This window comes from Anomaloglossus baeobatrachus, chromosome 2 (assembly GCF_048569485.1).
Source record: "Anomaloglossus baeobatrachus isolate aAnoBae1 chromosome 2, aAnoBae1.hap1, whole genome shotgun sequence".
Lineage (NCBI taxonomy): Eukaryota > Metazoa > Chordata > Amphibia > Anura > Aromobatidae > Anomaloglossus > Anomaloglossus baeobatrachus.
This window is the reverse complement of record NC_134354.1, coordinates 743,709,001-743,824,758: the sequence shown is the minus strand read 5'-3', so window position 1 is coordinate 743,824,758 and position 115,758 is coordinate 743,709,001. Positions and strand designations below refer to the sequence as shown.

Below are 115,758 nucleotides of genomic sequence, written 5' to 3'. Positions count from 1 at the left end.
GACATTGCCGGCGGAAGGGAATCAGTGGTGAGTAATTGGTGACCTTTTTCACATGAAATATGCCTCACTATTTACCCTAAATACACAGAAAGGATGTATGCATTTATGTTGAGAATTTACGAGGTGTCACTAACCAGACATATAAAGGTTAACTATTTTTAGAACCGATAAATATTTAAATAATATATTTTTTTTTTGTGATCAAATTTAAAGGGTGTGTCCAAGGTTAGAAAAAAAGGGCCACTTGTCAATGGGCGATACTTGATAGTGCAGATAAGTCACATTTATTTGAAAGAAGATGAGATACCATACCAGTGCATGGAACAGAGCGACTCTATTACTGGAATGAAGAGACCCTTTTATTGAGGACAACTCCTTTAAGATCTAATTTAAAGCTGCTACCACTGACTTCAATGGTGCCCTACCTTCCATATTACCCATATATAAGGAATAATAGGCTAAGTGTCCCACACGATCCTTAAAGGGAATCTGTCAGCAGATTTTTTTCTAAGTAATCTGAGGACAGCATGCTGTAGGGGTTAAAAAAAATCAACTGTCTCTCTTATCAGACTTGCTGCTATTGTTTATTTAAACTAAAGGTTTTGTCACTTGGTGATTATCATTGCTGTGACTAGCTGGCTTGTGCCATGTTGTCTGGCACACCCCCTCTTGTGATTGGCACCTCATTGTTAATGTACAATCTCTATTGAGAGCCTGGTGTGGGCAGGACAGCACTCTCAGGTCAGCTAAATAGCTAAATGTAAAACCTCTGATTATATCATAAGGGCTGCAGCCAGTAATCTAAGTGATATATTGTTGGATTCAGAATCTCTTTGCCTACATCATGCTGCTCTCAGATGAGATAGTAAAAATCTGCTGACATATTCCCTTTAAATATGACATTAAGTAGAAATAAGTGGATCTTCTGAAATGTTAATTTGACTGCTTCTCTGAATTTCCCAAGAACTCTGACTCACGGCGAATACATTTGTGCAAATGTCAATACTGGAAAGCTTGTAATTTCTCAGAAAATAGATGTAGGAGAGATGAGAGAGAAGAAGATAGGAAGGACCCTGCTTATCATAACAGCTTATACTATATAGGAGAGAGAGGACCCTGATGACCATAAGAGCTTACACTCTACAGGAGAAAGAGGACCCTGATGACCATAAGAGCTTACACTCTACAGGAGAGAGAAGACCCCGCTGACCATAAGAGCTTACACTATAAAGGAGAGAGAGGATCCCGCTAACCATAAGTGCTCACATTCTACAGGAGAGAGATGTGACCCTGCTGACCATAAGAGCTTACACTCTACAGGAGAGAGAGGACCCCCGCTGACCATAAGAGTTACATGCTACAGGAGAGAAAAGACCCTGCTGACCATAAGAGCTTACACTCTACAGGAGAGAGGACCTCGCTGACCATAAGAGCTTATACTCTGCAGGAGAGAGAGCGCCCCTGCTGACCATAAGAGCTTACACTCTACAGGAGAGAGAGGACCCTGCTGACCATAAGAGCTTACATTGTACAGGAGAGAAAGAACACTGATGACCATAAGAGCTTATACTCTACAAGAGAGAAAGGACCCTACTGACGATAAGAGCTTACACTCTACAGGAAAGAGAGAGAGAGAGAGGACTCAGCCAACATAAGAGCTTACACAGGAAAGTGAGAGAACCCTGCTGACCATAACATCTTATACTCTACAGGAGAGAGAGGACCCAGCTAACCATAAGAGCTTACACTCTACAGGAGAGAGAGGACCCAGCTAACCATAAGAGCTTACACTCTACAGAAGAGAGAGGACCCCAGTGATCATAAGAGCTTACACTCTACAGGAGAGAGAGAGAGGACTCCACTGACCATAAGAGCTTACACTTTACAGGAGAGAGAGAGGACTCCACTGACCATAAGAGCTTACACTTTACAGGAGAGAGCTAACACTCTATAGAAGAGAAGGCTTACCCAGTGACTTCTGGATTGAAAATATCATACAAACGTTTCTCCACTGGGAAGTGATCATCTGTGATGACCCAGGTACCGACCACCATTGTACAAAGTATACTAACCTGTAAGATGTCATAGCTACAGGACACTATGGGGAAGTCGGCTTGGCTACGGAAATGTCGCGGGCGGGGAGGAGGGTGTCAGCACACCGCGCTCACCCCTTCTGCTCGGGTCCGGCGGCCGCCGCTGCTCAGTGGTGGCTCGAGCTGTGGGCCGGATCCCGGGGGTTTCTCGAGCGGCACTCCTCGCCCGTGAGTGAAAGGGGATTTGGGGTATTGGGATAATGTCCGTGACGCCACCCACGGTTGTGGTGATTTGTAGCACCACCGCTGCTCAATACGGGGATCCCGGGGTTGGTGATGTGAAGCAGCTAGGTGTTGTGTTGCCCCTCCGTGGGTAGGGGTTGGTGATCCCGGGGCCCGGTGATGGCTTGGGAGGTGCAGGGCCTGGTGGGCGCAGGGACGCGGGGGCAGCGCTGTGCCTTGCGGCACTGTGGTACTCACTCAGCCTGAGACGTTGACACAGTTTTTACGGTAAACCGAACGGCTGGCAAGACGGTCCCACGGACGGCTGCGCTTGCTCTCCCAGTAGGTGACGGTGATGTCCCTCTTCCTTGCACCTTTGTGTACTTGTTGGTTGCGATGGGTCCCCACCGGTAACCCGCTCCCCGGTTTCAAGCTGGACCGGAGGAGCTCTACTCTTTGCCCGCAGGCGCTGGCCCTGAGAAACTGGTGCCCTGGCGGTGGCGGTGTCTCTCCTACACTGGTTGGGCTGTTGCCTTCAATCGGGACTTGGTTGTTGGGGGATCTACGTCCCCTTCACTGACGGATTTGGCAAATTCTGGCGACTCCTAGCCTTGCCGGGGTCCGAGAGGCCCCTGCCCTGGTGCTGAGTGTCCTTCGGAACACTGCTCCAGACCGCCGGGCACACAGCCTCCGGGGTCCTTCCAGGAACTTCCAAACGGTCCCCCTCCAGACAGTCACCGCCGTTGCTGACCTTGCTGACCTGTCCTGCACACAGCTGGACTACTTCAGGCTTTGCACACTCCTTCTGTTCTGTCACCACTCTTGCCTTCCTCCTTTACTACTTTTCTCCTTCACTTTCACTTAGTTGTTTTCTCAAGCTCTCCCTGAGCTCTAGCTGCTCTCTAGCCCTCAGCTAGACCTCCATGTTCTTCAAACTCTACACTCTCACTCTCTGCCTGGTTCTTCCCGCCTCCAGAGCTGTGATCTCCTCGGTGGGCGGAGCCAACCGCCTGGCCCACCCCCTGGTGTGAATCATCAGCCTCTGGAGGAAGGCAACAAGGATTTTTGGTTCAGCTTTGGTGTTCCTAACTGGGATGTAGGGTGTGGTGGTGTGTGACCTGTGTCCCCTGGCTTGCCCAGGGCGACACATTCCCCCTTAGCAAAATGCAGACCGTCCGCGGGCTGCCGTCCAACACCGGTTTTATTTTTCTGTAAAAGATAACATGGTAAATCAAACAAAAAAAATACATTTTTGATAACTCTTCCCTTAACGGGAGGCACATTTCTTTAACGTTGCATAACGGTTTACGGTTACGGTTTCCGCTCTCTCCCACCCAAGTAACCTGGCCCTGATGCTGCCCCTAAAACCCAGGCAGCACCCCTTGACCCACAGTCCAGCACACGGTACCCGAGCGGGATCTGTCCTTGCCCTCCAGAGGGTAGCCACCGGTTCCTTTGGTGGCTGGGCCCCAGCCTGCTCTGCTGAGGGCCCTCCCTCCAACCTGCCTCTCCGGAGGCGGCCTGCGGAAAACGGTAACGGTAAACAACATATTTACAAGCCACTAACGTCTGTGGTTGCCCTGCAAGTTCACGGGCTTGTCCATGGATAGTTCCCATGCCAAACAACTTTTTAACAGTCCCCACGGGGACAACGGTTCCGGCTCCAGCCGGTTCAATCACAAGGCAAATCAGGTGAGGTACTCAGTAATCAGCTTCATCATTCTTTCAAACCTTTCAACTTTTCAACAAACAAACAAAGTGGTGGTCCCAACGGGGACTGGACAACGGTGCTCCGCTGCCCTACTCCAGGCCTTCAGCTTCATCCGAGGGAGGGGGTGACGAGCTCACTCTGCTCTCCTGGCTGCCCCGTAGTTTCACATCCAGGGCAAACCACCCCCTCTCTCCGCAGTGTCGGGTGTACCGCACAAGGTCTCCTGGCATTAGGTTGCGGCCAGGATGCTCCTCGGGCAGGTGGGCATTTACATCCCGCCGGGCTACAAACACTTCGGCCTCCAGGCCCGGCTCGTAGATGAACCCGTAGCCCCGGCGGACATCAAACTGCCTCACCTGTCCCTCGTACAGCGGTCCCCGGACACGGAACGTGGCCTGGCGGAGACTTTCTTTTTCTCGGATAGCTCGGGCCACCAGCTTGGCCTTCTTCCGCTCCCTCTCGGCGATCTCCAGACCCAGCGGTACCGGCTCCCTATCCCAATACGGCGCTGCTGCCAGCGCCGGCGCACGGGTCAGGCCCCGCGGGACATCCTGGACGTTGCCCACTGTCAGGAATCTGGGCGGCATGTCCCGCGGTGTCTTGGCCTTGGGCGCTGCCTTGCAGCAGCAACCCGGCACTACCTCAGCCGAGCTGTGGGGGATGGGCATAGGGGCTTTCCGCTGCTGGGCCTTCGGCTCGGAGCGGGGCATCGGCTCCAGCTCGGGGGATTTTTCAGGGGATGCCTCCGGTTCTACTTTTGGAATCTTCCACAGTAACACCTCCGGTGTACTGCGGGCTCCGGCTACAGGTTGACCCGCCTGGGCGGGGACGCTGGGTACTGCTACCGGTTGCGGTGGTAGCAGGCCTAGTGGCGGGGTCACGGCCTCCGGGACGGGTGGCGAGGGAGGCAACGGGGGGAGAGGGCTTGGACACACAGCCGCGATGACCGGCCCTTCAAGGGCATCGGGACGTGGGTCACTCACCCTCCCTTTCTCCGCCTCCTCCTCGCGTCTCCGCACGGTGGCTACAACGTCCGCCATGTCGGCCTCCCACTCCTCCATGAGGAGCTGCATCCTGACCTGCAGCCTTTGGTAGAGCTGCGCAGTTCGGATTTCCACCCACGCCGCGGTTCCAGGCGCGGGGGCGACGGTGTCGCGGGACGGCATCCACATGATGGCTTCTTTTTCCAGGAACGGTATGTCTGCAGAGTCCTGGCGTCCCTGCTTTTATAGCTGCAGCTACATGCGTCCAGCCGCCATCGCGTCCCCCTTAGCTCTTTCCGGCCCCTCCTTTCTCGGGGCGGCGTTTTGGCCTTCGCGCCTCTACTACTCGAGAAGACGCTCGAGCGGGAACTTTTCGCGCCAAAGATGGCGGCTTCTGAAATTTTCCTGCCGGATACCTCCGGCGGTAACAAGGCGCACCTCTACCTGACGGCAGAGCGGTAAGATCCTGTTCGTGACGCCAAGTTGTCGCGGGCGGGGAGGAGGGTGTCAGCACACCGCGCTCACCCCTTCTGCTCGGGTCCGGCGGCCGCCGCTGCTCAGTGGTGGCTCGAGCTGTGGGCCGGATCCCGGGGGTTTCTCGAGCGGCACTTCTCGCCCGTGAGTGAAAGAGGATTTGGGGTATTGGGATAATGTCCGTGACGCCACCCACGGTTGTGGTGATTTGTAGCACCACCGCTGCTCAATACGGGGATCCCGGGGTTGGTGATGTGAAGCAGCTAGGTGTTGTGTTGCCCCTCCGTGGGTAGGGGTTGGTGATCCCGGGGCCCGGTGATGGCTTGGGAGGTGCAGGGCCTGGTGGGCGCAGGGACGCGGGGGCAGCGCTGTGCCTTGCGGCACTGTGGTACTCACTCAGCCTGAGACGTTGACACAGTTTTTACGGTAAACCGAACGGCTGGCAAGACGGTCCCACGGACGGCTGCGCTTGCTCTCCCAGTAGGTGACGGTGATGTCCCTCTTCCTTGCACCTTTGTGTACTTGTTGGTTGCGATGGGTCCCCACCGGTAACCCGCTCCCCGGCTTCAAGCTGGACCGGAGGAGCTCTACTCTTTGCCCGCAGGCGCTGGCCCTGAGAAACTGGTGCCCTGGCGGTGGCGGTGTCTCTCCTACACTGGTTGGGCTGTTGCCTTCAATCGGGACTTGGTTGTTGGGGGATCTACGTCCCCTTCACTGACGGATTTGGCAAATTCTGGCGACTCCTAGCCTTGCCGGGGTCCGAGAGGCCCCTGCCCTGGTGCTGAGTGTCCTTCGGAACACTGCTCCAGACCGCCGGGCACACAGCCTCCGGGGTCCTTCCAGGAACTTCCAAACGGTCCCCCTCCAGACAGTCACCGCCGTTGCTGACCTTGCTGACCTGTCCTGCACACAGCTGGACTACTTCAGGCTTTGCACACTCCTTCTGTTCTGTCACCACTCTTGCCTTCCTCCTTTACTACTTTTCTCCTTCACTTTCACTTAGTTGTTTTCTAAAGCTCTCCCTGAGCTCTAGCTACTCTCTAGCCCTCAGCTAGACCTCCATGTTCTTCAAACTCTACACTCTCACTCTCTGCCTGGTTCTTTCCGCCTCCAGAGCTGTGATCTCCTCGGTGGGCGGAGCCAACCGCCTGGCCCACCCCCTGGTGTGAATCATCAGCCTCTGGAGGAAGGCAACAAGGATTTTTGGTTCAGCTTTGGTGTTCCTAACTGGGATGTAGGGTGTGGTGGTGTGTGACCTGTGTCCCCTGGCTTGCCCAGGGCGACACATTCCCCCTTAGCAAAATGCAGACCGTCCGCGGGCTGCTGTCCAACACCGGTTTTATTTTTCTGTAAAAGATAACATGGTAAATCAAACAAAAAAAATACATTTTTGATAACTCTTCCCTTAACGGGAGGCACATTTCTTTAACGTTGCATAACGGTTTACGGTTACGGTTTCCGCTCTCTCCCACCCAAGTAACCTGGCCCTGATGCTGCCCCTAAAACCCAGGCAGCACCCCTTGACCCACAGTCCAGCACACGGCACCCGAGCGGGATCTGTCCTTGCCCTCCAGAGGGTAGCCACCGGTTCCTTTGGTGGCTGGGCCCCAGCCTGCTCTGCTGAGGGCCCTCCCTCCAACCTGCCTCTCCGGAGGCGGCCTGCGGAAAACGGTAACGGTAAACAACATATTTACAAGCCACTAACGTCTGTGGTTGCCCTGCAAGTTCACGGGCTTGTCCATGGATAGTTCCCATGCCAAACAACTTTTTAACGGTCCCCACGGGGACAACGGTTCCGGCTCCAGCCGGTTCAATCACAAGGCAAATCAGGTGAGGTACTCAGTAATCAGCTTCATCATTCTTTCAAACCTTTCAACTTTTCAACAAACAAACAAAGTGGTGGTCCCAACGGGGACTGGACAACGGTGCTCTGCTGCCCTACTCCAGGCCTTCAGCTTCATCCGAGGGAGGGGGTGACGAGCTCACTCTGCTCTCCTGGCTGCCCCGTAGTTTCACATCCAGGGCAAACCACCCCCTCTCTCCGCAGTGTCGGGTGTACCGCACAAGGTCTCCCGGCATTAGGTTGCGGCCAGGATGCTCCTCGGGCAGGTGGGCATTTACATCCCGCCGGGCTACAAACACTTCGGCCTCCAGGCCCGGCTCGTAGATGAACCCGTAGCCCCGGCGGACATCAAACTGCCTCACCTGTCCCTCGTACAGCGGTCCCCGGACACGGAACGTGGCCTGGCGGAGACTTTCTTTTTCTCGGATAGCTCGGGCCACCAGCTCGGCCTTCTTCCGCTCCCTCTCGGCGATCTCCAGACCCAGCGGTACCGGCTCCCTATCCCAATACGGCGCAGCGCCGGCGCACGGGTCAGGCCCTGCGGGACATCCTGGACGTTGCCCACTGTCAGGAATCTGGGCGGCATGTCCCGCGGTGTCTTGGCCTTGGGCGCTGCCTTGCAGCAGCAACCCGGCACTACCTCAGCTGAGCTGTGGGGGATGGGCATAGGGGCTTTCCGCTGCTGGGCCTTCGGCTCGGAGCGGGGCATCGGCTCCGGCTCGGGGGATTTTTCAGGGGATGCCTCCGGTTCTACTTTTGGAATCTTCCACGGTAACACCTCCGGTGTACTGCGGGCTCCGGCTACAGGTTGACCCGCCTGGGCGGGGACGCTGGGTACTGCTACCGGTTGCGGTGGTAGCAGGCCTAGTGGCGGGGTCACGGCCTCCGGGACGGGTGGCGAGGGAGGCAACGGGGGGAGAGGGCTTGGACACACAGCCGCGATGACCGGCCCTTCAAGGGCATCGGGACGTGGGTCACTCACCCTCCCTTTCTCCGCCTCCTCCTCGCGTCTCCGCACGGTGGCTACAACGTCCGCCATGTCGGCCTCCCACTCCTCCATGAGGAGCTGCATCCTGACCTGCAGCCTTTGGTAGAGCTGCGCAGTTCGGATTTCCACCCACGCCGCGGTTCCAGGCACGGGGGCGACGGTGTCGCGGGACGGCATCCACATGATGGCTTCTTTTTCCAGGAACGGTATGTCTGCAGAGTCCTGGCGTCCCTGCTTTTATAGCTGCAGCTACATGCGTCCAGCCGCCATCGCGTCCCCCTTAGCTCTTTCCGGCCCCTCCTTTCTCGGGGCGGGGTTTTGGCCTTCGCGCCTCTACTACTCGAGAAGACGCTCGAGCGGGAACTTTTCGCGCCAAAGATGGCGGCTTCTGAAATTTTCCTGCCGGATACCTCCGGCGGTAACAAGGCGCACCTCTACCTGACGGCAGAGCGGTAAGATCCTGTTCGTGACGCCAAGTTGTCGCGGGCGGGGAGGAGGGTGTCAGCACACCGCGCTCACCCCTTCTGCTCGGGTCCGGCGGCCGCCGCTGCTCAGTGGTGGCTCGAGCTGTGGGCCGGATCCCGGGGGTTTCTCGAGCGGCACTTCTCGCCCGTGAGTGAAAGAGGATTTGGGGTATTGGGATAATGTCCGTGACGCCACCCACGGTTGTGGTGATTTGTAGCACCACCGCTGCTCAATACGGGGATCCCGGGGTTGGTGATGTGAAGCAGCTAGGTGTTGTGTTGCCCCTCCGTGGGTAGGGGTTGGTGATCCCGGGGCCCGGTGATGGCTTGGGAGGTGCAGGGCCTGGTGGGCGCAGGGACGCGGGGGCAGCGCTGTGCCTTGCGGCACTGTGGTACTCACTCAGCCTGAGACGTTGACACAGTTTTTACGGTAAACCGAACGGCTGGGAAGACGGTCCCACGGACGGCTGCGCTTGCTCTCCCAGTAGGTGACGGGGATGTCCCTCTTCCTTGCACCTTTGTGTACTTGTTGGTTGCGATGGGTCCCCACCGGTAACCCGCTCCCCGGCTTCAAGCTGGACCGGAGGAGCTCTACTCTTTGCCCGCAGGCGCTGGCCCTGAGAAACTGGTGCCCTGGCGGTGGCGGTGTCTCTCCTACACTGGTTGGGCTGTTGCCTTCAATCGGGACTTGGTTGTTGGGGGATCTACGTCCCCTTCACTGACGGATTTGGCAAATTCTGGCGACTCCTAGCCTTGCCGGGGTCCGAGAGGCCCCTGCCCTGGTGCTGACTGTCCTTCGGAACACTGCTCCAGACCGCCGGGCACACAGCCTCCGGGGTCCTTCCAGGAACTTCCAAACGGTCCCCCTCCAGACAGTCACCGCCGTTGCTGACCTTGCTGACCTGTCCTGCACACAGCTGGACTACTTCAGGCTTTGCACACTCCTTCTGTTCTGTCACCACTCTTGCCTTCCTCCTTTACTACTTTTCTCCTTCACTTTCACTTAGTTGTTTTCTCAAGCTCTCCCTGAGCTCTAGCTGCTCTCTAGCCCTCAGCTAGACCTCCATGTTCTTCAAACTCTACACTCTCACTCTCTGCCTGGTTCTTCCCGCCTCCAGAGCTGTGATCTCCTCGGTGGGCGGAGCCAACCGCCTGGCCCACCCCCTGGTGTGAATCATCAGCCTCTGGAGGAAGGCAACAAGGATTTTTGGTTCAGCTTTGGTGTTCCTAACTGGGATGTAGGGTGTGGTGGTGTGTGACCTGTGTCCCCTGGCTTGCCCAGGGCGACACAGAAAAACACATCATCCCACTCTCTGATGCTTTTTAATTTTATGCTAACTGCAAATTGAATCTGAAAGCGTTCGAATTTGTGTGAAACACAAATTTCAGTAAATATCTCCCAAATTTGATCCTCCATGTGCATCTCTAACATTGGAGATATATGGCACAGAATTAAGAGGAATTGTAAATGCAAAAAGTTTTAAGACCAAGACTCCAACAGAAGAAATGTTACTATAGGTAAAAAGTAAAATATTCTGGCAATAAGGGCACAAGCACACTGCTATAATGTACAATTGCACTTGCAAATTAGGTTTATTAGTAAAATTTGCAAATTTCTGCTGTGTGTAATAACCTAATCAATCATGAACCATTTAAATAGCTAAACATAACTAATATAGCAAGTGGTTGCTCCAAAGTTAACTCAAAACACCACTTTTCCTGACTACTGCAGTCTCAGAATTATTTACCCCTTTGTGACAAGCATCTTTAGTACTTAGAGCTCCTTTGGCTGTTTGATGCAAACATGATGCATAGCCAGACACCGGCTAATATGGGTGTGCCTTAGGAATCATATCCCTTCCTCATTGAGCAATGAAAAATGCCATCAAAGATTTTCTATAGGGTTCACAGCCAGTCAAGAATCTTCCAACACCTCTTCTAAAACCAAACATTAATTGTCTTTGGGGTATAGTTGAGAACATTGTCCTGTTGGAAAGTCTAGTGATGCCAAAGCTTCAGCTTCCTCTCAAAAGGAACACCCTACCTACAGTGAAGCATGGTGGTTGCTCAATGATGTTTACAGTGAAGCAGAGGAGTGATTTGGTGATGTTCTTGCCCTGATTTGCTTCCTTTGGCACTGTAGACCTGCAGCAGATTTATTATAATAATAATAATAGTAGTAATAATAACAACAATAATAATAATAAAAAATCTTCTGTAGGTCTACAGGGGAAGAAAAGCAGGCCAAGAACATCAACAAATTACTACCCTGCTTCACTGTAAGCATCATTGAACCACCACCATGCTTGACTGTAAGCAGGGTGTTCTTTTCAGCATATGCTTCATTCTGTCTCTTCCAAACATGCCGCTGATCCATATGTCCAAAATTTTCTAGTTTAGTTTCACTGCTCTACAGAACAGAATACTCAAATTTATGTGGCTTATTTATATAGTTTTAAGTATTTTAGAGTCAACTTTTCTTGTCCTTTTGGGTCAGTAGAGGTGTACATTTTGGAGTTCAGGCATTGAGACCTTCAGCATTTAGTATGAGCTTTACTACACAAACTGAAATCTCAGTGCTTGCTGCTATCTACTTTTGCTTTTGATCTTTTGCAGTGACTTGAGGGGTTTTGACCACCTGCAGAAATCCGGTGGCAGTTGGTGACAGCTTCTCTTTCTGTCACATCCAAGTAGTTTAAATGGTGTTCCTCTGACTTTGAACCTTAAATCTCTTTTTCCAACTGTGTATCTAGGAACTTTCATTGTCTTTGCTGTCTTTTTGTATTATTGTCCTTATAAGTGCAAAGCAGTGATATCTTGTCTTAAACTTTAAAACCACTCTCTTGATAACCTAAGAATGTTGTGACCTATAAGCCATTACTCATGATGAATGCCTCTAGAATCTGGTGTCTGGCTACCATCATGTTTACATCAGGTCATAACAGTTAAATAGGTCTCTACTAAGATGCTTGAACACTATAGAAAATCTTCAGTGGGATGTAAAGAATATTAGTGAGTTAAATGCCATTGCTCATGAGGAAGAGCTGTGATTCCTTGGACCTCTACTAGTAGCTGGCATCACATTTGCAGCAGGTCATAACAGCCAGAACAGCTTTACTCATTACTAAAGATGCTTGTCATGTTGGGGGGAATAATTGTGCAACAGCAGTACTCAGCAAAAGTGGCATTTTGTGTTCAATTTGGAGAATCCATTAGTTACATTAGTTTTGTTGAGTTTTTTAAATCTTCCTTTTTTGATTTGTTTATTGCTGATAGCAGAGAGTTTACAAAGCTTACTAATATATCTATTCGAGAAAACTATGAATAGAACACAAGTGAAAAATGGACATCTGAATGAGATCTAAGTAATGTCAACGATACTTCAACATATAAATGGATGGTATCCTGGTAGTAACCAATGGCCAATTTAATATCAGACCACACTGACTTTTTTTATTTTAAATAAAAATAGTCCAAAAATTATCTCTTATAGGCCGGGGCCACATGGGGACTACTACGATCCTCGCATGACACTCGGCTCACACTCAAAGAAAATTTGAATAACTGGGTCCATATTAGCATTTATAGCATGGAGAATCCCTATTAACAATGAAACAACCTACACAGAGCCTCCATAGTCCATATAATCCTATTTGAATTATATACCAGGAAACTAATTTCTTTATAGAAATATTAGAAAATTTATTTATATATTAATTTATACAAGCTTTTTAACAAGGACACAGAGAGTGCAACACAAAGTGCGATGTGCATAAAAACATATATATATAGCCGATCAGGGGAGTGTGTCAGATAGGAACAAGCTGAGATGGAAAGATGACACAGCTTACAATAAACACATAGGTGCAAAGCATCAGTATAGCAATCTCATATAATACAATTCAATGCATAGTGGAACATCATGGTTACCCATCAGTAAATATGCCATATCATGAGATTGCGCTAATACATGTAAGACAAAACATGCCCATCCAACAGTCAGAATGATATTAGATCAAAAAACCATAAAGGGATGCTTATAGACAATACAAAAGGATGTGGCCTCTCAGCAGAGATTAAGGAGTTAATCCACAGTACATATAGAGGTACTATGACCCACCAGGATCGCTCCAATGTTCAGACCTGACACACCACCCTGCACCTGCCATCTTTCCATCTCAGCTTGTTCCTATCTGACACACTCCCCTGATCGGCTATATATATATGTTTTTATGCACATCGCACTTTGTGTTGCACTCTCTGTGTCCTTGTTAAAAAGCTTGTATAAATTAATATATAAATACATTTTCTAATATTTCTATAAAGAAATTAGTTTCCTGGTATATAATTCAAATAGGATCATATGGACTATGGAGGCTCTATGTAGGTTGTTTCAATCGGCTCACACTGGCAGCACAGCGGGAGCCGAGTGTCATGCGAGTGTCACTGTGACTGAGATCCGATCATGCGATCAGACCACAGCTGCGGAGGGTGGGCCGGCTCTGAGGAGTGGGGGGGCCAGCGCTGAGATGGGGCGGGCAGGCGCTGCGGAGGGGAGGGAGGGATTTATCTCCCTCTCTCCTCCGTTGCCGGCTATTGCCATTCTCGCTCTGCACTCGCAGTACGCTGGTGTACAGCGAGTGCAGTGCAATTTTTTTCTCGCCCCATAGACTTGAATAGGTGCGAGAGAAACAAGGATCGCATTACAGTCGCAGCATGCTGCGACTGTTTTCTCGGCTCGATTAGGGCTGAGAAAATAATCGCTCATGGGTGCTGGCACATAGGCTAATATTAGTCCGAGTGGAACACTCACTCCAATTTTCATGCCATGTATCTTAAGCCATAAGGGTGCTTTACACGCTGCGACATCGCTACCGATATATCATTGGGGTCACATCGTTAGTGACTTACATCCGGCGCCGGAAGCGACATCGCAGTGAGTGACACCAAGGAGCGACGATCAATGATCGCAAAATCGTTCAAAAACGGTGATCGTTGACACGTCGCTCCTTTCCTTTATATCGCTGCTGCTACAAGTACGATGTTGTTTGTCGTTCCTGCAGCACCACACATCGCTGTGTGTGACACCACAGGAACGACGAACATCTCCTTACCTGCGTCCACCGGCAATGAGGAAGGAAGGAGGTGGGCGGGATGTTATGTCCCGCTCATCTCCGCCCCTCCGCTTCTATTGGCCAGCCGCTTAGTGACGCCGCAGTGACGTTTCTATGACACCGGACGCACCTCCCTCTTGAGGGAGGGATTGTTCGGCGGTCACAGCAACATCGCTGACAAGGTATGTGCGTGTGACGCTGCCTTAGAGATAATGTTCACTACAGCAGCGAGCACCAAATGTCGCACGAACGACGGGGGCGAGTGCTATCGCGCTCGACATCGCTAGCAATCACTAGCGATGTTGCAGCGTGTAAAGCACCCTTTAGTCATATGTGAACAGGTAGATTATTCTGTGCAGAACACTGACTCTAAGGCCCGTTTCACACGTCAGTGAAAAACACTGACGTTTTTCACTGGCGTGTAAAATACTGACGTTTTTCACTGGCGTGTAAAACACGCACATGTCCCTCGGTGTGCCGTGAATCACGGCACACGTGGGTTGTATAAGTGCAATCCAGGCTCCGTTCTCCGTGGCCCGTGATTGCACTTAGAGATTATCGCTCCCGCGGTGCAGCATCCGGCCGGCGCTGACCCCCGCAGCAGCTGCTTCCGGGTCGGCTGTGTCGTGCATCATGAATATGCGCGACAGTAATGAGCCGGCTCAGAAGCAGCAAGCTGCACGGGCTGCAGAGGGCATCGCTGGAGCCGGGTGAGTAAAAATGATTTTTATTTTAAAAGCACATTTTTTTCTGGCACGTGTCTCACGGATCACACCACTGCGTGGTCCGTGGGACATCAGTGATGCCAGAATAAAATGGACATGTCTCCGTGCGGCAATCACGGACACGCGTGAAAGCTGCACGGAGACATGGTCAGTGAAAAATCACTGATGTGTGAGCAGACCCATTCATTATAATGTGTCTGCGTATGTCAGTGATTCTGATACGTTTAAAAAAAAGCACAAACGTCCCAGAATCACTGACGTGTGAAACAGGCCTAACTGACAGTGTCAGTATCAGAGGTAACATTATCCTGCTGTGATTGATACAAATGTTGTGCCATAAATTCTATAATGCCCTCCGCTTATGCTTGTAGGAGACAAAGGAGGCCGATTGTAAGCTGTGTCTGGTATTACTTCTGTCCAGACTGGTACCAGTGGTGGTTTTGCTTCTGTTAGCAGCACTACATTCCTTGCCGTGACAGGTTTTTTTTTAATTCTTATTTTAACACTGCCCCATGTATTGCGAGTTCTACTTTTTCTTTTACTGTACATTTTCTAAAACTCTATAATTGACGTTGAACAATCTTTTCAGGCTCAATTATTCAACCCATGTCAAAAAGTACGTAACAAGAAAAGCTAGGTAGGTACAGTACATGTACAGAAAGCAAAATATAGCAGCAGGCTGTAAGAAAGCTGTAGTGTGCACAGTGAGCAAAGTGGACTAGTAACATTAGTGTGTGAAAACAGACATGCACAGTTAATTGTGTAAAAAAATATTCTATTTAAAAAAATTCTAGTCCTGTTCCAAAAATAACATACCATAATAAAATTACATAATAAAAAATGCTAGGTAGATGCACACACAAAAAGTACCTGCAAGTGTGCTGTATTATTGGGGTTGTGGAGATGTAAAATTTGACTAGTAGAACAGGTGTTAAGAAAACAAAATACTTAGTTAAAGGGAACCAATCACCAGGATTTTCATATATACGGTAACCTAAAGCCAGTGTTATACTGGCACTATCAGGCTGATTCTATACATACCTTTAGGGGCACTTTGCACAGTACGACATCGCAAGCCGATTGCTGCGATGCCGAGCACGATAGTCCCCGCCCCCGTCGCAGCTGCGATATCTTGTGATAGCTGCCGTAGCGAAAATTTTTCGCTAAGGCAGCTTCATATGCACTTACCTGCCCTGCGACGTCGCTCTGGCCGGTGAACTGCCTCCTTCCTAAGGGGGCGGGTCGTGTGGCGTCACAGCGACGTCACATGGCAGGCGGCCAATAGAAGCAGAGGGGCGGAGATGAGCGGGAAGTAAACATCCCGCCCACCTCCTTCCTTCTTCATTGCAGCCGGGACACAGGTAAGGTGATGTTCCTCGCTCCTGCGGCTTCACACACAGCGATGTGTGCTGCCGCAGGAACGAGGAACAACATCGTAACATCGTTCCTTCTGAAATTATGGAAATGACGGACGCTACACTGATGATACGATTTCGACGCTTTTGCGCTTGTTAATCGTATCAAAAACGATTTACACACTCCGATGTTGCCTGCGATGCCGGATGTGCGTCACTTTCGATTTGACCCCACCGACATCGCACCTGCGTTGTCGTAGTGTGCAAAGTGCCCCTTACTGGTCAGCTCAGATTTTAAGGTTTTGAAACGCAAGAAAGCAAAGTTTAGAAAAATATCTGCTAGTTGAGTGGCAGTTGCAATGGAGCAGATACAGAATATATATACATTCATACTTATCCCCTCCCTCTGTTAGAATTAGCATTTATACAAACGACTCACTTTGTTGCAGGACCTGTGTGAGGTCATACCCATGTGACCTGGTATCTAGTTTTGTTGGTTGAGGCCCTGCCCCTTCTGGTTACATGGGTGTGACCTCACACAGGTCCTGCAACAAACAAAGTGAGTCGTTTGTATAATACTAATGCTAATTCTAACAGGGGGAGCGAATAAGTATGAATATATTATCTCCTCCATTGCAACTGCCACTCAACAAGCAGCTAATTTTATAAACTTTACTTTTTTGGATTTCAAAACCTAAACATCCGAGCTGACCACTACTGGTGACTCGCCCACCCCAGGGCTATGGGACACCCGGTGCCGGGCCGGACTAGTCCGGTGGTAGTCAGTGGTGGCTGGGCCCGGCTCCGTGGCCCTGGTGGGTGTCAGTAGTTTATGCGGCTTGCTTGTTAATGGTTGTGTTCGTGACGCCACCTGTGGTATGCGGCTAATAAGCCGCCGCTGCTGTGTGAGGCCACCGGGATGATGTGATGGCAGCTATGGTGGTACTGCTCCCCACAGGTGGAGCAATGCCCGGGGCACTGTTGGTGCTTGTAAATGTCTATGCAGCTGCAATAACAGAGACCACTTCAAGGGTGCAGTTCAAGTTCTTTACTCACACTTCTTGTCACAGCTGCAGGGACCCTTGGACTGCTGGGACCACTGTCAGGGACCTCCGCCGTTTCTGGGTGATTCTGAGAGTGAAAGCCGGTGCCCTTCTCTTAGTGTCTCTTTCTTCTGCTGTCTCCCTTAGCCTTGCCTTTGTTAGGATAAACCTGGCTTGGCCTCCACTACAGCCTCCAGGCTGGGGGGTCACCTGTCGGCTGATTACCCCTTTTCTGGAAGTCTGCTATGGGTTCTGGCCCTGGGAGCTTACAACGTCCCTGGGCCTCGGTTTTTACTGTTTGGAGATGATTTTGCACTCCTCCAGTCTCTAGGGACCGTCCCCTGTCGCAGCTTAATCACTCCACCGATGTCAATGTGGAACAGGCCACCGCAGCCTGCAACTACCCGTGGCGCCTCTAGGCCCTCGCTTCGGTACCTATCAAGGACTGCTCGTGGTACCTCCAGGACTACCCGCGGCCCTGCGACTCCTGCTGTTCCTACGTGGTGTCACCTGGTCCTCTGGGTCCCAGGGTCTTCACCAGGAAGCGTCTCTTTCAGTTCCTCTGCTCCTGGCTGACTTGGAGCTTTCTTTCCTTCTTTCTTTCTTTTCTTTCTCTTCCTTGCCTGCCTCCAGCAGGCCTCCTCCTCCCTCCTTTCTCTCGTTCTTGTTCTCCAACTACATGCTAGCTCTTCACCCTTGCTCTCCCTGAGGTAGACTGACTAAACTTGACCTTCCTATCTGTGTCTGCTCTCAGATGGCTCCTCCCACCTCCCAGTTGCTAAGCTGTAACCTATAGGAGCAGGGATGGGTCTTACGACCCCTCCCAGCATGCAGCATGGGAGGGTTGCCTGCCACTTTCCCTGGTCCCAGTATGTACCTAACAATGGGTGTAGTGTGGATTTACCAGGGGACCGGAGTTCACTCTCTTCCTCTCCCAGAATGGGGCATCACACCGCTGGTGGGGTGCAATGACCTGTGGCGACGGAAGCCTCAGGGGCGCCACACTGGTATGTATGGACTCAGTCTGATAGTGCCAGTATAGCACTGGCTTTAGGTTACATACGAAAATCCTGGTGATTGGTTCCCTTTAAATGCATATGTTCTGGGGTACAATATTGCCAAGACATAACATTTTGTTGCTATCTTATAGTAATCCATACCTCCCAACTTTTGAAGAACAGAAATTTTGCCCACACCCCCTAGACACACTACAAGCCACACCCATTTGGCAGTAAGAGGTGGTAAGCGGATGCCCCGGACTGTTCGTTCATTCATAGCAGCCATAACTTTGTCAGATTTTTATAAGCGTCACTATATGGCATGTGTCTATAAGGCTATATTCACACATTACAGAAATCCTGTGTTTTTTGTTTCTGAAGGTGTCTGCATCAAATTATACAATAACAATTTTCTCTGATTTTCTTCACGCTCGGGAGTTTGGGAATCCTGCCTGCCTTCTACATGGCACACCTGACCATACTCAGTTCTCTCTGGTGCTAGCCCTAACTCACTTTAAGATGGAGTCTCTCCTCTAAACACAGGAACTAGCTCCTCCCCTGTGGGCTGCTCCCTGAGTTTAAAGGGAACCAATCACCAGGATTTTCGTATATAACCTAAAGCCAGTGCTGATTCTATACAAACCTGTGGTGGTCAGCTCGGATGTTTAGGTTTTGAAATCCAAGAAAGTAAAGTTTATAAAATCGGCAGCAGCTGAGGATCAGATAATATCTGGGGGGGTATTCAGAGTTATCCCCTCCTCCTGTTAGAATTAGCATAAATATTGTACAATCGATTTAACTTTTCACTAGCAGCACCTGTGCTGATGTCATATCCATGTGACTAGAAGGGGCGGGGCCTCAGCCAACAAAGCTGATACCAGGAAGCAACATTTTTCTGTTGACTGAGGCCCCGCCCCTTCTGGTCACTTGGGTATGACCTCACCACAGGTCCTGCTAGTGAAAAGTTAAATTGATTGTATAATACTAACAGGGTGAGGGGATAACTATGAATACTCCCCCAGAAATTATCTGATCCTCAGCTGCTGTCACTCAAGAAGCTGATGATTTTATAAACTTTTTTTCTTTGTTTTCAAAACCTATACATCATAGCTGCCCACTACAGGTATGTATAGAATCAGCCGGATAGTGCCAGGATAGCACTGGCTTTAGGTTATATACGAAAATCCTGGTGATTGGTTCCCTTTAACTTCTTCCCATACCCATTACCTGCTTCCGCGGCCAGTAGATGGCAACATTTTTCCTTTTCCATTACAATTTGCATTCTTACATTAATTTATGCAGAAACACTTATTGCAACATCATATTATGACAGTGTGGTTTGTTTCTTCAGGGGCAGGAATACGGCCACCTCCTTACAGTGGCATCGTCTCCTTCTAGATTGATTGATGCCCCGCTGGCCAGGAACATCTGACAAGACATCTTTACAACTATCTGGCGCATTAGCAGTGCACAGATGAAGCCACGGCTATTACAACTCACTTCACTGTGCATGCACCAAAGCTGTCAATCAAGGAAGAGTAGAGTGGAGAAAGGTGCAAAACAAGTTGGTTGGAAGGTGAACTGAACTGCTGGGCTATAACATGCCTGCACTGAACACATCATTAGCATATTTAACCCCTTTAAGACCAAGGACATAACTGTACGTCCTTGGTCATGTCGGAATAATCACCACCAGCTGCTGCTGCACATGTCTGCTGATTAGAACGGCAGACATGGGGCTAACAGGCGCTGGGGGATCAAATACTGACAGCATGATTTAAATGGCCACGGCGGGGAACGGAGACCCTATGACGTGATCACAGCGAGCCAATTATTGCCATGGTAGCGACAGGTCATGTGATGACTCCTGTCGCTATCATGACATAGTTCCTGTTAGAGTCAACAGAGCGGCTCTCACAGGAACGCAGCATTTCTACTGATCAGAGATGTGTAGCTCTGATCAGCAGAAATGCACAGACGATCAGACTGCTGATCTGTAAAGTCCCCTAAGGGGAATAGTAAAATAAATAAAAATGTTAAAAAAAAGTTTTAAAAAATATGAAAAAAACTAAACGTTCAAATCACCCCTCATTCCCCCAATTGAAAAAAAAAAGTTAAAAAACAAAAAAAAAAATACATATTTGGTGTCGCCGTGCTCAGAAATGCCCAATCTATGAAAATATAAAATAAAATAATCTGATTGGTACACGACATGGTGAAAAAAAAATTCCAAATGCCAAAATTAGGTTAGGTAATAAAAAGTAGCATCCTCACAAAAATGGTATCCTTAAAAACATCAGCTCAAGACGCAAAAAATAACCTGTCACTAAGTACAAGATCCCAAAAAATGAGAACACTACAAGTCTCAGAAAATGGTGCCAAAAGTGCAATTCTTTTTTTGGACAAACTTCTGATTTTTTTTAACCCCTTAGATAAAAGTATACATTTTTGGTATCTATGAACTCGTACCAACCTGAAGCATCATCCCGACACATCAGTTTTACCATATAGTAAACACGGTGAATAAAATATCCCCAAAACAATCTTGCAATTGCACTTTTTTTGCAATTTCACCGCACTTGGATTTTTTTCCCATTTTCCAGTACACTATATGGCAAAACTAATGGATTCATTCAAAAGTACAACTCGTCCCGCAAAAAATAAGCCCTCGGATGGCAAGATTGAATGAACAATCAAAAAGGTACGGCTCTCGGAAGAAGGAGAGGATAAAAAGAAAACGAAAAACGGAAAATCGCCTGGGGGTGAAAGGGTTAATTGAAAGGTCATAAAAGTTTAAAAAAAAGGTAGTTTTAGAAAGAAACGCTTTAAAGATTCCACGTGGCTAGTGCTACTTTACTTCAAGGGTTGTTCAGAGTAATTACAAAATAGGCTAAGAGCGCCCGACTCTCCTCTACTTTCTGCAGCACAACACATTTTATAGTACGATACATACAATCTTCATCTCTCCACTGTTGCATGCTGTACATTGGGGTCTCTCTCATTGATTAGTCACCAGCGTCTTCACAATCAGGGGAAGTAATATCTAATTCGACTCTTGGCCTTTACTAAACCTGGAGTGAATCTATCACAAGCCCACACTTCCACTTATTGCAAACACAAACTTCACTCACCGGTTCCACAGTATATAGGAGCAAGACAGCATCTCTGACACAAGACACAAGAGTTGGACGTCTTCCAGACACCCAGCCCCCCCCCCCACTGATCAGCTGTTTTTAGCACCAGTATATGATGGATGAAAACAGTGAACAATGCAGGAGCAGCATCGCTCTGTTCACAGTGTAGTGGCCATTGCAGAAAACTGCAGTCCGGTATCCACTCAATTAGTCTTTCAATAGGTCATCAATATCACAAAGATGAACAATCCCTTTAAATACTAAGGGGGGCTTTACACGTTGCGACATCGCTTCCGAAATATCGTCGGGGTCACGTCGTTAGTGACGCACATCCGGCGCCGGTATCGACATCGCAACGTGTAAATCCTAGGTGCGATGATAAACGATCACAAAAGCATCAAAAAATCGTTGTTCTGTGTAGCGTCGTTCATTTCCATAATGTCGGGTCAACCGCAGGTACGATGTTGTTTGTCGTTCCTGCAGCTCCACACATCGCTGTGTGTAAACCCGCAGGAGCGACAAACATCTCCTTACCTGCGTCCCGACGGCAATGCGGAAGGGAGAAGGTGGGCGGGATGTTACGTCCTGCTCATCTCCGCCCCTCCGCTTCTATTGGCCGGCCGATTGGTGACGTCGTGGTGACACCGAATGCACCTCCCCCTTGAAGGAGGGATTGTTCGGCAGTCGCAGCGACGTCACCGAGCAGGTATGTGCGTGTGAAGCTGCCATAGCGATAATGTTCTCTACGGCAGCAATCACCACATATCGCATGTGCGACGGGGGCGGGTACTATCGCACTCGGCATCGCTAGCCGATGCTAGCGATGTCGCAACGTGTAAAGTACCCCTAAGAGAGACCATCCTCTCATTACAAAAACATACAATAAATGGACGATAGCTCCAGTTTGGTAGCTATTGGTAATGAATATCTTAACTATTTATAGACTATTGATTTAGTGTCTAAGACACTAGTTTCTCCACTGCAGTAAGACATCACAAGGTAGGTAAGACAAACAGGCAGTGAAAAACAAAAAAAATAACACTCCAGTAGGAACTTCTCAGCTGCAACAGAAGCGACATGTCAGCTTCTCCACAGACTGGCTCCTTCAAAGTGGAAAACATAGATATGAGCTATTGCCAGCATAGGGAGGAGTGAGGAGTGGATATGTATAGCAGAAGGGAGTGACTGCAGCTGAGATTACAACTACCTGTTAGATTACAGCAGGATAGAAAGGAACCTAAACCCCTTACATATCGGGTGGAATTAAATACGCTCCAACTCAGGGTAAATGACAAGCGGGCACTAAAGTGGATCTGATATCAACAATATGCTGTGACCTTCTGATTCCACATCCCCCCGAGATCACATCAGGCTATGACAAACGCATGACACCACTATCACTTTGTCACTATTGAAAGGGCCATTGAACATTTTTTTCAAAGCACCTTACAAAGTCCCTACTTATTTGGGGCTTCATTCTATGAGTGTGGATATAAAGTAGCTGTCAGTGACTGATTCAGACCACCCCCTTGGCTGTTAAACGGAAAAAGAGCAGGGAGTGAAATGAATAAAATGCAAGCTATGCAAAATCTTTTCCCACAAACATATACATATATATTAATCTGTTTGTCTCAGAGTCAAATATACCAGTCTGCTGTCAGATCAGGCTTCATGCTTAAAGGGAATCTGTCAGCAAATTTTTTCTCCCTCACTTGAGAGTAGTATAATGTAGTCAAAGAGATCCTGAATCCAACGATGTATCACTTAGCTTATTGGCAGACACAATCTCAATTTTTAGCTTTAGTCATGTAGCATGGTTCGGGGAGCTGTCCCCACCCATACCAGGCTCTCAATAGAGATTGTACATTGACTGTGGGGTGTCAATCACAAAAGGGGGCATGTCGGACTGCCGTGCAAGTGAGTTTCTAGTCTTGTAATGGTAAGAGTCCTGCTGCTTAAACAAATAAACAACAGATTGGACTGTGACAACACAGGCATGCCTGGACTTTTTATATTAACCCTTGCAGCATGTTGGCTTCAGCTTATGTGGCGCCCCTGACCTGGTCAGGCACCACTGAGTACTGCACCCATTCTGGGGGCAGTACAATACAGGTAATCCAGAAGGCTGACCGAGGTGTGATTACACAGGCGCATAGTAATCAGGTCTCCCACATGGACCTTTGAGTGGACCCCTGGGGAATCCAGGAGGGGGCGTGGCCTTCATCTCCACTCAAGGAGTGTGGTAGAGAGGCTGGTTGCTAAGTTGCGTAGGCAGGCACAGAGTGGAGGGAGTAGTGAGCCAGTCAGTTAGTGCAGCTCAGGGAGAGCAGTCGCAAGAAGCAGACCCTGGAGGCTGTCACGATCCTGACAACGTACGTGCAGTGACTATCGACAGGGGAGATCGGTCACCTGGTAGTGCCAGCCGAAATCCACCCAAGTTTAGAGAGAGCAAAGGGGTGGCTGAGTATGGGGACTGCCAGGGAGGTACCAGGCCCGTAAAGGTTACAGGTCCCAGTGCAGAGTTTCATTCAATTTTCCCTGCCAAACCTGCTGAGGGGGCACTTCAGACCCCCAAGACAACACCACAGAGTCCGCAGCCACGTAGCAACGAGAGGGCCCATAGCTCACAAGAGGCAAGCAGCCGGAGTGATCTGGTCCAGGCTACAAGCAAACGGGCTGAAAACAGGGGAGAACAGGCAGCAGCAACTTCCCTGGGTGACCCCCGTAGGGACTTCAAGTCGGGGTCACTCCAAAAACACCAGGGCTAGAGACCCTCAAAAGTCAGCCTGACGGAATGCCTGGTTTCCTCTGGTTAATCCCAGCTAAGCCCAGGTACTCACCCTGCCATCTATTGTGAGTAAAATCCCTGAAAGACTGTCTGGACTGTGCCTGAGTCATTCTGCGACCTGTGGTTCCACACACCTACACAGGGCCCTGGGGCCTACCTCACTCTCGGGAGGCCACTACATCTAGCTGCATCCAACATCAGCCCCAGGCGTCCCCTAATCTGCAGTGGCGGTCCCCTGACCGCAATACCGAGAGTGGTGTCACAAAACTCCTAAAGAAGCAACCTACCTGTGACCAGACCATCCCACGTGGAGTCCCTGAAGGTAATGCACTGCTACACCTGGGCTGGGGGCTCCACACTTACATACCAAAACCCTGCTGACAGATTCCCTTTAAAGGTAACCTGTCACCTGATGTTTATAATACTTACCTAGCGGTTGGTGCGGAGCAGACTGGTCGAATGGGCGTCTCCGTTCTCCGGGTCCTGCGCCTCCTCTTTCGGCCATCTTAGTCCTCCTTCTGAAGCTAGTGTGGATGACGCGTTCTACGTCATCTATAATAGCCGACATTGAGGTCCTGAGCAGGCGGAGGACAAAAATGGCCAAAAGAGGAGGTGTGGCACTCGGAGAACGGAGACGCCCATCCGACCAGTCTGCTCCGCACTGACCGTTAGGTAAGTATTATAAACATCCGGTGACAGGTTCCCTTTAATGTGGAAGGTTTCCTTTAACATAGCAACTGGCGTGATGATATACAGTAGCAGACGATACAGTAACTGTTGCATAGCAAAAAATTAAAAATAGGATTTGAAGTTACGTTCAGATTCGCACAATGAAAGATAGATGAGTTCTCAATGGTCTGCAGTACAGCAGGATGCTCATTCACCTCCTTATGATGTTCTTACAACTCAAACTGTGACGTCACCTCCAATTAACTGCAGGAACCTCCCTCCTACTATTTCAGTCCAAACACAGGGATTAGAATTCCAGAGGACAGAGCGCAGAATCCCTAGGAGGAACACAAAGCATAGAGCAGCTCTCCAGCACCCTCCAGGAGTTGATCTGCAGGTAATACTCATGTCTTCTTTTTCCTTTGCTTTTTGTACTTTCGAGATTTTTTTTCTGTCATTTGGATTGGATTTTATAAACTATTTATGTAATGGCAAATTTACAAAAGGGGGAACTTTTTGAACTTGTGTTATAAGATTGGTAAAAGGAAACGGTGGTATTGATGTGCCGGAACAGGCGATGGGTATCTTCTTCTGGTGGTGTAGGTCAACTTGGGATCTGCTAAGTTTTGGTGGTGTAGGGTTATGGGCAGTTGGCAATGATTGTGCTAATTTTTAAATGTTTTGGGGGGTCTGGTGAAGGATGGAAGGTGTGAACAAGTGCATCTAGTGTATAAAATAAAATATGTTGACAAATTAGAATTCAGAACAGTAGAACTGGGCATTTTGTATCAGCCAACATCCACCATTGTGCATGGAAAGTTTTGGAACCTTTTGTACAAGTTTCAGGAACTGAACTGTTCAAGACTTCAAAAAGTTCTCCTCTTTGACAATCCCCTTCTTAGGCCCTGTGCAAACGCTGCGGATTTTGCCATGGATTTGCTGCAGAAAATGTGTCCAACATTGCTGCAGTCATTCCCCAGCAAATCCTATGGGTTTTAAAAAATGTGCGCATACTGCATTTTTTTATGCCCACGGATTTACCCGCGGATTTTCCTCTGCGGAATTAATGAGCATGTCACTGCTGTTCTGCAGGTAACTGCAGTTTTTGCCATAGATTATGGTAAAAATCCGTGGGGACCAACTTGCGAAAAATCCGCAGCAAATCCGCGATAAAACCGCAAGCGGATTTTGTTGGGGTTTTGGTGTGGTTTTTTACTGCGGGTGAGGGATTCTTTAAGAGGGTCCATTTTTTCTTAAGAAAAAGGCACTTTCTAGTGTGCACATAGCCTTAGGGCTCTTTCAGACAAGCATGTGTTTTCCATATGCTAAACGGGTAGCATACTGACCACACAGTGATGACTGCAAGTCAATGTAGAAGTTCACTTGAATATTTTTAGACACAAGCCGATGATCTTTGTATATCAAAACACAGCATGAGCATGTCCTACTTTGATCTGTATTCCAGATCATACTAACCCATTATAAAGCAATGAGTATGCGAAAAAAAGTAATCAAATACGCGTTACCATCCATAGGTCATGCGTTTTTCCAAATCCTTTACAATTCAACATAGGAAACTGTATTTCTCCTTTGATTATTTAAGTTGTTCATATAAAAACTGGATACTTCCAAGTAATGGACATCATTTATAACTAGAGATGGAAAAATCTGGCAAAAATTCTTTTAGCAGGTATTTCAGCAAACAGATAAATTCTTCCTACGCAGCCATATTTCTGTGGTGCAAGCCCAGTATGTTGGAATCTCATGAGAATTTTGGTGCCACTCAACCAGAAGACTAGTTGTACTATATAGGGGCACTGTAGGGCTGTATTAGTCCTCGTAGACGCAAATCAGAAGAGCATTATGTCCTGTGTAATGTATGGTGCTGATCATACCCTTTGTATCCCCCTTTTGCATTGTCTCGTCAGTGAAATCTGTTCCCTTTCTTATTCAAAGTTCTCAGCAGTTTTTACCAATGCACATTTAGAGATGAGCGGGCACTACCATGCTCAAGTGCTTGGTACTCGTAACTAGTGATGAGCGAGCACTACCATGCTCTGGTGCTCAGTACTCGTAACTAGTGATGAGCAGGCACTACCATGCTCAGGGGCTCGGTACTCATAACTAGTGGTGAGCAGGCACTACCATGCTCGTTCGCTCAGTACTCGTAACTAGTGGTGAGCGATCACTACCATGCTCGGGTGTTTGGTACTCGTAAGTAGTGGTGAGTGAGCACTACTATGCTTGGGTGTTCAGTACTTGTAACTAGTGATGAGTGAGCACTACCATGCTCGGGTGCTAGATATTCGTAACTAGTGATGAGCGGGCACTACCATGCTCAGGTGCTCGGTACTCGTAACTAGTGATGAGCGATCACTACCATGCCCGGGTGTTCAGTACTTGTAACTAGTGGTGAGCAAGCACTACCATGCTCGGGTGTTTGGTACTTGTAACTAGTGATGAGTGAGCACTACCATGCTCAGGTGCTAGATACTCGTAATTAGTGATGAGCGAGCACTACCAAGCTCAGATCTCGGTCATCGTAACAAGCAGTCGGACACTCAGACGGCCTCGACTGGAGTTCTGACTAAAATGGAAGTCAATGGGAAGCATCTTTCCGTAAGATCTTAAGGAAAAATGCACAAGTTTTCCATTGATTTCCATTATACTCTGTACTCGAATCGAGCCTGTCCAAGTGTCTGACTTCCTTATTTCGAGTACTGTGCATCCATACATGGTAGTGCTCGCTCATCACTATTCACTATACATAATTCTTTAAAGATGTATTCCCAATTTAGACATTTATGGTGTCATGGTTCGCCTCCCTGTCCACATGGCTAGGGGACGGAGCCTTCTCTCGAGCCTCACTTCCAGACCCTGGATGCCTTAAAAGCTGGCATTTCCAGTGAACCAGTGCCGGCTATAAGCTTAGCATTGCTTTGCCTGTGATTGCTGGTCCTGTGAGTGATATCCTGATCTGTCTGTTCCTGTGCCCCCGTGCCCTTGTCTGTGTTCTGTCCCCTGGTCATCCCTCCTGTCCTCTGTCCCCTCTCCTATTTCCCCACTTGGTTGCTTCCTCAGTACTGACCTTGGCCTGACTTTGACTCCGCTTTTGCTCGTCCCTCCGGTCCTGCTTCTGCCCGTACGGTGTTTGACCCAGCCTGTGTGACTATTCCTTGCATGCTTTGCAGTTCTGCCTCTCAGCTGTGCTTTGAGGTAATGCATGAGAACGCTGTGAATTCACTTCCTGGTTCTCATTGCTCTGTGTAGTGTATTATGCTACAGAGCTCTGGCTCCCCCTGGTGGCAGCATTACATATGGCATATCCAATGTATAAGGATGCAATTCTCTCCATTGCATTTTAGGGACGCTGTCAAACACTGAATTGTTACCTTAATTTTTATATACTACAATGGAGATAGCTACTGTATGTGCATGTGTGGCTTCCTTGTCTCCTCTTCTCTGTAGTGAGGAGCAGATGACCCAAGATAACATTTTGTTATTGGGACAAATTTCACATATGAAGCTATGTGCTTAAGGTATAAATACTGTACTCATTAAACTTGTAATGCACTGCTGGGGGGCAAAAATGTTTGGTTTTCTAGTTTAAACAGACCAGAATTTTTCATAATGATTGAACTTGTCACCCTGTGTCCACATAGGTGGGAATTGTCACCCAGCATCCATATATGTTGTGGTTGTCAAACAACCTCCACATAGTTTGGTGTTTTGGCCCGACATCCAAATAACTTGGGGTTTGCATCCACCTTCCACATGGATTGTGGTAGCCTATATATATATATATATATATATATGTATATTATTTTTTTCAGAATCAGAAAAGTTTTGCACATCTGACATTCCTAGTCTAAGAATGGACCGCCATGTCCAGAGCAGGCGTTGGTCTCCTTACCTGAACTTAACAGTTTAATACATGAGTATGAGGCAGTTAAGTTTGGGTCAGGTGACCGATGGACATTCCAGAGATCATGGTCTGTACTCGGACCGTGAATGTAAGGCGTGTGAAACCGGCCTCACAGTTGGAATATTATAAGCAGAACATTCTCATGGGAACTGGAGACGGTGACTAAAGCCAAGAAGCACATCACATACTTAGAGGCTTGATGTCTCCTTAAAGTAATCCAGTAGTTTTAGTAGAATGAAATCAGAATGAAAAGAATATTATTTTATTATTTGCCTAGAGACAGACAATGGATTTTAGAATCAGTATCATAGCCTTCCATGGTGGTGTAAGTTGCCACACGTGGCCTGTAATTATTAGGCCATGTGCACACTGCGATTTTGATGCCTTTCCTTTTTGGGTGTAGTTTTGTCACAAACCTGCAAGTTTATACAAGATTTTATATATATATATATATATATATATATATATATATATATATATATATTACACAGTATACAGTTAGGTCCAGAAATATTTGGACAGTGACACAATTTTCGCGAGTTGGGCTCTTGAAGGTTTGAACAAAAATATCTGATAGAAATTGTAGGAATTGTACACATTTCTTTACAAACACTCCATATTTTAGGAGGTCAAAAGTAATTGGACAAATAAACCAAACCCAAACAAAATATTTTTATTTTCAATATTTTGTTGCGAATCCTTTGGAGGCAATCACTGCCTTAAGTCTGGAACCCATGGACATCACCAAACGCTGGGTTTCCTCCTTCTTAATGCTTTGCCAGGCCTTTACAGCCGCAGCCTTCAGGTCTTGCTTGTTTGTGGGTCTTTCCGTCTTAAGTCTGGATTTGAGCAAGTGAAATGCATGCTCAATTGGGTTAAGATCTGGTGATTGACTTGGCCATTGCAGAAGGTTCCACTTTTTTGCACTCATGAACTCCTGGGTAGCTTTGGCTGTATGCTTGGGGTCATTGTCCATCTGTACCATGAAGTGCCGTCCGATCAACTTTGCGGCATTTGGCTGAATCTGGGCTGAAAGTATATCCCGGTACACTTCAGAATTCATCCGGCTACTCTTGTCTGCTGTTATGTCATCAATAAACACAAGTGACCCAGTGCCATTGAAAGCCATGCATGCCCATGCCATCACGTTGCCTCCACCATGTTTTACAGAGGATGTGGTGTGCCTTGGATCATGTGCCGTTCCCTTTCTTCTCCAAACTTTTTTCTTCCCATCATTCTGGTACAGGTTGATCTTTGTCTCATCTGTCCATAGAATACTTTTCCAGAACTGAGCTGGCTTCATGAGGTGTTTTTCAGCAAATTTAACTCTGGCCTGTCTATTTTTGGAATTGATGAATGGTTTGCATCTAGATGTGAACCCTTTGTATTTACTTTCATGGAGTCTTCTCTTTACTGTTGACTTAGAGACAGATACACCTACTTCACTGAGAGTGTTCTGGACTTCAGTTGATGTTGTGAACGGGTTCTTCTTCACCAAAGAAAGTATGCGGCGATCATCCACCACTGTTGTCATCCGTGGACGCCCAGGCCTTTTTGAGTTCCCAAGCTCACCAGTCAATTCCTTTTTTCTCAGAATGTACCCGACTGTTGATTTTGCTACTCCAAACATGTCTGCTATCTCTCTGATGGATGTTTTCTTTTTTTTCAGCCTCAGGATGTTCTGCTTCACCTCAATTGAGAGTTCCTTAGACCGCATGTTGTCTGGTCACAGCAACAGCTTCCAAATGCAAAACCACACACCTGTAATCAACCCCAGACCTTTTAACTACTTCATTGATTACAGGTTATTGAGGGAGACGCCTTCAGAGTTAATTGCAGCCCTTAGAGTCCCTTGTCCAATTACTTTTGGTCCCTTGAAAAAGAGGAGGCTATGCATTACAGAGCTATGATTCCTAAACCCTTTCTCCGATTTGGATGTGAAAACTCTCATATTGCAGCTGGGAGTGTGCACTTTCAGCCCATATTATATATATATATATATAATTGTATTTCTGAACATGTTTTTGTAAACAGCTAAAATAACAAAACTTGTGTCACTGTCCAAATATTTCTGGACCTAACTGTATATAGTGTATAAAAGCGAGTGTATGTGTGTTTATGTGTGTTTGGGAATCTGCACCATTGTATTTACAGTCATGAAGTTTTGGACAGCTGCCTCATTTAACTCAGGGAACATCATAGAATGTGTTTTGAGGGGAAAATGTAACCCCGTGCTTTACAGTTATCCACAAAAAAACTGCTTACATTAAAGTCAATGGAGCTGGGAGCTACAGGACATTATTAGGAGCTCTGTTTGGTTGCTATAGGCAACGAAGGACATTTTTAGTCTAAAACAAAGAGAAGCAATAGAGAGACAGAAAGACAGAGACAGACAGAGAGACACAGACAGACAGATACAGACAGAAAGACACAAAGACAGACAGACAGAAACTGACAGAGAGACAGAGACAAAGACAGAGACAGAGAGAAACAGACAGACAGATACAGACAGACAGATACAGACAGACAGATACAGACGGACAGAGACAGACAGAGACAGACAGACAGACAGACAGACAAAAAGATGACAGAGACAGACAGATGACATGCACACCAGGGTCTGTTTGAGGGACAGACATTCGGCTGCAGGGCCCGACCCCATGACCCTGGTGGTGTCGTTTTAGATGGGATGATATATTTACAGGGGATGATGCTTCGTGACACCTCCTGTCGTATTCGGCCAAATATGGCTGAAGCTGCTTAGACAGGACCACTGGGGCAGATGGTGACGCAGCTGAGATGGTACAGCTCACCACAGGTGGAGCTGGGACCCCAGGGTAACAATAGGCAGTTTTTAACCAGTGGGATATTTGAACAGCGTGTGGCTGGCGGCGCAGGCAATGAGTCCAGGACACAGCGAGATGCAGTCACAAGTTCTTTACTCACAGTTGTCAGTTCCAGATTATCACATCCGGACAGTCAAATTCTGCCCTTGGAGTGCTGAGTCCCGCGGTGACGGGATCCAGCCAATCCCCAGGTAATTTGGAGGCACAAGACTGGTGTCCCTTTCCTGGTCATCTTCCTATGCTGGCTTCGCCCTCCTGCCCTTCGTCTCACACACAGTGCCCTAAGCCAGTGTCCATGGACCCTATTTTGGGAGGCTCTTCTGCCTAATCCCCTGGCTTTCTGTGGTCACCTTTTCATTGGATTTGCATGTGGTTGTGGCTTCAGCGCTTGAAGTTACCTCAACCTCCAGTTTTGCTAGCTGAGCCTGATTGTTCTCCATTAGTCTAGGGGCCAGTCCCCTTTGTGGCCAAGTCCCTCCACTCCGGTCAGTCGGCTGTGGATGCGAGCCCACGGGTGGATCTCTCACTTCCCATGGCTCTAGGACCCCTTCTTTCTTTTCTTCCACCTGGCCCTAGGACGAGCTCCTCCGGCTCCAGTCCCCAGGACCACTCCCCTCCGCTTCCTACTTCATTCTGCACTCCGTTCTAAGTGTCCACCCACTAACTAACTCCACCTCCACCTCCAGACTGGTTCCAGGACTGTGCTATCCCTATGGAGCAATCTCGCCCTAACCACGGCCTGATGGAGTGTAGCTATACTAAAGGCCGCTTTACACGCTACGACATCACTTTAGCGATGTAGTTGGGGTTACGGAATTTGTGACGCACATCCGGCCGCATTAGCGATGTCGTTGCATGTGACACCTATGAGCGATTTTAAATCGTCGCAAAAACGTGCAAAATCGCTAATCGGTGACAAGCCCCCCTATTCTCAATTTTTGTTGCTGCTGCAGGTATGATGTTGTTTGTCGTTCCTGCGGCAGCACACATCGCTATGTGTGACACCGCAGGAATGAGGAACCACACCTTACCTGCGGCCGCCGGCAATGAGGAAGGAAGGAGGTGGGCGGGATGTTCGTCCCGCTCATCTCCGCCCCTTTGCTTTGATTAGGTGACCGCTTAGTTACGTTGCTGTGACGCCGAACGAACAGCCCCCTTAGAAAGAAGGCGGTTCGCCAGTCACAGCGATGTCTCTAGGCAGGTAAGTAGTGTGACAGCTCCGCGCGATTTTGTGCGCCACGGGCAGCGATTTGCCTGTGACGTACAAACGATGGGGGCGGGTACGCACGCTAGCGATCTCGCTAGCGAGATCCCAGCGTGTAAAGCGGCCTTAAGAGTGTGTGTGTGTGTAACCGTCTGTGTGATCCTCCTTACCAGTGAATGTGATCCCACACCTCTGGCTGAGGTGCAGTACCTCTATGGCGACTGAACCCTCAGGGGCGCCACACAGACAGAGAAAGACACAGAGAAGGTCACAGAGACAGACACAGAGACAGACACAGAGACAGACACAGACAGACACAGAAACAGAAACAGAGACATACACAGAGACAGACAGAGAGGCAGACAAGCAGAGGGGGAGACAGACAGGGAGAGAGGGAGAGTGGGAGAGAGGAAAAGTGGAAGAGCGGAAAAGTGGGAGAGAGACAGAGAGACACTTAGTTACTATCTGGGTACCACAGCTAGTATATATATATATATATATATATATATATATATATATATGTCGCGGGCGGAGGAGGGGACGCTCGGGTCCGGCCGCTACTGCTGCGGCTGCGGCTGCTCGGTGGTGGCTCGAGCGGTGGGCCGGATCCCGGGGACTCGAGCGGCGTTCCTCGCCCGTGAGTGAAAAGGGGATTTATTGTCCGTGACGCCACCCACGGTTGTGGTGATAATGGTGACACCACCGCTGCTCTGGACGGGGATCCCAGGAGCGGTGACAGGGAGCAGCTTTGTTGTTAGTTCTCCCCTCCGTGGGTAGGGGGGTTGGTTGTCCCAGGGCCCGTTGATGGGGGGTAGGGATGGATGGCAGGCGGGTTACGGGGCCTGGTGAGGTGCAGGGTCGCAGGGGCAGCGCTGTGCCGCACGGCACGGTGGTACTCACTCAGCCCAATGATGAAGACACAGTTCTCGGTAAAACACTCGGCTGGATGGACGGGTCCCACAGACGGCTGCGGTGTTGTTTCTCCCGGCAGGTTGATGGTGACTGCCTTTCCCTGCACCTATGTACGGTTGATGGTTCCGATGGGTTCCCACCGGTAACCCGCTCCCCAGCTTGGATGTGGGCTGGAGGAGCCCCTTTTTGCCCGCAGGCTCTGGCCCTGAGAAACGGTTGCCTTGGCGGTGGCGGTGTCTCCCTCTTCTGGTTGGACTGTTGCCTTCTGTCGGGACTTGGCTGTTTGGAAACCCAGGAGGTCCCCTTCACTAACGGATTCGGCAAATTCACGGCGACTCCTAGCCTTGCCGGGGTCCGTAAGCCCCTGCCAGATGGTGCTGACTTCTCTTTGTGTACCGGTCCGGTACCGCCGGGCCACCGCCCGTCCACGGTCCTTACGGTAACTCCGATAGGCCACTCCTGCAGACGGTCACCACCGTCTGCTAACCTTGCTGTACCGCCCGGGCCACACACCCGGATGCTGTCAGTTAGTTGCTCCACTACTACTTCTCCTTCCTCTCACTTTCACCTCCAAAACTAATCTGCTCCTTTTTCCCGCCTCCAGAACCATGAACTCCTCGGTGGGTGGGACCAACCGCCTGGCCCACCCCCTGGTGTGATCATCAGCCCCTGGAGGGAGGCAACAAGGGTTTTGTGTCTGACTTTGATGTGCCTGACCGGGAGTGTGGTGTGTGTTGGTGTTGTTCTCTATGGCCCCTGGCTTGTCCAGGGCGCCACACATACATACCAATATATCCCAAAGAAAGCAGCACTCCGCTTTAGGGTCGAGCCCTAAATGTGAAAAAAATGGAGGACTCTATTAACCCTTGTGGCAATGTTTTGGTTCCATGACAGAGAAAGTTTATGTTATGTAACCAAAACATTGCCAAATGGGCTAATAGAGTCACTCACTTTTTTCTTTTATTTATTTAATCGGAGTGCTGCTTATATCCTTATTATTTTGTATATACACATATAGGATGGCATATCATTTCGAGGAAGTTCATATCACCCTATGGCTGAGAGGCACTAGATATTTAAGGCATCTTCCACTAGGGGAGGTTCCTGCCCAATGCCTTTAGTTAGTATACTGTCTGCTAGTTGTCAGGTCCTGTTATTTCTTTGTCCGTTACCTGTACCTGTGCTCACCTTTCCAAACCTATTTATGCCATGCCCACCTTACCTGTCCATACCCACCTTTCTATCTGCCTCAGCCACCCATACCTGTACTTCCCTACACCTGTGTCCATTCTGAAGTTCGTTTCCTGTCCTGGGGGTCAGCTGCCACAGTCTCGGTTACTGCCCTGGGAGTGGTAGCTGGCATCTGCCTTACGGCAGGCGCTTAGATAAGCCCATCACACTAAGGGTAAGCTCGGGTCGCCCTTGTGGTCTAGTGGGTCCACTCTTGCTTGTCACCTCAACATCATTGACGAGCGTTACAACTTGCTGGTGTGTTTTGGATCATTGTCCTGCTGCATAAGCTGCTTCAGCTTGACGTCCCGAACAGATGGCTCAACGTTCTTCTTCAGGATTGGACATACACCTTTCAAAAAGTTCAACTTTTATCTTGTCAATTCCCAGCGTATTCTTCCTAAAGTCTTTAATCATCAAGATGTTTTCTGGCAAGACTGAGGCAAGCCTTTATGTTCTTTTTGCTCAACAGTGGTTTTCGTCTTGGAACTCTGCCATGCAGGCTATTTTTGCCTAATCTCTTTCTTATGGTGGAGTCATGGACACTGACCTTAACTGAGACAAGTGAGGGCTGCGGTTCTATGGATGTTGTTGTGGGGTCTTTTGTGCCTTTTATAATGAGTTGTCACTGCGATCTTGGGGTAATTCTTCACCACTGTTCTATGTTTTCACCATTTGTGGATAATGGCTCTCATAGTAGTTTTCTCAAGTCCCAAAGCTTTATAAATGGCTTTATAACCTTTTCCAGACTGATAGATCTCAATAACTTTGTTCTCATTTGTTCCCGAATTTCTTTGGATGCTGGCATGATGTCTAGCTTTTGAGGATCTTTTGGTTTACTGCACTTTGTCAGTCAGGTCTTAATTAAGTGATTGACAGTCGCATGACACTCGGCTTACACTCCAGCAGAGCGGGAGCCGAGTGTCATGCGATTCACTCACATTAATGACCGTGTGGCCCCAGCTTAGCACGTCAGAGCCACGCGATACAACCTCGTCTTTTCTGCCAACATCCGACATTCCACACTCCAAGAGGTATGTAAGGTCTGCTTGGCGCAATGGAACACTGACACCTAATGTCCATGCAGGCACAGGGAAGCACAGGGAGTAGAAACAGCAACCTCCAGCGCAGCACCCAGCTTTCCCATAACCCCCGACGGGCCGACAGAATCTTGGCACTAGCCCCAGTGGAATAGAATTCTGCCGGTACTGTACAGCGCACCGCACACGGAAGATATGACCATCATTTTTACAGTTATGATTTGATCTATCTATATATAGGAAACACAAGGTGTCTTCTGTGGGCTTCCTACGTGCAAATTTGGAGCTGATTCGCACGTCACACTATTAATGTTATCACGAAGCCGGAAATATACCTGTCCTGTATGTGGGAATGAAGCGCTCTTTAATATTGTATCTCTTACATAGGCACCTTTAAATCTGGGACCATGGAACGAAGTACTCTTTAATATTGTAACTCTTACATAGGCACCTTTAAATCTGGGACCATTGATTGAGGCTCAATTGTAAAACCTGAAGTTGCCCACCTATAATGTGAGCTGAATACTCAGCTCAACATGAGGTTGCTTCTACTAAGGAACTTCTTTAGTCTTATTTGGATTTGTCACCTGGCCATTTGGCAACCAAATCTGGGGAATTCCTTGGTGCAGGGTGTGTGAATGAACAGGGACAGCTGCCTGAAATATGAATGTCAGATTCCTCATAATCTTTCTCAGAATAATCCTCACACAGAAAATATTGTTATTGTGTAGTTTGACGCGGACATCTTCAGAAGATAAAAACACAGCATTTATGCAATTTGTGTCCCTGGCCTTACAGACATAAAGAAAGCCAGATATTGTATAATGAAGGTTACATCAAGATAAGAAAGTTCTGGTTGCTACAATTACTAATTAATGTACAAAAAATAAATCCATTGGTCCCAACTAGAGATGAGCAGGACACACAGATAATGTTACCCCAGCCACTGGATAATCGGAAGCTGTGCAGGGGACACCAAAGAGTAAGAGATTTGTGGCCTCCCATCCAGCCAACGGGGATCACTGACCAGGACCAGAGTATTGTGAATTAATCTGCTCATCTCCAGCCCCAACCGTCTCAGATGCATCAGACAGTCCAGGATTTGGCTCATGCCCTGCAGTCTCGGGGGTCTGCTGATTGTCTCTCACTTCCACGGTCTCTCTGACAGCTCCTCCTGCTAGGGTAGAAAGAAATGGCAAATGGGTGTGCCTAGGGGCATGGTCAAAACCCTCTTTTTATTCTTCAAAAGTTGGGAAATATGTTTATAGCATGTTACAGTTTTAGAGAAAAGCAGCATATCTCAATTGTCGTGTCACTTTAAGAAACAACCACAAAAAAAAATGTGAACATGGATATACTTGTAGCTTTTAGTCCAATTCTGTGCCATGTTCAGTGACAGGCCCTAGCACTACAGACGGGGGAATGTATGTCTTTACGCTATGAGGTTCAGTGTGCAGTAGTGTAGTTGGAGAGGTTTTGTAGCGTATTAATGGATACACTAGTTTTCAATAGCCTCTCATATGAGCCCGAGCGCTGTCACCCTGTTGAATTCACTCATTAAATTGGGCAGATTTATAAAAAAAAGTCTCAAAAGAAAAGTGTCTGTGTTGCCAATAGCAACCAATCACAGTGCAGCTTTTATTTTACCAGAGATATATAAATGAAAGCTGTGCTCTGATTGGTTGCCAAGGGCAACAAAAATATTTTTTGTTTTAGATTTTAGACAATTTTGAAGGATAAGACCCTTCATTTTTTCATCACTGATTGAAAAAGTGGCTCAAAGACTGACTAGGTGTAATCTGGCATTGTATTCAGATGGTGCTGTATGCTTCCAAAGGTTGTGTCTCCTGTTGAGGAATATGTATGCCAACAATCCCGATTTTGGCAGGAAAATCCCCACTGAAGTAAAAAATGGTCATTTTGTCATCATTCCCAACATTTCCATATTTGGGAGTCTGGCCTTGGAAATCAGCGATAAGACCTGACTTCAACTGTATCTGGATGAAAAAGAAGATACAGTTGAATATAATGGTTAAGCAAGAACCTGTGGTTGTGTGCTGTTGTCCTTTGGTTGTCTGCTGTTGTGCTGTGATTTTAGGCTGTTATGCTATGGTTGCAGGCTGTAGTGATGTGGTTGTCTGCTGTTGTGCTGTGATTTTAGGCTATTGTCCTTTGGTTGTCTGGTGTGTTATGATCCGGAACCATGGAAGACCACCATAAATCATTGGTAAAAGGTGACAAGAGCATTGGCAACTAATCCGGCCACCATCCCCTTACTAACCATCAACACTAGAAGTAGCCGAGGGGTGAATGAACATCCTGTGCACCGCGAACCCAGCCGGAGAACTAGCTATCCTAAAGGAAGGAAAGATGAATAACTCTCTGCCTCAGAAAATAGATAAAGAATAGCAAGCCCCCCACATTCAAAGACTGCAGTGATATAGGAAAACACAATACACAGACAGATGATAGGATTAGCAAAAGGTGATGCCCTACTGACTAAATAGGACAGGATAGGAAAGGGACTGATGGTGGCCAGAGAAAAACCCTACAAAAATTCAAAAACCTGATAGTACAAAAAGCCCTCAGATCACTAGATCTGAACTCCGTCCTATACCAAGAGCTCTTGTCATACCAATGAACAGAAAACAGGAACCATTACAAATTCAAGAAGCAACAAAACATGGACTTATAGGAGCAATACTCCAAACATAGCTGCAGGGAGTTTCCCAGCTAAACAATTGAGAGGGAAGATCCCTGCATGCAAATAAACTGACAACAACCACAGCAAATGACAAACTCAGATAAGAGCAAAAAGAACCAAACAACAAATAAAGAGCCAAGCACTTATCTGGGGTAGATGTGGCCTGGAGCAGGATGAAGCAGGCTGGTGTACAAAGAACAACTGACATCCGGCATAGCCTGCTAGCAGACCAGGGATTAAATAGGCAAAGAGTTAGCAATGGAAACGCCCATTGCTCAACACACCTGGTCCCTGTCCAAACCATTTCTGGCCACAAGAGGGAGCCTCACAGCAGCAAAAGTATAACTAACATTCACAACACTGGTGTGCTGTGATTTTACACTGTTGTCCTGTGGTTGTCTGCTGTTGTGCTGTGGTTTTAGGCTATTGTCCTTTGGTTGTCTGGTGTGCTGTGATTTTACACTGTTGTCCTGTGGTTGGCTGCTGTTGTTCTGAGGTTGAATGATGCTGTGCTGTATCTTGTTGTGCTCTGGTTGTTTGCTGTTATGCTGTGGTCGTATGCTGCTATATTGTCGTTGTAGTTGTCTTCAAGTCTATGTGTGTGGAAAAAAAAATGCAATCCCATAAGGAACATTTAATTTTTACAGATACATTGCAATTCTTAAATTGAATCTGTCAGTAGGTTTTTGCTATGTAGTATGAGAGCAGCATGATTTAGGGATTCCAGAGATGTATCACTCACTGGACTGATTTGTGTTGCTTTGATAGAATGCCTGTTTTCTCTGTTCTAGATGTAGCAGTGCTCAGAATGTTGGGCCCTGTGTAACTCCACTTAACAAGTCACAATGTACACAGGAAGCTGCAAATCAGTATTGGGGACGTGATTACATAGACTGCCCATGAGACAATCAGTGATAATCTCCTGCTGATAAAACACTGATTGTATTGAAAATACGACACATCTTAAATAAGTGACAAATCATTGTAATCAGGCTCTATTGTCCTATATTACATTGTCCTCAGATTAAATAGCAAAAACCTGCTGACAGATTCCATTTAACATTAGAAAACTACAGTATATATGATCTTGCAAATGTTAACTGCAGACATAAAAACTGATGCCATACGGATGTCGAAATAAAACAGACATTTGGATAGCATATGGATGGTAAATGATTTTTTTATACGCTTGTGTGAACTTCACCTAGGGTGCAGATGTCTTTTTACAAGGGGAACCAATAACCTATTCTAACCAAAATTAGTTATATCTAATTCTAATCTATTTTGTATGTAGAGAAATAATATAAAATATAGATAATAAAGTGGAATAATGTTTTAAGATTGTGAGACTGCATTGCCATAGTGATGACAAGGAAGACATTCGACAACAATAATGCTTTAATTAAGAAAATCTTCTAGATATTATTGCACAACTAGTAGACGCTGCGCTGTTTATTGTGGCTGCATTGATTCTTGGCAAAATCTGGAAGTGGTTCAGTAATTACATAAAATCATTTCTCATGGCCAATTATGGGCACCGCTGCTCCATACTAATCTGGGCCCGCCGCGCTCTCTGGACTATATATGGTAACACACGACATTACAATATTATTTCACTTTTTAGGTTGTTACTGTGGGTACAAAGAAATCCTATACGTCGCCCCTGTATTGGGCTACAGCACTAACGTGCGGCATAACATGGCCGAACCGTATGTAAACAGCACAGACCGCCCGCGTTTCATCTCATGTAAACTGGATGAGGTGTAAATTACAGAATCTGACAAGACTATTACAGAAACACTGTGGTCTGTTTATATATCTTTCTGTATAGTTGTCAGGATTATTATGTGCGGATTATCAGGCCCCATTTGTCAGAAGTGTCCCGGGGGTACTTTGCACACTACGACATCGCTGCTGCGATGTCGGTTGGGGTCAAATCGAAAGTGACGCACATCCGGCGTGGTAGTCGATATCGTAGTGTGTAAATCGTTTATGATACGATTAACAGGCGCAAAAGCGTCGTAATCGTATCATCGGTGTAGTGTCCGACATTTTCATAATTGCGCTGCAGCGACGGTACGATGTTATTCCTCGTTCCCCTGCGGCAGCACACATCGCTCTGTGAGAAGCTGCAGGAGCGAGGAACATCAGCTTACCTGCGTCACAGCCGCTCATGCCGGCTATGCGGAAGGACGGAGGTGGGAGGGATGTTTATGTGGCGCCCTGGACAAGCCAGGACGTTACAGGTACTACATCAACACACCCCACACCCCGGCTAGGCACACCGAAGTCAAACACAAATCCTTGTTGCCTCCCTCCAGGGGCTGATGTCCACACCAGGGGGTGAGCCAGGCGGTTGGCCCCGCCCACCAAGGAGTTCACAGTCCTGGAGGCGGGAAAAGGAGTCAGATTAGTTTTGGAATTAGAGAGAGTGAAGTGGCAGTAGAGGAGACTGACCGTGTCCGGGTGTGTGGCCCGGGCACATACAGCAAGGTTGGCAGACGGTGGTGACCGTCTGCAGGAGAGGCTGATTTGAGTGAAGCGTAAGAACCGGGGACGGGCGGTGGCCCGCCGGTACCGGATTGGGGAGTGAAGAGAAGCCAGCACCGTCCGGCAGGGCCTACGGACCCCGACCAGGCTAGAAGTCGCCGTCAAACTAGTCAAATCCGTTAGCGAAGGGAACCTCCGGGGTTTCCCAGCAGTCAAGACCCGATTGAAGGCAACAGCTCACACCATAAAGGGAAACACAGTCACTGCCAAGGCTACAGTTCCCAGGGCCAGAGCCTGCGGGCAAAAGGGGCTCCCTCAGCATTCATCCAAGCTGGGGAGCTGGTTACCGGTGGGAAGCCATTGGAACCGTAAACACAACACAGGTGCAGGGAAAGGCAGTCACCATCAACCTACCGGGAGGAGAGACACCGCAGCCGCCTGTGGGACCCGTCCATCCAGCCGTTTGTTTTACCGGAGACTTTGCATTATTCATTGGCTGAGTGAGTACCACCATACCGTGCGGCACAGCGCTGCCCCCGCGACCCTGCACCTCACCAGGCCCCGTAACCCGCCTGCCATCCTCAACCCTCACCGGGGCCCCGGGACAACCAACCCCCCTACCCACGGAGGGGAGAACCAACATCCAACCCGCACCCTGTCATCGCTCCCGGGATCCCCGTCTAGAGCAGCGGTCGTGTCACAACCTCACCACAACCGTGGGTGGCGTCACGGACAATATCCCTAAACTAAACCACCCCCTTTCACTCACGGGCGAGGAACGCCACTCGAGTCCCCGGGATCCGGCCCATCGCTCGAGCCACCGAGCAGCAGCAGCAGCAGCCGTACCCGAGCAGTGGGTGAGATCAGCGTCCCCTCCTCCGCCCGCGACATTTACATCCCGCTCATCTCCGCCCCTTCGCTTCTATTGGCCGCCTGCCGTGTGACGTCGCTGTGACGCCGCACGACTCGCCCCCTTAGGAAGGAGGCGGGTCACCGGCCAGAGCGACGTCGCAGGGCAGGTGAGTGCATGTGAAGCTGCCGTAGTGATAATGTTCGCTACGACAGCGATCACAAGATATCGCAGCTGCGACGGGGGCAGGGACTATCGCGCTCGGCATCGCTATCATCGGCTTGCGATGTCGCAGCATGCAAAGTACCCCTTAGAGTAAAATTACCTTAGTTGCCCATAGCAACCAAGAGCTCGGCTTTCATTTAGACGTGAAAAGGCCGATCACATCCATATCTGTAGTACATTGGGGCTCTGCTTTTTTTTCTGTGACTCACTTTTTAGGTAGAAAAGGGGGGTGAACGTAGCAGGACGTTTTTTACCCTAATATTAATATATTTGCAGTGCGCAAGATACCCAGTACATGAGACAGACGGTCAAATCCTTTGTAACTGAATAGGATAACTGAAGTGAGCACTAATATATATATTATGAGTGCAAGCCAAAAAATTACATACTATATACGAATAAGGCTGCACATCAAACCTAGATAATAGTATAATGCCTCAAGCATATGGACAAATATTGGAATATACAATGAAAAATGCTACTTGCTAATTTGAACATGTGAATAATGAATTGCATACCTGCCATGAATATTAGGAAAAAGGAGATATTTAGCAATCGCATTGATCAATGTAACTGAGCCCCAAGGCCTCGTCAAGGCATATCTCTATATTGGGGTCCCTAGCTCTGTGACCCTAACTGTGTGTCATCTCATTGCAATTAAAAACTGCTATGGGTGGAGAGGGGTAACTAAGGACTTTCTTATATAGGAGATGGAAAAAACATGGCCGAAAGGGGCGGAGCTGTGTTCACATTCAGAAAAAAAACTACATATAACTGAATAGGATAACTGAAGTGAGCACTAATATATATATTATGAGTGCAAGCCAAAAAATTACATACTATATACGAATAAGGCTGCACATCAAACCTAGATAATAGTATAATGCCTCAAGCATATGGACAAATATTGGAATATACAATGAAAAATGCTACTTGCTAATTTGAACATGTGAATAATGAATTGCATACCTGCCATGAATATTAGGAAAAAGGAGATATTTAGCAATCGCATTGATCAATGTAACTGAGCCCCAAGGCCTCGTCAAGGCATATCTCTATATTGGGGTCCCTAGCTCTGTGACCCTAACTGTGTGTCATCTCATTGCAATTAAAAACTGCTATGGGTGGAGAGGGGTAACTAAGGACTTTCTTATATAGGAGATGGAAAAACACACACAGTTAGGGTCACAGAGCTAAATATCTCCTTTTTCCTAATATTCATGGCAGGTATGCAATTCATTATTCACATGTTCAAATTAGCAAGTAGCATTTTTCATTGTATATTCCAATATTTGTCCATATGCTTGAGGCATTATACTATTATCTAGGTTTGATGTGCAGCCTTATTCGTATATAGTATGTAATTTTTTGGCTTGCACTCATAATATATATATTAGTGCTCACTTCAGTTATCCTATTCAGTTATATGTAGTTTTTTTTTTCTGAATGTGAACACAGCTCCGCCCCTTTCGGCCATGTTTTTTCCATCTCCTATATAAGAAAGTCCTTAGTTACCCCTCTCCACCCATAGCAGTTTTTAATTGCAATGAGATGACACACAGTTAGGGTCACAGAGCTAGGGACCCCAATATAGAGATATGCCTTGACGAGGCCTTGGGGCTCAGTTACATTGATCAATGCGATTGCTAAATATCTCCTTTTTCCTAATATTCATGGCAGGTATGCAATTCATTATTCACATGTTCAAATTAGCAAGTAGCATTTTTCATTGTATATTCCAATATTTGTCCATATGCTTGAGGCATTATACTATTATCTAGGTTTGATGTGCAGCCTTATTCGTATATAGTATGTAATTTTTTGGCTTGCACTCATAATATATATATTAGTGCTCACTTCAGTTATCCTATTCAGTTATATGTAGTTTTTTTTTCTGAATGTGAACACAGCTCCGCCCCTTTCGGCCATGTTTTTTCCATCTCCTATATAAGAAAGTCCTTAGTTACCCCTCTCCACCCATAGCAGTTTTTAATTGCAATGAGATGACACACAGTTAGGGTCACAGAGCTAGGGACCCCAATATAGAGATATGCCTTGACGAGGCCTTGGGGCTCAGTTACATTGATCAATGCGATTGCTAAATATCTCCTTTTTCCTAATATTCATGGCAGGTATGCAATTCATTATTCACATGTTCAAATTAGCAAGTAGCATTTTTCATTGTATATTCCAATATTTGTCCATATGCTTGAGGCATTATACTATTATCTAGGTTTGATGTGCAGCCTTATTCGTATATAGTATGTAATTTTTTGGCTTGCACTCATAATATATATATTAGTGCTCACTTCAGTTATCCTATTCAGTTATATGTAGTTTTTTTTCTGAATGTGAACACAGCTCCGCCCCTTTCGGCCATGTTTTTTCCATCTCCTATATAAGAAAGTCCTTAGTTACCCCTCTCCACCCATAGCAGTTTTTAATTGCAATGAGATGACACACAGTTAGGGTCACAGAGCTAGGGACCCCAATATAGAGATATGCCTTGACGAGGCCTTGGGGCTCAGTTACATTGATCAATGCGATTGCTAAATATCTCCTTTTTCCTAATATTCATGGCAGGTATGCAATTCATTATTCACATGTTCAAATTAGCAAGTAGCATTTTTCATTGTATATTCCAATATTTGTCCATATGCTTGAGGCATTATACTATTATCTAGGTTTGATGTGCAGCCTTATTCGTATATAGTATGTAATTTTTTGGCTTGCACTCATAATATATATATTAGTGCTCACTTCAGTTATCCTATTCAGTTATATGTAGTTTTTTTTCTGAATGTGAACACAGCTCCGCCCCTTTCGGCCATGTTTTTTCCATCTCCTATATAAGAAAGTCCTTAGTTACCCCTCTCCACCCATAGCAGTTTTTAATTGCAATGAGATGACACACAGTTAGGGTCACAGAGCTAGGGACCCCAATATAGAGATATGCCTTGACGAGGCCTTGGGGCTCAGTTACATTGATCAATGCGATTGCTAAATATCTCCTTTTTCCTAATATTCATGGCAGGTATGCAATTCATTATTCACATGTTCAAATTAGCAAGTAGCATTTTTCATTGTATATTCCAATATTTGTCCATATGCTTGAGGCATTATACTATTATCTAGGTTTGATGTGCAGCCTTATTGGTCAAATCCTTTGTGTCAGTGGTGGTGATGGCCGTGCCCAGCCCTTGGTCACCCAAGCAATGGATAAGGCTTGGAGGCGGACATATCATTGGTACAACCTGTGCAGCCGCTCAAGGGCCCAAGAGCTAAGGGGGCCCTTTTCTGCCTCCAAAACAGGTGAAATTGTCTATTTTGATGCGTTATTAGCCTCAAAAGGGCCCATATATTACTCTCTCACAGGGGCCCTTTTCTGCCTTTGTCCGCTAGTGATAAGGCACAGAATCCCTGGGTGCGCAGGGGCTAACGCAGTTACTCTCCCCTCTGGTCATGGTGTTCAATGACGTTTCCCATTGTGTTAAGCGGGCTTTACACGCTACGATATATCAAATGATATGTCGTCGGGGTCACGTCGTTAGTGACGCACATCCGGCGCCGTTTGACATATCGTAGCGTGTGACAGCTACGAGCGTCTGTTAATGAGCAAAAATACTCACCTTATCGTTGCTCGTTGACACGTCGCTCATTTTCTAAATATCGCACGTCCTTCTCAGCGCCGGTTGTTCATCGTTCCCGGGGCAGCACACATCGCTCCGTATGACACCCCAGGAACGATGAACTGCAGCTTACCTGCGGCCGCCGGCAATGCGGAAGGAAGGGGGTGGGCGGGATGTTACGTCCCGCTCATCTCCGCCCCTCTGCGTCTATTGGCCGGCCACTGTGTGACATCGCTGTGACACCGAACGTCCCTCCCCCTTGAGGAAGAGGATGTTCGCCGCCCACAGTGAGGTCGTTTGGAAGGTAAGTACGTGTGACAGGGGGGTTACAACATTGTGCGACACGGGCAACAAATTGCCCATATCGCACAAACGATGGGGGCGGGTGCGATCGCAAATGCGATCGCACGAGAAATTGAAGCATGTAAAGCAGCCTTTAGTCTAGTGGAGGGAGACAGTATTATGTAGTGTCACATGTTTGTATAGTGTTCTCTGGGTCAGGTTTTCAGGTAGCTGGAGACATGGGTGGGTCTGGCTACCAACATACCCCCTCCCATGGGTGTGATTGGTGAATGGGTTAGAGTCAGCAGACAGGTATGATGTTGTATTAAACCAGATGCAAACTTTACTGAACAGCAGCAGATGGTCACAGCAGAAGACATAACATGTAGAGCAGGTTCCAGAACACAGGCTTTCAGCAGCAGATAAAGAGAATTGCATGGCAGCAAGTCCTTCAGGTGTTGAAGCTGAAGTCCAATACTGCCATTATGGAAGGTATTCCACCCCACCAGCACGGCATCCTCTAATGGGCCTCCATGTTCCTACTTCCACTCATCCTCATTGTGTACAGGGGGCTAACTTTCCCATCTCCAGTGTGGGTGACTTACTTCTGGCTGAGTACTCCTATTTTATCTACAGCATACTTGTAATTAGACTGTGTGCTCTCAGAGACCAAGGCATTGCTCTGCTACCAAAAGTACAAGTCCACATTTGTCCCTGCATGGGTCATCAGATAATAATAATCTTTATTTCTATAGCGCCAACATATTCCGCAGCGCTTTACAATTCAGGAGGCTCATATACATATCATATACATAAACATATACAAACAAGTAACAATTATAGAAGATACAATATTTAAAGGGAAAAAGGCAACCCTGCTCGTGAGAGCTTACAATCTACAATGAGATGGGGGGAGGGGCATGGTACAAGTGCTTATTTACAATAATAGATAAGTCTGCTAGCCATCCAGCCTGCTGGGACAGGGGTTATATGGTTGCTGGTGGCTGTTTCTGCTCTTCTCTGGCTGCTCAAACTACTCTGGTTTTCAAAGATCACTGCAGTAACTTATGTGCACAAAAAACTCCACCCACCCAAGTGATTCTCCTAACAAGTGGCTCAGTAAAGTGTGATGTGCATGCTACATTCAATACCTTTGGAAACAATACAAAACTTCTAGTATTCCCACTAATATATATATATATATATATATATATATATATATATATATATATATATATCTCAACACTACAATCTCTGCAGCTCTCGAATCAGCTGCCCCCCTCACACACACCAAAACCCGCACAATCAACAGGCAACCCTGGAACACCAGTCACACTACAGAACTGAGACGGGCTTCCAGAATTGCTGAGCGCAGATGGAAGAAGTCTCCTTCCACTGAGCACTTCATTGCATATAAAGAGTCCCTCACCACCTTCCAGTCCATACTCACTGCTGCAAAACAAACCTACTTCACATCCCTCATTTCCTCTCTCTCTCACAACCCTAAACAGCTATTCAACACTTTCAATTCTCTCCTCCGTCCTCCAGCACCACCACCCTCTCCTCTCATCTCAGCTGAAGACTTTGCCTCCTTCTTCAAGCAGAAGATTGACAACATCAGAGCAAGCTTTGGCCCACAATCACCACGGCCCCTCATCATAGCTACTCAGCCCTCTTCCTCCAAATTCAGCTTCTCCACCATGACAGAAAACAATCTTTCCACTCTACCCTCAAGATCACATCTAACTACCTGTGCACTGGACCCGCTCCCATCGCACCTCATCCCCAACATTAACACAGTCCTCATCCCAGCCCTAACCCATCTCTTTCAACCTATCACTAACAAGTGGTGTATTCCCCTCATGCTTTAAACATGCCTCCATTATACTCATCCTCAAAAAGCCCTCCCTTGACCAATCCTCTGTGTCAAACTATCGCCCCATATCCCTTCTCCCTTATGCCTCAAAACTACTGGAACAGCATGTCCATCTTGAATTGTCCTCATACCTCTCCTCCTGCTCCCTCTTTGACCAGCTACAATCTGGCTTCCGACCACATCACTCTACTGAAACTGCCCTAATCAAAGTCACCAATGATCTAACCGCCAAAGCCAAGCGACACTACTCTATCCTCCTCTTCCTGGACCTGTCCTCTGCCTTCGACACAATAGACCATTCCCTCCTACTACAGATTCTCTCATCTCAGGGCATCACAGACTTGGCCCTATCTTGGATCTCCTCATACCTAACCGACCGAACTTTCAGCATCTCCCATTCTCACACCACTTCCTCATCTCGCCCCTTATCTGTCGGTTTCCCCCAAGGCTCAGTTCTTGGACCCCTGCTGTTCTCCATCTACACCTTAGGCCTGGGACAGCTCATAGAGTCCCATGGCTTTCAGTATCATCTCTATGCCGATGACACACAGATCTACCTCTCTGGACCTGACATTACCTCTCTACTAACCAAAATTCCACAATGTCTGTCTGCTATTTCATCCTTCTTCTGTGCGCGATTCATAAAGCTTAACATGGACAAAACAGAGTTCATTGTCTTTCCTCCTCCTCCTCACTCATCTCCTCCAACATGCCTTTCCATCAAACTTGATGATTGCTCACTCTCCCCAGTCTCACAAGCTCGTTGCCTTGGAGTAACCATCGACTCTGCTCTATCCTTGAAGCCACACATCCAAGCCCTCTTCACCTCATGCAGACTACAACTCAAAAATATCTCCCGGATCCGTGCTTTCCTTAACCAAGAATCAGCAAAAACATTAATGCATGCCCTCATCATCTCCCGCCTCGACTACTGCAACCTCCTGCTCTCTGGCCTCCCTTCCAACACTCTTGCACCCCTCTAATCTATTATTATTATTATTATTTATTATTATAGCGCCATTTATTCCATGGCGCTTTACAAGTGAAAGGGTATACGTACAACAATCATTAACAGTACATAACAGACTGGTACAGGAGGAGAGAGGACCCTGCCCGCGAGGGCTCACAGTCTACAGGGAATGGGTGATGGTACGATAGGTGGGGACAGAGCTGGTTGCGCAGTGGTCTACTGGACTGAGGGCTATTGCAGGTTGTAGGCTTGTTGGAAGAGATGGGTCTTGAGGTTCCTCTTGAAGCTTTCCACGGTAGGGGAGAGTCTGATGTGCTGAGGTAGAGCGTTCCAGAGTAGGGGGGATGCACGGGAGAAATCTTGTACGCGATTGTGGGAAGAGGAGATAAGGGAGGGGCAGAGAAGGAGATCTTGTGAGGATCTGAGGTTGCGTGCAGGTAGGTACCGGGAGACTAGGTCACAGATGTAAGGAGGAGACAGGTTGTGCATGGCTTTGTATGTCATGGTTAGTGTTTTGAACTGGAGTCGTTGGGTGATGGGAAGCCAGTGAAGGGATTGGCAGAGTGGCGAGGCTGGTGAGTAGCGAGGGGAGAGGTGGATTAGGCGGGCCGCAGAGTTTAGGATAGATTGGAGGGGTGCAAGAGTGTTGGAAGGGAGGCCAGAGAGCAGGAGGTTGCAGTAGTCGAGGCGGGAGATGATGAGGGCATGCACTAATGTTTTTGCTGATTCTTGGTTAAGGAAAGCACGGATCCGGGAGATGTTTTTGAGTTGTAATCGGCATGAGGTGAAGAGGGCTTGGATGTGTGGCTTGAAGGATAGAGCAGAGTCGAGGGTCACTCCAAGGCAACGAGCTTGTGAGACTGGGGAGAGTAAGCAACCATCGAGTTTGATGGAAAGGCTTGTTGGAGGAGATGAGTGAGGAGGAGGAAAGACAATGAATTCTGTTTTGTCCATGTTAAGTTTTAGGAATCGCGCAGAGAAGAAGGATGAAATAGCAGACAGACATTGTGGGATTCTGGTTAGTAGAGAGGTGATGTCAGGTCCAGAGAGGTAGATCTGTGTGTCATCAGCATAGAGATGATACTGGAAGCCATAGGACTCTATGAGCTGTCCCAGGCCGAAGGTGTAGATGGAGAAAAGCAGGGGTCCAAGAACTGAGCCTTGGGGAACACCGACAGATAGGGGGCGAGATGAGGAGGTGGTGTGAGAATGGGAGACGCTGAAAGTTCGGTCGGTGAGGTATGAGGATATCCAAGATAGGGCCAGGTCTGTGATGCCCAGAGATGAGAGAATCTGTAGTAGGAGGGAATGGTCTACTGTGTCGAAGGCAGAGGACAGGTCCAGGAGGAGGAGGATAGAGTAGTGTCGCTTGGTTTTGGCGGTTAGTAGGTCGTTAGTGACTTTAGTTAGGGCAGTTTCAGTGGAATGATGCGGTCGGAAGCCAGATTGTAGCTGGTCAAAGAGAGAGCAGGAGGAGAGGAATGAGGACAGTTCAAGATGGACATGCTGTTCTAGTAGTTTTGAGGCATAGGGGAGAAGGGATATGGGGCGAAAGTTTGACACAGAGGATGGGTCAAGGGAGGGCTTTTTGAGGATGGGTGTAATAGAGGCATGTTTAAAGCATGAGGGGAATACACCAGTTGTTAGTGATAGGTTGAAGAGATGGGTTAGGGCTGGGATGAGGACTGCGGTGATGTTGGGGATGAGGTGCGATGGGAGCGGGTCCAGTGCACAGGTTGTTAGATGTGATCTTGAGAGTAGAGTGGAAAGATTGATTTCTGTCATGGTGGAGAAGCTGCATTTGGAGGAAGAAGGCTGAGTAGCTATGATGAGGGGCTGTGGTGATTGTGGGCCAAAGCTTGCTCTGATGTTGTCAACCTTCTGCTTGAAGAAAGAGGCAAAGTCTTCAGCTGAGAGGAGAGGAGAGGGAGGTGGTGCTGGAGGACGGAGGAGAGAATTAAAAGTGTTGAATAGCTGTTTAGGGTTATGAGAGAGAGAGGATATGAGGGATGAGAAGTAGGTTTGTTTTGCAGCAGTGAGTGTGGACTTGAAGGTAGTGAGGGACTCTTTATATGCAATGAAGTGCTCAGTGGAATGAGACCTCTTCCATCTGCGCTCAGCAATTCTGGAAGCCCGTCTCAGTTCTTTAGTCTGACTGGTGTGCCAGGGTTGCCTGTTGATTGTGCGGGTTTTGGTGTGTGTGAGGGGGGCGGCTGATTCGAGAGCTGCAGAGATTGTAGTGTTGTATAAAGTTGCAGCAGCATCTGCATCGTGTAGAAATGCAATGTCTGTGAGAGGGAGAAGGGACTGAGAAAGGGCGTGTAAATCAATGTGTTTTATATTTCTGCGAGGGTGTGAAAGTTTGTGGAGGGGGGGTTGCGTAGTTGGAGAAGAGAGGGAAGAGAATGTAAGTAGGTTGTGGTCAGACAGGGGAAGAGGCGCGTTAGAGAGGTTAGATAGGGAACAGAGGCGAGTGAAGATGAGATCCAGCGTGTGGCCATCTTTGTGAGTGGCTGCAGAAGACCATTGGGTGAGGCCGAAGGAGGCAGCGAGTGTTAGAAGTTTGGAGACAGATGAGTGGGAAGTGTCAATGGGGATATTGAAATCACCCATGATGATGGTGGGGATGTCGTTGGAAAGGAAGTGTAGTAGCCAGGTGGTGAAATGATCAAAAAAGGCAGTGGCTGGCCCTGGAGGGCGGTAAATGACAGCCAGTTGAAGGTTGGAGGGGGCGTAGATGCGAACGGAGTGCACCTCAAAAGATGGGAGAGTAACCGAGGGTGGTAGTGGAATTGGTGTAAAGGAGCATTGGTCAGACAGGAGCAAACCAACTCCTCCACCATGCTTGTTACTGGGGCGGGTGGTGTGAGAGAGTTGGAGACCGCCATAAGAAAGTGCAGCAGGAGAGGCAGTGTCAGAAGGGGTGAGCCAAGTTTCAGTGATGGCGAGGAAGGATAGTTTATTAGTGATGAAAAGATCATGAATGTAGGATAGTTTGTTGCAGACAGAGCGAGCATTCCATAGAGCTCCTTTTAGTGAGACTGGTGGAGCGGGGGCTGGGTGGATGCGTATGTAATCTATCCTAAACTCTGCGGCCCGCTTAATCCACCTCTCCCCTCGCTATTCCCCAGCCTCGCCACTCTGCCAATCCCTTCACTGGCTTCCCATCGCCCAATGACTCCAGTTCAAAACATTAACCATGACATACAAAGCCATCCACAACCTGTCTCCTCCTTACATCTGTGACCTAGTCTCCCGGTACCTACCTGCACGCAACCTCAGATCCTCACAAGATCTCCTTCTCTACTCCTCTCTTATCTCCTCTTCCCAGAATCGCGTACAAGATTTCTCCCGTGCCCCCCCATACTCTGGAACGCTCTACCTCAGCATATCAGACTCTCCCCTACCGTGGAAAGCTTCAAGAGGAACCTCAAGACCGATATCTATCTAAGTACCGCCCTGCGCTCGGCTGCAGCCGAGCCGATCGGATAGAGGCTCGTTGGTGGGTGGCTCGAGCACCTCCGGACCCGGGGTCACTTTGCTCTGAAAGGGAATGCTGGCGCTTTTGGTGGGGGTTAGGTAGGTGCACGGCCGGAGCCGCGCTTTAGTTCGTGACGCCACCCACGGGATGTGGTGAAGGTAGACACCACTGCTGCAGTTAAGGGGCACACGAGGGAGATGTTATACAGCAAGTTGTTAACCCCTTTGTGGGCAGGGATGTTGGCCCCAGGACCCGTTGGGGATAGCTGGGCGGTGCGCGGCCAGATGGCACTGTTGTACTCACTGTTATTGACACACACAAGTCTCTGGTAAACCAAGTTGTTGGTGGTCGGTGCCCGCAGTCGGCTGCGTCTGGTCCCCCATCCGGTTCGGTGGTCTTGGCCTTTCTCCTGCACCGTGTTGTGTATTTGGGCTGCCTGCGCTTCAGCGACGGGAGTCCACTCCCCGGCTTTGTGGATGTCGGGAAAGCCCTTTTGCCCACAGACAATGGCCCATGGGATCTCTCTGCTTGTGCGGTGGCTTTCTATACCCCTCGGTGGGCTGTTGTCTTCAGTCGGGACTTGGGTGGGAAAGGACCTAAAGTCCAGACCGCAATCAGTTAATTAACTCAGTCCAGTGGATTCTGGACCTCGTTTCACGGTCTGAGTACCCCCCTGTGTGCTCCGGTTTCCGAGTCGGTTCCCAGGGTCGGTACCGGCGGGCCACTACCCTGTCCCGGTCCACCACAGTTCCACCGAGCCGTATTCCCAGCTCTTGCAGGCTAAGGCCACCGTTTTCCTCCTAGCCAAAGGTGCCCGGGCTCCAACCCTGGCACCTGTCAGAATCCTCTCACACTCACTCACTGACTGCCTGAACTCTACTCCCACTACAAACTCCACTAAACTGAACTGACTGTGTTTTCCTGCCTCAGGCCCTCTGAACTCCTCGGTGGGCGTGGCCAACCACCTGGCTCTGCCTCCTGGCGTGTTCATCAAGCATTGAAGGAGGTGATTAGGTTTTAATGGTTGGCTGATGACACCTTTTTGGGGGAGAGGTGTAGTGCGGGGGTCTATCTGTGACTACCTGGCTAGTCCAGGGCATCACATATACAGTACAAACCAAAAGTTTGGACACATCTTCTCATTCAAAGAGTTTTCTTTATTTCATGACTCTGAAAATTGTAGATTCACATCAAAGGCATCAAAACTATGAATTAAAACATGTGGAATGAAATACTTAACAAAAAAGTGTGAAACAACTGAAAATGTGTCTTATATTCTAGGTTCTTCAAAGTAGCCACCTTTTGCTTTGATTTCTGCTTTGCACACTCTTTGGCATTCTCTTGATGAGCTTCAAGAGGTAGTCACCGGAAATGGTTTTCACTTCACAGGTGTGCCCTGTCAGGTTTAATAAGTGGGATTTCTTGTCTTATAAATGAGGTTGGGATCATCAGGTGTGTTGTGCAGAAGTCTGGTGGATACACAGCAGATAGTCCTACTCAATAGACTGTTAGAATTTGTATTGTACCGCCCCCGTGTCAGCAGCCGGGCTGCTTGGATCCAGATCCACGGTGGCTCGAGGGGCGTCTGGACCCGGGTGTCTCGTGGCCACTCGAATAGAAAGGGGGTGTATTTACAGGGGATAGTGAATGGAATAGTTTGTGATGCCACCCGTAGTGTGTGGTAAGGTGGAGTACCCCCGCTGCGGCTGGGAGTACCCGGTGGCGATGGAGTGGGCAGCCAGGTATTAACCCCTCAACGGGTAGGGGGAATGCCCCGGGACTCGGTGATGATGACAGGGAGGTGCCGTTGGGGAGGTAAGGGCCACTTGCGTACTCACTCAGTCCAATAACGCTGACACCGAAAACTGTAGTAAACCAAAGTTCTGGACACCGCTGCCGCTGAGGGGAAGCACGTTTGGGCCCCGTTTCCGTTGCCTGTTGATCTGTGACCTTTCACTTGGCACCTTGTTTCTCTCTGGTTGGTCCCTGTAGCCTGAAACTAGTCGGGTCCCACTCCCCAGTATGGCTAACAGAGGGAGCTTGCTCTCAGGGTTCACGCTTGGGATTTCTTGGACCGTATTTGTGGAAAGCTCTATCCCTCTCGTTGCGCTAGTACCCCGATTTTTGAAGCGGGTGGAGAGCGGATCTTGAAGGCTCTGTTCTTGTCGGGTAAATTGTCAGGTTGCCTGAAGCTTCCCCCTGACCTAGGGTCCACGTACCACGACGTGCCCTGGTCCCAGCCCGGTGATTGCACAAAAAACAAAAGAAAACAACAGCCCAACCAAATAATGGTCAGGTATGAAGTGAAAGCGTATACATATGTTAGTTTTATAAAAGTAGAAACTTTATTAATAATAATTCAAAACAACTAAAAACAGGAAGAACCCACAAAGTGGAGCATATATCCTCAAAAATCATACGTAATATCCATTACAAGGTTTGCTATGCAAAAGCCCATCAGGATAAGCAAAGTTCACATACTGCTGCTGCTAGGATAAGTTAAAGTGGGTAAAAAGGACGTTTACCTTGTGGAAAGAGGATCACCTGGCCGTATGCTCCACCACCCCTGACACTGTTTCGCCTCGCTTCTTCAAAAGGGGCGCCCTTTTTGAAGAAGCGAGGCGAAACGGCGTCAGGGGTGGTGGAGCATAGTACCTCCAGGCATTGATTTAACAACTATAGCCCAGGTTAGTTCTTATTATCTGACTCCATCTACTCTGTGGGGTTCGTTGTCTGCGTATGAGCCTTTGGCTGTCTGCCCTCTGTCACAAGGAGTAGTGGTGTTTGAAGTGAGTACTTATTATACTAATTGCATATGTTTCCACACCTCCTCTGTTATCAGTCGGCAAACAGCATTTAAGCTTCATAGACATTTGTATGTGGGTTTCCAACTATATGGGAATATTTATGTGATACTTACCCTGTGGCTAACACATTTATAAACCTTGTAATGGATATTACGTATGATTTTTGAGGATATCATCCTGGGATCATATGCTCCACTTTGTGGGTTCTTCCTGTTTTTAATTATTATTAATAAAGTTTCTACTTTTATAAAAATAACATATGTATACGCTTTCACTTCATACCTGACCATTATTTTGGTTGGGCTGTTGTTTTCTGACTAGTCAGAAGTGTGTGCTTCATAAGGACAATTGATATTTAAACGGTGATGGTACAAGGCCGCCGGCTGTCCTCAACGACAATACCGTGCCCCTTGTCACGATCCCCTGTGACCGGGGGTCCAGCTCCTACCAGGCCCAGACCAACGTCTGCTACCTAGTAGTTTCAGGGAGTCCGGCTCCTGATCTCCTCTCACTTTCACCTCCAACTTCAACTGACTTCAGGGCCCTTTGCACACTACGACATCACAAGCCAATGCTGCGATGCCGTGCGCGATAGTCCCCCGCCCCCATCGCAGCTACGAAATCATGGTGATAGCTGGCGTAGCGAACATTATCGCTACGCCAGCTTCACATGCACTCACCTGCGACGTCGCTCTGGCCGGCAAACAGCCTCCTTATTAAGGGCGCGGGTCGTGAGGTGTCATAGCGACGTCACACGGCAGGCGTCCAATAGAAGCGGAGGGGCTGAGATGAGCAGGACGCAAACATCCCGCACACCTCCTTCCTTCTGCATAGCCGGCGTGAGCCGCAGGACGCAGGTAGGAGATGTTCCTCGCTCCTGCGACTTCACACACAGCGATGTGTGCTGCCGCAGGAACGAGGAACAACATTGTAACATCGGTATTTCCCAATTAATGGAAATGACCGACGCTACACCAATGATACGATTACGACGCTTTTGTGCTCGTTAATCGTATCATAAAGGATTTACACACTACAATGTCGAGAGCGACGCCGGATGTGCGTCACTTTCGATTTGACCCCCACCGACATCGCACCTGCAATGTCGTAGTGTGCAAAGTGCCCCTTACTCCTGACCTTCCCTTAACCAACCCCCCAAGTGGCGACCCTATTCCACTCAGGCCGTCCACAGGTGTGTCTGGTGGGTGTGGTGCAGACTGTTCCTAAAATTTTGATTAGCTGGTCTTAACAACACCATTAGTTAGGGACCCGTAACCAAGGAGGAGGTGGATATTGCACAGAAGGACAGATTGCACAATACCCTGTAGCGACATGATAGGCCGGGGTGTCACAGTATTATGGCAAGAAAAAAGCAGCTAAGTAAAGAAAAACAAGTGGCCATCATTACTTTAAGAAATTAAGGTCAGTCAGTCCGAAAAATTGGGACAACTTTGAAAGAATCCCCAAGTGCAGTGGCAAAAACCATCAAACGCTACAAAGAAACTGACTCACATGAGGACCGTCCCAGGAAAGGAAGACCAAGAGTCACCTCTGCTGCGGAGGATATGTTTATCCAAGTCACCAGCCTCAGAAATCACAAGTTAACAGCAGCTCAGATTAGATATCAGGTCAATGCCACACAGAGGTCTAGCAGAAGACACATCTCTAGTTTGGACACACCTTCTTATCTCTAGAACAACTATTAAGAGGAGACTTTGTGCAGCAGGCCTTCATGGTAAATAGCTGCTAGGAAACAACTGCTAAGGACAGGCAACAAGAAGAAGAGACTTGTTTGGGTGAAAGAACACAAGGAATGGACATTAGACCAGTGGAAATCTGTGCTTTGGTCTGATGAGTTCAAATTTGAGATCATTGGATCCAACCACCGTGTCTTTGTGCGACACAGAAAAGGTGAACGGATGGACACTACATGCCTGGTTCCCACCGTGAAGCATGGAGGAGGAGGTGTGATGGTGTGGGGGTGCTTTGCTGGTGACACTGTTGGGGATTTATTCAAAATTGAAGGCATACTGAACCAGCATGGCTACCACAGCATCATGAAGCAGCATGCTATGTCATCCGTCATATTTTTCAACAGAACAATGACCCCAAACACACCTCCAGGCCGTGTAAGGGCTATTTGACTAAGAAGGAGAGTGATGGGGTGCTACACCAGAGGAACTCCACAGCCTCCACAGTCTCCAGACCTGAACCCAATCGAGATGGTTTGGGGTGAGCTGGACCGCAGAGTGAAGGCAAAAGGGCCAACAAGTGCTAAGCATCTCTGGGAACTGCTTCAAGACTGTTGAAAGACCATTTCCGGTGACTACCTCTTGAAGCTCATCAAGAGAAAGAGTGTGCAAAGTAGTAATCAAAGCAAAAGGTGGCTACTTTGAAGAACCTAGAATATAAGACATATTTTCAGTTGTTTCACACTTTTTTGTTAAGTATTTCATTCCACATGTGTTAATTCATAGTTTTGAATGTGAATCTACAATTTTCAGAGTCATGAATATAAAGAAAACTCTTTGAATGAGAAGGTGTGTCCAAAGTTTTGGTATGTACTGTATATAAATCACATATTAATGTAATCCCCAACTTTGAGGCCTTAAATATTAACAGGAGAAGAATATGAGAGTTAGTAGAATAAATAAAAGAGGCATCAGGCATCACTTATGTCCAATACATATTTGATGCATATATGTTCAGTGCTAAAATAACATTTTTGTTACGTAATAGAGAATAAGACGCCCGGAGCTGTCGATAATGGGAACTAATACTGCATCCCCTGAGAGACGGGTTGTCATTTATTCGCATTGCCTCTCCAGCTCCATTCAAAGTCACTATGACAAAGTCAACCAAGAAATGTAGTCTTATGTCTCTGTGCCCCCATACAGTTCATTTATTTTACTTGCTTCACATAGCGCCTTTAATTCTGCAGACATCAGCATCGCTTCTCACAATCTAGGTTCCCTATCACCACTGTCCCCATTGGGAATCTCAATCTATATTCTCTATCAGTTTGTTTTGACTTTTCCACCATTTAGGACCCCCTAAGTTCCTCTTGGCAGCTGGTCGTCACTTCTACACCTCTACTGCCTGTGCCCGTGAGTGTATTTCAGCACCTCAAAGCCAGTGATGCCTTTTTAGGCGCTGTAAGGCTCTGGTTACATGCGATTAGGCCACATAATGTGGTAGTATAACTGGTGACCTTTACATATCTGAAAAGGATTACCACACAGACTAGTGTTACAATTCACTATTTATATAGGCACGCTGCCTAAGAGGACAGAGATTTCTTTTCTGCTTGTATCTGGTGTCTCCCGTCATCTCTCTTCTGCTCTGTCCAGCAAATAGACATACACATAAATCAGATAACATATGCAACAGATTACGGGGCAGAGATTTTCAGGAATATACTACACAATTGTATAGTACAAGTTGTACTTCCAAGGACTAAATATTAAAAATGGTGCCACCTCATGGTGCAGGCAGCCTTCAGTCAAACATCCATGGGGAATCTAAACAGCTGTGATAATAAAGGGTTATTCTAAAGTTTGGAAGTAATTCTTTATCCATGGGAAAGGGGATTCCTTTCCAATCACTGTGGGTCTCACACCTAGCAATCCCATAGATCCAAAAAAAACAAGGCTGAATGGAGCGTTGGTTGATCATGTACTCCATTATGATGGCCCCACAGCCCCCCATACAGTATATCCCCACAGCTTCTCAGACAATATGATTCTACCATGCAGCACCATGTCGCTCACAACCCCCAGGTATAGTATGAAAAGACTCAGACAGTATGATTCCCCCACAACCCTTTACAAAGTATGATGCCCCACAGTCCCCTATGTACAATAGGAAAGGCCCCAGACAGTATGATTCCCCCACAACCCTTTACAAAGTATGATGCCCCACAGTCCCCTATGTACAATAGGAAAGGCCCCAGACAGTATGATTCCCCCACAACCCTTTACAAAGTATGATGCCCCACAGTCCCCTATGTACAATAGGAAAGGCCCCAGACAGTATGATTCCCCCACAACCCTTTACAAAGTATGATGCCCCACAGACCCCTATGTACAATAGGAAAGGCCCAGACAGTATGATTCCCCCACAACCCTTTACAAAGTATGATGCCCCACAGACCCCTATGTACAGTATGAAAGGCCCCAGACAGTATGATTCTCCCCACAGTCCTTTACAAAGTATGATGGAGCTCATAGGCCCCAAACAATATGATGGCTCCACAGCTTCCACACAATGTACATTGCCCACACAGTTCCCTTCTCCCAGTATGTTGAACCCCACATAGTATGGTCTCCCCATAGTATTATGACCTCCCCATGTAAAGACATTTAAAAAAATAAAATAAATACTACTCACCTTTGTTCCCCTGATGTACATCTTTGGTCTGTGCAGTCTGAGGCTCAGTGCAGGAGGTGCGATCTAGTGACATCATCGTACCTAGTGTGCGGAGTCTCAGACAACAGAATGAATCGTGCAGCAGGGAGATGATGGCTCCCTGCTACACCATTCCATAACATCTTCATCCTAAGGATGCAGACACCATTGAAATTTTAACAACAAGCAGAGTTAAAAGGTCAGTACCACTCATCTCCATGGTAGCGCTCAGCCCCATAGCGGCCTTGTGGTCTGCCGCTATGGACGGCACGATTCTGGACACACCTCTTAATTATTGAATTCAGGTTTTTCATTCCACAGATGTATAAAATCCACCCACTTGTCATGCCGTCTGTGTGATGACATGCACTGTCAGTACCTAGCTTGGGTTAAATTTCTTAATATTCAGTCAGACATGAAGATAGTTTGTTTATACAAGACTCTTAGGAGTCTAGGGTAACAGTTCTTGTTGAGCCATGTAATTGCCTTGGCCAGTGAAGATCAGACACCCAGACAAATCAATTATGCGAATTTCCCATTGTATAACTATGTGAATTGCTAGATGTGATGTAACTACGGTAGCTGTCTCTCCCTCATCTCTGGATATTTTGTATACAGCTTGAAATCTAGCCAATAAGAGCCGAGTCTTATCCACCAATCTTGAAGACCCCAATGGTCTGAATGGAGAGCTCAGGGGTTTAAGAAGGAGGACTGTCCATTGCCCGGGTAAACTCTTGCTACATGATACCAATCTAGGACCTGTGGATCCGATTGGCAAGCCATAACCGAACCTGGATTATAATACTATATGGACTTCAGCATCGAATGGAAGGATTCGGCTGAGATATCAAATCCTACCTGAGGAAGGAATCCAGCTTGGGACAATCCAGTCACTTCAGTACAGGCTTTTCTGTTCTCAGACAGCTTCCTAAATCTGGCGTTATTCCATTCTCGGTGGGTGCCTGCCGAAAGCAGGGTGCTGCTGGTTTGGAGCAAGTAGCCCTGGAAGCTCTGAGGCACGGACATTCTAAACCCTGGTGAGCCAGCGGAAGGGTGAGAAACTGTTGCCTGTTACATTTGTGTGTTTTGCTGGTTATGTGTTATGTGCCGTTAATTGTTTGGGGATCCAATAAAGTCTTAATATTGTGATTCCCTCACCCTGTGTTGTCTGAGTAGTGTTCTGCACACGGTTAAGGAGGTCAAGTGTTCAGTTGGGATGAGCCCTGGGCCATGCTGTCTTTCTAAAGGCAGCCGGGCCTGCGGACGAGAGCACCCACTGACCCCCGTGTCTCCACAGTCTGCATTTACTAACCTGTGTCAGAATGGCTTTCTCCAAAGAGCCCATTAATATCAGTGTGGTCCTGTAATAGGAGCCATTGGAGTAACAAGTCATTTCATGACAATTATTCTCTTCCAAATATTCCACTATTAACTATGAATGCTATCATTAAAAAAGTGGAAGGAATTACGGCAACTCAGCCAGACCACGTAAAGTTATAGTGGGATTCCTGAATGCAGGAGCAGAAATCATAAAAATCACTAACACAGAGTCCAAAACTCCTCTAAATATTAACATAAGCAGAAAACTGTGCATCGGGAGCTTCATAACATGAGTTTCCATGACCGAGGAGCTGAATGCAAACCCTACATAACCAAGCACAATGCCAAGCATCAGATGGAGTGGAATAAATCATGTTGTCACTGGACTCTAGATCAGTGGAAACCTGCTATGTGCAGCGACAGATAACACTTCTCTATCTAACCACTGATGGAAGAGTCTGGGTTTGTAGAATGCCAGGAGAACTGGCCTGATTGTGCCAGCTGTATGGTTTGGTGGAGAAGGGATATTTCTAAAGAAAAATCTTAATGATTCAGAACTCCACTACATTTTGGACAATTGTAGCTTCAAATATTGTGTAAGAGTTTGGGGAAGATCCTTCACTGTTCCGCATGACTGTGCCCTAGTGCACAAAGCAAGACATGGTTGTGGGAGTTTGGTGTACAAGATCATGACCGGTCACACAGAGCTCCAGACATCAGCCCCATCCAACATCTTTGGGATGATCTACAATGAAGATTGTGAGCCAGGCCTCTCCTCCAACATCAGTGTCTGACCTCACAAATGTTCTTCTGGATTCCCACAAACACAATCTAAACTCTTGTAGAAATCCTTCTCAGAAGAGTGAAAGCTGTTATAGCTGCAAATTAAGGAGCAACTTCATATTAATGCCTATGGATGTAGAATGGGAAGTCATAAATGGTCCTGTAGGTGTAATGTAGACATGTAGACATGTCTCAATACTTTTGTCCATGTGACGTATACCTGAGAACAGATATATACAGTTTAAAGAGCATACACAGCGTAAACAGAAAAATTCTACAATATTTAAGTTACACTTACTATGTATACAGTTACAGCCAAGTCTACTATTGTTTATACCAAGTGACCTTATGCAAAGCTCAGTTTCATCGTTCTGCACCGAGAGGCTATCTGTAGTTACCATAGTCAAACTCTCCTGCATCTGTGGAGATGTATCCCATTCAAAAAAATCAATACTTTACCTATCACATAGTTATCAACAGTCCCAACTTTTCTGGAACTGTCAATATTTTTAAGAGCAATCCCGGCAAATATTTGTTCTGGAAATTCTCCAGAAATCGGTGCCTAAAGGCCGCTTTACACGCAACGACATCGCTAACAAGATGTCGTTGGGGTCACGGAATTCGTGACGCACATCCGGCCTCGTTAGTGAGTAAAACGCAGGAACGACCGTTAACGATCAAAATTACTTACCTTATCGTTGATCGTTGACACGTCCATTCCTGATTATTGTTGCTGTTGCAGGACGCAGGTTGTTCGTCGTTCCTGCGGCAGCACACATCGCTACATGTGACACTGCAGGAACGATGAACAACCTCGTACCTGCGGCCACCCGCAATGAGGAAGGAAGGAGGTGGGCTGGATGTTCGTCCCGCTCATCTCCGCCCCTCCGCTTCTATTGGGCGGCCGATTAGTGACGTCGCCGTGACGCCGAACGAACCGCCCTCTTAGAAAGGAGACGGTTCGCCGGCCACAGCGACGTCGTTAGGCAGGTATGTGTGACGGGTGTTAGCAATGTTGTGCGCCACGGAGAGCGATTTGCCCGTGAAGCACAACCGACGGGGGTGGGTACGCTCGCTAGCGATATCGATAGCAATATCGCAGCGTGTAAAGTGCCCTTTACTCTGCAATTGCCATTATGGCGAGTCTGATATGGTCCCCGGCAGCTATCCCCCAACCCACACCAGTTGACTGACAGGTCTCTCCCTATATGTACACACAGGATAAAATCTGACTAATAACAGATTTCCTATTAACAATAATAATCATAATAATAATAATTATTTTTATTTATATAGCGCCAACATATTCTGCAGTACTTTACAATTCAAAGGGGAGATGTACAGACAATATCAGACATTACAGAATAACACAATTCAATTGATACCAAGAAGAGTGAGGGTCCTGCTCACAAGCTTACAATGTATGTTGACATACTCCTAAATGCCCACCTATAGTTCTAGTTTTCAAAAGGACCATCAATATTTTCTAAGGGCAATTCTGGCAAATAAATGAATAAAATTATTATTATAAAATTATTATTATTATTATTATTATTATTATTATAGTTCTGCACATTGTCCAGAAAACGCAGGGATTTAGTACTGGAACAAATCAAGCCAGACATGTCACTATAAGCAAGGATCATCAAGCTACAACTTACATCATTGGACCCATCATAAGAGCAATCACTGGAGAAGGAGATCATGGTCAGACGAATAGAAGGAACAAGGTGAAGAGGAAGACCAGCAACCTGATGACATGATACAATCAACATACTGGCAGAGACCCTGGTGGATCTATCAAGGCCTACAAAAGATCAATCTTCCTACAGAGCGTTCATCCATCAAGTTGCCATGGCTCGAGATCGAGCTGAAGGCCGTTGAAAAAATGTGTGTTATTGCAAACTTTATCGCACCCTGACAAACCTGCCAAGTCCAAAGCCATTTTGTGCAAGTGTGGCGCCCTGGACAAGCCAGGGGCCACAGGTAACAACACACACACACCCCCACCCTCAGCAGTTCACAGCAGTCATCCCCAGTGAGACCTGATTTCTTCCTCGGGTTCAGACAGACACACCAGGTGGGCGGAGTCAGGCAGATGGGCACGCCCACCGAGGAGTTTGGCTAGCCTGAGGCAGGAAACAAGCCCAGACAAGTCCAGGCAGAGGAAGAAAAAGGAGGTCTGCAGAGAGGCAGACGCAGACTGGGGCCTAGGTTGGAGCCTAGGGCCCTCGTGTAGCAGTCAGGCAGACGATAGTGGCCATCTGTGAGAGCCGGGAAGACAGTCTGGTGGAACCGTAGGTAGCCGGGGCTGGGCGGTGGCCCACCGGTACTGAACCGGGGAGCCTGCTGGAAACCGGAGCGCAGGAGGAGCGTACGGAAGGTGCAGGAAAGGACTTACATTACCAACCTGGGTGGGACCCGTCCATCCAGCCGTTTGTTTTACCGGAGACTTTGTGTACATCATTGGCTGAGTGAGTACCACCGTGCCGTGCGGCACAGCGCTGCCCCCGCGACCCTGCACCTCGCCAGGCCCCGTAACCCGACTGCCATCCATCCCTACCCCATCACCGGGCCCCGGGATCACCAAACCCCCTACCCACGGAGGGGAGAACTAACATCCAGGCTGCTCCCTGCCATCGCTCCCGGGATCCCCGTCCAGAGCAGCGGTGGTGTCACCAACCTCACCACAACCGTGGGTGGCGTCACGGACAATATCAAATCCCCACAATCAAACCCCCCGTTTCACTCACGGGCGAGGAACGCCGCTCGAGTCACCGGGATCCGGCCCACCGCTGGAGCCACCACCGAGCAGCAGCAGCCGGACCCGAGCAGTGGGAGAGCGCAGCGTCCCCTCCTCCGCTCGCGACACAAGCAATGACCACTGTTGCCCCTAGAAAAAAAAAAAAATTGGCATGTTCCTTGTGTCCTCTTATAGCTTAAAGTTCTAAGATTTAATTCAGGTTTAACAAGGGAGACTTCAAAGGGAATCTCTCAAAAACATCTACTCCCAAACTGTGTTCTCTGAAACATAATGTCAACCACACCTTAAGTGCTCTGAGTGTGTCCAAGCCGTTCCCGAGCTTCTACATCTTTGGCGCTATGACCTGCTCAGTCCCACCTTCCTCTGCTTGACTGACAGATTCCCTATACATTTCTAATTAATCTTTCATAAATACAAATTGAGGGGTTATTCCCAGAATACTATTGTGTCCCTATCCATAGGATGCTGATTGGTAGGATGCTGATTTGATCTGGGGGTTCAAATGCCGAGGCCTACAGAAATCCCAAGACTGGGACTTTGGAAATCCAAAAAAAGGGTTGTACATCCATATCTTCATTGGAGCAGAGATGTAAATGCTCAACCTTCGCTCCATTCACTGTTTATAGGATTGCTGGAAGTGGCATAATGGTGGACAAGGCTTCTCCAGTGCTCCAATAGACATTGAATGGAGCAGAGATCAAGCATGGGCACCTTCGCAACATCCAAGATGGGGCTGCAAACGCTGGTTCTTGGGTTTCTATAGCCTTTATTTCAGGATCAGCTGGGATCTCCCAAAGATCAGTAGGTTATCCCCTATCTCATAGATTGGTTATATTGGGAATAACCCAATTCACTAATAATCAGAAATTAACTATTGTTACCCTATAGTCAACATTTATGGATTCCAATAGTCATGGTATGGACTTAGGATAAAAAAAATCTCTTTAAACACAGTAATCGTAATAGCCATACTGATTCAGATCATCGAGCTTGAAACCCAGACTAAGATCTATGTACAGCCATTATTTTGGTTAATTCCACAACTTTCCCAGGAAGAAGGTTGAGATGTTTGGCCCTCACTTTATGAAGAAAGTGTCTATAGACGTCTGGCTAGGTGTGACTGGAACAGCAAGGCTTTTACAACTGTATTGAAGAATAACTTTCGTTTTACTGAGCTAGGCGAGGACAGCTGCTGCTTATATGGTTCTATAAAAAAAAATGCAATTGTTTCAGGAGATCTTGCAGCAGAATGTCTGTGTCACCTCTAGCTTCTCCACACTCCATAGAGTTTTAAAAGCACCAACTGTCATCTATCTCAGTAATAGGAAAATCTGTCTTTAGCAAAGGTCAATTCAGAACGTGAAAGAAGTAGATTTCTCTGAGATATATTACAAAGTTGCTTGTTATCATGTTGTCTATTGATTTATAAAATAAAAATCAAAACAATAGTGATACTTTAAAGGGTTTATCCGGCCTTGGGATACAAATCTGCAGTTACTCTACGTGACTGCAGACTTGTGAATCTGCAGTGGGCGATCATTTGCATAGATGCGTTCATGTGCCGACTAGGTGTGTGCAGCCTTTCTCAATACAAGTGAATTGACCAAGGCCAGAGACGTCTAGTCGGAATGTGGCCAGAAGTATGCAAATCACCTGTCCTGACACCGCCACTGGAGAATCCTGACAGTGAGAACACTGCGAGCTGTGAGGACTCACAAGTCACATAAAGTGACTGCAGACTTGCACATCAAGGCCAAACAATCCCTTTAAGTCCCAGGAAGCTAAGCGCATCAGGATCTATCCATTTATCCCACTGCTTATTGAGGATTGTTCTCAAATGTTAGATCAATAATATTTCAATGAATGGGCCACCTACTGATGACTAAAATAACGAATTATTTTACAAGGGGGGAAACTGTGATTGAGGAGGGGTTGTCCAAATAGTGGACAAATCCTTTAACTGATTCCCAACATATGATGGTCTCTGTCAGGAACTGAGTTTGCATCTTTCTTGGCTGATGATGTCTAAGCTGCTACCTTCTTAAATTCTTCTGTAAATTTCAGAAAGCAGCATGTAAAGAGCACAAACCTGGGGCACCCCATTTCACTTGGTTATTGGGCCCCAGTAAAATGATTGCAGGGTATTAATGGTTTGCCATTGCAGCTGATGATCTGCTGAATGTCTCTGTCCTTGCCATGACGTTATTTCTATGAAGACCAGCCAATGGAGATTGTGATGTTTACTACATACCGCAATACTATGTTATTTCAATATACAGATGATCAAACAATGGCAAATGCAAGTTACCTTCAAACTAAAGTAAAAATAAAATGTTTTAAGGCCTCGTCTTCCTTTTCCTTAAATCTAGTCTTTTTAGCCAAGTAGGTGTGATACTCAAGAAGACGCAAAAAGAGAAAAATTGGGTGCCAGGCCACTTTGGTATAAAAGACTTAATTTAAAGAGGGGGTGATCTCAGGAACAGAGAGGTTTGGGAACAAAAGAAAAAAAAAACAGATTCAGGAGAACAACATTTATACTAAAAAATATATGAATTTATGGTTCTCCTTTACCCTTCCTTTTAGCTTTGACTATCATCGAAGACACTCCAGTGGAGTTTTTTTTCCCTGAAAAGTTTGTGTGAGAGACCACCCATAGTAATGTCTACTTTAACCACCTTGGCCAGAAATGATTTACGAAGTAACAAGTCTCTGCTCGTGTTCACAGGACCCCATATATCGGTGGTAGCACAATTTTGACATTGTTGTCAAAGGTTACGTAAATGTTCAGTCCTCAGCCTGGTTCCTATGCATTAATACTGATCTATCTGATTAGACATTTGATACTAAGTAACCAGATCTCCGTGGAATTTATTCATGGTCGTCATGAGGATTTGCAGCTGCTACACATCAGAAGATGCACTGTCCGCACTGTAACTGAAGAGAAATTCTTCAGCTCCAGTGCTGAGTGAAAGACTGAAATGTCCCATCACCCTCACCATCTTAATGAGCGTTCCCGGGCTTTCATGAGTGTGGACCATATATCAGCAAGTGGTCAAAGACAATTTCACTTGTTATTAAATGGTCAATGTCAGCCAATGGTCATGGTCAATAGTACAATTTAAGTGAAAGTCCACTAATGTTCAAGCTCAAGTAGGTTAGGTTTAGAGTGGCCAACCATTCTACTAGAGAAGTTCTTCCGGTGGCTCTATGTTTAGGTTAAATACTCAAGCCAAAAAGTCCAGATCAAGGCAACCCCATTTTGAGGTAACTTTGGAGCCCATGACTGGTCACTGGAGTCTATAGTGGATGTGCACATGTTCTGTAGAGATATTGGGAGGTAATTGGTAAAGAAAAATAGTTGTGCAACTTCTGAACCAAGAAATCAGAAATGGAAACAGAGTCAAGCAAGTGTATTACTGCAAGTCATAGGACCCTATCTCACAAGTAATCCTTAAGAAAGGATGCTGCCATATAAGTTTGAACCTTGAAGAATGTTGTCCTCTACTTTAACATTGATGGTGTATCCTTAGGATAGGTCATGAATGTCTGATCTGAGGGAGTCTGACATCTGTCACCTCCGCTAATCAGCTGTTCCTGGTGTCGGCTGTGGCCGATGCTGCTCAATTGCTGAGCTGTGCAGCACAGCTCCGTTAATGGAATAGTGGCCATGGTCAGGTACTGCACATCCACTACCTATTGATTTGAATAGTTGATCGGCGGGGGTGCCGGGTTAGGGTCACACACTCACCAATCAAACATTGATGACCTATCTTGAGGCTAGGCTTTCAAAGTCAAAGTAATGGACAATCTCTTTAAGGGTTTGTTCATGTGGCGCCACCGAGGCTCTGGTCACCACAGGATACTACACCTCAGTTAAGGTGTGGCATCTATCTCAGGTAAGGGGGGGGTTAACCATCGGTGTCACCACATTTCAACTCACAAACAGTCAGGTGCTTCCCACTGAGGGCAGACAGGGAGGTGGCAATTCAGAGGTATGGGCCTTTCTAGTCGCTAGGGCAACCGCCAGGGGGCGGGCACCACTGGTGGTAGAAGTAGGCGCAACACACTCACACAAGACAGACGAGTCGGGACCATAGTTCTGACAAGACACCTCTGGAACTCTTTGATCTACACTAGCCCAGGGGCTTGGAGCGGGAGCTAAGCCAGGGTTCCTAACTTCCACGGGGGATACCCTAAGGAAAAGACATTCTCTCTTTCTCTCTTTGAACACTGGTGGTGGCCCCTTACTTGCCTAGGATTGACTAGAGCACACGATGGCAGAGACCGGCACCTGGGTGCAGCTTTAAATCAGTGAGTAAAAGAACCTGGAACTGCAGTTGCTGACTCAGACTCTGATTAGTGACACCGTCGCCCTGCGCTTCAAAGGGATCGCCAACCCTCCGCTATGCACCTGGGGCCCGCTCCGCCTGTGAGGAGCAATACCATCCCAGCTGCCATAATACCGGCCCTGGCGAGGAATTCTACAGCGGCGGCTACTCCCTGGCTGCTTACCACTGGTGGCGTCACGACAAACTTTCCCCAACACTCCGCTTTCCCCTCCATTTACTGCACACCTCGGGGCAACGGAACCGGTCAAGGCCACCCGTGACGTCGCCTGACCCGACCCTCAACGAGTAGGTTAACCACCTGTCCCGTGGAGCGCTGCATTCACATTGTCACAAACCACCGGGGGGGTCACTCAGAAATCCCCCGCGCTGGCTACCAGTACGTCACAATCGGGGGGTAACAAGTGGGGGTCACCCCTCCTTTATACCTCCCGACCGACAGACAGAGCACGTGACGCGCTCTCTAGCGCCCCTCTTATAGTCAGGCCAATTATGGAATTGCCCGACAATAAGCAAGGAGGCCGCTATACTACTTATGCCGATTATTGAAGGGTCCCCGGTGAGAGTAAGGTATATATTCCCCCGACCTCCGCGGGCGGAATATATAAAATCTCCCCGAATCTCACTGGCCTCCCCACAATAATCCTTGGCACAATTCGCTGCCACCAACCGATTTACGGTAACTATTAGCCGAACACACAGACGTGGGATTCAAGATCGAGATAACAGAACAGCCCAAGATTAATTATATAATTTAATCAGCCTAAAGCACACTAGAAACTACAATATATACAATAGGGAATCTACAGAATATACATATGTCAGAGTACAGTTACAATCAAAGCATGGGTTACAAACAGGCATACACAGTTCCAGCAGTTACCTTGTTGCGTCTGGCCACAGGGGGGCGCTGTACCCAGGTTTCTAGGATCCTTCCCACAGATGTTTCCTACACGTGCCCCCAGCGAAAAGAACACTGGAAAATGGCCGAAGTAGGGTTATCAACCTGGGCAAATCCAGGTCCCCTCCTACCTTAGTGACCTCAGAGGGAGCACTGCTCCACCCCTGGCTTGAGTTATGGACAATCCACAACATGGAATATGGGCCATAACTTTGCCTGGGAGCGTCGTAGGCGGACGCCAATGCTCTCATTGTGACAGTTATGAATTTAGCTACAGAACGAGGGGACTCATGACCTGTCTGCCAGTTCCCCATTGGCTGATATCACGCCTGGGGCATTTCCCAATGTCCTGCTCCCATAAAAAGGGTGTGCCGGCATCGTCCGCATGCGGAGACACCATTTTTATGGTTGCCATATTTATCGGAAATATGGCTTGCGAGATATGAACCATTTTTTACTGGAGTCGTTCTGTCTGGCTATTTCCATAGCCTTGCTAACTAGCTAGCAGCCCCCACTACAGGGTCACAGCAGGGAGTCATCCTGTGTCCATTGTCCCTAAGCCACCTAATTTCCATATCACAGGACATGGCCATGGAGGTGTAAGTGGAACACTGAGAACAAGAAGGGAGGGGGCACTGCCAGGGAGTGATGAGGGATTATGACTGGAGTCATAATTCATCTTCATATCCCGGGATTTGCCTCACACCTCCCCCCTTTTGAGGGCGCTAGGGGGCAGCACACTCCGGTGTTCCCCCGTGCGCCCGTCCGCGACCTCTCCTTGTCGGGACAGCCCGTCTGCGTTACCGTGGTCACGGCCCCTTTTGTGGCGAATGGTGAAGTTGTATTGCTGGAGCGCAAGGCTCCATCGCAACAATCGCCCATTCGTCCCAGAGACGGTGTGCAACCAGCTGAGGGGATTGTGGTCCGTCTCCACGATGAAGTGGCGCCCGTATAGATAGGGTTGCAGACGCTGCAGGGCCCACACTATGGCCAGGCACTCCTTCTCCATCGTGGAATAGGCAACTTCCCTTGGTAACAGCTTCCTGCTCAGGTACAAGACTGGGTGCTCTTGGCTCGCAGAGTCCACCTGGCTGAGCACCGCACCGAGGCCGAAGTCACTGGCGTCGGTCTGTACTACAAATGGCCGCGTGAAGTCGGCTGCCTGTAGCACGGGCGGGCTGGACAGGGCGTCCTTTAGGGCCCGGAAGGCTGTCTCGCAGTCCATTGTCCAATCGACTGCAGAGGGCAGCTTCTTCTTGGTGAGGTCCGTCAAGGGCTTTGCCAGGCTACTATAGCATGGAACAAACCTCCTATAGTACCCAGCGGTCCCCAAGAAGGACATCACCTGCTTCTTGGTCCTGGGGGTGGGCCAGGATGCAATGGCTTCCACTTTCTCAGGCTCGGGCTTCAGTGTTCTCCCACCTACCCGGTGACCGAGGTACTGGACCTCGCTCATGGCCAGCTGACACTTTCCCGGCTTGATGGTCAAACCTGCCCGGTGGATCCGCCTGAGCACCTGTGCTAGATGCTCTAGGTGGTCCTCCCAGGTGGGACTGAAGACGGCAATGTCATCCAGGTACGCGGCCGCGTACCCTTCAAGTCCCTTGAGCAGGGTGTTGACCATCCGCTGGAAAGTGGCAGGGGCATTCCTCATCCCGAATGGCATCACCGTGGACTCGTACAGTCCAAATGGGGTAATAAAGGCAGAGCGTTCCCTGGCCTTGCGAGTCAGGGGGATCTGCCAATATCCCCGGCTCAGATCCATGATGGTCAGGTACTGAGCCCCGGCCAACTGATCGAGCAGGTCATCGATGCGTGGCATTGGGTACGCATCGGCGACCGTGACCGCATTGAGCCCCCTGTAGTCCACGCAGAACCGAGTGGTTCGGTCCTTCTTAGGGACGAGGACTACAGGCGAGGCCCAAGCGCTGTTGGATGCCTGGATCACCCCCAGCTTCAGCATCTCGTCAATCTCCTGGCGCATGTGTTGCTGCACCTCCAGGGAGACCCGATATGCTGAACGCCGGATCGGGGGATGATCCCCAGTGTCCACGTGATGGACAGCCAAGTCAGTCCTTCCGGGCTGGTTGGTAAACAACCCCCGGAAGGAGAGGAGGGTGGCCCACAGCTGGGACCGTTGGTCTTCCAAGAGCTGGTGGCCAACCTCCACATCCTCAATGGATCCGCCTGCCCTAACCTGGGCTAGCATATCCAAGAGGGTTTCCGCTTCTCCCTCCTCGGGCAGGTTGCACACGGGGAGCGCACATGCCTCCCGCTCATGATGTGCCTTCATCATGTTCACATGGAAGGGCTTCCGCCTTCCACGGGCAGGGTCCAGGGTGACCAGGTACGTTACAGGGTTGAGCTGCTGGTACACGAGGTATGGGCCTTCCCAGGCTGCCTGAAGCTTGTCCTGTGGTACGGGGACCAGTACCCACACCTTTTGACCCACTTGGTAGGTCCTCTCACAAGCGTTCTGGTCGTACCAACGCTTCTGATCGGCCTGGGCTTGAGCCATATTGTCGTGTACCAGTTGCGTCAAGGCCTGCATTTTGTCCCGGAAGCGCATGACATACTCGATAACCGACACTCCAGGGGTGGCCAAATCCCTTCCCAAGCCTCTTTCACCAGAGCCAGGGGGCCCCGCACACGTCGCCCGTACAGGAGCTCAAACGGTGAGAATCCTGTTGAGGCCTGTGGAACCTCCCGGTAAGCAAATAACAGGTGTGGGAGATACCGCTCCCAGTCACGCCCATGGGAGTCGACCAACATCTTAAGCATCTGCTTTAAGGTGCCATTGAACCGCTCGCACAGGCCATTAGTCTGTGGATGGTACGGGCTGGCCACCAGATGTCGCACCTGGACTTGCTTACAGAGGGCCTCCATCAGCTGGGACATGAATTGGGTCCCCCGGTCAGTGAGCATTTCCTGGGGAAAACCCACTCGGGAGAAAATCTCCAGCAATGCGGTGGCCACCTTGTCAGCCCGAAGGGACGACAAGGCCACTGCTTCTGGGTACCGGGTGGCATAGTCCACTACCGTCAGTAGGAAGCGTTTCCCGGAGCTGCTGGGGATGGCCAGCGGGCCGACCAGATCCACAGCCACCCTCCTGAAAGGCTCATCGATGATTGGCAGAGATACTAGTGGGGCTTTGGGGCGTGGCCCCGCCTTCCCCACTCTCTGACAGGTTTCACACGAACGGCAGTAGGCAGCCACATCGGCCCCCATTTTTGGCCAGTAGAAATGCTGGTTTAACCTGGCCTTGGTCTTAGCGATCCCTAGGTGTCCGGCCATCGGAATCTCATGTGCGATCCGCAACAACTCCGTCCGGAACGGATAGGGTACCACCAACTGTCGGTCCCTGGGCCACGCCTCCGGTGAACCCTGCTGGACCGTGGCCCGGTACAGCCGTCCTTGGTCCCAGACCACTCGCTCCGGGTCCGAGTCCGAGGGAGGCTGTGCCGCCTGCTCCTTAAGAGCTTTCAGGCTGTCGTCAGCTTCTAACGCTGCCTGAAACCCCTGACTAGATGTGGCCAGAATCGACGAGACTGTCACATCTTCAGTCAGTACCCCGGGACCTGTGTCCTGGCCTCCACCTGACTCGGCTGCCACTTGGTCAGAAGGGGAAGAGCTATCGGACCTCCGGGAGGCCCCTTGGCTTCCAGCACTCCCACTGCGGGTGACAGCGGCCACAGCCGCTGCGACCGTGGGTCGTGCCTGCTCCCCCTCCGTTCCTGACCAAGTCGCCGGTTCAGGCAGACCTACCTGGCTTCCTGACACCCCGGTTGTGGGGGAACCATGCACCGAGATCTTACCTGGGAGCACCTCCGCTCCTGGACCGGCCCCAATCTCACCTGCCTGTTCCCCTCCTGCAGCAACAGAACCCCGCTGTGAAATCTCTGGGGACCCCACATTTGCTGTGGTAGCCCCCACCCCACACACTGGTCCTCCCCCTGCAGCACCCTGCTCTCTGCTTATCCCTGCAGAGGGCAACAGATCCCAGCTCACAGGCTGGTTACTTGTAGAGGCATTGTCACACCTTTCTCTGACCCCCTCCCCTGTCACAGCTGCAGCTGTGTGTGTGTCTATGGTGTCTATGCAAGCAGAAATATCAGAGTTCACTCCCTCCCCCCTTACATCATTCATAGATAACACATTAACATTGTCCGGAGGCATGTCAGTACTGGCTGAAGGTTCAGCCCTTGGTTGGGGCCCAAACTGGGAGGTTATCTGCCCCAAATCTGTCCCAAGTAGCACGTTTGCGGGGATCCGATCAGTTACCCCCACCTCCCTCACCCCTCGCCCTGCGCCCCAGTCCACATAAATGTCAGCAACAGGCAGCGCCGGGTCAATGCCTCCAATCCCGGAGACAGCGAGGGTTTTTCCAGGGATCAAGTCTTGGGGGGACACCATCTCAGGCCGCACCAGAGTCACCTCCGAGGCGCTGTCTCGCAGTCCTATGGTCACAGACTGGCCGACGGTGACAGGTTGGAAGCTGTCCAGGGACCTACCACCACCCCCACCCACACAATACACCTTGGGCGGCCCTTGGGACGGGGACGGAGCCGGGGCCTTGGGACGCTGAGGGCACATGGCCTTGAAGTGTCCAGGTAGGTTGCACTGGTGGCACCGTCTTGGTTCCGCCACGGGCCTGGAGAGGGAAGTTGAGGGGGACACCCCCTGCAGTCTAGGGGCAGGTGGGGCAGTCGCAGAATTCATCTTACCCCCTCTCCAGGTGCTGCTGGTGGCCGCTCTCCTGGCCTCAGGGGCCCGGTTGTTGGCGTAGTCATCGGCAAGGGCAGCTGTAGCCGTGGACCCCTTTGGCTTCTGGTCTCGGATGAACTGGCGGAGATCCTCAGGGCAGTTCCACAAGAGTTGCTCCGTGATGAACAAGTCCAGGATCTCCGGTCCGGTGGAAAGCTGCAGGCCTTGGGTCCAGTGGTCGGCAGCTCGGGCAAGTGCCCGCCGGTGGTCAGCCCAGGAGTCCTTTGGTCCCTTCTGTAGGCTCCGGAACTTCTTGCGGTAGGACTCCGGGGTGAGGTTGTACTGTTGGATCAGGGCCCGCTTGATGGTGTCGTAGCCCTGATCTGCCTCAGCAGGCAAGTCCCCAAGGATATCCAGGGCCTTACCCCTTAAACGGGGGGTCAGGTATTTGGCCCACTGGTCCTTGTTCAGATGGTGCTGCAAGCAAGTCCGTTCAAAAGCAGTCAAGAAAGAGTCCAAGTCTCCATCCTTCTCCAGCACTGGGAAGTCCTCAACACGGACCTTTGGAAGTTTGGTGTCTCGAAGGTCACATGTGGCTGATGAGGGCCGGAGCTGAGCTAGCTGCAGCTGGTAGTCACGGTCTGCCTGTCGCTCTCGCTCTTCACGCGCTGCCTGCCGCTCTCGCTCCGCAGCCTCACGCTCTGCGTGCCGCTCTGCCCTGCGCTCTGCCAGGAGTTCCTTGTAGCCCTTCTGGTCTCCAGCCTGGAGAAGGGCCATAGCCATTTGAAGAAGGCTATCCGAGCCTCCCAGGCTCGGTGGAATGGCACGTGGTGATCTGCGGCACGCTGCAGAGCTAGGCGATTCACTGTCCCTTTCAGAGCGGAGGGCTGGCATCTGGCTCGTTGAGGAACCTTGGGTGAGCTCCTCCTCATCTTGTCCAGCAGTGCCAGGTTGCGCAATGTCCTCGGCAGAACGGTTTTCTGGCGTCGAGCTCCTGGAGGACTCGTGGGCAACCTCCTCATTGCTGTCCACAGCACCGTCCTCCCTCTCTTCGGCTCCTGCCTTAGCATTGGCCAGTTGCATAGCTCTGCTCCTGGTGCCATCAGCCATTCTTGCAGACTTTTGGTCACTGACACAGAACTGACACCTGATGCCTCCACACACCTTACAGTATCTGCACTCTGACACTCTAGTGTTGAGCTAGTCTGAAGACCCCAGCAGCCACAGCTGCTGCAGGCAGTCTTTAGTGTCTGGGAGTATGGGTCTCACACTCACACACACTATTATCTCGATCCCACCGCTATGCCACCAATATGTCACAAACCACCGGGGGGGTCACTCAGAAATCCCCCGCGCTGGCTACCAGTACGTCACAATCGGGGGGTAACAAGTGGGGGTCACCCCTCCTTTATACCTCCCGACCGACAGACAGAGCACGTGACGCGCTCTCTAGCGCCCCTCTTATAGTCAGGCCAATTATGGAATTGCCCGACAATAAGCAAGGAGGCCGCTATACTACTTATGCCGATTATTGAAGGGTCCCCGGTGAGAGTAAGGTATATATTCCCCCGACCTCCGCGGGCGGAATATATAAAATCTCCCCGAATCTCACTGGCCTCCCCACAATAATCCTTGGCACAATTCGCTGCCACCAACCAATTTACGGTAACTATTAGCCGAACACACAGACGTGGGATTCAAGATCGAGATAACAGAACAGCCCAAGATTAATTATATAATTTAATCAGCCTAAAGCACACTAGAAACTACAATATATACAATAGGGAATCTACAGAATATACATATGTCAGAGTACAGTTACAATCAAAGCATGGGTTACAAACAGGCATACACAGTTCCAGCAGTTACCTTGTTGCGTCTGGCCACAGGGGGGCGCTGTACCCAGGTTTCTAGGATCCTTCCCACAGATGTTTCCTACACGTGCCCCCAGCGAAAAGAACACTGGAAAATGGCCGAAGTAGGGTTATCAACCTGGGCAAATCCAGGTCCCCTCCTACCTTAGTGACCTCAGAGGGAGCACTGCTCCACCCCTGGCTTGAGTTATGGACAATCCACAACATGGAATATGGGCCATAACTTTGCCTGGGAGCGTCGTAGGCGGACGCCAATGCTCTCATTGTGACAGTTATGAATTTAGCTACAGAACGAGGGGACTCATGACCTGTCTGCCAGTTCCCCATTGGCTGATATCACGCCTGGGGCATTTCCCAATGTCCTGCTCCCATAAAAAGGGTGTGCCGGCATCGTCCGCATGCGGAGACACCATTTTTATGGTTGCCATATTTATCGGAAATATGGCTTGCGAGATATGAACCATTTTTTACTGGAGTCGTTCTGTCTGGCTATTTCCATAGCCTTGCTAACTAGCTAGCAGCCCCCACTACAGGGTCACGGCAGGGAGTCATCCTGTGTCCATTGTCCCTAAGCCACCTAATTTCCATATCACAGGACATGGCCATGGAGGTGTAAGTGGAACACTGAGAACAAGAAGGGAGGGGGCACTGCCAGGGAGTGATGAGGGATTATGACTGGAGTCATAATTCATCTTCATATCCCGGGATTTGCCTCACACACATGTTACTTTTTTTTAACAAATTTTTCATCGGGAAAAAAAAACACAGTATTTGACAGTGCCAGCAAAGTGAGTGAGATTTCTGAAATCTCGTGCACACGCTGCTTAGTCTTTACTTACAGATTTGAACCTTCAAAGTGTTTTATGAACCCTGCAGCATGTCAATGCTTTCAGCATTTTTGCAGCATTTTTCACTCATTGAAATGAATGGGAAAAAATGCATAAACAACGCAGCAGAACACTCATTTTATGCAGCATTTTTCCTGCAAACTGTTTTCTTTTGCAGCAGAAAAATTGTTACAAATGCTAAAAATGTGCATGTAGCCTTACACGCCTTGCAACATGGCCCTGGATAAATGCCAAGTCAGAAACTGCAAAAAAGATTATAAGGGGTCAGATGCAGGTCATTGCGGGGTGCAGGTTTCTAAATTGGAGGGGGGAGAAAGGGGTGAAGGGTTATGTGGGACCCTTTATACTATTTGGAAGGCTATGTGGGGGCCATTATAGTATTTGGAGAACTATATACAAAGGGGGACAAAGATACAAGCATGGGATGGGAACATTTTGTGCTGAGGGAAAAAGACTCTTTCCCTCAGCACCCAGCTTTCCCATGCTCTGATATACAGTTAGGTCCAGAAATATTTGGACAGTGACACAAGTTTTGTTATTTTAGCTGTTTACAAAAACATGTTCAGAAATACAATTATATATATAATATGGGCTGAAAGTGCACACTCCCAGCTGCAATATGAGAGTTTTCACATCCAAATCGGAGAAAGGGTTTAGGAATCATAGCTCTGTAATGCATAGCCTCCTATTTTTCAAGGGACCAAAAGTAATTGGACAAGGGACTCTAAGGGCTGCAATTAACTCTGAAGATGTCTCCCTCGTTAACCTGTAATCAATGAAGTAGTTAAAAGGTCTGGGGTTGATTACAGGTGTGTGGTTTTGCATTTGGAAGCTGTTGCTGTGACCAGACAACATGCGGTCTAAGGAACTCTCAATTGAGGTGAAGCAAAACATCCTGAGGCTGAAAAAAAAGAAAAAATCCATCAGAGAGATAGCAGACATGCTTGGAGTAGCAAAATCAGCAGTCGGGTACATTCTGAGAAAAAAGGAATTGACTGGTGAGCTTGGGAACTCAAAAAGGCCTGGGCGTCCACGGATGACAACAGTGGTGGATGATCGCTGCATACTTTCTTTGGTGAAGAAGAACCCATTCACAACATCAACTGAAGTCCAGAACACTCTCAGTGAAGTAGGTGTATCAGTCTCTAAGTCAACAGTAAAGAGAAGACTCCATGAAAGTAAATACAAAGGGTTCACATCTAGATGCAAACCATTCATCAATTCCAAAAATAGACAGGCCAGAGTTAAATTTGCTGAAAAAACACCTCATGAAGCCAGCTCAGTTCTGGAAAAGTATTCTATGGACAGATGAGACAAAGATCAACCTGTACCAGAATGATGGGAAGAAAAAAGTTTGGAGAAGAAAGGGAACGGCACATGATCCAAGGCACACCACATCCTCTGTAAAACATGGTGGAGGCAACGTGATGGCATGGGCATGCATGGCTTTCAATGGCACTGGGTCACTTGTGTTTATTGATGACATAACAGCAGACAAGAGTGGCCGGATGAATTCTGAAGTGTACCGGGATATACTTTCAGCCCAGATTCAGCCAAATGCCGCAAAGTTGATCGGACGGCGCTTCATAGTACAGATGGACAATGACCCCAAGCATACAGCCAAAGCTACCCAGGAGTTCATGAGTGCAAAAAAGTGGAACATTCTGCAATGGCCAAGTCAATCACCAGATCTTAACCCAATTGAGCATGCATTTCACTTGCTCAAATCCAGACTTAAGACGGAAAGACCCACAAACAAGCAAGACCTGAAGGCTGCGGCTGTAAAGGCCTGGCAAAGCATTAAGAAGGAGGAAACCCAGCGTTTGGTGATGTCCATGGGTTCCAGATTTAAGGCAGTGATTGCCTCCAAAGGATTCGCAACAAAATATTGAAAATAAAAATATTTTGTTTGGGTTTGGTTTATTTGTCCAATTACTTTTGACCTCCTAAAATGTGGAGTGTTTGTAAAGAAATGTGTACAATTCCTACAATTTCTATCAGATATTTTTTTTCAAACCTTCAAATTAAACGTTACAATCTGCACTTGAATTCTGTTGTAGAGATTTCATTTCAAATCCAATGTGGTGGCATGCAGAGCCCAACTCGCGAAAATTGTGTCACTGTCCAAATATTTCTGGACCTAACTGTACATCTGCTCTCAGCACCCAGCTTTCTCATGCTCTGATATGGAAAAGCTGGGTGCCGAGGACAAGATAAATATCAGAACATACTGTAGGAAAGCTGGGTGCTGATAGAGGGATTTCAGATCATGGGAAACCTGGGTGCTGTGGGTAAGAGCCAAGTGTCAGCGTCATCATTTTCCTTTTACCCCGAGTGGCGGTGTCATCCCCTGCCCCAAGTGTCGGTGTATGTGGAGGGGGAAGCCCAGGTCTGAACTTTGCACCGGGGCCCATCCAACTCTAATTACGCCACTGGTTAGAGTTATGGGGGAGGATAAAAGGTGAGAGAAGATGTTGCTACCTCCTCTGACGTATCAGGAACCGACAGTACAGCAGGAAGAAGCTGCAGCAGAAAAGCCACGAAGAACATTGTGGCATTGATGGAGATGGTGTGTGCGGACACAACAGTCCACGGTGACCAGCCGATGCACGAGCTGGTTTGCGTGACCTGCATGTCCCCTCCAGCTGCAGTGAATTTGCCATCCCTCCCACAGCATGCTCTGTTGGTTCTGGCCACTGTAACATTACTTACCAAAGGGGGTGAGACTGCACCAGAGGAGTTCCAGGTGCCCTCTCGAGGAACTTCTGGGCTCAGGGGGCATCGTCTGACAGTATCTTCTTTTCCGTTGGTCCTCAGCACAGTTACAGCCAACTGGAAGTGGGTGGCCCCACACTGTATCCTACTTTTGGTTTGTGGCGTATAAGGTCTCAGACCTTTGTGTTGGTGGCCCCCAGTGATGTGCCTGCTGAGGGTCGAATCCAGCTGACGAAAGAGGAGGCAGTAGGGGGGTTTGTGGCTGCAGTCTGTGTTGTAGCCTGTTAAGCCATGGAGAATTCTAACAGTGGCCCTTGGAGGGGTGCCATCAGGGGTTGAACCCAGCAATGGACAAGAGGAGTCTTACAGCCCTCCAGCAGTCAGGTGGTGGGGTATCAGGGGCAGAGTACGGGCCGCATGAGGGCACAGAGAGCTGGGGTTGGTGTAGCCTCTCGGGGCCTGTGGGTCTCCCTCATCCGGAGGACCCTCTTCATGTTGGGCTGGAAGCAGGAAGCGGGCAGCTGAAGATGAAGAACAGAACGCAGGTTTTACAATATGTGCTGTACCAGGGCATGATGACTGCACTATTATGGTGTTAACATGCTTTATGGATGTTAGGGGTAGTTTTCCAGATTTGTTCTTGCAACACAGGGATGGCTATTCACTTTCTAGTTATCAGTTTATTGCAGTTCTGAAGGAAAGTTTGCTATGTTTGGGTGAGAAGCCGGAGAACTCTGGTTCACACTCTTTCTGCATTGGAACGGTGATGAAAGTCTCTCACTGGGGCTTAGTGATGAACTCAAACGCTGTGTTGGGAGTCCGTGTGTTTTTATTCTTACGTTTGCCCTCATCTGGTTACGGTTTAGAGGGTTGTTTAGTTTAGCATTATGTTGGTGATTCATAGGTGAGCAGTATGTGTACGAACGTAGTTTTGGCTGTCTAACTTAGTTTTTTACTTATGACCCTCAGGCACTTATATGTGTTCTGGGGAGCGTTGCAAGTTGACATTCATCCTGACAGCCGGCAGCTGGGGCATGGATATAGGTCCCTGGCACGGATCAAGTAGTTTGGAATCTGCAGAATAATATTGGGTCGGGGGTATCCAGAATTCTCGTACTATTGCAGAATAGACCGACCACCAGTAGTGCTTGTTTTACCTGTGGGAGGCAATTATGTACCGCCCCGGGGCTCGGCCGGCCGCCGATACGCTCGGATCCGTGCTCGTCGGTGGGTGGCTCGAGCTCCTCACGGACCCGGGGGCACGTCGCTCTGAAGGGGGGGTTGGCGCTACACGTAGGGACTTCGGTGGGGAGGTCCACGCCCGGGGCCGCGGTTGTTTGTAGGGGATTTCAGTTTGTGACACCACCCACGGGTTGTGGTGAATGGATGGACACCACCGCTGCCGTTGACTAGGCTCCCGTGGACGGTGTTGCGCAGCTTGGTGTTGACCCCTCCGTGGGTAGGGGGGATGATGGTCCCGGGGGCCTGAGGGAGGTGATGAGGCGGGGGATTGGATGCGTGCTGGGGTGTCGGTGTTGTGTGCGACCCAAAGGCACTGTTGTACTCACTATTACAAACATGCTGGAGACTCTGGTAAACCAAACAAGATGGTGAACGGTGCCTGCAGCCGGCTGCAGTTTTCCCCTTATTAGGTTGGTGGTTTCCGCCTTTCTCCTGGACCTTTCTTATGTAGAAAACGTCGACTCCTATGCCTGAGCAACGGTAGTCCGCTCCCTAGCTTGGTATGTGCGGGGAGAGCCCTCTTTGCCCGCAGACGCTGGCCCCTCGGGTCACTATGCCTGGGCGGTGGCGTTACCCTAATGGTTGGGCTGTTGTCTTCAGTCGGGTCTTAAGGGGGCTTTACACGCTACGAAATCGTTAATGTTTTATCGTCGGAGTCACGTTGTTAGTGACGCACATACGGCGTCATTAACGATATCGCAGCGTGTGATACCAGCGACCTTAAGCGACCTCACAAATGGTGAAAATTGTTCACCATGGAGAGGTCGCTCCAAAACCAAAAATCGGTAATGGCTGATTATCGATGTGGTTCGTCGCTCCTGCGGCAGCACACATCGCTGTGTGTGACACCGCAGGAGCGAGGAACGTCTCCTTACCTGCCGCCGGCCACAATGCGGAAGGAAGGAGGTGGGCGGGATGTTACGTCCCGCTCATCTCCACCCCTCTGCTTTGATTGGCCGGCCGCTTAGTGATGTTGCGGTGACGTCGCTGTGATGCTGAACGTCCCTCCCCCTTGAGGGAGGGATTGTTCGGCAGTCACAGCGACGACGCCGACCAGGTAAGTGCGTGTGACGCTGCCATAGCGATAATGTTCGCTGCGGCAGCGATCACACGATATCGCATCCACGACGGGGGCGGGTGCTTACACGCTCGATATCGCTAGCAATTGCTAGCGATGTCGTAGCGTGTAAAGCCCGCTTTAGGTGGGATAAGTCCTTAAGTCCAGTCCTCAAACAGCTGATTTGACTCAGCCCGGTTGTTTCTGGGCTTCATACTGGGTCTGAGTACCCCTCCTGGCGCTCTGGTTTCCAATCGTTCCCCGGTTCGGTACCGGCAGGCCACCGCCCATCCACGGTCCCTACAGTTCCACCGGCTGTAATCCCAGCTCCTGCAGGTGGCCACCACCGTCTGCCTCCTTGCCAGAGGTGACTGGGCTCCAACTCAGACACCTGGTGTAGACTATGGCAGACCTGGACACAGGTCTGCCCTTGAACTTCACTCCACTCCACTTCACTGTCAAAGCTCAACTCCTGTTTTTCCCGCCTCAGGGCTTGTGAACTCATCGGTGGGTGGAGCCAACCGCCTGGCTCCACCCCCCTGGTGTGAACATCAAACCCTGAGGGAGGTGACAAGGGTTTTGTAGTTTGGCTGCTGTCAACTTTCTAAGGAAGGGGGGGGGGGCGTGTGTGTGTATGGGACTGTCAATGACAACCTGGCTAGTCCAGGGCGTCACAATTAATTACATTGGTGTTAAGTCTTAATTAATTTGGGATAATAAATTTGATTTATTGCGATTGGGTTCTACTTACCGGGGTTTATTTTTATTTGTCAGATATTGTGGTGCAGTTTGGCATGGAGACGCGTGAGGTGAGTGGATAAACTGAAGAAAAACAAAGATGAAGGTGAATTCAGCTATTGGCTATTTTGCTGCCAGGAATGGCGGGATGGTGGTGCGTCATAAGGAATTGGAGACGCCTTCAAGGGAGTATTCATGGTTTGGTGGTGTCCATGTTAAGGCTATTGGCATGGATTTGTGGATGTTGGGTTTGAGGGACCATATTGAGCAAGCCGTGGAGGGGTTTCGGTTCCAGACCACGTAAGATGTCACGTAGCTACGCTTGTGACGAGGGATAAGTTTGGTTTAAAGACTGGTTCATTGCTCTTGTCCTTCAGCGGGAAGGCAATATTGGGGAAGGGGGAGATGTATTAATTATGGGATATTATTAGCTCTGTCCCTGGAATAGTGTGGTGCGGCTAGGGAGTTTTTTTTTATGGTTGTGGGATTTGCCTCTGGACTAGATCTATTAACTTTATTTTTATATTGTTTATATTGTTGTGGGGTTGCTATTCATGTAAGAGCTCAGGGTTTTGTGTGAAATATTTAATAAAATGCTGCTGTGGCCATTTTACCCAAGTCATGGCAGGCAATCATGTGTTTATTTTTCATACACCAAAAGGGAATAGGTGATATGTTGGGTAATAGGCAGGACACAACCAAAAATCACTCTTAGATTGTCAAGTTTCTTTCCTTCTGTGGAAGTGCTAATTTGCATGCCCTGTACTATGACAATAAAATATCTATTACCCTGTATTGTGACATCACTGTTTATATCATCCCTATACTGTGTCTTCCTTGAGTTTATCATCCATATACTGTGTCTTCATTGAGTATTAAGAAAAAGGTTTTGGTACTGTGTTAGCTTTATAACATCATATTTTATTTTTATTTTAGTTAGCCATTAAAAAGTATCACAACTACAAAATTTTAATTTTGATTCTCTCACTGAGAGCAATCAATCATTCATTGAGTATATCATCCCTATACTGTGTCTTCATTGAATTAATCATCCCAATACTGTGTCTTCATTGAATTAATCATCCCTATACTGTGTCTGCATTGAGTTTATTATCCCTGTACAACTATGACATCACTGAGCTTATTGAATCTGCATTGTGGTGAGGTGGAGGTTGCAGTTGCAACTGTGATTTGGGCCTACAAGCGCCCACCCATTCATCTGACACATAAATTGGAACCTCTGTTTCCTATTTTGCTGTGGGACCTGGTAACATGTTAGGCTAGTTTCACACTTGTTGTGAACGGCATCCGTTGCATTGCGTTGTGTGACGGATGCAACGGATGCGTTGCATATAATGGCACAACGGATCGTACAAAACAACGGAAAGCTTTTTTTAAAAAATTTTTTAATTTTTTTTATTTTTTTACAGTTTTACTGGCAGCAGACTATTGTAAACGATCAGCTGATCACCCGGCGGCCGGGCGCTCAGCTGAGAGCTCTCACATGCCGGCGGCCGGGTGCTCAGCTGAGAGCTCTCACATGCCGACGGCCGGGCGCTCAGCTGAGAGCTCTCACATGCTGGCGGCCGGGCGATCAGCTGAGTGCTCTCAATAGCCGGCGGCCGGGCGCTCAGCTGAGAGCTCTCACATGCCGGCGGCCGGGCGCTCAGCTGAAAGTTCGGCCACCGAGAGACAAAAAAAAAGTTTCTGTGATTAAAAAAAAACAAAAATGAGCATGCGCAGTGAAATATAGAGGATTCCGCCGCTCAAAAATCGTTACATGCTGCGTTCCTTCCGCCCGGCAGACACAACGCAGCGTCGGCCAGCGGAAGCAACGCAGGTACTTTTGGCACAATCCGTCATCCATACAAGTCTATGGGAAACAGCGGAATCCGTTAACGGATTCCGCTGTTTTCCAAAAGGGCAGATTGTGATGGAAGGAAATTAACGCAAGTGTGAAAGTACCCTTACTCGTCTGCTAACACAACACAATTATTCTTTAATTCATTCCACTCATACTCCTTTTGACTTTTTTGGAAACTTAAGGGTTTTTTTCATTGCCACTTAGTATAAGTAGTTGTGGTACAGGAAGATGCATGGTGCCCATATGTAATTACTTTTTTACATGATAACCATTTATGATTTTTCTGTACTTTTGTAGGACAAGCTACACTGAAGGTCATCCTGAGGGTAAAGTTGTCAAAAATCTACAAAACCTCAAAGCTTTTCAAGAATGGAGCGTTCAACTCAGGAGCTGTTCCTCAACTTTATGATTGTCCTGATCACCGTCATGCTCATGTGGATTCTTGTGAAATCTTATCAAAGCTAAAGGACGTCACAAAAGTCATGGAGCAATAAAATTGTCTTCATGGAAAAATGTGAGACTTTCTTTCCACCTCAAGGTGTGCTGTGTCCTGTCACCAAGCCCCTAGATCCATCACCTGCAGATTAGGTCGATGTCAAGTCTACATATGCACCTCTCCTTGGCCTTGTATCCAGCGTTCTGCACCCTGATCTTCCAAACCTGAGCATTCACTTGGCTATGATTGATTACTTGGCTGTGATGATGTGCACACAATATTCGAGTGAGATTTCAACACAAGAGAAATGTTTAGTCTACCGGAGGAAGCAAAGAGAAAAATGTAAAACTTTTGCCTTTAGAAATAAAAACCAGGAATGTTTGGATTAAAGTAAAATTGAACATTCGGATTCCACGTGTTTTTCAGTGCAATAAAAATCTTCCCACCAAATGTTATTAACAGTACATGAAATGTGTTCTCTTGTATTTCCTTTAAAAGGGCCTGTCCAGGATTATAATTTATAGGCTCATCGTTATTTCCAAAAGCAGGGCCGCTCTTAGTGATAGGTTGTTTTTGGTATGACATGCCCAAGGCCTTCTATGGTAAAATTATAATATCTAAATGGGCTTTACACGCTGCAACATCGCTAACGATATATCGTCGGTGTCACGTCGTTAGTGACGCACATCCGGCGCTGTTCGTGACATCGCAGCGTGTGACACCAAAGAGCGACGATCAATGATCGCAAAAACGTCAAAAATCGTTGATCGTTGACACGTCGCTCCTTTTCATAATATCATTGGTGGTGCATGCCGCTGGTTGTTCGTCGTTCCTGCGGCGTCACACATCACTATGTGTTACACCGCAGGGACGACGAACATCTCCTTACCTGCGTCCACCGGCAATGAGGAACGAAGGAGGTGGGCGGCATGTTCCGGCCGCTCATCTCTGCCCCTCCTCTGCTATTGGGTGGCCGCTTAGTGACGCCGCAGTGACGCCGCTATGATGCTGAATGCACTTCCCCCTTGAAGGAGGGATTGTTCGGCGGTCACAGCGACGTCGCTGAAAAGGTATGTGCATGTGATGCTGCCGTAGCGATAATGTTCGCTACGGCAGCGATCACCAAATGTCGCACGAATGACGGGGGCAGGTGCTATCGCGCACGACATCGCTAGCTATCGCTAGCGATGTCGCAGCATGTAAAGCACCCTTAAGTAGATAGGAAAAACACAACCAAAGATCTCTGAGTCATGGTAATCTATCATCACCAAGTATCCAGTCTGTAGCTTTGGAATCCATTCTCGTTTAATTTAGCACATGCATGGTTGTATCCAAAAGTACACACCTCTACCAGATGGTCTCAGAGTAAAGACACCAAGACAGAGCACAGGAAGTGGGGCCGGTCTATGTCTCTCTGCTCCTGCTCTCCTGTCTGTTGAACTGTGCACAAGTGTGACGCCTGCCTGGAGCCACAGACTCAGGATCAGTGAAACAGGTGGATAGAGGCAATCGCCCACAAAGCAGGAACCTGGACCCCACAACCCTTTAACCCCTATACAGGGATTTGGAATTATGACAGGGCCCAGACGGTCACTTCCCGTGGAAGATTGCAGTCCTGAGAAGAATAGTAACCAGGCAGGGTCAAAGCCAGAAAGTAGAACAGGGACAAAAATCGTCAGGCGGGAGTCAAATATCAAGCTAAGGGTCAAAACCGGAGCGAGCAGCAAAGTATAGAAACAGCAGGCAGAAGAGTGGTCAGGTAATCAGGTGAAGGTCAATGCACGGGAATACAAACAAACAGCAAGGAACCAGAGTCTAGCAGGGAATTACAGGACTATATCTGGCACCTGCCAGCAGAAGGGAGAAAGCATAAGAGCGGTGTGGTGCCTTTCCATTGGCCCCAGCTAAAAGGTAGTTACACCAGTCAACCAGTGGTACTGCAGGTCCTGGTGAAACCCAGCTTAATAGATGAGCGAAGCCTGTGCCCAACAGAGCAACTGACTGCTCCACCTCAGCGCGGCCCACGGTGGTGACGCGGAAGCGTCTGGTGATCGAATCAGAAGTCTACTCCAGTGGAGACGTGACAACAAGAATAATAGAAAGGCAGACTTTTAGTTCAGGGCCATTGGGCAGGGCAGGAGTAACATATGATGGAAAGTGAGGAAATGGAAGTTCCAGCATCTATAGTGCTGGCAGAATGCTAATGAAGCGGAACCATCCACTTGAGAAGCGCCTATGGCAAGTTGCAAAATATAAGAATTGAAACAGTCTCTGGAAATATTAGAGTAGCATGTGTGTCGCGGGCGGAGGAGGGGACGCCGCGCTCTCCCCACTGCTCGGGTCCGGCTGCCGCGGCTGCTGCGGCCTGCTGCTGCTCGGTGGCTCGAGCGATGGGCCGGATCCCGGGGACTCTAGCGGCGCTCCTCGCCCGTGAGTGAAAGGGGGTTGTTTTGGCTGTGGGGATTGGTTATTGTCCGTGACGCCACCCACGGTTGTGGTGATTATGTGGACACCACTGCTGCTCTGGCTGGGGATCCCGGGAGTGATGGTATGGAGCAGCCAGTTGTTGTGTTGCCCCTCCGTGGGTAGGGGTTGGTGATCCCAGGGCCCAGTGATGAGGTGGGAGATGCAGGGCTTGGTGGGCGCAGGGACGCGGGGGCAGCGCTGTGCCTTGCGGCACTGTGGTACTCACTCAGCCTGAGACGATGACACAGTTCTCGGTAAAACACACGGCTGGAAAGACGGTTCCCACGGACGGCTGCACTTGCTTTTCCCCAGTAGTTGACGGTGACGGTCCCTTTTCCTGCACCTAAGATGATGATGGTTGCAATGGGTTCCCACCGGTAACCCGCTCTTCGGCTTCAAGCTGGGCCGAAGGAGCCCTACTTTGCCCGCAGGCGCTGGCCCTGAGAAACTGGTGCCCTGGCGGTGGCGGTGTCTCTCCGTAACGGTTGGACTGTTGCCTTCAATCGGGACTTGGTTGTTGGGAGACAGTCGTCCCCTTCACTGACGGATTTGGCAAATTATGGCGACTCCTAGCTTTGCCGGGATCCGAAAGGCCCCTGCCCTGGTGCTGACTGTTCCTTGTACACTGCTCCAGACCGCCGGGTCACCACCCGTCCGCGGTCCTTCCAGCAACCTCCGAGCAGTCACCCCTGCGGACAATCACCGCCGTCTGCTGACCTTGCTGTCACAGTCCGGGGCACACACCCGGACCAACTTCAGGCTTTTCAAACTGTCACTACTCTTACTTTCCTCCTTTTCCACTTCCTTCTACTTTCACTTCCCTAACTTAACTTCACTGTTTACTCCTTCCACTTCTAAACTGATCTGTTCAAACTCCAAATTCTATCTGCCTGGTTCTTCCCGCCTCCAGGGCTGTGAACTCCTCGGTGGGCGGAGCCAACCGCCTGGCCCACCCCCTGGTGTGGACATCAGCCCCTGGAGGAAGGCAACAAGGATTTTAGGTTAGCTTTGGTGTTCCTAACTGGGGTGTAGGGTGTGGTGGTGCGATGACCTGTGACCCCTGGCTTGCCCAGGGCGTCACATGTGCACCTAAAGCAATTGTATCTTGGGGATGAGGCCAGTGAGACCATGCTTTCCAACAAGCTTTGTGTCACAGAACAGGAACACTTTAAAGGGAACAAGTCAGCAGGTTACAGTATACTCAAGGGATATAATCTGTGTTAGGTTGCTGGAAATTCATATATTTTTTTTGTTCAATTCCAAAATAACAACTTTCCCAATTTTTATGTAAATGAGCTACAAGTGCAGGTTGCTGGGCACTTACAGCTCTCCGGCCTCTCATCCTATTTCCCTGCCCACCGCCGTGCTCTGGTCAGTGAATGATAGGTCACTCTTGTCTAAGGCTGCTTTCACACATCCGGTTTGAGCCGTGCGGCTCAATCCGGCTGTGAAACCTATGCAACGGATGCGGTGAAAACACCGCATCCTTTGCATACGTTTTTTACATACAGCCCGTCCGGTTTTTGCCGCTTGCGTCATGCTACTGAGCATGCGCAGTGGCAAAAACCGCATGCGGCGGCCGGATGCGTTTTTTGCCGCATCGCGCCGCATCCGGCATCCATAGGGATGCATTGAGAAAAGCGCCGCATCGGCCGGATGCGGCGCAATGCGTTTTTTTTTTGCCGCACAAAAAAACGTGCCAGGCAACGTTCCATCCGGCCGCCGCATCGGCTAAATCTGCCGCATGCGGCAAAAACCGGACCGAACGCAAGGCCATGCGGCACAATGCGGCACTAATTAAAGTCTATGCAGGAAAAACGCAACCAGCAGCAAAAAAAAACGGTTGCGTTTTTCCTGCAAAGTGTCGGATTGTGCCACATAGCAAAAACCAGAGGTGTGAAAGCAGCCTAAGTGACCTGCATCCCCCACCAGAGATCTCACACAGGCACCATCATTCCCTGGGGTCTAGCAGCAATAGGCAAAAAAGTACCAAACTGTGAGACAAAGAAGAACCAGTGGACAAGAGGAAAGAAGTATGAAGGTAAGAAAGGTCATCAATGTGTCCTCAGCACATCCCATTGGTATGAAGACTGTTATAATCCAATAGACTCTACAGTAAAAGCAGCCATTTCTTCTGCACCCGCTCTTATTTGAAAATGATCATTAAAGTCTATGTATATCTTTGACATGGAACCAATGATTGTGGTTACCTTTATAATTGCACTAAGTTTCAGTCTATAATCTTAATTCTTTATTCATTTTCAGAACCTTTATTATAAAGTTTGCAGCCTGATCTAAGCTTCAGATTTTTCTTTTGTGGGAGTGTCTCTACCAGTAATATAGGCTGGATGTGCTGTCTTTATGTATCCAGGTAACTCCTTTAACACTGCACATATTTCTTCATGTGCTTTGGTCCTTTTCTATAGTTTGTTTTCTGTGCCGTCCCTGTGATACTTTCTCCTCTCTCCGTGCTGTGGAAACCGGTGTACAATGCCCTCCCCTTCCTCGCTCCTATTGCTAACTGTCACGGAGTGACTAAGGGAAGTATGGCGTACACACAATACAAGGCATATACTGGGGATACATTAGCAACAGTGGGCCCTAGCGCTAGTGAGAGGGAAGATGGACACCTCCAGTTACCTGCAACTGTACCCTGCACTTCTATCCAGTCCCAATACAAGTTCCTCACCTGTCGCCGAGCAGGAAACTGAAACTTTGAGTGACCCTATAATAGTCCTGGCTAGTGAATGGACAGGTAAGGGACGCTATCCCCACTGCTGAACTAAAACAACACACGAGGGAAAGAAAGACATACAGGGGTAAACACACCAATAGACTGCTGCAGTCAGCACCAAGGATGCAGCCTAAACAGCAACTTGAAGAGAAGGTTCTACCAGCTCCTTCCAACTCCAGGCCTAACATCCAAATGAGAGTGAATAACAGGCACTCTCTACTGGGAGCACAGGTTATATATAAGGACTTGGTGTGGTCCAAACCGGAAACACCTGGGATGGTAATGAGAATGCTTCCTGGCAAGGAATACTGACATTAACCCTCTCTACCCCAAAGGAAAGGAAACTACATGTGAACATGGCCTTGGCTTTCAAGCCATGAATCTGTTACAAGTCTCAAATGCCAAGAGACAGTCGTGACACGAACACTGAGAGAGCGAAGATGAAGAGCAAAGAAAGCCATCAGACGCAGGAGGAGGGACACTGATTGGTAACAATTTTGTAAAAGCACTAATTTAGATAAATGACCTAAGAATACATTTAGGATGACAATTAAGGAAGTTTCATATATTTGGATTTAGAAAGCAAATGAACAATAACATAAAATTCTGTTGGAAGGTGTACTTAGCCATTAAACAGTTATTCTTATTTTTAAACTTGCAATGTGTTTGTAAAAACTCTGCACTGAAGCTGCCCAGATCCCCGGAGCGGTTAGCTCTTGATCTGACTGGTGTCAGGGCCATTACATTCTCCCGCTGCTGCAGAGGCCCCAGTGTCACCAGATCGAACCACAGCAGGATGCAACAATGGCACGCACCTTTTAATGACTTTGATGCATCTTTCAGATGTACTTGACTAGAGTACATTTCTGTCAAAATGGACGCCCCTCTTTTGAAGTAATGTATACACATTTGTCAACCACACTCCTTTCTGATAATCTTTATGTTGCGCTCGGTGTATTTGGGAGCTGTGGCCCGCGAAATCTGACTCGTGGGATCTCTGTGGGTTCTGGCGGACACCCTATCCCCCGCGTTGGGCTTCCGTTTCGCTCTCTGGGCTTCGGGAGAACAAGGCCTGAAACCTCGTCCTCTGCTGGTTAATTAACAAGGGGGCATGTAACCTTCCTCGTCCTAGGGTCCAGGCACCCCGTCTGTGCACGGCCTCCGGACCAGATTCCTGCTGTCGGCACTGGCGGGCTACGACCCTGCCCCGGTCCACTTAAGGTTTCCCGCAACCGGATCTCCGTCGCCTGTGGCCCTCTTCACCGTTTGCCTCTACCCCTGACTACACTGCACAGTCTGCACTTGACTTCACTCACTACCACTCCACACTTGAACTAGACTCCAACTTAACTGTCGGGTTTCCGCCCCTGACACCTCAGGACCCCTATGTGGGCATTCTCATCCGCCTGATCCCACCCACTGGTGTGCCCTTATTATCATGAGGGGGTGGCTAGGCTTTAATGGCTGTGTGTTGTACCGGGGTGTGGGTTTTTTGGTGGTAACAAGGAGGGTGGACTACTTCTGTGACTGCCTGGTTTTGCCAGGGCATCACATTTACACAATATTTCCTATGTTTTTTTCACCAGAAATATGGCCGTGATTCATCGAGATGTTTTAGTTAATTTTCTGCTTGAAATAACACACAATGTTTACACAACACAAACAAAAATTTGGCATTTTTACACCAGTCACGGCCCACTCTGACAATTTTTGGAAAAATGGGAGACGCTTGGGTGGCGACGGGGCATGGCAGACAAATTCATCATTATTTTATACAACAAAACTAAATAAATAACAGCAATGTGCTCCAGCCCCTGACTCCAGCACATTATCGGAGCCGATGCATGGCAGTAGAAAGGTTCACCAAATTCATATAGAGGCACATCTTACTCCAGCGCACAATTCATCAGGACAAAACAACAATCTTCTGATATCGAGGCCATTATGTCCTCGTAATAGGTGAAATTTTATTTGCCTTTGCTCCACCTTGTGACAATACTTGATATTGCAATAGCTCCTTTAAGCCAAATTAAATAGATTGATGCTCTAGGATTTTTGTAGTGAGGAAAAAAGTGAAATGTTTCAGAAAAAGCAATTCTATAATAATGGTGGAATAAGAATTAAGAGAGGTAAGTACTGAATCTGACCATTAAAATGTATATAGAAATGCAGAGTTTGTTCACTATGACTCTCTTATATAAAATATACTGTTGCCTTCTTGTGGGCAACGGTTCCATTGCAAATGTGCATGCGTGCCATTCATTTAAAGGGTACCTACTTTTTTTAATTTTTAAAATATGACCGGGCATAGCACACCCTACAGATCGGTGGGGTCCATATCATGGAAGCCACACCGATCACACAAAACACTTGCCAAGTGCGCTGCCCAGGAGGTAGAAAAGCTCTGCCATCATTGAGTGCACCCATTCATCCTCTTTAGGGCTTCCAGAAAAAGGCAAGAACAGCACGCGGCAGCCACTGAGGGAATGAATAGATCAGGGGTTGAGTTGGATATGAGCTCAGTCTAAGGCCTCTGTCACACGTTAGTGCCTCCGGTACGTGTTTGGCAGTTTTCTCACGTATCGGAGACACGTACACATGTGGACCTATCTATTCCTAATGGTTTGGACACACATAAGTATTTTGGAATGGATCGTGTGTCTGTTCCGTACTTACGTGTGTCCGTGTGTTTCTCACGCCGACATGTCCGTTTTTCTCCGGCATCACGGGTGTCACGCGGCCCCTCACCCGTACCACACGGATGTAGTGTGGATGCGGTCCCGTGTGACACGCGCCGGAGAACCACGTGTCATTGTTTTAAAATAAAAAAAACACATACTCACCTCCATAAGCCCAGCAGATTCTTCCGCTGCAAACGGTTGCTGCCGACCACCGCTCATTATGAACGTGTTAAGGAGGTGGGCGTGATGTCACAGGTGCTGATCTCTGCCCCTCGGCTCGGCCGGACGCAGCATCGGCGGGGAGTGGGCGGGGCTGGAGCAGAAGATCAGTACCCTGGACAGCAGCAAGGACCACGTGAGTATGCAAATTACCGGTTCTTCGTGTGTTATCGCGGATAGCACACGTAGAACACACGTGGGCCGCACGTACCGGAGACACGTACTTACCAAACGCAAAACGCAGGGAAAATACATGTCTCACGGCATGTGCGTGATTTTCACGTATGTGTGAGAGAGGCCTTATGTGAATAGAAGTTGCACATGCTCCCAATCGATGCTGATCACAGCAATTGGACCCACACTGATCAAAAACATTACTTATCATTAGGCAACGTGCACACGTTGAGTATTTGGTGAGTTTTTTACCTCAGTATTTGTAGCCAAAACCAGGAGTGGAACAATCAGAAGAAAAATATTAGAGAAACACGGGCACCACTTCTGTATTGTTTCCGCACTCCTGGTGTTAACCACAAATACTGAGGTAAAAAACTGACCAAATACTGAACATGTGAAATTAGTCTTAGAAAAGGTGATTACTTGTTTTCACAGAAGAACCTTTATAAGTGTACAGTGCCTACAAGCAGTATTCAACCCCCTGCAGATTTAGCAGGTTTACACATTCGGAATTAACTTGGCATTGTGACATTTGGACTGTAGATCAGCCTGGAAGTGTGAAATGCACTGCAGCAAAAAAGAATGTTATTTCTTTTTTTTTTTTTTTTTTTTTTAATTGTGAAAAGTTTATTCAGGAGGCTCATTTATTATTCAACCCCTCAATCCACCAGAATTCTGTTTAGTTCCCCTAAAGTATTAAGAAGTATTTCAGGCACAAAGAACGAGCTTCACATGTTTGGATTAATTATCTCTTTTTCCAGCCTTTTTTTTTTTACATTTTTCAAACAATAGATTTTTATTAAGTTTCACATTATACATAAACAAACATAAACGACCCGTACAAAACACTCACTGGGTCACTTACATTATACTCTAAATCACTTGAACTTTGTAAAGTAAGAAGGAAGGGAACGATCCTGTTCGTTGACTAATGTTTCACAATGTGGCGTATTACCTATCACACTGACATCTATGGCCTGGGGGCCCGGTGTATAATCACGATATCAGTTTTTCCAGAAACCTGGCAATACTCTAGGTCGTGCCCAACATAGGTCCCACAACTTGGGGGGACTCTTTATCCTAACCAAAGAGAAGAACTACATAAAGGAAACGGAAAGAGAGAGAACACGCAGTTGCATACGAGAAGAAATGAAGAAGAAAGAAGTTGATCATTGCACTTTATTTCAAAATCTGTCGGTATAGGGGGGATGACAAGAACGCCTCCCAGGGGAACCAAGTCTTGGCGACTGTGTCCCTTTCCTGGCTGAGCCCGGACATCAGAGATTCCATACGGTGTGACAGGTTCACTTCTGCAAACCAATCCTCCAAAGACGGGGGATCCATGGATCTCCAGTGTCTGGGGATTACTATTTTTGCGGCCTGCAATAAATGTCTGATTAGTGATTTTTTTATATCTCGATTTGGACATGGGGAACATATAAAGTAAGAGTGCTTCCAGCGACTGTGGGACTGAGATCCCTGTAACCTCCAACACTACCCTGAGGACTCCGTTCCAGAACGCATGTAGGGTCGGGCAGGAGCACCAAATATGTGAGATCGAACCCAACTCCATTCCACAGCGCCAGCAAGTATCCGGTACCTCTGGAAACCAGTTATGTAACATAGTCGGAACCCTGTAGCACCTCGATATTATTTTATAACTTGTTTCTTGTGCTTTAGAGGCTATAACTGATTTATGAGAGAGGGAGAAACATTTATCCCATTGGGTTTTTGTGAACGTTTTGTTAAGTTCTAACTCCCACGCCTTACAGAATGGCGGCAGGGAGAGTAAATGTTGTTCTGAGAGCAACTTATAAATAACCGAGGTTGCATGTGGAATAGATGATTTAGCGAGGCAGAGCGTTTCGAAGGTATACAGGGGGTGTATCAGTGTATCTTTCTTAGGAATTGATGCGTAAAAGTGCTGGAGTTGAGTGTATTCGAATACATGGCGTGGGGTGGGGGCCAATTCTCCCAAGACCGTGTCCAGCGGCAGCAGAATTCCACTAGGGGCCACCTGGTGTAAACGTAGAGGACGGGCTTTAGGGAATCCCAGAAAAGATGAGGCGGTGTACCCCGGTGTAAACTTAGGGTTCTCTGTAATGAGAAGTAATGGGCCGTCACCGTCCAACAGCCCTTTTTTTTTTTCAGGGAAGGGACGTTCAAAGATTTCAATGTGTTGGCTGTCGTATAGGATATGTCTTTATTCTTGGATAGTAGGGAGACGCGTAGCCACGTCAGGGCCCCCAATGGGATTGGACACGTATCCGTCGCCACTCTTACCCACAATTTTGTCGAATAGCTATGTATCCAGTCTAATACACGAGCATGTGCTGCTGCGAGATAATATTGACGACAATCCGGCAGACCTGTCCCCCCAGCTTCCTTAGGCCGGGTCAGTGTCTCCCATTTTAACCTCGGGTGTTTGGATGCCCAGACGAAATTTTTAAATTGTCGCTTAAGTCCCTCCCAAAACGAGGTTGGGATATATGTAGGGATCGTGTGTATCAGGTACAGCAACCTAGGGAGGATTGTCATCTTTAATATGTTAATACGTCCAAACCAGGAAAAACTCATCCGCTCCCAGGCGGTTAAAGAAGTTTCCAATCTGGAAAGGAATGGCTGGAAGTTCAGAAGGAAAAGTCTAGACAGCTCCGAGGGGGGACGAATACCCAAATAAGTTATGGTGTTATCTGCCGGCCATTTAAATGGGAAATGCGTCTTTAATTCTTGTACCATTTCTCTTGGGAGGGAGACATTGAGGGCCTCGGATTTGTCCATGTTGATTTTAAAATTGGATCATCTGCCGAATCTATCCAGCAGTTCTAGTAGGTTAGGCAGGGAAGTTGCCGGATTGGTTATATAGATTAACACATCATCAGCAAACGCAGAGCATTTATATTCTTTACCTGCTAATTTAATTCCCCGGATCTCCGGGGAGCTAGGATGGCGGCCAAAAGATGTTCCATGATTAATACGTAGAGGAGGGGAGATAGTGGACAGCCCTGTCGGGTTCCATTGTGGATGGAAAAGGGGTTGGATATTGAGCCGTTTATTTTTAGTCTAGCTGCTGGGGACTTGTAAAGTGCAAGTATTTTTTCACGGAAGGTGGGGCCTAGACCAATGTGCGTAAGGGTTTGTGCTAATGACGACCAGGCAATTCTATCGAACGCCTTTTCGGCATCCAGGGATAGGACCATCAGTGGTATTTTGTGTGTTTTTGCATGGTGTATGATGTCGATTGTTTTTAGGGTATTATCCCGTGCTTCCCTGCCTGGAACAAACCCTACTTGGTCCGGGTGAACCAAAGAGGGAAGCAGTGGACCCAACCTATTTGCTATTAATTTAGCGTAAATTTTTAAATCAGTATTCAGGGAAATTGGACGGTAGCTCTTGCATATATGAGGATCTTTACCTGGTTTGGGGATCACGGTGATATATGCCTCTGTGGACTGAGCAGGAAATGGGCAGGATTCAGAGATAGTGTTAAATGCTACCAACATCAAGGGGGAGAGAAGATCTGCTAATAGTTTATAAAATTTTCCTGTATAACCATCTGGACCCGGGCTTTTATTACTCGGTAAATTTTTTATTACCTCCAATAATTCTGTAGAGGTAAAGGGGTTGTCTAAATCTGCTACCACTTCTGGTTTCGGGGTAGTGAAAGGGGATGCAACGGGGTGAGGGGCGCTTTCTGGGTTAGGGAGGTTGTATAAGTTTGAGTAATATGAGCGGAAGGGTTCTGAAATCTCCGCCGTTGTGTGAACCATGAAATCATTAGATCCTTTGATACAGGGGATAAAGTTTTGGGTACATTGTGAGCGTAGGGCCCTAGCCAGAATCCGTCCTGGTTTATTACCGCATTCGTAGAAGCGGCTTCGTCCAATTTGGAGGGATCGTTTATAGGAGTCATCTAGCAACTTTTTAACTTCTTGTCTTGCTTTAAGAAGATTTCTCAACGTTTCTGTCGAAAGCGCACTTTTGTGGGTTAATTCTAGGTTGGCTACGTTTTGCAGGGCAGAGCTCAAAGTTTGGGCCTTAGCTTTTTTTATACGCGAGCCGTGTTTTATTAATACCCCCTTAGTACGCATTTTAGTGCTTCCCAGTGAAAGATTGGGGCCGTTGTGTCAGAGGCGTGGTCTGAGAGGAAGTGTCTTATTGAATCCTGCACGTCTAACAGACATACAGGGTCCTCTAGTAAGCTCTCGTTCAAACTCCAAGGGCGCACCGTTTTGGAGAGGGACGGGATCTTCATAGCACAATAGATTGGTGCATGGTCGGACCATAATATGTTGCCTATGGTTGTGGAGACTACCCACGGGAGAGCCGAGTGTTGGATCAAGATGTAGTCTATCCTACTGTAGGAGTCGTGCGGTGTAGAATAGAAAGTGTAATCCCTATCCGCAGGATGCTGCAGTCTCCAAACGTCGCATAATTGTAACCTAAGGAGAGTTTTCTTGACATGTTTAATGGCTTTGTAGGATAGATGTGATTTCTTCTTTGAGTTGTCTAGGACAGGGTCCAATGTAAGGTTAAGATCAGAACATAGGATGACCGTCCCCTGAATCAGAGGGGAGGCGGTATCCACTAGGTTTGAAATTAAGCTGGGTTGGTCTTGGTTCGGGGCATATACATTTAATAGGGTTATTACCTGGCCTTCGATGTTTAAAGAAAGAATGATATATCTAGCCTCTCTATCCAGTGTGCAGCTAATTAGTTGGTGGGGGAGGGATTTGTGGATAGCGATTGCAACTCCTTTAGATTTATTGTTGGTATTATTGGCAAAATGCCAACTGGTGTAATGTTTATGTTTTATGTTAGGTGTATGATTTTCCTTGAAGTGTGTTTCTTGAAAGCATATAATCTGTACCTTCTGTCGGTGAAAGTGTTGCAAGATTTGTGCCCGTTTTTCCGGCGTGTTCAATCCCTTGGCGTTGAAGGAAGCAATTTTCAATTCCATCGCTCCGAATATGCAGTGTGGCGATCCTGCTGGTTACAGAACTTAGTGCAATGCCAAGAGAGGAAAAGAAACAGTAAGGTTAGGATCGAAAGAAAAGGCAAAAGAAAGGATTACAGGAGAAAACAAAAGACAAAGGTATAGCCTCTGTACGGGAGAATCCAACTAGAGGGGTACTAACGTATTACAGGAGCTTGTACGACCCTGAAAGGCAGGACAGAGGCTCCTTCCCTGTGTGGGGCGAAGACTGGTCTAGCAGCTAACAAGGTGGCACAGGAGCCTGCATGATACCACAGTAAGGTTAACATTCAACTTGATATAACTGATTATTTTCACCGGCTAGGTAATTAAGCAAAATACAGTTGGGCGCTTAAGAAGAGATAAATCTATAAGCGTGTCCACTACTACCATGAAACTGGACAAGGAGGGGGAGGGGGGGAGGGAGAGAAGGGGGGAAAAAAAAGGGGAGGGGGGGAGGGAGGGAAAGGGGGAGGGAAACCTCAACACAACTATGTCATGTATAACAGTTTTGTTGCTACTGGGTCCTTGAAGGAGTTCTGGGGTAGCTCCCAGCAACGGAACTCCCTCCACAGTTAATACCAAGTACAGCAGGGTTTATAACATTCTCTCCAGTCCCCACGTACTCATGTGTCAACCTGACCTACGCAAAGGTGGTGAACAAAGGTTTTATATTGAACTAAAATAACGTTGGGGATTCCTCTCAAAGTCCTGTCTTCAGATCGCAATACAACGGTCTGCAGTTGGACCCTTATTTTTTATTTCCTCCCTTTGGTCTGTCTCTGGGGGGAAGGTCCTGGAGGAGGACGTGCCGAGGGTCTTGTGGGCTTTCTAACTTGAGACATTCCGTTCTCTGTGAGCATCTCCCATTCAGGGAGAGTAATGTTAGGAAGGTTCAGATTCATCAGGAATCCACATAAGTCTCCAGGCGCTCTAATCGTGAATATCTGAGGGCCTTTCTTTACTGATAGAGAGAAGGGGAACCCCCATCTGAAGGGAATCCCCTTATTTTGTAGAAGCGTGAGCAGGGGTTTAAGGGCTGCTCTTTGGGCCAGTGTGTATCTGGATAGATCTGGCATGATACGGATAGTCTTGCCCTGGTATGAGAGTGTTTGTTTCTGGCGAGCAGCCTGTAGAATTAGTTCTTTGAGGTGGAAAAATTGAATCCGGCAAATTATATCCCTTGGATGTGGATTATTGGGATCTGGGGGTCGTAGTGCTCTATGGGCCCTGTCTAGTTCAATAAAAGTGTCCGGCGGACGTCGTAGTAACCCATTAAAAATGGAGGTCAGTGTGGATGGGATGTCCGCAGTGAGTATGGATTCTGGGAGGCCACGGATTCGTAAATTATTCCTCCTATTTCTATTTTCTAAATCATCCAAGGTAGCTTGGAGGTTTTGTAGTTGGGAGGAGTGCTGTTTAACAGTATCTGTCAGTTCTTGTATGGTTTTCGTCGTGGAGTCACGAGATTGAGTTAGGGAGTCCACTTGTGCTGACAGGTTTGTCATCTCCGAGTGGACTTTGGCAAACTCCTGTTTACATTCAGCAACAATCATGGAGGTCAAGTTATCTATATCTTGCTTGGTAGGCATGGATTCCAGTAATGTACGCAGGTCTGCCAGGGTAGCGGGTCTGCTCTTCTCTGGGGATGTATGTTTCAGCAGCTCCCTATTCTCATGCGGACGTTGTTTGAATCTACTGAGGGATGGGGCCCCATCTGATCCTCCGGCGGGGACCACCTCGCAACCAGGGGAGTGTATTGTTGTCTGTGTCCCTTCTCGGGGGGGGAGAGCATAGATCTTGGTTTCTGATCTCTCGCCATCTCTGGGGGGTGTCGAGGGCCAGGACGATCCCGTCGACCACCGAGTAGGTGAATCAGAGGAGTGCAAGAGCGGGGGGTCAGTCCACATCTTGTGTATAATGTGATCTTGTGGGGTCGCTTCTGGGGTCCCCGGATCCACCCTGGCCTGTTGCTGGCTTTGTGTGGGGGCCTGTGAACACGGGGTGTTGGGGAATAGCGACCCCCCCCCCTCTGCTCCCCCTCCCCTCTGTGGGTCCCCATCCTGGGTAAATGGCAAGGGGGAGAGCCTGTGAGCATAGCGGCTGCAGCACTGCCTGGCATCCCCCCATCCACCCCTGTCAGTCCTGCCCTGAGTGCTGAGAGGACACATGGTGCGCCCTCATCCACCGCAGCCTGTTCCTGGATAGCGCCGCCATTCTCCCACTCTCCACACCTCACCTCCTCAGACGCTGCCGTGTTGTGTCTGTCCTCTCCCTCCTTGCCTGTGACATCTGATGCAGGTAGGAGCGATCTTCCCAGTGAGCCGCTGGTCTGTGCATTCTTTGCAGGCACGGGCGCTTCCATGCTGCCGCCCGGGTCTCCACGTGGGGGGCCGCCATCTTGGCCGGCGGCGTCTCCTCCATCAGACCGCCGTGTTCCCAGCCTCTGCGTGGATTCCTCACCTGGCCAGCTCAGCGGTGGTCTGGCTGCCGGGGGCTGCAGGGGAGCCTGGGGATCCGTCCCAGCTGCTGTGTGCTCACCCTGCAGCATGTCATGTGGCGGGTCCCTGGTCTGATCCAGCGGTGGGAAACCTCCGGTCCCACGGTGGAGGGTATTAGCCCGAGTGAGCAGGTGGGCTATGTCCCCCTTAGTGGTCCGGGGTTGAGAGGAGGCCCGGGCCCTGGACTTTCTTGTAGATTTGCCCATGATTATTATAGATAAGCCGTTGAAATATTGGTGGTGCTGCAGGAGCTCCCAGAGATGCAACCTCGCACCACCATAGCTAGCCACGCCCCTTTTCCAGCCTTTTTTGACTAATTAAGACCCTCCCCAAACTTGTGAACAGCACTCATACTTGGTCAACATGGGAAAGACAAAGGAGCATTCCAAGGCCATCAGAGACAAGATCGTGGAGGGTCACAAGGCTGGCAAGGGGTACAAAACCCTTTCCAAGGAGTTGGGCCTACCTGTCTCCACTGTTGGGAGCATCATCCGGAAGTGGAAGGCTTATGGAACTACTGTTAGCCTTCCACGGCCTGGACAGCCTTTGAAAGTATCCACCCGTGCCGAGGCCAGGCTTGTCCGAAGATTCAAGGCTAACCCAAGGACAACAAGGAAGGAGCTCCGAGAAGATCTCATGGCAGTGGGGACATTGGTTTCAGTCAATACCATAAGTAACATTCTCCACCGCAATGGTCTCCGTTCCAGACGAGCCCGTAAGGTACCTTTACTTTCAAAGCTTCATGTCAAGGCTCATCTACAGTTTGCTCATGATCACTTGGAGGACTCTGAGACAGACTGGTTCAAGGTTCTCTGGTCTGATGAGACCAAGATCGAGATCTTTGGTGCCAACCACACACGTGACGTTTGGAGACTGGATGGCACTACATACAACCCCAAGAATACCATCCCTACAGTCAAGCATGGTGGTGGCAGCATCATGCTGTGGGGCTGTTTCTCAGCCAAGGGTCCTGGCCATCTGGTCCACATCCATGGGAAGATGGATAGCACGGCCTACCTGGAGATTTTGGCCAAGAACCTCCGCTCCTCCATCAAGGATCTTAAGATGGGTCGTCATTTCATCTTCCAACAAGACAACGACCCAAAGCACACAGCCAAGAAAACCAAGGCCTGGTCAAGAGGGAAAAAATCAAGGTGTTGCAGTGGCCTAGTCAGTCTCCTGACCTTAACCCAATTGAAAACTTGTGGCAGGAGCTCAAGATTAAAGTCCACATGAGACACCCAAAGAACCTAGATAACTTGGAGAAGATCTGCATGGAGGAGTGGGCCAAGATAACTCCAGAGACCTGTGCCGGCCTGATCAGGTCTTATAAAAGACGATTATTAGCTGTAATTGCAAACAAGGGTTATTCCACAAAATATTAAACCTAGGGGTTGAATAATAATTGACCCACACTTTTATGTTGAAAATTTATTAAAATTTAACTGAGCAACATAACTTGTTGGTTTGTAAGATTTATGCATCTGTTAATAAATCCTGCTCTTGTTTGAAGTTTGCAGGCTCTAACTTATTTGCATCTTATCAAACCTGCTAAATCTGCAGGGGGTTGAAGACTACTTGTAGGCACTGTATATTTGCTACTGTGTAATAGTCACAGGACAGGGAGGGGTTAAGCATTGAAGTATTTAATCTCTATTGGAAATAATCTTCCTCTTATTGATATCAGAGAGAACAAATTACTTCTGTACAAGGAACTGCATCCTCTTGGGGATGCAGGACCTACTCCCTGGGACCTGGAGTACCAGTGCCAATTCCACCAACACACAACCAAAATCCTAGTTCTCCTCTCCACACTGGGCATAGAGGGTTAACCATTTAAGGGGATGGTCGCCATGGGAACGAGTCCCTGGGTATAGCCAGCCTGTTGGGAGGGGTCATCAGTCAGTCGGTAGTGAGTTGAGAGAGTAAACCACACAGGAGAGGTGTGCGCACGTGCCTGAGCTGGGTCCGTGTAACGGTGACTCCGGGGGCACAGGAGAGTGGTCGCCAGGTGAGTACCAGAGATACCGCTGATACCAGAGCACGAACGGGGCACAGGGCCCTAGGTCAAGCGCAAGTTTTACACTGTTTGGCAAATACCTGCCCAGTGAGGACACCTCCACGGACTTCACCAAACCAAATAATCCGGGGTCATCAGCAGTAAACTAGGATCGGGGTTTGGACACTTACCTTCCCGCAGGGTCCGCACTGCCCACCGTACGGAGGAGACTGTACCCCGAAAGGGACAGTCGGGGCCCTCAAACACTCCACGCTACGCGGACCAAATCTACAGAGAGTGCTGGGGACAGAGCAACCTGGGTCACTACATTGGCACTGGTCCTCCAAGGGACCTGAACCAGCACCCCTGGGTCCACAGTGAGTAGAGACTGTTAAAGACAACCTGGTGTGGTCTCTGTTATTGCCCCCGTTACATCTCCGAGGCACAGCCCTACCTGCGGAGGGCCTACCATCACAGCTGCCACTACCACCAGCCCTTGGAGTACCCACATTCAGCAGCGGCGGTTTTCCATCCTTAACCGCAACCCGCAGGTGGCGTCACATGACAAAAACTCTTATCTCCCCTGTAAATATCCCCCACTGGGGCCCAGAGCACGGGACCGGGCAACAGCCATCAGAGTGACATTCCCATTTGTTACTACCCGGGACCGAGTACCCCCTTCTCTGGGGGCTACAACTCCATACACAACATAATCCACTATACCAAGCCCAATAATACAACATACAAGAGACAAATACCATCACCTGACCAGACCACATGTTATTTTGGAGTATGGGATAATTATGCTGACACTCGGCTCTTTCCCTCAGCATCCAGTTTTTCAATGCTCTACTACACTGTGTGCAGAATTATTAGGCAAATTAATATTTTGATCACATAATTTTTATACATGTTGTCCTACTCTAAGCTGTATAGGCTTGAGAGCCAACTACCAATTAAGTAAATCAGGTGATGTGCATCTCTAATGAGGAGGGGTGCGGTGTAATGACATCAACATCCTATATAAGGTGTGCTTAATTATTAGGCAACTTCCTTCCTTTGGCAAAATGCGTCAGAAGAGAGATTTGAAAAGTTCAAAATTGTGAGATGTCTTGCAGAGGGATGCAGCAGTCTTGAAATTGCCAAACTTTTGAAGCGTGATCACCGAACAATCAAGCGTTTCATGGCAAATAGCCAACAGGGTCGCAAGAAGCGTGTTGGGCAAAGAAGGTGCAAAATAACTGCCCATGAATTGAGAAAAATCAAGAGTGAAGCTGCCAAGATGCAATTTGCCACCAGTTTGGCCATATTTCAGAGCTACAACGTTACTGGAGTATCAAAAAGCACAAGGTGTGCCATACTCAGGGACATGGCCAAGGTAAGGAAGGTTGAAAATGACCACCTTTGAACAAGAAACATAAGATAAAACGTCAAGACTGGGCCAAGAAATATCTTAAGACTGATTTTTCAAAGGTTTTATGGACTGATGAAATAAGAGTGACTCTTGATGAGCCAAAGGCTGGATCAGTAAAGGGCAGAGAGCTCCACTCCAACTCAGACGCCAGCAAGGTGGAGGTGGGGTACTGGTATGGGCTGGTATCATCAAAGATGAACTTGTGGGACCTTTTCGGGTTGAGGATGGAGTGAAGCTCAACTCCCAGACCTACTGCCACTTTCTGGAAGACAACTTCTTCAAGCAGTGAGTGGTACAGGAAGAAGTCAGTATCGTTCAAGAAAAAGATGATTTTCATGCAGGATCCAATGCTCCATCGAATTCATCCAACTACTCCACAGTGTGGCCAGTAAAGGTCTGAAAGATGAAAAAATAATGACATGTCCCCCTTGTTCACCTGATCTGAACCCCATAAAGAACCTGTGGTCACTCAAAATGTGAGATCTACAGGGAGGGAAAACAGAACGGAACAGTGCCTGGAGGCTGTGGTGGCTGCTGCACGCAATGTTGATCGTAAACAGATCAAGCAACTGACAGAATCTATGGATGGTAGGCTGTTGAGTGTCACCATAAAGAAAGGTGGCTATATTGGTCACTATTTTTTGGGGTTTTGTTCTTGCATGTCAGAAATGTTTATTTCTAAATTTTGTGCAGTTATATTGGTTTCCCTGGTGAAAATAAACAAGTGAGATGGGAATATATTTGTTTTTTATTAAGTTGCCTAATAATTCTGGACATTGATAGTTACCTGCAAACAGATATCCTCCTAAGATAGCCAAATCTAAAAAAACGCCACTCCAACTTCCAAAAATATGAACCATTGATATTTGAGTCTTTTGGGTTGATTGAGAACATAGTTGTTGATCAATAATAAAAAAGTCCTCTAAAATACAACTTGCCTAATAATTCTGCATGCGGTGTATACATCTTTCCCTCAGTGCTGAGCTTTCCCACACGCTGATATCACTCTATCAGAACCCAGTTTTGCTATGTTCTGAGATTCATCTTGTCCTCAGCACCCAGCTTTCCCACGATATCAGAGCATGGGAAAGCTGGGTGCTGAGGGAAAGATGTATAGAAGAGCATAAGAAAGCTGACTGCCAAGGGACAGAGCATCTTTCCTATAGCATCCAGCTTTCCAGTTCTATGCTGCTATGCCTCTTTACCTACTGATATATGGTTGATTTCACTTACAGCAGCAGGGACTGGCCCAGTCAAGGTAATGGCTGCCGCCAACTGTCCCACTCTAACAAACAATGGTGCCTGTATCCTGACAATTGCTGCACTACAGGCTGTAGGCTGAAAGAGGTGTCATGCTGTAACTGGGTGACTAAGCCCATGTGCCCATGCTCTGAAGGCACTGATCTTCATTGTGTTATAATAATGTGAATTGTGGGTAATACAAGTGCATCTCAATAAATTAGAATATCATCAAAAAGTTAATTTATTTCACTAATTCAATACAAAATGGGAAACATATTATATAGTCATTACACACAGAGGGATCTATTCCTATATATTATATAGCGTCATTACACACAGAGTGATCTATTACTATATATTATATAGAGTCATTACACACAGAGGGATCTATTACTATATATTACGTAGTCATTACACACAGAGGGATCTATTTCATGTGTTTTTTTTTCTGTTAATGTTGATGATTATGGCTTACAGCCAATGAAAACACAAAAGTCATTATCTCACAAAATTAGAATAATTACCACAAATCACCCGCAAAGGCTTCCTAAGCATTTAAAATGGTCCCTTAGTCTGGTTCAGTAGGCAACACAATCATTGGGAAGACTGCTGACTTGACAGATGTCCAGAAGGCAGTCATTGACACACTCCATAAGGAGGGTAAGCCATAAAAGGTCATTGCTTAAGACGCTGGCTGTTCACAGAGTGCTGTATCCAAGCATATTAATGGAAAGTTGAGTGGAAAGAAAAAGTGTGGTAGAAAAAGGTGCACAAGCAACCGGGATAATCGCAGCCTTGATAGGATTGTTAAGAAAAGGACATTCAAAAATTTGGGGGAGATTCACAAGAAGTGGACTGCTGCTGGAGTCAGTGCTTCAAGAGACACCACACACAGATGTATCCAGGACATGGGCTACAAGTGTCGCATTCCTTGTGTCAAGCCACTCATGACCAATACACAACGCCAGAAGCGTCTTACCTGGGCCAAGGAGAAAAAGATCTGGACTGTTACTCAGTGTCCAAGGTGTTATCAGGTGAAAGTAAATTTTGCATTTTATTTGGAAATCGCGGTCCCAGAGTCTGGAGGAAGAGTGGAGAGGCCACAATCCAAGCTGCTTGAGGTCTAGTGTGAAGTTTCCACAATCAGTGATGGTTTGGGGATCGATGTAATCTCCTAGTGTAGATCCACTGTGTTTTATCAAGACCAATGTCAGCGCAGCCGTCTACCAGGAAATTTTAGAGCACTTCATGCTTCCCTCTGCCGATAAGGTTTTTGGAGATTGAAATTTTATTTTCCAGCAGGACTTGGCACCTGTCCACACAGCCAAAAATACCAATACTGGTTTAATAACCACAGTATCACAGTGCTTGATTGGCCAGCCAACTCGCCTGACCTAAACCCCATAGAGAATTTATGGGATATTGTCAAGAGGAAGATGAGAGACACCAGACCCAAAAATGCAGACGAGCTGAAGGCTACTATCAAAGCAACCTGGGCTTCCATAACACCTCAGCAGTGCCACAGGCTGATCGCCTCCATGCCATGCCGCATTGATGCAGTAATGCATGCACAAGGAGCCCAAGTATTGAGTACATTTACTGTACAGACTTTTCAGTAGGTGCCAACATTTCTGAGTGTAAAATATTTTTTTTAGTTGGTCTTATATAATAATCTAATTTTCTGAGATAATGACTTTTGGGTTTTCATTGTCTGTAAGCCATAATCATCAACATTAACAGAAATAAACGCTTGAAATAGATCCTTCTGTGTGTAATGACTCTATATAATATATAGGAATAGATCCCTCTGTGTGTAATGACTCTATATAATATATAGGAATAGATCCCTCTGTGTGTAATGACTAATATATAGGAATAGATCCCTCTGTGTGTAATGACTATATAATATATAGGAATAGATCCCTCTGTGTGTAATGACTCTATATAATATATAGGAATAGATCCCTCTGTGTGTAATGACTCTATATAATATATAGGAATAGATCCCTCTGTGTGGAATGACTCTATATTATAGGAATAGATCCCTCTGTGTGTAATGACTATATTATAGGAATAGAGCCCTCTGTGTGTAATGACTGTATATAAAATATGCGTTTACCTTTTTGTATTGAATTACTGAAATAAATTAACTTTTTGATGATATTCTAATTTATTGAGAAGCCCTTGGATACGCAATGTACATAAAGTGTAAATGTGGCCATCTAGTGGCTGGATTAGGTACTGGTCTCCGGTGTCCAGAATAGACAGATTACTGTTCAAGGGAACCTGTCACCAGTTTTTTACTATGAAACCAAAGTGTCCCCTTCTGCAGCTGCTGGGCTGCATTCTATGATGGTGCACCTTGTGACCTGACTCCCCTTGCAGACCCCGAATATAACTTTATAAAACCTGACGTTAGGTATGCTAATGACCTGTGAGGCTCAGATGGGTGTGCTCAATTTCATTTCCTGTCAGTCATTGTGGCCTTCTTCGCCATCCTCCTTTCATGATTGACGTGATGACACCGCCATCTTCATGCACGCTGCTCGGCCAAATCTCGCGTCTGTGCAGTCATTCCCCCGGCTCGCGCAGTTTGCCCTCGCGCGAGCTGGTGCTGTGTTTGCGCATGTGCGAGATTATGGTCGGCAATGTGCATGACGCCCCCTGTGTCATCCTCGTACCCGACCATAATCTCGCGCATGCGCAAACACCGCACCGACCGATAGAAAGGGAAAGAGATAAACAGGGAAAGAGATAGACAGACAGGGAAAGCGAGAGACAGACAGAAATAGAGACAGAGAGTGAGATAGAGACAGAGACAGACAGACAGTCAGAGAGAGAGAGAGACAGACACACACGGAGAGACAGTTACTATCCCGTCACACTGGGTACTACAGCTAGTACAGAATAAGGCCACATTCCTGCATCTGTGTGCAGTGTCAGTTCGCTGCCTGATTTATTTATTTTTTTACTCAGACAGACCCCATTGAGTATGTCATATCCCTCATAATCAGATCAGAACAGCAGATGCTCCGAGTCTTGAAGATCTCAATCTCAGAGATCCATGATTGTCACGGATATCTGAATGGATTTATGAACATCTATGAGTCCTTGTGCCGTCCGATAATATTTCAATTCAATGTCTTACTGCTGATGTCTCATCTGATTAGTTTTCGTTTTTTTCCTCTCCATCTGGTCAGACCTTCATGTCGCCATCTTCTCACCATCACTTGTTTTGTCACACTGATTATCGCAGCTCTGAGAATAACAAGGTCACATACTGTATATTCTCAAGGCAGGCTCCAGGTTTTTGTGGGCTCTGGGCGAAAGAGTCTCAGTCTCAGTGGGCCCCATCCATATGCAGACACACACATACACAGATGCGTACACATACAGGCATACATACATATACATATTTAAAGACAAATTCACAAAAATACATCTAAATAGACATAAATATAGACCCAGTCAAATATGCTGACATACATACACAGGGCACTGGGGTGTGGTGCCATACAATTCTGAGGGGTATACAGCAATGGGGTGAGGGAGAAAGACAGTTCTGGGGGGTATACAGCACTGGGGTTACGGCATAGAGTTCTGAGGGAGTATAGAGCACTGGGGTGGGGGGACATTCATCTCTGGGGGTAGACCGCACTGGGATGGGGGGACATACAGTCTTGGGGGGGTATACAGCCTTGGGGTGGGGGGACAGCCAGTTCTGGAGGGTATACAGCACTGGGGTGGAGGGCACAGACAGTTCTGGGGGGTATACAGCATCGGGGTCAGAGGACAAACAGTCCTGGGGGGTATACAGCACTGTGGTGGGGGGACAGACAGTTCTGGAGGGTATACATCACTGGGGTGGGGGGAACAGACAGTTCGGGATAGTATATAGCACTGGGGTGGGGTGAACAGACAGTTCTTGGCGGTATACAGCAGTAAGGTGGGGGGAGACGGACAGTTCTGGATGGTATACAACACTGGGGTGGGGGGAAATACAGCTCGGCAGAATGTTTGTGCTTTAGCTCCTCTCTCCATCTGTGGGATGCAAGCTCAGCACACTACGTGCTAGCTTCACCCACAGATGAACTTCAATGCCCCTTCACACAGTGTTCAGCAGTGACACGCTGCGAGGTGTGGATTTAAGGTCTGGCAAACTGGAAAGTGCAGCTGCCAGTCCAAGCACTGAGGTCCCCGAAACTCAGGCCGGGAACGTGTAGCGCCCCTGAAGCCATCAGGGAGTTTCAAGGTTCTGCATCCCCACCAGGATGCAGGGCCTACCCCCTAGGGCCCCGAAAGACCAGTGCCAGTCACACACAAACACTCCAGGTAATCTCAGTTTTCCCCAACAATCCCCCATACAATGGTGCAAAGCTAGGGTCGGACCAATGGATGGCTGCCTAGAGGTGGAGCCAGTCCAGTCCACTAGTTGACCAGGTGGGAGGGGCAGACTGTGGACAGTCAGTCAGAGAGTCTGAGTAGTGAGAGGAGTGAAGATGGACGTGAGGAGACGCTGATGCATGTCAATTTATGCTGCGGAGACAAGAGTTCTCCGCGGAGAGAATAGAGCTAAAGTCAGCAGTGGACCGAACTTGGTTCGCGGTCACAGGCAGCTGCGTTCTCGCATGGACAACACTCACAGCTTCGCAGACTCAGTGTCGCCGGATCGTGGGCACATAGCCCAAGAGTGAGCAATTTGCTGCTAGAACAACACTTTTGTGATGCCCCTAGGGGTTCAATGGGTCTAGTTTCCAGAATAGGGTCACTTGTGGGGGAGCTCCACTGTTTAGGTACCTCAGGAGCTCTCCAAATGCGACATGGCGTCCGCTAATGATTCCAGCCAATTTTGCAGTCAAATGGTGCTCCTCCCTTCTGAGCCCTAACGTGCACCCAAACAGTTGATTTCCAGCACATGTGAGGTATCGACATACTCAGGAGAAATTGCACAATACATTTGTTGTGCATTTTTTCCTGATACCGTTGTGGAAAAAAAGCTACTTGGTTAAAGTATCAATTTTGTGGTAAAAATGCATTTTTTTTATTTTCACAGCTGAACATTATAAAATTCTGTGAAGCCCTGAGAGGTTCAAAGTTCTCACCAAACATCTAAATAAATTCCTTGAGGGGTCTAGTTTTAAAAATTGGGTCACTTGTGGGGTGTTTCTGCTGTTTAGGTACCTTAGGGGCCCTACAAATGCAGCATGGTACCTGCAGTCTTTTTTTAGCCAAATTTGCTTTCTAAAATTCAAATATTGCACCTTCTGTTCCGAACCCTCCCTTTTGTCCAAACAGACGTTTCTGACCACATATGGGGTGTCAGTGCGCTCAGAAGAAATTTGGTAACAAATTTTGAGTTCCATTTTGTTGTGTTACTTCTTCAAAAAGTGAATAAATTGGGACTAGAGCAACATTTTTAGGTAACATATTTTTTTCATTACACATTGCTTTAGTTCCTGTGAGGCACATGAAGGGTTAAATAAACTTCCTGAATGTGGTTTTGACAACTTTGAGGGGTGCAGTTTTTAGAATGGGGTCACTTTTGGTATTTTCTGTCACCTAGGCCTCTCAAAGTCTCTTCAAATGTGATGTTGTCCCTAAAAAAATGGTTTTGTGAATTTTGTTGAAAAATGGGAAATTGCTGATGAACTTTGAACCCTTCTAACTTCCTAACCCCGAAAAATTTTGTTTAAAAAAATGCACTGATGTAAAGTAGATATGTGGGAAGTGTAATTTATTAACTATTTTGTGTGACATAACGGTCTGGTTTAAGGGCTTAAAACCTAAAAGCTTGAAAATTGTGAAATTTTCAACATTTTCATCAAATTTCCGATTTTTTCACAACTAAAAGCACAAAATATTGTCCTAAATTTACCACTATCATGAACTACAATATGTCATGAAAAAACAAACTCGGAATCATCGGCATCCGCTGAAACGTTCCAGAATTATAACTTTATAAAGTGACACTGGTGAGAATTACAAAAAATGGCCTGGGCATTAAGTACAAAATGTGCTTCGTCCTTAAGTGGTTAATATTCTCCCCACACTTCCCCTCTCCATAATATACCCCATCATACTGCCCCTCTCCAATAATATACCCCACCACACTGGCCGTCTCCATAATATACTCCAATACACTGCCCTTTCAAGAATATATCCCAACATAATATACCCCCGACACTGCCTTTCTCCATAATATCCCCCCAAACTGACCCTTTGCATAATGCCCCCTTTCACATTCCATCCATTGCTCCATAATCTCCTCCATTGCCTCATAATGTCCTCATGTGCTCTATTGCCCCATAATGTTCTCCATTGTCTCAATGCCGCATATAATGTCTTCCATTGCTCCATAGTGTGCCCCTTAATGTCCTCCATTGCCCCATAATGTCCTTCATTACCCCATTATGTTCCCTCGCAGTAAATCCAACCCTTACCTCCCCCCACCTCCTCATCTAAAATGAAAGCACAGTTAATCTTCAGCTTCTCCATGGAGCGCTTATCAGTGCCCGATGTCTCTGCTGCCTGTGTGGTCCGGCACCAGTAGTACTGTGATGATGTCAGCAGCGTGCTGACCTCATCATGCTGCTGCGTGTCAGGGCATGGGCTGGGGAGCGCTCCTCTGCCCCAGTCCCAGAGTGTTCGAATGTATACATACGCGAATAAATATGACTATAGGAAGGACCGAGTGTCATCTCCCAGACAGCTCCACGGGCCGTATGTTGTGCAGGCCTGGGCCTAGACTATCCGCTGTATTCACCTTACACAGAATGTCTGTGCAGAGGCTGATAAGGAAAATATAATCATATACATATGAGTAAGTCAAGTCGAAGCAAGAACAAGGGTTGGTAACGCACATGCCCGATCACTTCTGCCATCAGTCATGCTTGAAGCTACAGTGTTGTACAGTAACATATTACTTTGGGGAATTGTAATGGATTTTTACAGTGCACAGCTGATGCTGTTTGATAAAATACTTACAGAGGTTCAGCAGCCCATGAAATATGTGATGTGTACAATCACCCGTCTCCAGAATACAAACAACTTTACTGATGAGTAGACAGCAGCGTACCATGAAGAGAAGCTAGAGAACTAAAATAAACCGCTATTAAAAGGATTGGTCCATCCTGTACAATCCCTACATGATCACAGAGTATCTGCACCTGCGAGCAACTTACCTGCAGCACCCCCGCAGGGCAAATTAGGCATTACACTGGGCCAATTAAAATGAATGAGTTGTTCATGTAACGTATAGAGATGCCCTCCAACAATGAAAACTATTTCTGGCCCCTCAATAAGTAAATGAAGGTCCTAAATGTGAGATTTTATATTAATTCAGAATTTTTTATGTTAGAATCACAAAATCAAACATTCGAATTTTAATACGACTTTTTTACTTTTTTAGCCAAACCTATTAATTTATTTATTTTTTTTTAAATATTGGCTGATAAGTCATTGCTCTTGACTAGTTATTATGGGGATTGTCCACTACATTTTAATTAGGGGGAAAATGGGTTCATAGGGGTACTAACAAAAAAAACAAAAAATAAATCCCACAAACTCATTGATCAGACCTAAGTTACTCCCCTTTCTGTTGGCAGTGTCTCCTGGCTTCCTATTCTGTAGGAGGGTGGCATCAGGTGACTTTTGCATCCAATTTTCAGCCATTGATGGGCTGCAGCGGTCATGTTTCATTCGAGCTGGAAGAAGCAGTCTCCTCCTTTTCTCAGGCAGAATATGACTACTGAAACAGTCACATTATGACCCCACTATCACCATTTTTGTCCCTCAAGAGCAAGTCAAGAAAATGGCAAAACCACCAGCTTTATGGAGGAGACTCATAGGTCCAGTAGGTGTTTTTCATGTTCTGACCAACATAGCCCAATTTTTACATCAATATAATGTAGTGAGTAGCCCCTTTAAGCACTTTTGACAATTTAACCTTCACCTAAGAAGGTCTTTCAACATGTTGGAAAGTGAGAAGCTTTGCGATGGATTTTATAGTTGTTCATTGATGACAAATATTTTGCTTCGCTTCTTGCCGCAAAGTGTCAGAAAAAGCTGCACACACACCAAAAACTGGAAAATATGGGTAAAATAAAAACTTTTTGCCATAAAAGTTCACATAAGAATAGAAGACCTAGTGCACAAGGCAAGCATGACTGATTTTGAAGGAAAACATTTTAGAGTTTAAAGGGGTTATTTCAACAGAGACATATTGTGGACATACCATGAAGATACAATTTGAATATTTCCCAAAGAAGCATTGCAGCTATAAGGGTATGTGCGCACGTTGCGTACTAGCCCAGCACCTAAAAGGTGCGCTTCAGAGCGCAGCTGAAAAGCTCCGTTCTGAAGCGCATGGTGCCGGCGAGAACGTGCGCTCTGGCTGCAGCTCCTGCCATAGACAGAGCAGGAGCTGCCGGCAAAGCGCACGGAAGAAGTGACATGTCACTTCTTTTTGCGCAGCGCTTCGGCAGTAGCCGAAGCGCTGCGCACTAAAACGCCACGTGCGCACGGCCCCTGCACAATCTCCATAGACTGTGCAGGGGACGCAGGACGCATGCAGTTACGCTGCGCTGCAAAGCGCAGCGTAACTGCATGACTTTACGCAACGTGCGCACATAGCTTAAGACGCCTCACTAGCAGCCAGATTGCTTTGTCAGGTCTCTGCAAGGAGAAAAGTTTTCTCCTTAGACCCCACTATAGCTTCTCATACAGCCAGATCAGATCTCATACTTTGCTCTGACGAGGAACAATCACCTTGAAACACCGTGTCTGCAAATTGAGGTTCTGATCTGGCATAAATCCTAAGTAATATGATGAGGCTCATTAAAGGGTCACTTTTGACTTTTAGGATTGCTACTTCCAATAGGTGGCACAAGATTTTGTCTTCTTCCTCCCTGAAGATAGAATTGGAATATTTCCCAGAGGACCATTGTAGCTATAAAAGCTGCTTTACACACGTTATTATGTAGCACCAGTCATGTGTGCGATCTCGGCAAATCGTATCTGCAATCTGGCGTGTCACATCGCTAACGAGATCGCTAGCGATATCGTTGTGTGTAAAGCAGCCTTAAGACTCCTCACTGGCAGATAGATTGGTTCGTCCGGACTCCACAAGGAGAAACGTTTTCCACATGAAGACCAAGAGAACACAAGTCCTGAGAACTCCTTTCACCATTTTATGGCTATGACTGGTCAGATGACCGCATGTGCCTCTCCCAGGAGAAGTGGGAGAAGTTATGGGTTGTCCTCTCAGACCTCCAAAGAGCAGCTGTAATATGTGGCCAAGCCTGGTAGCAAATGTTCAATAACCTGCACCCCACCACATGGAAAATCAAGTATTGGACAGTTCTTCTTGATGTATGTAATTAATGGAGGTGATGAAATCTTCAAGCCAAGAAAATCTGCTAATATCCGCTGTCTACGATGGTTATTAGATGAGAGTCTTTAATGGAAGACCTCACTCTTATTCCAGAACTCAACTAAAATAGCACATAAGTTGTTTTTGATGTTTGTTTTTTTTAAGCCAAACACCCTTTTAAATTACCAGGTCAAAAGAAAAAAAAAAATCAACAAAAACACCACAATTGTTTGGAACGTCATGAAATTTATTCAAGTGATTTCACAATTAGAAGCTTGAAATAATAAAAAAAAAGATGAACTCTAGTAAATGAGATCACACAGTCGAATGACAGCAAATTCAAAAACGACGCAACATTCAGTAAAAAGGCAAGAATATGAGCAAAATATAGAGCAGTTGTCAATGTCATGAGAAAAACCTGTACAACGTTTCAACCACAGCCACATTGTTACACTGGGATGACTGGGATTACCTAGGTAACATTACGGAAAATGCTTCTTGGTATAGTTGTTGCCCATGGTGTTTTGATTTTGGTGCCTATGAATCAAACAGCAATTCCACCTATTTTCCCCATTTATTCTATGCAGTAAATGATACTTTGCAGTAGAAAACATGATAACCAGTTCTGCCGACATCCTGTGGTTATCACTCTTATTTTCTGGAGATAAATAAAATGGAGGGAGGGATTGTTTCTGGTCACACCTAATACTAAAAGGACTCATATAAAGAGTTTCCAGATTTCAGGGTCAGAGAAGGTGGTGCATCAAAGGAAACTTTTTAGAAAGTTAAGTATGGGCACAAGAAGAGAAGGTTTTGATTTGAGCTCATAATTGGAGCCGTCTGTCAGTCATTGCAGAGGGCGGGGTTACAGCTGCCGCTCACTATACATGGAGCGGTGACTGAAGCCACTCCAACACCTCCCCTATGACTGAAAGCCTGAGGCTGCTGGGACTAATAAAGTTAAAGGGA

General features: G+C 47.7%; 2 protein-coding genes across 5 annotated transcripts in view; one reads left to right on the top strand and one right to left on the bottom strand.

The window, feature by feature from the left end:
• The first annotated feature begins 24,866 nt into the window (after nucleotides 1–24,866).
• LOC142290669 (sarcolipin) lies at nucleotides 24,867–85,485 on the top strand. Of its 2 annotated transcripts, XM_075334655.1 has the most exons (3): nucleotides 24,870–24,941; nucleotides 82,751–82,785; nucleotides 84,876–85,485. In XM_075334655.1, the coding sequence occupies exon 3, from the start codon at nucleotides 84,948–84,950 to the stop codon at nucleotides 85,041–85,043; it is 96 nt and encodes a 31-aa protein (XP_075190770.1). In that variant the 5' UTR covers nucleotides 24,870–24,941; nucleotides 82,751–82,785; nucleotides 84,876–84,947; the 3' UTR covers nucleotides 85,044–85,485. The 2 variants fall into 2 exon arrangements, with proteins under 2 accessions (XP_075190769.1, XP_075190770.1); XM_075334654.1 differs by lacking the exon at nucleotides 82,751–82,785 and having other exon boundaries at nucleotides 24,867–24,941.
• A 29,530-nt stretch (nucleotides 85,486–115,015) lies between these two features.
• ELMOD1 (ELMO domain containing 1) overlaps nucleotides 115,016–115,758 on the bottom strand; it is a 174,514-nt gene continuing 173,771 nt past the window's right edge. For all 3 annotated transcript variants that reach the window (XM_075337431.1, XM_075337433.1, XM_075337432.1), the window contains one exon: nucleotides 115,016–115,758. This exon is cut by the window's right edge and continues 4,064 nt beyond it. The gene's annotated coding sequence lies outside the window, so the exon portion shown is untranslated.

Excerpts from the sequence above, each read along its gene's own strand:
- LOC142290669 (XM_075334654.1), top strand. The coding sequence starts at position 84,948 with ATGGAGCGTTCAACTCAGGAGCTGTTCCTCAACTTTATGATTGTCCTG.